Here is a 134,611-nt window from a genome sequence, read left to right as displayed (position 1 = left end):
AACTAGGATTGACCAGGAATTCTGAATCCATCCTCATGTACATACTGTTCTTCCACTGATCAATTATTCTGGTTTTGTTTTGGTTTGTTTTGGTTATGGGGCTTGAACTCAGGGCCTGAGCTTTTCTACTCAAAGCTAGTACTCTACCACCTGAGTCACAGCTCCACTTCTGGTTTTCTGGTGTTTCATTAGAGATAGTCTTATGGACATTCCTGCCCTGACTGGCTTCAGACCATAATCCTCAAATCTCAGCCTTCTAAGTAGCTAAGATTACAGGCCTGAACTAAGATTACAGCCCTGCAGCCAATCTATTCTTTTCTAAGAAAAACACTGGCATGGGGCTGGGATGGAACTCAGTGGTAAGATACTGGCCTAATAGTCACAAGGCCTCTGGATATGATCCTCAGCAACACACTGTGGGGAAAAGCAAGCAAACAAACAGCAAGCCTTTTCCAATAGAGACAGAGGAGTTATCTTGACTTCTTCAAACCAGTATATGAAGTTCAAGGCTATGAAGTGCCATCCACAAAAGGTTGTTTTTTTGATTGTTTGTTTGTTTGTTTCCTCTCTGGTGCTGATGATTGAATCCAAGGGTCCCATGAATGCTGAACAAGTACTCTACTACTAAGCTATACCCCCAGCTCTTTACAACAGCTCTTGACCTTCATCATCCTTTCTCTATGTAGTAGAAATATCACATATTCCCTAAGTACACTGCGATCCCAGTGACATACTGTACGTAAAGTCCTCAGCACTTAGGAGCCTTTCAGTAAAAGGGAACTGTTTTCTACTAGGGGTAAGAAGGAGAAGGAAGAAAAGGTCAGGGATAAAGGCAAGCATGTAGATTGTGCCTGTGACCATCAGAGAGATAGAACAAAGCCTCCTTTCAGGGACATCTTGACAAGAAGCATCATCACTATGTCTAGCAGCAAGGTCCAAATGTTGAGGGGAGAAGATGTCCTGTGTATGAGCAGTCTCCCATTCTCCTTTGTGGCCTTGGAAGATGCACTGCTCCTTTCCAGGCTCTAGGGGGCAGCATTGAGCAGATAAAAAGCATAATGGGCGGGCAAGACAGCAAGATCTGAATTCACCACAGCTTATCCATTAGGCTCAGTAGGCACAACACCAGGTATCAACAATATTTTTAGGAGCCCATAAAAAATGAATCTCTTTTCAAATTAGAAGCAGAAAAATAAACCTGAAGCCAAAGGAAAAAGTATTATATATAATATATAAACATATATATATATATATATATGTAATACGATATTCTCGCTTAGTCTAGAAACCAAGATGACAGTTAAAAGAAAGAAGAGTTTGTGGGATGTTGGTGGCTCACCCTGTAATCCTAGCTACTCAGAAGTCTGAGATCTGAAGATCAAGGTTGGAAACCAGCCCAGGCATGAAAGTCCATGAGACTCTTATCTCCAATTAATCACCAAAAAATTGAAATTGGAGCTGTGGTTTGAGTGGTAAAGTGCTCACCTTGACAGGGCCAGTGTCCAGGCCCTGAGTTCAGGCAAAGACTGACAAAGTAAGAGAGAAAGGAAGGGGAGAGAGGGAGAAAAGGAGGGAAAGAGAGAGAGGAGTTTGGAACTGAGACACAGGTTTGACAGCATCAGTGTCTCTCCAGCCCTCATGCAGGCCTGACAATAAGATCAGGATTTTTCCTCATTCCTCTATGAGCAATCATCTAACAATAATTTACATAGTGTCTTAGGAATGTAGTGACTTTTCTCTTTAGGGCTGTGTAGCTAATTCTATCTCCAGTTATATAAATGAGAAAATCAAGGCTCAGAGGGCTTGCATACTTTAGTCAAGGTTACATTGTTAATAAAAACAAAATATGGTTCAAAGTTAGGACTTTCGGCATCCTATCCAAGGTCGTTTTCATCTGCATTGAGACGATTTTGAATAAAATCAGTCATGTACAGGGCATAGCATTCTGCTGCAACACTGAATCCAAGATCCTAAGTTCATGGACTTCCTGCTCTGAATCTCAATCCTCAGATCTCAGCCTCCTGAGTAGCTAGGCTTACCAACATTGCCTGGCTAGATATTTTAAAGCAGTTTATCTAACTTTTCTCAGCCCATTTCCTCATCTGCAAAATGAGATAGTAATACTCACCCCTAGAGTGTTGTGAGAATAAGACAATGTGTAGAAAGTATTTTGCATAGTGCCAGGTACATAGTACATAGGTAAGAAGGGTAGTAGCTCCATACTGTCATGGAAAGTCCCTACCACAGTGGGTAAATTAATATGAATTCCCTTTACATCTGTCTTCTACTACCTAGCAGCGGAAAGTACAGTCTTTTAAGTATCTTTGTCATCTCTAAAATGACTTGAATAAGTTAAGTTCTTAGGCATAGATAGATAGATAGATAGATAGATAGATAGATAGATAGATAGATAGATATTAGAGAGAGAGAGATTTTATTTTTTTGTCGGTCATGGGGCTTGAACTCAGGGCTTGGGTCCTGTCCTTGTGCTCTTCTGCTCAAGGGAAGCGCTCTACTGCTTGAGCCACTCCTGGTTTTCTGGTGGTTTATTGGAGATAAGAGTCTCACAGACTTTCCTGCCCGGGCTGGCTTTGAACCTCAATCCTCAGAGCTCAGCCTCCTGGGTAGTCACTCACAGGCATGAGCCACTGGCACCTGGCTTTTTTTTTTTTTTTTTTTTTTTTTTGTCGGTCGTGGAGCTTGAACTCTGGGCCTGGGCACTGTCCTTGAGTTCTTCAGCTCAAGGCTAGAGCTCTACCACTTGAGCTACAGCACCACTTTGGGTTTTCTGGTGATTCACTGGAGATAAGAGTCTCATGGACTTTCCTGCCCAGGCTGGGTTTGAACTGTGATCCTCAGATCTCAGCCTCCTTAGTATAGCTAGGATTATAAGCATGAGCCCCTGGTGCCCAGCATTAGGCAAATTTTTTGTGAAGGACAAGAATTTTCTGCCTTTCCTGTAAAGCAAACCATCCAGAAAGGTCTTGCTCTTGTCTCCACCATAAGGAATGTTCTTAATGACTTTTGAAAGGAATCAGAAAGATTTCTTTATGCTTGTTACAGAGGATTGGTTCCCTAGGGGTTGCCCTCTGACCACTAGTCAGGAGAGATGTGGCTCAAGAGAGTAATTTCAGTGAGGAACTGGCCCATGGCCAGATGAGAAAGGGTCGGGGAGGGAGGCTGAGTACAGAAATTGGAGATCAAGAGATGACCACATATAGTCTGTCTCAGATGCTGTGACAAGAAAAGAGCAGTGAGCTAGAAGCACAAAGAGCATCAAAGTCTAAGGCAATCTTGACTTTGAAAGTATTTGGATTGGCTTTACAGGAAAACAAGCCGGTTGAGAGAGAAGGAGAGGGAGGGGGTATGTGGTCATGGTCTTAGCTCATAGCCAAGCTAGCATGCTGGCATTTGAAAATAGGAGAAATCTCTGTACCAGCCTCTACTTGAAATAGGAAGAAATAGAAACATAATTAGGACTCTGTGCAAGCAACAGAAACTGATTTGAGTTATCGAGCGTGTGTATGCGCACGTGCGTGCGCCTGTGCCGGTCCTAGGACTTGAACTCAGGGCCTGGGCACTGTCCCTGAGCTTTTGTGCTCAAGGCTAACACTCTACCACTTTGAGCTGTGGCTCCATTTCCAGCCTTTTAGTAGTTAATTGGAGATAAGAGTCTTACGGACATTCCTGTCCAGGCTGGCTTTGAACAGTGATCCTCAGATCTTAGCCTTCTGAGTAACTAGGATTACAGGTATGAGCCACCAATGCCTGGCTGACATTTGTTATCTTAATCTAAAAGAAGCTATTGGAAGGATATATATGTGATCAGGAAGCTCGTTTATTTCAAGGGAATGTTGATTAAAAGGAACTTGAGAAGACGAGGTAGGAGCAGGTAAGCTTTGAGAGTCTAGGTTATGAGAATTAATAGAGAGAATCCCCAAGGATTTCTGCCACCAGAAAATCTCCAGTCTTTTGATCACTCTGTTCCTATGTACAGAATCAAATTTCCTTTGAGTTATACATGTACCTTCCCACTAGGCCAGCAAAAGCTCTGCAGGAACCCCCTGGGGTAACAGCCATTCTGGCGCTACACACTGTAAGAGGTAAGCAGGAAAGAGAAGTCAAGGCACTATATAAAAGGAAGGGAAAAGCGAAAGCTGCCAAATCAACTCCAAACAGCAATGTCCAGGACCAAGGAAGCAAGTGGCACAGAAAATTTATACTGTGGGGTCCTGGTGAGTTTTTGTTGTTATTATTATTTTGTTTATTTTTAATATTTTTTGGGGGGGTCAGTCATGGGGCTTGAACTCAGGGCCTGGGCACTGTCCTTGAGATTTTTTTGCTCAAGGCTAGTGCTCTAATGGCTTTGAGCCACAGCTCCACTTCCAGTTTTCAGGTAATTAATTGGAGATAACAATCTCATGGACTTTCCTGCCTGGGCTGGCTTTGAACCACGATCCTCAGATCTCAGCCTTCTGAGTAGTTAGGATTACAGGCATGAGCTGCCAGTGCCTGGCTTGTTTTGTTTATTTTTATTTTATCTCTTCTATTTTATTTTAAGAGACAGAGTCTCACTATGTTATTCATGCTGATCCCAAACTCCTAGGTTCAAGTGATCTCCTGCCTCAGCCTCTGGGATAGCGTGGCCTACATGCATAAAGTATGGCTCTGGCCTCTGTTTTGGATCGTTTTGTTTTGTTGAGACAGGGTCTTACTATGTAGCCATAGCTGCCCTGAACTTGCTGTGTAGGCTAGATTGGCCTTAAACTCACTGTGTAGTCCAGTTTGGCCTCAAACTTGAAATCTTCTTGCCTCCAGCTCTGGTTCTCAAATACTGAGATTACAGGCATATGCCATGACATCCCTTTGTGTGTGTGGAGGGGGGCAGGCATATTAGGAAGTGAACTCAGGGCCTCACATAAGCTAGGCAGCAAGTATTCTAGGCTAGGTGCCTCTGAGCTATAGCCCACACCCTAGACTTTATTTCTTGGAGCATTTTAGGCTTACAACAAAACTGAGCAGAAGGCACAGACAATAACCCACCCCTGACTAAACACATTCCCCATCGTCTACTCCCCGAGTATCACAGTCCATGGACCTACACTGACACAACATTATTACCCAAAGTCCCCAGTGACACTTGAGTTCCTTTGGTGTTATATATTTTATGGGTCTGGACAAATGTATCCACCATACAGTACCATACAGAATATTTTCACTGCCATAAAAATCCTCTGTGCTCTGCTGATTCATCTCTTTCCCTCTGAACCCTTGGCAACCACTGAACTTTTCACTCTCTCCATAGTTTTGTCTTTTCCAGACTGCCATATGGTTAAAATCATAACATTTGTAAGTCTTTTCAGATTGGTTTCTTTCATTCAGTAATATGCCTTTAGGTCCCTTCCATGTTATTTCATGCATTTTTTTTCTTTTTTTGGTGGGTTGTGGAGCTTGAACTCTAGGCTTGGGCACTACCCCTGAGCTCTTCAATTCCAGGCTAAGGCTCTATCTCTTGAGCCACAGTGCCACTTCCAGCCTTTTCTGTTTATGTGGTGCTGAAGAATCGAACCCAGAGCCTCATGCATGCGAGGCATGCACTCTACCACTAAGCCACCTTCCCAGCTCCTATTTCATGCATTTTTAATATATATTTTTATTGTAGAGATACTGTACAAAAGAGTTACAGTTACATGAGTAAGGTAATGAGTATACTTCCTATCGAGCATTGTTACCCCCTCCTTTGTTTTTCCCATATCATCCCTTCCCTTCCTACCTCCCCAACTTCTCCCTCCCCCGCTAAGACATAAAGTTTGTTTTCAAAATAGTATCTTATAGACTTCATAAGTTAGAATTTTAAAGACACATCTAGATGTATATATAAGTTTTTATTTTGTTATTGAGCTATCTGGTTTATTTCATGCATTTTAAAACACGAATAATATTCCATTTTCTGGATATACCACTGTTTATTTAATCATTCACCCACTGAAGAACATCTTGGTCAATTAATATGATCAGTGAAGACCAAATTAAGAGCAAAACTGCTGGTGTTGATGATGTAGAGCAGTAGTAAGAATGTATGCTTTGCATGAGCAAGGCCCTACTTTTGGTTTGATTCTCAACATACCTGTAATCCCAGCATTCAATAGGGGAGATAGGAGGATCAAGAATTCAAGGCCATCCTGTGCTACATACTGCAAGGCTGTGTCAAAAACAAAAAACAGGGGCTGGGAAGGTGGCTCAGTGGTAGGGCGCTTGCCTTGCATGCCTGAGGCCCTGGGTTCAATTCCTCAGTACCACATAAGCAGAAAAAAAAAGCCAGAAGTGGTGCTATGGCTCAAGTGGTAGCGCGCTAGCCTTGAGCTGAAAGAGCTGAGGGACAGCGCCCAGGCCCAGAGTTCAGGCCCCATGACTGGACTCAAAAAAAAAAAAAAAGCTGCATGCTGGTGGCTCACGCCTATAATCCTAGCTACTCAGGAAGCTGAGATCTGAGGATCATGGTTCAAAGCCAGCCCGAACAAGAAAACCCATGAGATTCATATCTCCAATTAACTATCAAAAAAGCTGGAAGTGGAGCTCTGGCTCAAGTGGTAGAGTACTAACCTTGAGCAAAAGAAACTCAGGGACAGAGCCCAGGCCCTGAGTTCAAGCCCCAGGGCCAGCACAAAATAAACACACAAATGAAAAGAAAAAGGAATAAAGATGTTATAAACTGTGTGCAGGTTTTGGTGTGAATATAAATTTTCAATTGTTTGGGAAAATACCAAGGAGCATCATAGCCGAGTCAGATGGTACTACATTCGGTTTTATAAGAAATCTCCAAACTGCCCTCTAAAGTGGCTGGACAATTTCACATTACCATTAGCAATGGATGAGAGTTCTTTTTGTGGTACGGGGGATTGGACTCAAGGACCTTGCTAGGCAGATGCTCTACCACTTGAGCCACAACTCCACTTCCAGAGTTTTGGTGGATAAAAGTCTTATGGATTTAAAAGATAGGTCCTTTCCCTTCATCATCAAAAGAGAAGGGCAGTGGGTAAGGACTATGAAATAGTGTGAACACCTTTAAAAATCAAGAACTCATGTTTCTGTGATAATGGGAATTCATCCATAAAGCAATATGACATTAATGTGTGCCTTTAGTTCTCCTTCATGAAAACTAGGGCAGGTTCACAAGGCAGCAAAAACTTAGCCAGGTACCAGTGGCTCACAGCTATAACCCTAGCTACTCAAGAAGCTGAGATCTGAGGATCACAGTTCAAAGACAGACTGGGAAGGAAAGTCCATGAGACTCTTATTTCCAATTAACCACCAAAAAAGCCAGAAGTGAATCTGAGGTTCAAGTGGTAGAACATCAGCCTTGAGCAAAAAAGCTAAGAGACAGTGTCCAGGCCCTAAGATCAAACTCCATTACTAGAGCACGCACGCGCACACACACACACACAGAGTAAATTAAGAGAGGAAAAGGCCAAAGCTAAACAAAATCAAAGTGTGAGTTTGAACACACATTGGAAACTACACCAATGAAACCACATGGCTGTATACTTCTAAGTGTGGATTTAACTGTGAGCATTGTTAGGATTTGGGAAGATGGAGTTGACTAGGAACCCTGGGAATCACGGGGAACACCCCACTCCCTGTACCCATACACCTTCGCTTCACTGCTACTCTGCTGCTCTCCTATCCCACCAAGTTCTCAGCATATTTAAAAGAATTTCTGCCCTAGAGATTAAAAACTAAACTCCAGGCCAGTCACCTCCCCTCTGTGCTTCTCTTTGCCAGGATACAAGGAGTTTAGTTGCCTGAGGAGGGACAAAGAAGTATTGTTAAAAGGAGCCTAGTTACAAGAAGGCTTTGCAACTAAGAGCTTTTATGCTGCTATCTAAGCCATTCTCCAACCCCCTCGCCGCTCCCCAGGGGGAAAGGGGGCGCTGTGTGCCTGTCCCAACTCCACCATATCAGTTCAAAGAGGAAATTCAGCCAGGCGCAGTGATTGCAGCAGAATGTCTTAGGACTTGGCAACATTCATAGGCTAAGAATTTTGATCCCAACATCTCATACAAGCCCCACATCTGGCCCCACTAGGTCCTGGGATGGGGTAAAGTTGGGGCGGGGAATCTTTCTTTTTGTAGATTTGAGTCAAAAGGTTTCTCTCATACACCCTGGCTAAGTGACAGGCTGGCCTGAAGCACAAGAGTGTGCGGATTGCATCATAGAAGGTAGAGGTAAATTTTATCTCTACTCTTAACCTCCTTATCCCTGCCTTTTAGAACTCCGCCACCTTCAAAAGGTTGTGGAAGCCTGAGGGATTAATAATCCATGGAATTGATTTTTGCAGATTCATTCAGTTGAAGTAGTCTATTTTCCTTAGATGCTAATTAATTAATGTATGTATATTTAGTGTCTTGCCTAAGACTGTGCTGTTTTGTAGGCCAGACTCCTGACTTCAAGGAGCTTGTTCCATTCAACCATCACTAATGTATCGTGCACTGTGCTAAGGATTCAGATCCTACAGGTAACAGAGCTTTACATCTACAAATATGGAAGATGAAAGTGTTACAGGATGGTTTGTAAGCATCATCCCACACTCCAAGTGACTGCTTTAACTTCTGTGCTTCCTATACAGCTCAAGGTCTGTGGGCATTTATGTCCTACAATGGGGCTGAGTCCATGGCTTACCTTTATCTCTACCACATTTGATTTGCAAAGTAAACTCTGCTTTGGCCTCAAAATTGACCCGGTATTTTAAATCGGCACACACTTCTTTCTGTCAAAAGACTGCTGCCCTGTTTCTTGCCCACAGCTTAGGTCAAGATCAGCTGTGTCTTTCAGCAAAGGACAGATGGGGGAAAGAAACTGGAACAGTAACAGCTCTAGTGAAAACTCCCCCCACCTCCATATTCATGGATGATAATGGCAGGTACATAGTGCTATGACCTCCCCAGGGAATACAATAACAAGATCTGTGATCTGGGAGGGAGGAAGGGTGGGTTTTTAGGGATACAAAGCAAGAATTCAGAAAGGACAGGCCCTTAGTTGTAGATCTGCATGACTATATACAAAAGAGAGGTTTCAAAGGGAACTGGTTGTTTAGGGGCCCATTTTGACCCCCTAAGTGCCCTGTAAGTTGTATGATAGGAGATTAATGGTCTAGCCTTTGATCTTCTACTGCTTAAATCCAAATTTAGGTGTGTGTGTGAGTGTGTGTGTGTGTGTGTGTGTGTGTGTGTGTGTGTGTGTGTGTGTGTGTGTTGTGGGGTTTGAACTCTGGGCCTAGGCACTGTCCCTGAGTTCTTCAGCTCAGCTCAAGGTGATCACTCTACCACTTGAGCCACATGCCACCTCCCAACTTTAAGTTCTAGCAAGCTATTAGGTGCACTGGGCCCTCATCCCTACCCTAATTGCTATTTTTCCCAGGCTAAAGTGAGGTGAATGTAGAAGGAAAGGCCATGACAGTCTTTGGTGCTGTAGTTAGGAATGTGGATGAAGGTGGGTGGTTATGGAAGGGTGAGAAGTGAGGGAGAGAAGCAAGACTCAGGACTTCTTCCTCCTGTAACCACTGGCCACAGTGTCCCCCCAGATCTGCATGCAGCCAGGCCTCTGGGCCACACCCAAGGAGCTTCTCATTCCTTCTTTTCTCCAGTGGAGAAAATGACTGAAAACATCATTTCCCTGGCAGGATGTGAAATGGGCTTGGATTAGAAGTTGAAACCCAACTTAACTCCGTCCCCAGCCTTGTGTCTGCTCCTCCAAGGCTTGAACAACTGCCAGACCACAAGAACATACTGTATAATAGGAATCCGGTAATGCTGCTGTGGTCATCACTTAATTGCTTTGAAGAGATAATAGGGATACAGACAATATCAGAAGCATGTGGGTCCCCTTTGATCTGAATTTGATCCCCAACTCCCCCAGGCCTCCACTGCCATATCCTCTCCAGGTTCACATCCAGGACACAAAGGGCTAGCACTGAACTTGAGGGATGGTGGTTGTGGGGGCACATTTTGGCACTTAGACTGGCAGCTTGTGGCTTTATTGAGTTGGTTATCAACTCTCCTGAATCTCAGCTTGCTCCTTTACTCATGAGATCAATACTTTTAAAACATTTTAATAGCTTTATTAGGAAAATGATTCATATTCCTTGAAAAAAAATGTTCATATAATATTTAAAAGAAAAAAGCAGGAACTAAAAAATTGTATATCAAATTTCTAGACCCAATATAGTCACTGTTTGTCTGGGGAAGAAAAATCTTCTACCCACTTTTCTGTACATATAGTTATATGCGTATATTTTTATGTAAAATAAACTATATCGATATAATGCATCTTCCATGTCTATAAGTAGAATTCTTCACCTTAAATTTTTATCACTGCACAGTATTTTATTCTCTGGATGAGTCACCATAATACTGCTTTACTTACTAGGGCCCAATTGATGGACACTCAAAACACAGCCTTTATTTTGGTTTTGTTGCTGCTATAAACATTGTGAAAATCCCCTCATTCTTCTCCTAACGTGACATGAGAAATATTCAATGATGTAACTCAAAAATAAATTCAAAGATCATAAAATGCTATGTCAGCAGAACAGAGATTTGGAGTGGAGAAGATTCTAGAAAATTTTCAGTGATTCTCACCTATATAGAGAACTTCCGGTCCAAAAAGGGTGCTGGTGGCTCATGCTTGTAATCCCAGCTACTCAGATGGCTGAGATCTGAGGATTGTGGTTCAAAGCCAGCCCAGGCAGGAAAGGCCATGAAACTCTTATCTCTAATTAACCACCTAAAAGATAGCAGTGAAGCTGTGGAGCTGTGGCTCATAATAGTAGAGCACTAGCCATGAGCACAAAAGCTCAGGGACATACCCAGGCTCTGAGTTCAAGCCCCATGACTGACAAAAAGAACATCCAATATTATATGCATTACTATTTCGCAGGCTTAAGTGACAAACATATTTAGGAAAACAATTTCAGTGTTGCAGTGGATTTATCTAAAAATTGTGCTCCCCAAAAGAACCACACTTTTCTCAGGAGTGGGTTTTGTTCTGGAGATCCTGGGCCAGAGCAAGTATGAACCCTTGTGCCAAGGAAATTTATGCTTTCAGGATCAATCAGACCATGCAGAAGCCATATGAGTCTCCCCATTGGTCAGTGGTATTTAGAAGGAGCATTTGCCTTATGTCACCCCCTGAACGATACTTCTTGGGGTTCTATTCTAGGAACCTGCCTGTTCTGCTCCATCCGCAATCTCTCTTCTTCTGTATGACACCTGTCTTTCATCTCTATCTGATCCCTTTGGCTAGGTCAGTCTTATAAGGGGGTCACAAATTAGTATTCCACTTATAGATCTGGACCAGAAAGTTTGAAATCTAGAAACGAAAAACAAAATATCTTTTTAAAAATATTTTATTTCATTTATTTATTTATTTCTGTGGGTCGTGGGGCTTGAGTTCAGGGCCTGGGCACTGTCCCTGAACTTTTTCACTCAAAGCTAGCACTACTACTTTGAGCCACAGCGCCACTTCTGGTTTCCTGGTGGTTAATTGGACATACAAGTCTCATGGTCTTTCCTGCTTTGAACGGTGATCCTCAGATCTCAGCCTTGCATGAATCACACCAATGCCCAGCTGGAGCCAGATTCTTGACCTAAGAAGGGAGTGTTCTTTTTATCTTTCTAACACACTAGTCTTATCCCCAGACCACCCACTCTCTGGTGCTGGAATTCCAAACCAGGACCTGGCAAGCACTCTATTACTAAGCCAGATCCTCAGTTCCACTCTAGCCTTTGAATATCCTTAAGTTTTACTGCCTCTTTCCCTGTGGAACAGGAGGGATAAGGCATTTGTGGTGCCTTGGATTTGATCCACAGCATGGGAAAAGAAAAAAAAAGAAGAAGAACAGGAGCAAAGCATACAGAGTTTAAAACCTCCACTTCAAGCAGAGCTGAAAGCCCCATTAATTCCTACATTTGAAGGCAATCAAACTATACAGTGGTCAGATCAGAAGGGAAGAGACCTACCCTTATTCATAACTGGGAGTCAGAATGCTGGGTCACAAGGTCTTTCAAAAACTCAGTCAGGTGTCAGTGGCTCACATCTGTAATCCTAACTACTCAGGAAGCTGAGATCTGATAATCATGGTTCAGAGCCAACCCCGGCAGGAAAGTCCATGGGACTCTTGTCTCCAATTAACCACCAGAAAATTGGAAGTGGTGCTGTGGCTCAAAGTAGTATAGCGCTAGCCTTGAAAACAAAAGCTCAGAGACAGTTCTGTGGTCCTGATTTAAGCCCCACAATTATAAGAAGGAGAGAGAGAGAGAGAGAGAGAGAGAGAGAGAGAGAGAGAGAGAGAGAGAGAGAGAGAGAGAGAGAGAGAGAGAGAGAGGAGGGAGGGAGGGAGGGAGGGAGGGAAAGGAAAGGAAAGGAAAGGAAAGAAAGCAAGGCAGGCAGGCAGAGGTAGATTATGCCTATAGTCCTAGCCAATCAAGAGGCTGAGATCTGAAATCTATGATATTTATATCTCCAATTAACCATTAAAAGGCTAGAAGTAGAGCTGTGCTCAAGTAGTAGAATGCTAGCCTTAAGCACAAAAGCTGGGGGGCAGTGCCCAGGCCTTGAGTTCAAGCCCCAAGAACAGCACAAAAATAAAAACAAAAACAAAAACAAAAGCAAAACAATACATCCTGACCAGCAGATGGCGCTGAGAGATAGCCTCTATCTCTGCAGATCATGCCCAGAACCTTGGGAAAGGGAGGACAGGTAAAATCTAAACTAACATCATCCCCCCCCACCCCCCCCACCCCCCACCCCCCCCACCCCCCCACCCCCCGTCACCCACAACCAATAGGGGTAAGGGAGAGTGCCCATGAGGGTGTGAACCCTGAGAGTCTTCCTAAAAATCCCTGAGCCTGAGCACAATGAAGTGTAATAGATAAAGTCTTGACTGATCCTAAGATCCTAACACTGAAGAGGGGCCGGTGGGGGAATTTTCCCTTTTCTTTCAATCCAGGGCACTTGGCTCACACTTACTGCAACCACTCAGCCTGGAAGGCGCCCTACAGGATGCTTTCTGCAGGCCATACTCTCTGAAGCAAGCTGGAAACACTGGCTAACACTATAGTCTTTGGAGTTAGGAGAGATTGAGTCTGGACCTCATCGTTTCCTCCCTATCTGAATTTCGTCTTGTCACTAGGTCTTCAAGAGCCTCAGTTTATGCATTTACACAATGGAGATAAAAGTAGCTTCAGGCTGGTGGCTCGTGCTTGTAATCTCAGTTCTCAGACTGCTGGAGAACCTACCACCTCCTTGGAGCGCTTCCCTCTTCTGCTGGGTGTAAGCAGCCATTGTTTTCACCTTTGATGAAATCTGAAGGAGAAATAAGATAGCCAGTATTAAACTATGATGTTGCAAGCTCTAAAATGATCTAGAATTTTAGATTTCCCTGATCCTCATTCCCTAAGCTCTCCAGGCCCAGATTCCACTCCCTCCTACCTCATCGCTCATCCGCATCTCACTGAGCTGCCTTCCCCCAGGCTCATTTTTCCTACAGAAGCCACAGCTGGATTGGACAGCTCATTTTGCACTGACATATGCTGTAACTACAGCAGTTCTACCCTGAGTTCCCCTCTGGGGCTTGTGTTCTCTGAGAAGATCACAGAAGTGTCACAGTATGCTGGGGGCCTACCAGTCAACGCTGACACCCAGTGGGCCCTCAGGGACAGAACATACAGCTCAGACCCCCAAGGCCTGCTCGTGCAAATGTCCAGGGGGTGGGACCCGGAATCTATCTTTTTAGTCAATTCCCTCAGGACTTTATGACGTGAGGTTAGATTTAGGATCACTCTCTCTCTTCCCTCTCACTGGAAAACTTCTTGACTAGACCTTCCTTTTACCCCACTCCTTTTAGGTAATTTCTAAGTTCCCAGTCTTTGGGTACTTTGTTAGTTTTTTGTTTGTTTGTTTTGTTTTGTTGTTCTTTTTTGGGGGGGTCCAGTCGTGGGGCCTGAACTCTGGGCCTGGGCGCTGTCCCTCAGCTCTTCAGCTCAAGGCTAGCACTCTACCACTTCAGCCACAGCGCCACTTCTGGCTTCTTTCTTTTTGCTTATGTGGTACTGAGGAATCGAACCCATAGCCTCAGGCATGCAAGGCAAGCGCTCTACCACTGAGCCACCTTCCCAGCCCCTTTGTTAGTTTTTTATACCTTTATTCTGCCAATATTTCTCCCTTACTTAATAATAGTTATTAGATACCTATAATGTGCCAGACAGTGAGGCAAAATCTTTACCCTCACTTTGTGTGTGTGTGTGTGTGTGTGTGTGTGTGTGTGTGTGTGTGTGTGTGTGTGTGTGTGTGTTGGCCCTAGAACTTGAACTCTGAACTTGGGTACTGTCTCTGAGCTTCTCTTGCTCAAGGTGACCATCGAGAAGCTAGGCTTACAGGAATGAGCCTCTGGCACCCAGCTATCCTCAAATTTTAACACTCCACTAAGGAAAGAATTCTGATTTGTGTTTTACAGAAGACAATCCTGACATCCCCATCCTCTAAGAAGAGCGTGGTTCTCCATTCTACAGCATGTAGGCCAGGTCGTGTGCAGTGATATGTGTGCTTACTGCATCTGTGCTTACTGCATGGGAAGGAAGAGTCAGGATTCCAGGGCAAGTTCAATTAGTTCTGAGACCTAGGCTTACCCTTCATTGGGTCACATTTGCTATGCTGGCCTTTATAGGCCAGCGCCTAGAAAATAGTAAGTGTTTAGTAATATATGTGTTAGTAACCGAACGAATAAGGGGAAGAAAAGTACATGCCAAGAGAAGAGTTAGGACACCTTTTCCCCACTCACTCACCCCGCCCCCCCCCCCCCACCATATGATTTTGACTCTGGGCTACTTCTTTGTATTCCTACTCTGTATTTCTACATATGCAATCACTGCCCTCCTAGTATGATTTAGATGGCAATCCTAAAATTCTCCAATGCAACCCATGGTTAACCCAGCTTCTTCCAAAGAGTCAGCCATAAATAACCTCCTAACTCTTCCATAATCCAAGGACTGCCAAGTTCTGCCTCGACCCAGCCCCCTCTGAGCAGAGTCTAGCCCAGGGTTAGTGTGCCGCGCATGCATATAGCATCACACTTAGACTAATTAGTTTCACTCAATGTCCTCAAACACTTCATATATAATCTACACCAATAACTAACTCTTATGCCTAATTCTACTGAGCGTGTCCCACACCCAGGGGAGTTCACATGGCATGTCACTCGGTCCAGAGGTCCGGGGGAGTCTGCCAAGGGTGTCCTCAGCACTGCTCCGAATCACTGGAGGGAGTAGCGGCTGCCTTGCACGGTGCTCCCGTGGAGGGCTGGTCCGATGTGGAGTAGTCTCGCTTGGTCATTTGGGGAGACCGTCTCACTGGGTCTCTGCTGCCCTGGATTTTGAATATGTTTTAGGCTGGGCTTCTTTGCTTCTGTCCATGTCTGGTTATCACTGCTAGCTGGTTGCCTTGGTGATGGCTTCACTTCTAGTCCTGTCTGGTTTTCACTGTGGGCACTGTCGGCTCCCTGGGTGTGTCCTTATTTCTATATTCCATAGTTCTGACTCCTAATTTTACAGCTTAATATTTCATACTATTTCACAGCACACATACACTCAGTATATTCCTATTCAATAACACACCATGTCAGTATTCAATAACACACTATGTCAGTATTCCATCCTATTCACTATAGTTAGTCTCTGGGTTCCTTGGAATCTGGGACTTCCCTCTCCTCTCCTTTCTTCTCCTTACTCACTTGATTCTCCTTTTCTTCTCTTTCTAACAGAGCTAGGTCCTGTGGGAAGAAAAGGCCATTTTGATTAGGGAGGGTTTGGGTGAAACAGGAATGGGGTCTTTTTGGAGCACAGAGATTCGCTTGGGGAAAACAGGTGGGATCAGAAAGTGGGACTGAATGGAAAACTAAATTGGTGAACATTTCACAGGTCTCCTGGAATTATTCCTGTCTATCCAGCCATCTGTCTACCTGTCTACTATTACAGTCTCATAACAAAAAGCTCTCCTTGAGAGCAGCGATCAAGTCTAGACTCTCTTTAGATTCCACGGAGACCTAGTAGACAATCTGGCAAACATTTGCCCTGCCCTCCTCTCCCCCCCATAGATTGTTCAAAAACTGAATTACTGAAGCAACCATTTATAGATCTGCCACCACTTTCAGACACTATCCTTTTTCCGTCAATTCTTTCAATAGTCCTAAGTGGCAAGAATTATAATTATCACCATTTTCCAAATGAAGGATTAACTCAGAAAAGTTAAGTCCCTGCCTGAAGGTCATTTTCTCACCTTCCTGATAAAGCTACAATGAGAACTGGTCTTGCCAGTTCCCAGGTTCCTTTCTTTCTTACAGTCCTGCCCAGTCCTGACACTAGTTCCAAACTTCACTGTCATATTGACTTACAGATTTACTTTTTTTTATATTATCTTTGTTACTGTTCAAAGGAGGTGCCATTTAACAAAGCAGTTTATCAATAGAATGCATCTTGATCCTCCTCTAACTCCTAGAAGAGTAAGTTAGGATCTGAAGTAACCTAGTCAGGAATCTATACACCACAGCATGGTTATAGAAGTGCTTCAAAAGCCATCAAAATCACCAGACACAGGGCTGGAAAGATGGCTCAGTGGTAGAGTGCTTGCCTTGCATGTATGAGACCTGGGTTTGATTCCATAGCACCATATAAGCAGAAAAGGCTGGAAGTGGTGCTGTGGCTCAAATGATAGAGTACGTTCCTTGAGCTGAAGAGCTCTGGGACAGAATGCAACCCCAAGATCAACAAAATTAAAAAAAAAAAGCCATCAAAATCTACACCCAAGGGCTTAGTGGGTTTGAGTGATACTAGAAATCATCTTTCACTGGTGAAGTCAGTAGTTTTCATAATATGGAGTTGGCTCAGGAAGATTACCTGAGCCCTGCTATCCTTGCATGAATGAGGGTTAAGATCCAGACCAGGCCAACAGCCCACCCTTCACAAAGTAGGTTAGGTGGCTTATTGTGCTTGCTTGCCAATATAGATATATTTGGCACAATTTGGCCTTAGCCATTTTCAATATCCCACCTGAAGGAGGTTAGAGAAATAACAAATTCTCTTTCCTGTCCTGTAGCTGCTAATAAAAGAACCCACTAGACTACTGTTCTACCAGGGTTAATTAGAGATAAGAATCTCAGGAGCTTTCCTGCCCTGGCTGGCTTCAAACCCCAGTCCTCATATCTCAGCCTCCTGAGTAGCTAGGACAACAAGTGTGAGCCAATGGCTTCTCCACAGATTCTTTGAGGGTTCTGGTGGGGCCTTTCCAGCAAACTTCTGAGGATCTCAGCTCTCACCCATCAATACTTGCTTTCCTCCCTCTCCTACCACAGTAAGAGACTGAGAGAGTATCCAATATGGTGTTTTTCTTTATTTCATATTAACATAATCCTCTTGGCCTGTAGTGATTCCCTCATGATCCTGCATGTTTCTCCAACTTCGAACTATTATTCTGTCCTCAAGGGTAGCTGTGCTACCCTTCCATTTTATAATAGGAAAAACTGAGGCAGGGGGCAGCATGAAGCTCTTCTAAACTGATAGCCAGGGGCACCTTGCAGAGTACTTGGAACAACTTCAAAGTCAGTTACCATGGATGGGTGGATAGATGAAGGAGAATCTGAGGAGTGAGCAACAATGTCACCTGATGTTCTTGTCTGAATCTGGCCGGTGACCACAGTTGGATCCTTAGTCTCAGATCAATTGAAATCTTATGCCTTAAGACCTAAAGATTGGCAGGTGTGGTGACTCCCACACCTGTAATCTTCCTCTCCCTTCCTTCAGAAGGTAGAGAATTAAAGGGCCAAAGTTTGAAACAGGCAAAATTTTTGTGGGACCCTACACCAACCAATAGCTATGGGGTGGTGGTGGTGGTGCCGGTCATTTTAGCTACATAGGAAGCATAAATAGGCTAGTACCTGACTAACAAAACAAAACAAAAAACCCATCTCAAAAATAACCAAAGCAAAATGGGTTGGGAATATGGCTCAAGCAGTAGAGTGGTTGCTTAGCAATCATGAAGCCCTGAGTTCAAACTCCAATAGCATTAAAAAAAAAAAAAAAGGGAAGATTGTGGAAAGAAGACAATGTCTGAAGCCGGGTGCTAGTGGCTCACACCTGTAATCCTACTCAGGAGGCTGAGCTCTGAGGATCTCAATTCAAAGCCAGCCCAGGCAAGAAAGGCTGTGAGACTCTTATCTCCAATAAACCATTCACAAAAGTGGAAGTGGCGCTGTGGCTCAAGCAGTAGAGCACTGGCTTTGAGCTGAAGAGCTCAGGGACAGCATCCAGGCCCACAGAGTTATTGCTGGGATGGGTTGGGGTGGGGGCTTGTGGTAATGAGTGCCCCAGGATCTAGGCCTCTGTAATGCCAGAAAATTGCTTCTGTTTGTTGGGACCAACGGAACATGTGGAACATCAGAAACCCAATCAGAGGACCCTTGGAAAGGAAGCAGCAGTACCATTCCATTTGATGCCATTAGAGGGTGACTGGAGTCAGATAAAGGAGGCAGTCTCCGCAAACATGGCTGGTGGGACAATCCCTATGTTAGATTACAAACTATTCTGCCCTGGAGTAGTCCTGACTTTGAGAATCACCCTTCCCTGGAACCCTGATGAGTCCATTCTTCTCTAGCCATTCATTCACTGGTGGAAACTGGGGAAGTTTGAGTATGACTCCTGTAATACTAGATGTTAAACTTCCTAACTGGGGTAATATACAAGGATCCTCCTTGTTCCTAGGAAGCATGTGTTGAAATATTCAGCATGATGTGAACAATTAATTTTAAAGTAGCCCAGGAAATATACATGTATATGAGCACACGTGGGAGGAAGCAGAAATGTGGGAAAATGTTAAATGTGTTTAATAGGTCATTTTTTCAACTTTTGTAAATTTCAAAATGAAAAGTTGAAAGAAGAAAAATAGGTACCACTTATTAAGCAGTTATTGGATCCTAAAATTTATGTGACTATGATCTGATTAATCTTCAGTCGCAGAGATGACTGTGATTCTCACATTAAAGATAGGGAATCAGCTGGTGTGGTGGAGCACATGTGTAATCTCAGCACTCAGGCCAGAAGATCTGGAGTTTCAGGCCAGCCTGGGCTTAGCAAGTTCAAAGCCAGCTGGGGAAACACAGAGAAGCCCTGTCTCAAACAGTGGAGGGAAGAGAAGGGAAAAGGAAGGGAGGGAAGAGATCACACGAACTCAGTCCTAGAGTAAGAAGTCCTAGGGTAAGAAAACTTGCCCAAGTTACGGAACTGGAACCAAGGTCTCCTGGAGAGGCGCTATTGAGATACACCAACAGCACAAGACAGGGGCTTTCTGCATACTTTATGTTTTAAAATCCTCTCACACATTCATTTATTTGGCTTTCCCTTTTAAAAGGTTTGTTCTTTGTGCTCAAACACTTCCTTGGGCTAGATTGCAGGCAAAGGGTATTAGAACACATGATACAAGTGTAGGTTGGTGAGGGCTAAGTGGTAGTTTCTATAGGAATTGAAAATTTGCATTGATTTTGAGCTAGCAATGAAGGCAGTGACACATATGGACCAAGAAGTATGTAGAAAGGTAGTCATCATATCAAGATATAGAAGAGGCTAAGTCTGGAAACATCTTAAGGGTACAAGGGTAGATGTAAATACACAAACATGAACACACACACACACACACACACATGAATACTTATTTATATATAAGATAACTTGAAAGAATACACACAAAAACTGGAAGAGGGCTGGGAATGTAGCTTAATGGAAGGGTGCTTGCCTAGCATGCATGAAGCCCTGGGTTAAATTCTTCAGTACCATATACACAGAAAGGGCTGAAAGTGGTGCGGTGGCTCAAGTAGTAGAGTGCTAGCCTTGAGCACAATGAGGCTCAGGGACAGCACCCAGGCCCTGAGTTCAAGCCCCATGACTGACCAAAACAAACAGACAAAACCTTGGAAGAGGGACAAAACTGGAAAGAGACTTCTTTTTCACTATTATGTGAAGTTTATACTTTGATCATGGTTACTTGACATTCAAAGTGAATGAATGAATCTCTCCCCTTAGAAGAATCAAGAGAATTTACCTTTGGTTTACCAGGATTTACCAGAGGTTGCTTTTCAACGGTTCAAGAGGACAGATGGCTGGCTGAGGGCAGTGTCCCAAGGAATGGGGAGCCATCAAGCCATTCCCAAGTTCAGTCTATGGATGTGGCCCAGTCTGATAGCTTTCCTCAGAGCCGTGGGCTCTCAATTTTGTGCATGAGGATAGCCTGGGAAGCTTGTTCTCAGGTAATTTCCAAGCCCCGCCCCCAGAAATTCGGATTCAAACCTGGGGTGGGTCCAGGGACTTTTCTGTAGTGCCTGGAGTTAATCTTTCAACTCCCACTTAGAGAAAGTGGCCTTGTGTTTGCCTCTGCCTCTGTACTGACTGTTAGTTAAGTCTACAGAACTGAGGCAAAGAGCTGCTTTTCCTTTTCTGAATTTGTGCGCGCTGGGTACGTGTGTGCGCACGCATCCCGCAGATGCATGAGTCCTGGGGCTTGAACTCAGGGCCTGGACGCTGTCCCTGAGCTTTTCTGCTCAAAGCTAGCACAGCACCACTTCCGGCTTGCTGGGGATAAGAGTCTCAAGGACTTTGCTGCCCGGGCTGGCTTTGAACCGCGATCCTCAGATCTCAGCCTCCCCAGTAGCTAGGATTCCAGGCTCACTTTCTGTGTGTGGGTTTTTTCCCTTTTCGTTTCTCCTCGGAGCTCCCCACGCCGGGCCAGAGCGTGGCTGCAAAGGTCCGGGCGTTACATTCCTACAGGTGGCCAAAGGCGGAACCATTTTCAGGAGGAGGGATTGGGGGGGGATCCCCCACCTCTTCCCGCGGCAGCAAGGGGAGGGGGGGGCTGAGTCCGGGGAACGCCTCCACCACCATCCCCCGCCCCTCCCGCCCGACCCCCCGCAGCCGTCCGGCCGGCTGGGGCCGGAGCCCCGCGGGGCGCAGAGGAGGGCGGCCAGGGCCCGCTGAGGTCATTTCCTGCGCCTGGCGGTGCGCTGCCCGCGGAGCGGCGCCCGGCGCTCGGCCTTTAAGGAGCGGGCGGGAGCGGCGGGGCGGGGAGCCGGGCGGAGCGCGGCGGGGAGGCGAGCGCCGCCGGCGGGGCTGCGCTTTGTGCCCGCAGCGCGCGCCCCCCACCCCGCCCCCGCTCCGGGGCCGCAGCTGCTCCCGCCCCGCCCACCGCGACCCCGGCGGCCCGGAGCCGAGACCCAGCGGCCGACCGGGACGGCGGCGAAGGCGGCGCGCGCGGGGCGCCCTGGGGACCCCCGAAGCTCGCGGAAGGTGAGCGGCTGGGGGACGCGGGGGAGGGCGTTCGGCAGGGTGACCCGGAGACCGAGTCTCCGCCCCGCACCTCCGACAGGTGCCGACCCATCTGGAAGCGGGCGATCGGGGGCGAGCCGCGGGGCGAGCTTGGGGGCCCCGGGCGCCCCGCACCGACCGCGAGCCGCGGCCGGCCTTCCCGGGGAGGACCTGCCCTCGGGGACCGGCTCGATCCAGTCGGGAAGAGCCCTGGGGACGGACGGGACGGACGTGCCGGCGGCCACCTCGTCCCGGCTGCCTCTGCCCTCCCCTCTCCCCACTTTATCCTAGCTTGTGTCTACGGAGTTTTCTGGATGTTTCTCTCAGGAGCCCTTGTGGGTCAGGCGAGCAGAAAAAGAAACAGATCGGGAGCCCGGTGACCACCTAGGAGCCCTGGGGAGGAATCGGTCCCCAAGGGCCCGGGACCGCTCCCTGGGCCGCTGGGGTGGTGGTGGGGGCCCCTTCCCCCCTCTTTGTCAGGTTGTCTTCCTAAGCTTTTACTGTTAGTCTCTGTAGTAACCCCCCCCATCCCCCCAGTGTCTGTATTCTTTTTTCGGTGGAAGATTGGTCATCTACCCAACTGCTAACATCACTTTACACTGCATTCACTGGCTAGTGTGCCGGGCCACATTCCTATTATTCGTGTGATCTCCACCTTACAAAGGAGGAACGTAGGACTCTGAAGAGTTGTGACTTGCCCAAGGTCATGGAGGCAGAGTGGAAGAGGCTAGTCTCCCAAGTAAACCTTCGGAATTCCTAATGGGTTCTGTCCACCTTCCATCGGCCCAAAGAGGACCTACTGGGCCCGGATTAGAAGGAAGTGCACCTTATGTATGAGCCCCAGCTTGTTGAAACTGACAGCTGAGCTGAAAAAGAAAAAAAAAACCGGGGTGCCCCTTCTACCCTCTTCAGACATCACCAAATATGGAAAGGAAGCGGGTCCCTCCCATTTCCCTCACCCACCGTGCAATCCTCTTTCTATTCTTCTTATCTTTACCAGGCTGTTTATCCGTGTGCTGAACTCTGTGGTCCTTAGAGATTGGACAATGCTTTATTCACTGTGATGTTAAGCTGCCAGGATTCCTTTGCCCGTGTCTTGGGCAACTTCACGGCAGGCTGGTGTTCCCTCACCCTCTTGCAGGCCCGTGGGCCCTCATGTCTTCTATCAAAAGCTAGTTCAAAAGTGACCTCAGAGGTGGAGAAATAGGCTCTCTGGGCAGGTTGGAGTGGGAATTAGGATAGCCTCAGGGGAGGTTACTTAAAAAAAATCTGTCTCACTTAACCCTACAATTCCATTTCCAGGACTATCCTTCAGGTATACTCTTATGTATATGAAGTGAGGTATTTTCATTAAATATTCATTGCAGCATTGTTCATCTTAGCAAAAGTATGGAAATGGAAACGACTCAATTATTACCAATATACTGGATCCTTGAGTAAGATCGTGTAATAGCCACATAATAAAATAGAGTTCTTAAAAACCTTGGAGCAGGCTGGGGGAGGTGGCTCAGTGGTAGAGTGCTTGCATCACATGCAGGAGGCCCTGGGTTTGATTCCTTAGCACCACATAAACAGAAGTGGCTCTGTGGCTCAAGTGGTGGAGCACTCCCTTGAGCTGAAGAGCTGAGGGACAGTGACCAGACCCAGAGTTCAGGCCCCATGACCGACAAAAAACAAAAAACCTTGGAGGGAAAGTGTGGCAAAGATAGGTATTTACTAGGAAGATCTTTAAGTCCTATTTTTGTAGTGTCTCATTGTGTGTGTGTGTGTGTGTGTGTGTGTGTATGTGTGATGTATTTGAATGCTTACATTCCATCTCTCAGAAAAGACACAACCCCCACCCCAGGAGAGCTATGGCTTTAGTACGAGATAGGAAGGAGTTTTGAACCTTATATCCTTTCATTCAATAGTCAAAAGTAAATAGATGTTATTTTTAACATTTGCTTCTTCTCTCTAAGGTGGAGTTCATGGTGAGCACACATCTGTGAGTAGTCATAGGTCCAGGGTACTACTATGATTATTTGTTGATGTAATAGTAGTGGTCACATTTCCTGCTTACTAGGGACCAGGCTTTTGTAATATCTCTAATGTTCAAGGAAATATGTATGGTGTGATCTGTGAACTAACTTCGTTATCTTTTGTCTCTCTCTTGTTTCTTTCTTTTTCCCCCTTTTAAGTTAATTTACTTATCTTGAGAGGTCTTGTTGTGCAGCAGGGCTGAGCTCAAATTTACTCTTGATCCTACCTTAGCCTCCCCAATGCTGAGATTACAGGTGTATACTACCACACACTGTTCTCTCCTTACTCCCATCTTCCTTCTCTTCTCTTCTCTTCTCTTTCCTTCCTTTTCTCTTTCTCTCTCTTCTCTTTCTCCCCCTTCCCCCCAACCTATCTTCCTACCTACTTTCCTTCCTTCCATCTTTCCTTCCTTCCTTCCTTTCTTTCTTTTTTCTTTTACTGTGCTGGGGCTTGAACCTAATGCATGTGTGCTGTACAAGCACTGAGCTTATATTATTAGCTCTGAAAGTGCCATTTTTGAAAGTAAAACAAAACAACAAAAACAGTTAATTGTCATATGGATTAACCTGATATTGCCTTCATCTTTCAAGTATTATTTATCTTAATTTTAAGATGCAACAGAGGACTAGACAAGTTAAACAAATCATTTTAGGGCATAGGGTTATTTTTGTTTAGTGCCTTAGCCAGGGTTCAAGCCCAAGATGTTTGGTGCCAGATCTTAAGTGTTAACTGTTATTCTTTCTTGTTTTCATTATTCAGGTGTGCTATACCTTGCTGTCCTGGCCCCTTCTTTTGGTATTTGGATCCTCCCAAGGCCTGAACCATGCCCACTTTTTCTTAGCTCTGATGCTCTCACTGAGTAGAGGTGAAATGCATGTCATCAGCTTGATCAGATGATGGTGCTGAGATTGAAGGGAGATGAGTTGTACCCCTATGTGTGCATGTACCCTCCTCCCAGCTCCAGCTCCAGAAGGAATGTCCAGAGTTGTTTCTTTCCCACAATTGGCCAGGTGGTCAGTCTCCTTTTAGAAGAGCCAGCATTAAGATGAGGTAGCAGCCGGGCAGGGATGGCATATGTCTATAATCCTAGCTACTCAGGAGGCTGAGATTTGAGGGTCATGGTTCCAAGCCAGTCTGGGCAGGAAAGTCCATGAGACTGTCTCTTTTTTTTTTTTTCTGTCGGTCGTGGGGCTTGAACTCTGGGCCTGGGTGCTGGTCCTGAGCTCTTCAGCTCAAGGCTAGTGCTTTACCACTTTGAGCCACAGCACCACTTCCGGTTTTCTGGTGGTTAATTGGAGATAAGAGTCTCAGAGACTTTCCTGTCTGGGCTGGCTTTGAACCATGATCCTCAAATCTCAGCCTCTGAGTACTTAAGATCATAGGCCTGAGCCATTGGTGCTCAGCTATCCATGAGACTATTACCTCCAATTAACCACCAAAAAGCTAGGAGTGGAGCTGTGTCTAAAGTAGTAGCGCACTAGCTTTGAGGAAAAAAAAAGAAAAACTCTGGGACAACACTCAAGTCCCAGTTCAAGTCCTAGGCCTGGTGCATGCTGGGCCCACGTGCACGTGCACACAAACACACACACACAAAGCAGATGAAGCGATGGTCCATCCTTAGCAAGTGGGAGTTACAAACATTCTCATCACATGGATATAACAGTGCCAGAGAATCAGATAGTAAGAGACCCCATAACTTTGTTTCCTCCCCTGTGTTGGGGATCATACCTGGGGCTTTGTGTGCATAAGTAAGGGCTCCACCACTGGGCCACATCCCCAGCCTGACCCATCTATTTTTCCCATTAATGATGTATTTGTATTAGGCAGGCCTGGTAGACTGAGAGATCTACCACTACAACTGAAGCCTCCATGGAAACAGGATTCTCCTAGATGTTAGGAGATCAAGGTTCTTGATTTAGCCCTGCTACACTTCAGCTCTGTCTGTCTGTCTGTCTGTCTGTCTGTCTGTCTGTCTGTCTCTCTCTCTCTGTCACACACACACACACACACACACACACACACACACACACACACACGATGAGTTATCTCATCTGATTATTGCAAGTAACTGCCCTGTCTTCTGTCTAGAGGATAATGACACTTGTTGCCTTGCTTTGGAACGTTAAGAGTCAGGCATTCATTTGTGCTCATCCTTGCACGTCTTGGTTTGGGGAGGAACAAGTGCAAGATCACTTAAGTAATGAGGTTCAGTTTACTAGTACCTTCCTTTAACATTCATGTTGCTCCAAACACCTGCTTCTGCTGGAATGGCCTCAGGGCCTGAGGTTTGGCTGTATGCACCTTGCTCTAGATCTTCTTCCAAACCTCTTAGCTCTCCTTACAAGCTGAGGCAAGCCTAGCACGAGTCTCAGCCTCCTGAGGAGCTTGCCAACATGCCTGAAGCAGAGGCAGAGATAGGATTAGCCCACCCACTGGTTAGTCCAGAACCATGATGTCACTTCCTTACACCTGAAGTCTAGGTGTAAGCTCAAATACCAAATAACATTTCTGATATCAGAAATAAAAATAATATGGGGGCTGGGAAGGTGGCTCAGTGGTAGAGTGCTTGCCTTGCATGCATGAGGCCCTGGATTTGATTCCTCGGCACCACATAAACAGAAAAAGCTCTGTGGCTCAAGTGGTAGAGCACTAGCCTTGAACTGAAGAGCTGAGGGACAGTGGCCAGGCCTAGAGCAAGCCCCACAACCGACCAAAAAAAAAAAAAAAAAAAAAAGTTTTATTTCCAAAATCCCTGGAAATTTGAGGTTTTGCTCTGTCCGGGGGAATCACAATCTATAAAAGGGAAAGAAAAAATTAATGAAACTCAAATGTGTTTCTTTTCCCCAGCCTTTGGTTTTACTTTGGGTGCTTTTATTGGTTAATTCTTAGCTTGGGTTGGGTTTCAAATCCCAGTCTCAGGTGTGTTACTTTTTCTATTGATGGGAGGATGGAAGGAAAAGCAGAAGTTTGCCCAGAAGACAAAGAAAGTCAAACGTGAAGCCTCCCAGCTTCTGTGGAAGCCCTACAGGGTTCTGTTTTGTCTTCTCAGCTGTGATCTTAGCTCAGAGAAGGTCATGTTTTGTTTTAGTCTTTGTCTTCCTTCCCGTTCCAGTTGGTCCCAGTCTTTTTGAGGTAGGGATGGCTGAGAGGTCACAATGCTTGCATTGTTCAGGATGATGGTTCTGGACTGAGATCATGTACCCAGTTTTCTGAGGAGCTCAGAGTTGAAAGAATCAGACACTAGACCCATCAGTAGTTTAATTGTTGGGCCAGGTCTACTGACTATTTTTAAAGGAAGACAAAAAACAGGACACGTATTAAGTGTCTGTGCTTATTGTTTATGGTGACAGAATATTTGAACCCTGGATGCCTTAGAAAATGTGAGATATAGATTTACTTTAATGTTAAAGTTTCTTAATTTTTTTTTTTCAGTTGTGGGGCCTGGGCACTGTCCCTGAGCTCTTTAGCTCAAAGCAAGCACTCTACCACTTGAGCCACAGCACCACTTCTGGGTTTCTGGTGCTTAATTGGAGATAAGAGTCTCATGGAGGGCTGGGAAGGTAGCTAAGGGGTAGAATGCTTGCCTGACATACATGAGGCCCTGGGTTCGATTCCTCAGCACCACATAAACAGAAAAAGCCAGAAGCGGCACTGTGGCTTAAGTGGTAGAGTGCTAGCCTTGAGCTGAAGAGCTCAGGGACAGCACCCAGGCCCAGAGTTCAGGCCCCATGACCGACCAAAAAAAAAAAAAAGAGTCTCATGGACTTTCCTGCCCAGGCTGGCTTTGAACTGCAATCCTTAGATCTCAGCCTCCTGAGTAGCTAGGAGTAGCTAGTACAGGCGTGAGCCACCAACGCCTGGCTTAAAATTTTTATATATATTTTTTCTCATTCATAACAATTTACCTCATTCTTTGTGGAATTTGAATGCTTCCCTTTTTGTCTATAAAGTTTGCAGTGCTAAGTCTCAAACCCAGCATCTCATATGTATGCCAGGCATACAATCTGTCCCTATGCCATGCTCTAACCCTACAGTTTGACAAATCTTAGTTGATACGTATTTGCCCTCTCTTTACCATAGAATAAGCAGATCTCAGACATTTTATCATTTTACCTATACATCATATGCATCTCTAGCAAAGGACATTAAAATTCCTTGAAAACTCAAAGGTGGGACCTCTCTACATATGCATCTCTAGTGTTTACACAGTGTTGTATAAATTGTTGTTAAGTGGATAATTGAATGGAAAACAAGTCCTACTTTTTTTTTTTTTTTTTTTTTTTGTGGTTCCAGTGCTGGAGCTTGAACTCAGGGCTCTTGCATAGCTTTTTGCTCTAAGCTAATATTGTACCACTTGAGGCACAACTCTACTTCCAGCCTTTAGGTGGTTAATTGGAAATAATAGGCTCATGGACCTTCTTTCCAGAGCTAGCTTTGAACCTTGATCCTCAGATCTCAGTCTCCTGAGTGGCTAGGATTATAGGCATGAGCCCTTCTCCAGTCTGCAAAGGAGACCAACTTCCTGAGCTTATTCAGCTACTTACTGTAGGAACGGAACACACTGGGCTGAGAAAGATGGAAGACCACCTGGAGAGAACAGTGACTTCCTCCTTTCCCCAACTGCTTTCTGGGTCCTTCTTTGGTCTCCTCCTCTTCCTGTTTTCCCCAAATAATTGCTCCACACACACTGATTTATCTTTTCCTCCCTCTGTGTGCTGATTCTTAGAGTTTAGAGCAATATCCAGAAGTTGATTCCATCATGGCGGAAGTCCAGGTGGAGACCCGGGCCAGTGTAGACTGGCAGAAACGCTGCCTGACCCTGGAAACACAGCTCTTCCGGTTCCGACTGCAGGCCAGCAAGATTAGGGAGCTGCTGGCTGACAAGGTGAGTAGCAAGGAGCATTGCAGGAGTTAGCGGCAGGCTGCAGTCAGGGAGGCAGAGCTGGGGAAAGTAAACTTTCAATGAGATAGTTTTCCGTGTTTTCATGTGTCATGAAACACAAGGTAGATTCTTGGTTTAAGGATCAAATTCTGAACAACTTACTAAGCTTTAATTTGGCATTTCTCTTTGTTCTGCTTTTCATATGCCAAATCAAAGAATGGTATCAATCTTGGTCCTATGTTACCTTTTTAGGGCTGAACTCTATACCCCCAGCCCTCCTCTTTTGTTTTTGTTTTCTTTTTTAATGTGTGTGCCATTTTGGGGGCTTAAACACAGGGCCCAGGTTCTACCACTTGAGCGATAGCTCCATTTCTTGCTTTTTGGTGGTTAATTGGGCTAAGAGTCTCATGGCCTTCCTTGCCTAGTTTGGCTTCAAACCATGATCCTCAGATCTCAGCCTTCTGAGTAGTTCAGGGTTACAAATGTGAGTCACCAGCACCTGGCTTGCTTGTTTTGCCTTTGAGATAAAGTATATTTGCGTGTGTGTGTGTGTGTGTGTGTGTGTGTGTGTGTGTGTGTGTGTGTGTGCACATATGTATATATGTTTAATGTTTACCTTGAGTAACTAACCTTTTATTTTATTTTTTTTAAAACATTAAGTAGTTGTACAAAGGAGTTGCCATTGAACAAAGCAATTTATGAATATATTGAATCTTTTTTTTTTTTTTGTCGGTCGTGGGGCTTGAACTCTGGGCCTGGGCGCTGTCCCTCACCTCTTCAGCTCAAGGCAAGCGCTCTACCACTTGAGCTACAGCGCCACTTCCTATATTGAATCTTGATCAGTGTCACCCCTTTCATCATTTCCACCCATCTATCCCAATCCCACCCCTTCTCCCAATTTTCTTTTTTTGTCAGTTGTGGGGCTTGAACTCAGGGCCTGGGTGCTGCCCCTGAGCCTCTCTGTACTCAAGGCTAGCATTCTACCTCTTGAATCACAGCACCACTTCCAGCTCTTGAGTGGTTAGTTGGAGATAAGAATCTCATGGGGACTTTTCTGCCTGGGCTGGTTTCAAGCCACAATCCTCAGATCTCAGCCTCCTGAGTAGCTAGGATTACAGGCGCCTGGCTCAATTTTCTTAATTTTGTAGGATATGCATTGAATTTTATGAGGGTATTCTCCTCACCCCCAGGTCACTCTCATTTTGATTATATTATTATTTTTCCCAGTTAATTTTTCCCTTACAGTACAAAGGTAAAGCTCAGCTCCTTTCCAATTCATATGTTCATTAGGAAAGTCTGTTTTGTTGACAGTTGTACAACCTCAAAATCAGGAAGGCAAGTCAGTGGCCGTTTCAATAATTGGGGCAAGGCTGTGGACTAGCCTAAACTAGAACTCTTGACCCCTGAGTCAGTTGGCATTGTTCTCTCAGTGTGTTGGACCGTGCAGGGTTCCTGTGGATATGTGACAGTGGAAGAATTCATCCCCCTTAGAAGAAGGGCCGCAGTTGTCGAAGTGTGTTCAGAATCACATGATATGCTGCTTGTTCAAGTGTGTGTATGTTCCTGGGCTACTCCAGTCCTCTTGGTCCAAATCTTCAGGGTGCTGCAAATAACTGGGTGCTACTAAGCACAACAAGCTCCCAGAGAATGATTTTGTACACTATAAAGTTTGAGCACAATACCGTAAGCTATGATACTGGGGGAGACACGTGAAGGAAGAAAAGGGAAGGAAGGAAGGAATCCACTTGGGCTAGGTGGTCTGAAACATGAAGGGACAGACTTCTGTACAAAACTGGAATTAGTTATTTAAAATATCCTTCTAAGTGAAGAGATGAGCGTTGAAAAAAAAAAGCCAGAGGATTTCTCAGGGCAAATTGAAGAGGGAAAAATGAGACTAATCCGAGGGAGGAAGGGCTGTGCCCCACCTTCCTTTAATACAAGGAATAAAGTTGGACCTTTTACAGTTGTGAAGTCAGATATAACATTTGGCTAAATGGCGATCTGAGTTGAAACTCTATCTTCTGTATGAAGCAGGACTACTAAAGGGCCCAGCCTAAATAAAAGGTAGATAAGGGTGTGATGTCGCACCGCTTGTAGTTCCCAGCTACTGCTGTAGGAAAGAATCCAAAATAATGGCTTTACCAGGTGGATGTTTCTTTCTTTCTATTATAACTGTTCCTGTCTTATCAGTCCAGCTCTAGGGTGATGTTATAGGTATCTGAAGATGGTTCACCCTGATACCCACATTCCCATTTTCCCCCTTGAAATCCATACCCACACGTAGCATATATTCCTTCGGTTGTGTTCTCACTGGCCCAATCTCAGTCACATGTTATACTTAGCTTCAAAGGAGGTTGGGAAGTGTCATCTTTATTTTAAATAATTGCGTGCTGCACTATGGGTGATCTGCTTATGAGCAAGAAGAAGAGAATACATCATGGGGAACAGCCAGCTGTTATAAGTCTAAAGAAATGAGAATTAAAGTTTTTTTTAAGTATTTAGTGAGGTGGTCTTAAAAACAACCTTTAACAAGAAAACGTCAAAAAAATACTTCCAGTACATTTAAGTTTATGTGACTTCTTTTCAGTGTGTGGGATGGAGCCTAGGGCTTTGCATGTGCTAGCAAATTCTCTCCCACTGAAGTATATCCCCCAGCCTGTGTGTAGTTTTGTTTGTTTGTTTGTTTAAACCCTGCAAAAACAGCATTTCCTGTTGTTTAGAAGAGTCAGTTATTTCTTACTCCAGTTCCACAATTGTGTGTTTTGCCATTTGAAAATGAGTATGTGATTTCAAGTGAGCCAAAGGTCTGCTAGAGCAAATATTAAAACCCTTGACTTTAAGGGACTGGATATGTTCAACTGGTAGAGCAAACCTGCCTAGCAAACGTAAGACCCTGAGCTCAGACTTCAGTACTGCCACTGAAAGAAGAAAAGAAAGCCATTGTCTTTGATTTCAACAGAGTTAGAACCATTTAGAATCCAGCACACTCAAAATGCTCATAAGAAATAGGCAAGAGAGCTTCTTGAGAGGAAAACTGGAGAGGACATACGGAAGCCACTTACTGGAAGGAGAAAATGTAACCCTAGTGTGATCAGGTAAATAGATTCTTCCAGAGAGTAATGTTTATGGAGTAGATTTTTATGTGACATGTGAAATTTGGGCGCGATAGACAATATAGCTTGTGTCTAAATAGCATGGAGTCTAGAACTCTTTGATCTGAGTTTGAATCCTAGTTCTGAATCTTTTTTGGGGGGGGAGGAGGGGCAAGTACCAGGGTTTGATTTCAAGGGCCTCGTGCTTTCTTGATTTGCTTGCTTTGCTGGGTTCTCTTTAATACTTGAGCCACATCTCTAGCCTGGTCTTTTCTGGCTCATATTTTATAGATGGAGTCTTGTGGACTTTTTTGCCCGAGCTGGCTTTCAACTTTGATCTGTTGGATCTCAACTCTTAGTAGCTAAGATTTCAGGTGTGAGTCATAAGCATCCATCTCTGGCTCTGAATCTTACTAGCTGTATGACCTTGAGCAGGTTACCTTTCCTGTCTGCTTCAGTTTCTCTCTTGTTCTTTTTTTTTAATTGTTGTTATCAAGATGATACACAGAGAAGTTACAGTTATGTAAGTCAAGTAAAGTTAAATTTCCTTCTTTTTGTTTTGTCAGTTATAGGGCTTGAACTCAGGGCCTAGGCCTGGGCACTGTCCCTGAGCTCTTTTGCTCAAGGCTTTACCACTTTGAGACAGAGTGCCACTTCTGGTTTTCTGGTTGTTAATTGGAGATAAGAGTCTCCAGACTTTCATGCCCAGGCTGGGACTTAAAGCCATTCTTTCTGTATGTAGGTGAGTTCTAACCAGTAAACTGAAGAGAAGATGAAAAAAGTAGTTTTGTTACTAATGATGCTGGGACAAGTGAATGTCATACTGTCCTGGTAAACTGATCTCCTGAGTACAACTTTTGTATCAGGAAACACCAGTGAACAACTTCTATCTACAGTGCTATTCTAGGTCATGTACATTACACTAGTGGGCATCTTGGGTAACCTTAACAACCCTAGGAGGTAAGGGCTGTTGTTTTCTCTAACAGAAGAGATTCTGGAATTTGTATAAAGTCACACTGTGGAGGAATTAACCAGGCTTCAGAAGCTTGGCTCTTTCCTGTACCATTCTGTCCAGTAGGTGCCAGACAGTGATAAGAATGTTGAGACCTCTCCTTTTTTTTTTTTTTTTTTTTGGTACTGAGTATGGAACAGAGGCCTTGCACATTCTAGGCATGTGTTCTGCCACTAAACTACCTCACCAGCCCTTAGAGCTCTGAGACAGCTTCTTGCTTTGTAGCTCAAGCTGATATCAAATTCGTGATTCTCTGCTTTGATTGCTGGGATTATAGGTGTGGATCCCCAGGCGTGGCTTGAATCCTCTTTCCAAAGGAACATTTGAGACCCAGGATGATGTAGTTCTTAGCTCTGGCTGCTGCGGGGCCCAGCAGAGTTGTACCGGGATGCAGGAGACTGCCCCTTGCTCTTGTTGATATGGGGCTGATATTTCACAGCTTCACTGCCTGTAACAAGGAGCCATACACAAGGAGGTGAAATACCAGATCGATGCCAAGGGCCTTTCATCAGGTGGCTGCAGCCAGTTCTAGGACAGCTTATGAGTCTCAACTTTCAACAGGGTGAAAGTGGATTGTCAGCCGCCTGAGCCCGAAATCCTTGGCTGGCATGTCACTCCAGACCCATGCGCTAACAGGACAGCTAAGGACATGGTCCTAGGGAACTTTCTGAGAGGAGGAACAGAACACAAGTAAGGAATGGACCACCTGTAGTCCCAGTTCTCAGAGCTCCATGAATGGCTCTTTAAGCAAGTATGGAGAAGAAAGGTCTACTCAAGTGAAAAAAGTATCTGCTGGAATTAAAAGAACAAGTTGATCTGGGCATCAGAGGCTCAGGCCTATAATCCTAGGTACTCAGGAAGCTGAGATCTAAGAGTCTTGGTTCGAAACCAGCCCTGGCAGGAAAAGTCCATGAGATTCTTACCTCCAATTATCCACCTGAAAACCAGAAGTGGAGCTGACGCTCAAAGTAATAGAGCATTAAACTTAAGCAGAACTCTCAGGGACAGCCACCCAGGCCCTGAGTTCAAGCCCCACCACCGAAGGAAAAAACAATGCTGAACACTCAAAAACTAGCATTTCAGCTTGGACACACTTGAAAATATTCTAGTGGTAGCCCCTCCCTTGTCTACTTGTCCTGTGTGGATCTGGCTTTTTCTCCAACTGTTCAACCATCTCTCTTTAGCCTAAAAATGTTCAGTGTATTAAGCAGTTCTTTTTCTGTCCCAGCGTCTAAATTTCCTAGTTGAAATTTGCTTTCCTTGGGCAAAAAATAGAAGAGAAGGGCCCCCAGGCTGCTGCTAGACAGTGAAAAGAATGTTACACAGAAGCTAGTTCATAATTTAGGGCCCAAGGATTTCTTTTATCAGGGCGTCTTTTCCTTGTCCATTTTTTTTTCTTCTTTCTAGGATTGGAGAGACACATAGCTTCTCAGTACCCATTCCATTTGAGGGAGAGTATGTGGGTTGGGGTCACTGGTCCTGACCCCCCCCTTCTGGAAGATAAGATTGGGATATGCTTCAAGTATATTTATAGGGCAGACAGGTTGCCCAGGAATAAGATGAGTTAGGGGAGGTCTGAGAATGTGGCTTAATGGTAGAGCGCTTGCCTAACATGCATGAAGCCTGGGTTCAATTCCTTAGTACCACATAAACAGAAAAAGCCAGAAGTGGTACTGTGGCTCAAGTATAGAATGCTAGCCTTGAGCAGAAGAAGCTCATGAACAGTGCCCAGGCCCTAAGTTCAAGCCCCAGGACTGACGGAAAAAAAAAAAAAAAGATGAGTTAGGTGAGGAAATATGTGGCGTCACCTCAGCCAAAGCATCTGGCATTTGACCTGAGAGCTGACTACGCGAATTTGCCCTGCCTATTCAGAGCCTTTAGCTTTAGTTACTGATGTTTGGGTAATGAATAATGGTGCCATGACAGGGGAAGATGGGAGCGGATCTCTAACCTATACTCCATGTAGCCTTAGGCTATATCTTATGTATGATCTTTTGTGAGCCTCAGTCCCTTTGCTTCAGCCACTTGGTGTAAGATTCCAGAATTACCTAGCTCCTTAGATCTAAGTGATATGCTTCCCCTGGCAGCAAGGTAGATTTGATTTTCTTTTTTCCAGTCATGGGGCTTGAACTCTGGGCCTAGGCTCTGACCCTTAGCTCTTCAGCTCAAGGCTAGCATCCTGCCCCTTGAGCCACAGCGCCACTTCCTGTTTTCTGGTGGTTAATTGGAGATAAGAGTTTCACGGACTTTCCTGCCAGGCTGGCTTTGAACCACAGTCCTCAGATCTCTGCCTACTGGGTAGCTAGGATTACAGGCGAGAGCCACCAGCACCTGGCTTGTTTCTTTTTGTTTGATTGTGATGATAGAGATGTGTGGTGCCAGGGATTCAAATGCTGTGCCAATATGCTGTACCTAACCCCAAGACAGGGTTATTGTGGGTTTTTGTTGTTGTTGTTTGGTAAGTTGTGGGGTTGAATTTAGGGTCTGGGTGCTTTCCCAAGCTCTTTTGCTCAAGGTGAGTGCTTTACCATTTTGAGCCACACCTCTGTTTCCAGTTTTCTGGTGGATAATTGGAAATAAGAGTCTCATGGACTTTCTTGCACGGGCTGGCTTTGAACCACAACCCTCAGATCTAAACCTCTTGAGTAGCTGGATTATAGGCATGAGCCATCAGTGCTTGTCTTGGGTTTTTGTTGTTGTTGTTTGTTTGTTTTTAATGTAGCAGCGAGGGATGGTTTAGTAACAGAGAATATACTTAGTATGCTCAAGACCTTAGGTTCACTTTGGTTCCTGGCACTAAAAAGTAAAGTTCAGTCTCTTTCTATTTTTTTAAAATTAAACTAAATAAGGTGATATGAATGTCATGTGTCCCCAAACAGGGAGATATTCTGTGTGGATGATACAAGGCAGGCTTGTACGTAAACAAGATCCATCCTACAAAAGGACAGAAAACCTAGACTTGCATTCATTAGCATCAAAGACAGCAGCCATGGCTCTTCACTTGACTCATAAACCCAGGATCAGGGAGCTGAGAATTAAATAACCATGAGAATCTTTTTTTTTTGTCGGTCATGGGGCTTGAACTCTGGGCTTGGGCGCTATCCTTGTGCTCTTTAGCTCAAGGCGAGTGCTCTACTGCTTGAGCCACAGCACCACTTCTGGTTTTCTAGTGGTTACTTGGAGATAAGAGTCTCACGGTCTTTCCTGCCCAGGCTGGCTTTGAACCGTGATCCTCAGATCTCAGCCTTTTGAGTAGCTAGAATTACAGGCGTGAGCCACCGGCACCCAGATTCTTCTTCTTCTTCTTTTTTTTTCCAGGGCACTGTACCTGAGCTTCTTTTGCTCAAGGCTAGCACTCTACCATTTGAGCCACAGTGCCACTTCTGGCTTTTCTGTTTATGTGGTATTGAGGAATTGAACCCAGGGCTTCATGCATGCTAGATAAGCACTCTACCACTAAGCCACATTCCCAGTCCCACCATGAGATTCTTTTACCCTGGTACCTTGGAGCCAGTTGTGTTGACAAGCGGAATCCTGGCTTGAGTGTAAAGTCTGACTGACCCTTTGCTTGATGGCCCTTATGATGTAGTCACAGTTGGGTTATGGTACCTACATCTTTACTTCCCCGGCTGAGCAGATGCAGGAACTGGAGCAGAGGCTGCTGGAGGCGGAGCAGAGAGCAGAAAATGCAGAGACCCAGGTAACAGGATCTGGGGGTGGGAGATTGACAAGAGAGTATGGGGAGGAGGGGGAGATGATCTGGTCTTCTGAGACCAGGAAATCCATGTAAGACCTGAACAGGTAGATGTACAAAGAGCTTTCTGTGGCAATGAAGGCATGTTTGGGTAGGCTTGGTTTAGCAAGGGGGTGCATTAGTCCAAATGGGCCATGCTAGGCTACAGGAACAAATTAGGTCTGCCGTCCCAGTGATTTATAACATTTGGTTCCATGCATGGTTCTCATCCATTGAAGGGTTCAACTGTGAGTGTGCTTCCATAGCCATTCACGGGTCCATGATAAATAAGACTCTCCTATCTTATAGTTAGAGCCTATAGGACACATAGCCTTGAGCAAAAGAGCTTAGGGACAGTGCCCAGGCATCAAGTTCAAGCCCCACAACTGACAAAAACTACAATAACAAATAAATATTAAATTGCCAGGCTCTGGTGGCTTATGCCTATAAATCCTAGCTACTCGGAATGCTGAGATCTGAGGATTGCATTTCAAAAGCCAGCCTGGGCAAGAAAATCTGTGACTTTTTATCTGTAGTTAACCACCAGAAAACCAAAAGTGGTGCTATGGCTCAAAATGGTAGAGTCCTAGCCTTGATGATGATATTAATGTTAGAAATGGCTCAGAATGTTGGGGTGTCATATGGAATAAGGAAACAATCCTGGACGGAACTCAGCAAGGCAAAATTTACTTCAGAAGAGTGTGCCATCTGCCAAAAATCTGGCAAGCTAGCACACAGAGCAGACAGGCTGTTCCCTTTTTATCCCTAATACAACAGGCCCCACCCTTCTGCTTGGATTGGCTGAGCTCAGGTTCACAATCTGCTCATGATTGGCAAGTTTGAAGAAGCTGAAAAAACGGATAAACAGTTTTTCTTTTTGCTTTTTTGTCGGTTGTGGGGCGTGAACTCTGGGCGTGGGTGCTGTCCCCCAGCTTTCCAGCTGTAGATCAGCGCTCTACCACTTGAGCCTCAGCCCCACTTCCCGCTTTTTCTGCTTATGTGGTGCTGAGGAATCGAACCGAGGGCCTCATGCATGCAAGGCAAGCACTATACCACTGAACCACCTTCCCAGCACCAGATAAACAGTTTCAAGTAATTATAAAGTGACTGTTAAAAGACTTTGAGATAAAAGTAATAGTACTTAAGCAATCTCAAAACAAAACTCACACCCTGTACTACTGGAACAATCTGAGGTGTGTCTTAATTCCTCTTCAAAATATACTCACACCCTCTTCTGCTTTGTTGAACAATCTCAAGTGTGTCTTAATTCCTCTTCCCTTTTGGACCAAACAGTTGAGACAAAACCTTACATTTCAAAAATTCCTCCTCTTAAAGCATTTCCTCTTTCTTAGAATAATCAACAAGAGCTAAGCCAGCAGGCCAAAGCAGGAATTTTTAAGCAACCCACTTTTATAGCAATTAATATTAATACACATATTAATATTAATTATAGTAATGATTAATAGTTAACGTATTATCATTATTATTTGGCGATACTGAGGTATGAACTTGAGTCTTGTGCTTCCCAGCCAAGTGCACTTGAGCTGTGCCTCCAGCCCAGAATAGCCAAAAGGAGTTTTTGTGTTTTCAGTTCCTTTTGCCCAGATAAATGCTTCCTTCAATTGGCCCAGATTGCCCTGCACCAGTGCTCTGCCTGGAAGTCATAGTGTGTTACATCTGGGGGTATCCCCACCTCTGTTACTGACCATTGCATACACCTTGTGAGTGATGTGAGACCTCTCTGTCCTTTTTAGGTGGGTATGATGGAAGAGAAGGTAAAACTGTCCAATCTAAAGAATGTGGACTCCACAGGCAGCCTGCACTGCAAGTACCAAGAATTGCTGAAAGCCATGCAAAGCAAAGATGAGCTCATCTGCCAGCTGGAGGCACAGCTGGAGAAACAGGTAATGGTTAATGTGTACAATAGAGCACCAATCCCCTTTCAGCATTGGCGCCAGTTGACCCACTTCTCAAGCCCCTCTGCTTGAGCCCTGAAGTGATCGGGAACTCACTACCATGACTCTGTTCTTTCACATGGGGTCTTGATTAGTGAGAAGCCTTTTTTCCCTCACATCTGTTCACTAGAAGCCAGACAAGGGCTATAGAGGTAAAGGACCTTGGAGACAGCCTGATCTGGGTCTGATTCCTACCTTTATCTCTTCTCTCACTGGGCACATTATTTAAATGGCTGGTTATCATTTTACACGGCTGTACAATAGAGGTTATAAAAATCTATTGAGTGAGGGGGGGACTTAATAGATAATCTGCATATAATATTAGACACATGGTTGGTGCTTTGTAAGGAGAGCCTTTCTTTCTCTGTGCTGGCCTTGTGCCCCATCAGCATGTGCTATTTGATATTTGACTGTAGTGTGACTGGAGCAGCAAGGCTGGAAGATCTTCCTTGGTCAGCTGGTTGGACAAAGTTTCTCAATGAACCTGAACAAGCAGAAATGAATGTTGTCCCCTTCTGGTATTTGAGACTTGCCCTCCTGAGTGTGTTAGAGCCTAGGAAAACCCACTGTCTAGCATTGGAATTTGCTCCTACGAGAACTTCGGGAACATCCTCAGCCTGAGAGTCTAGCTGCTTTTGTAGAGCTGGCTGATGCCTGGATGTTAGGCATACACTGTTCACTCATTTCTTCTTCAGAATAGCTCAGCAAAGAGGTTTCCTTTTTCCCCCTCATAGAGGCACACAGAGGAAATAGCTTTCCTGACTAATGTCTCTCAGCAAATAAGCATCATGTATAGGATCAAAGCCCATTTCATTTTACCCCAGGACACTCGGATGGGGTAGCATGTTAGGCAATTGCTGTACCATGGACCTATACCTCCAGCCCTTGCTTTATTTAGATATAAACCTACTAGGGGTGGGAAGGTGGCTCAGTGGTGGAGCGCTTGCCTTGCATGCATGAGGCCCTGGGTTCGATCCTCAGAACCACATAAGTAGGAAAAAAAAAAAAAAAAGCCAGAAGTGGCGCTGTGGCTCAAATGGTAGAGTGCTAGCCTTGAGCTGAATTGCTGAGGGACAGTGTCCAGGCCCAGAGTTCAAGCCCCACAACCAACAAAAAAAAATAAAAATTAAAAAAAAAAATGTTGGGCCGGCACCAGTGGCTCACGCCTGTAATCCTAGCTACTCAGGAGGCTGAGATCTGAGGATCATGGTTCAAAGCCATCCAGGCAGGAAAGTCTATGAGACTCTTTATCTCCAATAAACCACCAGAAAACCAGAAGTGGTGCTGTGGCTCAAGTGGGAGAGCGCTAGCCTTGAGCTGAAGAGCTGAGGGACAGTGCCCAAACCCAGAGTTCAAGCCCCATGACCAACAACAACAACAAAAAATGTTGGTGGCTATCAACCTTTCCATTCCCCCAAAGGCTTTGCCATTTTGTACAAGGGGACTCACTCTCCACATTCTTGACAGTTTGGGATAATATCAAACTTGGAAGTTGTGTTAGGCTGTTAGAGGGAAATGGTGTCTTGTTTTTATCAGTCTGTTTAAAATTAGGATTGAGGTGGTTCAGCTTTTCATGGGCTTCTTTTCCTGTTGATTGTTGATTCATATCCTTTGCATATGTTCAGCAGTTGCTCATTTGAAATATCCCTTTGCATGTGTGTCATTTGTATTGTAAATTCTTCTTCAGTTGGAGGGTAGAGAACATTTCTGGGGTTTGAACTCTCACACCCCAGCCTTGTTTTTTTGTTTGTTTGTCGGTCGTGGGGCTTGGGCTTGGGAGCTCTTCAGCTCAAGGCTGGGGCTCTACTACTTGAGCCACAGCGGCTCTCGGTTTTCTGAGTGGTTAATTGGAGATAAGAATCTCATAGACTTTCTTTTTTTTTTTTTTTGAGGGGGGGGGTCCAGTCATGGGGCCTGAACTCTGGGCCTGGGTGCTGTCCCTCAGCTCTTCAGCTCAAGGCTAGCGCTTACCGCTTGAGCCACAGTGCCACTTCCAGCTTTTTTATTTTTTGCTTATGTGGTGCTGAGGAATCGAACCCAGGGACTCAGGCATGCAAGACAAGCGCTCTACCACTGAGCTACCTTCCCAGCCCCTCTCATAGACTTTCTTGCCTGGGCTGGCTTTGAATGGTGATCCTCAGGTCTCAGTGTCCACAGTAGCTAGGATTACGGGTTTTGTTTTTGTGTTTTTTTGAAACAGTTTTTTCCTTTGTTGCCCAGACTGATCTTGGGCTTCAGTGATCCTCCCCTCTCAGCCTCCTGTGTGACTGGAACTACAAACATATACCACTATGTCCAGCTTCCAGTTGCTCTTTTGATTTTGTTTAATGAATTCTTTTGTGTGTATGCATCATACAGTAATTGATAGTGATGATTAATTACCTTTTCCTTCATGTTTTTGGGGGGATCTGTATTATGCCCTTTTCACTTTTAACAGTTTTTTGTTGGTTTCTTTTAAGGTTTTTTGTTTTGTTTTGAGTTTTTTTCTTGACACAGAAGCTGGCTTGTCTTGAACTCTGCAATTCCTGCCTTGGTCTCTTGAGTGCTAGGATTACAGATGTGTGCACCATCACACCTGGCAATAATAGTTTTAGAAAATATTATTTAATTCACAGCAAGATTCCCCCCCATTGGGACTCCCTCATTCAGTCATTTGATGTTCCTTTTTCTGGCTTCCCACCTCTGATTATTCACTCTTCTAGTGACTGCTATAATTAACTAAAGGCCTTCTCTTTCTTGCAGAAGCAGATGAGGGCTGAGGAAGCAAAAATTGTTCAAGAAAAAGCTGCAAAGATCAAGGAGTGGGTGACCCTGAAGTTAGCAGAAGTGAGTTGAAGCCTTATTCTGGGGGGTGCTGGCCTGGGGTATTGCTGGGGTTGCCCCTATTCCCAGAGTTTCCTGTCTTCTTCCATACCAGGGACTTGCTGGGCTTCACTTTGTTAGTGTTTGTTCTTCACTGATTCCCCTGGCTTTACTGTCTCATTCCTTTTGACTTGGTCAGTTTCCTTGAGTTCCAGACTAACTTTGTGCTGGATTTGAGTAAAATATACATGGAATCTACCATTGCAACTGTAGTTATTTTTCCTGCCTGGGCTGGCTTTGAACAACAATCCTCAAATTTAGCCTCCTGAGTAGCTAGGATCACAGGCATGAGCCACTAGCAGCAGCCAGCCTGCAAATTAATATATATATTGCCAGTTTGGAGCTTGAACTCAGGGCCTGGGCACTGTACGTGAGCCTCTTCTGTGTTCAAGGCTAGCACTCTACCACTTGAGCCATAGCGCCACTTGTGGCTTTTTCTGTTTATGTCATACTAAGGAATGGAACCCAGGGCTTCATGCATGCAAGGCAAGCACTCTACCACTAAGCCACATTCCCAGCCTCCAAACTATATTTTTAAGTGTACAGTTCTGTCATTGCTGCTAAATGCACACATAGTGTTATATAACTATCACACTACTATTTTCATAGCTTCTCATCATCCCAGAAGAAACTGTCTGTCCAATGCTGACTCAGTCCATCCCTCATGCCAGTTCCAGGTAGCCTCTGTTCCCCCTTTCCTCTCTGTCTATGTACTTTTGTACTTCCTCACTGCTAAGCCAGCCTCTTTCTAAACTAAAGGTAAGAGAGTCGTAGTTTGGGAAAGGTTAAACACGCAGCTCTTACTCTGGCCTTCTGAGTTCACTCCTGCAGGAGGGTATTGGCTCATTTTGCCACCCCTTCTTCTTTAAATATATATCTCAGGTCACTTGCTAAACTATATGTTCTTAGGGATAGAACTAACAATTTACCTCCATTTTCCCACAGCCATATTGGGCCCTTGCTAAAAGGTGCTCAGTAAAACTGTGCTAGGGTAGCTGGCCACCAGGACTCATGCCTGTTATCCTAGTTCCTCAGGAGGCTGAGACTTGAGGATCACGGTTCAAAGCCAGCCTGGGCAGCAAAGTTGCTGAGACTCTCATCTGTAGTTATCTGTTATCTTTATCAGATATCTATTAGAAAGCCAGAAGTGGAGCTGTGGGTCAAGTGATAGAGCATTACCCTGGAGCACAAGAGCTCAGTGATAGTGCTCAGGCCCTGAGTGTACACACACACACACACACACACACACACACACACACACACACACACACACACACACACACACACACACACACACACACACACACACACACACACACACACACACACACACACACACACACACACACACACACACACACACACACACACACACACACACACACACACGGAGTTTAGAAACCCATACAGCTGCTATAAAGATGGGTCTCAAAGTCATTATGTGAAGAGAAAGAAGCCAGACTTAGAGAAGCACACTTTGTGTAATTCTACTTACCTAAAGTTCAAAAGTGGGCATAATTAAATTAATATGTAACAATGTACAACAGAGAGATAAGACCCAGGAAACAAGGAAGTGAGTGGCAAACTGAAAGGCCTGATTACCTTTCGTGGGGAGGAAGGGACCTGTGATTATGAAGGGTGAGTCAGCCAGTTACCTGGGGCACTGGCAGGCTGTTATCTAGCCTGGGTGGTGGTCATGGGAGTAGTCATTTCAGAGTCATTTGTTAAGCCATTTGTTGATGTGGGATGCAGTTTTCTGTATACATGTTATGTTTCACAATTTTCCAAAAAAAAAGATTGAAAGTAAGGATGTATCCAAATCATAGGGCATTCACACACACACACACACACACACACACCATTTTTTTTTTTTTAATAACTAAGCTGGGCGCCAATGGCTGTAGCTACTCAGGAGGCTAAGATCTGAGGATCACAGTTCAAAGCTAGCCCGGGCAGAAAAGGCTGTGAAACTCTTATCTCCAATAAACCACCAAAAAGCCGGAAGTGGTGCTATGGCTCGAGTGGTTGAACGCTCTCCTTGAGCTGAAGAGCTGAGGGACAGTGCTCAGGTCTAGAGTTCAAGACCCTTGATGGACGACTAAAAAAACAAAAACAAAAAACAAAAAAAACACTAGAAAAATAAGTTCAGGACTGCCAAATAAGATTCTATGCCAGCCAGTGCCAGCTAGAACAAGAAGAAGACAAGGTCAGGACTTCTCAGGAAGGTTAGCACTGGATTGATGAGATGAGGGTACCAAGTATTATTTGTTAAACATTTTTGGCTTTTAGGCTTGTTTTGAGTTAGGTATCTGAACATCCAGGTACAGGTTACTTTAAGCTGACTATTTGTTGATGTTTCTTTGTTTTGTTTTGTATTCTTATGCCAATCCTGAGTCTTGAAATCACAGCCCAGGCACTGTCCCTGAGCTTTTTTGCTCAAAGCTAGCACTCTACCACTTGAGCCACAGCTCCACTTCCAGCTATTGCTGTTGCTGCTGCTTCTTTCTTCTTCTTTCTTCTGGTTAATTGGAGATAAGAGTCTTGTGGGCATGGATTTTCCTGCTCAGGCTGTCTTTGAACCATGATCCGCAGATCCCAGTCTCCTAAGTAGCTAGGATTACAGGTGTGAGCTACTGGTGTTGCTGGTGTCCATCTGTCTTTCCTACCCCCCTTCCCCGCCCCTCTTTTTGTTGTTGGTGGTGGTGGTTGTGGGGCCTGAACTCTGGGCCTGGGCATTATCCCTCAGCTCTTCAGCTCAAGGCTAGCACAGTACCACTTCCGGTTTTTCTGCTTATATGGTGCTAAGGAATCAACCCAGGGCCTCATGCAAGTGAGGCAAACACTCTACCACTGAGCCACCTTCCCAGCTCAGAGCTATTGGTTTTTGATGTTGGAGATCAGACTCCGGCAGGCTAGTCAAGCATTCTGCCACTGAGCTCCATCCTCAGCCCCTTAAATCTTCAATTTTCCTTTTGTCCAGCTGGAGATGGAGAATCAGCACCTCAAGAGCTGTAATCAGCATCTTCTAGAACAGGTGGGAGCACTTCAGCATGATCTAGAAGGTAAGCAGGCCACATATAGGTGTACACAACAGGAATGGGGCTCAATGGAGTCTCATCTCAGTATGCCTGTGTTTTCCTCAATCACAGCTCTTCGGATGGCACCTACGGGGAAGCTGCTAGGGGCCTCTGAAGGAACTGCAGAGCAGGATTCTGTCCCTTCAGGGCCAGGAGACCAGCCTGTGGGGCAGGACATGGCTCCCCAAGCCCAGGATTTAAAGGCAACTGTGTCTGCACCTTCTTTGGGAGCCATGCAGAACAAGGACCCTTTGCCTGAAACCAGCAGCCCTGAGGATTCTGGCTCCAGTGTGGCCCAACCTGGGGAAGTAGTAGAAAGCAAGACCCTTCAACTCCATCTGGGAAGAGAGGCACCTCCCAGCCAGCTGTGCATGAAGCCTAGCACCCCCAGACATGGCTCAGCCTTCTGGAGGGAGGTTCTGGTCACTGCTCAAGGAGGGACACTTCCTGGCACCAAGAACTCGGCCAGGGAAGGAGGCCCTGGCAGTAGCCTGACACTGCCAAAGGTTCGGGCTCCTAGCACCCCTCGAGACAGTATCCAGGTGGCTAAAAGGCACCATAGCCAGCCCCAGGTGGGCCCTGGACATTTTGATCAGGTGGTGAGCATCGAGATCGGGGCCCTGTCAGCTCTCCACCCCTCTAGGCTTTCCAAGCTGGAGACCCAAGCTCGGCTCCAGGAAGAACCAGAGAAGATGGAGATGGAGGAGCCGACTTCAGCAGGGAAGGAGAAAGAAAGAGAGAGCCTGAAGACCACTGGAGCTGAGCTACAAGAAGGGGGGCTGAGGAACAAACCACCCACACCCCCCCTGCATAGGTTTCCATCCTGGGTAAGAGGTGACCAGGGGCCGGGCTGGAAGCAGAGCCAAAGATGGGCACACGGTCCCTTGATAGTATCCATGAGTTGAGCCTAGGTGGGCCTGGCAGCCTGGCTTTGGGTCTTAGAGGCCTGTACCATAGAGCCTGCCCAGCCCACCTGTTGGTGAGGAGCAGAGCCAGAATCTGAAGGTGTAAATGGTGGCTGATTGAAACGTCTAAGTGCTTACTGCCCACCAACCTGAGTGCCTTGTGACATTTTCTTGTATGTGTAGGGGTTAAGAACACAGGTTCCAGGATCATGTCACTGGGGTTTAATTGTTAACTCTGTGACCCTGAGCAAGTAACTAAGCCTCTGTGCCTCAGTTTCCAAGTCTGTAAAATGAGGGTCCTAGTGACAGTTGGATTGTTAGGATGATTAAATAGGTTAGTGGCAAGTGGCAGATGCTACATAAGTGTTGGATATATATATTTTATATATATAATATATATATTTACGTATAACATGATAAAGTGCTGTGAGGTCTGGGGGGACTGCTTCATAGTGAATGACATGGGAGGGAGGAGATGGGGTGCAGATGGAAGCGCATGGACAGTATGTGAGCACAGTGCATGCGGCAAGGTGGGTCCAGTCAGTCTCCGCACTGTTCTCTCTACTTATGTGCCTGATATTTTCTGTGATTAAAAACAAAAAAGCTTGGGCTGGGAAGGTGGCTCAGTGGTAGAGCACTTGCCTTGCATGCCTGAGGCCCTGGGTTTGATTCCTCAGCACTACATAAGCAAAAAGAAAAAAGCCGGAAGTGGCGCTGTGGCTCAAGTGGTAGAACGCTAGCCTTGAGCTGAAGAGCTGAGCGACAGCGCCCAGGCCCAGAGTTCAGGCCCCACGACCAGACCCCCCCAAAAAAAAAAAAGCTAGAATAAAAATGAGCTGGATGTCAACATCCCACAGCAATGAGGATGATGGGAGGATTCAAAGGGCTTTACACAGAGCCCAACACGTCTCAAAGACCCTCAGCTGTGTGGAAAATTAAATGCTGGCTGTACAGTTTAGCCTCTGGCCCAAGGTTCTGTAGTAGTTAGTGGCTTCTAGTTCAGGTCCTGCTGCTTTGAAGCCCAGCTCTAGTGTCCTTGCTGTGCAGTCTCATGGGGTTATGGCCACTGCAGATGGCCTGGCATCTCTCTCTCTCTCTCTCTCTCTCTCTCTACTTCCCTTTTCCTCTCTCCCTCCCTTCCCCACTCCTCCCCGTCCTGGGCTTTGAACTCAGGGCTCAAGGCTCAAGGCTCATGCTCTACTACTTGAGCCACAGCTTTACTTCTGGCTTTTTGATGACTAATTGGAGATAAGAGTCTCAGGGACTTTTTCCAAGCTGGCTTTGAACCTTGATCTTCAGATCTCAGCCTCCTGAGTACCTTGGATTATAGGCGTGAGCCACCGGCACCCTGCTCAGATGGCATTCTCTTACTCAAGTCAGATTGAATGCTGCCATGCGCCGATGCAGCACTGCTTCTGACAGCAGAGGGACTGGGGCATCCCATGATGGGATTACCTCCCCATAGCACGGCTTGGGAGACTCCTGACTTCAGTAGCATCTTCCAGGGGCTCCCTTTGAAGTGTTGGTTCAGGGAGGCTCCAAGCCCAGGCTCATGAGCTACACCCGTGGGGGGAACTTCTGGGTCTCTATGAGACCATCTGTAAGGCTAGAGACCTCAGAGTGTAGAGCTGGGCTGGAAGGAAGATTAGACAGGAAACAGCGGTGCCCCTGACACCAGCCATCCTTCAGGCAATGGCTCCTTGTTGTGTTCTTCACATGCTCTGGAGCTGCAAGGCCAAGGTGGGGTGAGGGTGCATTCGGACAAGAGTTGTAGCAGAAAGGGGCTCAGCATCTGTTAGCCAAAAAGTGATGTTTTTATCTGCCACTTTGCCCAGTAAAGCCATCCACTGTGGTAACAGTGCGGCTCTGGCATTTTGTTTGTGTATCTTTTTTTTTTTTTTGATCGGTCATGGGGCTTGAACTCTGGGCTTGGGCACTGTCCCTGCGCTCTTCAGCTCAAGGTGAGTGCTCTAGTGTTTGAGCCACAGAGCCACTTCCGGGTTTCTAGTGGTTTATTGGAGATAAGAGTCTCACGGACTTTCCTGCCCAGGCTGGCTTTGAACCGAGATCCCCAGATCTCAGCCTCCTGAGTAGATAGGATTACAGGAGTGAGCCACTGGTGCCCTGCTATTGTTTGTTTCTTAAGTTGTGTGTGGGCAAGAGAGTTGAGAAGCTACACAGATAAAATGCTTCAGCCAGGCATGCTATTAGGGGGTACCTGTAGTCCCAGCCCCTCAGGAGGCTGAGGGGGGAGGATCACTTGGCCTAGTAATGCTACAGGCAACATAATGAGACATTGTCTCAAAGGATAGGCCATGTGACACATAAGCTGTGCTCTGAAGATGGGGGTATGACTTCTTTCCACTGTCAGTTGGGTCCTAAGTACCCCAACAATCAGCCAGTGTGGTTTAAGGGGAATTTGTTTTCAACTCTGTAACCCCCTCCTGAGGGAAATAAAGACACTGCTGCTCATCTAAAGGCCCCTGGGGAAGATTCACTCCTGTCTAACAGGAGCCTTGAGAAGGCAGTGGGCCAGAAAGGCCGGCCTGTAGCCATTAGGGGGGAAAAAACAAAACCTGAGAAATCCATAGAAGGATATTTTTCAACCTGGGAAATGAGGGAGGCAGATACTCTGATTGGTACAGCCTTTCTCTTTATCCTTGAAACCACCTTGCGTGATAGACATTCATACCCTTTTGTCAAACAGTGCTATCTTTTGTTTAACCTCAGTCCTTCAGGCTTGGGTTTCATTCATTTCCTTGGTGGAGTTAGGAGCTTGGCCTTTGTTTAATTCCCTGACCGCGATGGGCAGAAATAATCTATTTTATGTGTACACTCCATGGATGGATCTGTCCTGCAGCAGCAGCAGCAGCAGCCTCTACCCCCTGTCCCTGTCCCTGCCCTCTTGTCTTGCCCTCTATCTGGTTATCTCTGCCTCTTATTATTTATTTCCCCGGCTGTCTCAGTGCTATGAGCATCCCCTTGCTACAATCTCACCCCACTGCCTTCCAGCCCTGTGTCCCAGCCTGGCTGACCCCCAGTTGCCTTCCTGGGCCAGCCTGGCTGACCTAGTCAGCCCTGTGACTCAGCAGTCACCTGTGACTCAGCAGTGGGCCTTTGTTTTCCCTGTTGGGCCAGTAGAGCAAACTGATCTGGAACAGTCTAGATGAAGCCTTTGGGTTGTTGGAGCAATGCTCCCTAGCCTTCGGAGGCCTTTTTCAGACCTGGGGATATGCTTGGGTCTGGCATTCTCTGCAGAAGCGTCTTTCACCTCTGGAGTTCTGGATTCCTCTCAGGCTTTGCAGGTTAGCCCCAAACTTTAACATTGATGTGACATGGTTACTGTAAAAAGACAACGTAGCCAGGCGCTGGTGGCTCAGGCCTGTAATCCTAGCTACTCAGGAGGCTAAGATCTTAGGATCGCGGTTCAAAGGCAGCCTGGGCAGGAAAGTCCATAAGACTCTTATCTCCAATTAACTACCAGAAAACAGGAATTGGCACTGTGGCTCAAGTGGTAGAGTACTAACTTTGAGCTCAAGAGCTGAGGGACAGCACCCAAACCAGAGTTCAAGCTCCATGACCGACCAAAAAATAAAATTAAATTAAAAAATAAATAAAAATACAATGTAAACTGGGCACTGGTAGCTCACCCCTGTAATACTAGGTACTCAGGAGGCTGAGATCTAAGGATCACAGTTTGAAGCCAGCCTGGGCTGGGAAGTCCATGAGACTCTTATCTCCCATAAACTACTCCAAAAAAGCCAGAAGTGGAGATGTAGCTTAGTGGTAGAGTGCTAGCCTTGAGCAAAAAGAAGCTCAGGGACAGCAACTAGACCCTGAGTTCAAACCCCATGACTGGCACAAAGAAAAAAAAAAAAGACAATGTATCCTGGTTTCCAAATAGCTTATAAAAGAAAACACACACACCGTGCTATTCAGGAGGCTGAGATCTGAGGATCTAGGTTCAAAGCCAGCCTGGGCAGGTAAGTACATGAGACTGTTTAATCTCCAATAAACGACTCAGAAAACCAGAAGTGGCGCTGTGGCTCAAATGGTAGAGCCCTCACCTTGAACTGAAGAGCTAAGGGACAGCGCCCAGGCCCAGCGTTGAAGCCCCACAACCGCCACCACACCTCTCCCCCCCGACTCAAAAAAAAAGAACACACACCTCACCAGTGGCTCTGACTTCATTCTCACCACTCCCAACTTCAGGATTAAGACCTGGGTCTAAAATGAGAAAGATTGGGGGGTGGGGGGTGGAGAACAGATTACTGTCTTATCAACTTCCTTTGTCCCAAGGGAAAGAATGAAGGCTACAGAGGGACTAGTATCTGCTGGGCGTGGATTAAGCTCCAGGTGTTAATGTTTACTTTAGTTAATTCATTTGATTCCACAGCAGCCTGCTGAAAGGTCAGTTTTATTGTAGCACTGAGAAAAATCAGACTTAGAAAGGAAGGATCTTGCCTGAAGTCTCCTAGCCAGTAACTGGTCCATCTTGGGTGTGGGAACAGCCCTGGGTCCTGACTTCCTGGCACCTTTCATTCCAGGAGAGCCGGATCTACGCAGTGGCCACATCAGGCATGCAGCTGTCAGATGTGTCTCCTCGAAGTAATGCCACCTGCTGTGGTGAGTCCAAGGGCCCAACTACCCGTGGTGGGCCTGGCACTGGTTCCCTTCCCCAGCACGAACAGTTCAGGCAAAATTATACAGCCAGGGCTGCCTTCAAGCTGCCTTCGTTTTCTAGGAATGTTAAGGAAGTAGTGCACAGCCAGCTCATCTTTCTCGCTTAGGGGAAGTGATCGGGATTATAGCCAGTCACAGAGCGGAGAGGGACCTTGCCAAGCACGGTCATGTGTGCGTCCCTTCTGTAGGGCCAGGGCTGTGCGTGAGAGCAGCCCCAAGTGCTCCGATTCACACGAACCTTGCTCAGTGGCCAAAAGCCTTCTGCTCACTTTGGCAACACATATACTAAAACTGAAACAACACAGAGATGCATGATAGATATACAAATTCATGAAGCATTGCCTATTAAAAAAAAAAAGCCAGGTGCCATGGTTCATGCCTGTAATCCTAGCTACTCAGGATGCTGAGATCTGAAGATTGTGGTTTGAAGCCAATCTGGGCAGAAAAGTCCTTGTGAGATTCTTATTTCCAATAAACCACTGAAAAAAAGAAAAACCAGAAGTGGAGTTGTGGCTCAAAGCAAAAGAGCTCAGGGACAGCTCCCAGGCCCTGAGGTCAAGCCCCATGACCAATAAAGAAAAAGTCACCAAGCCAGGTACCAGTGCTCCACGCCTGTAATCCTAGTTACTCAGGAGACTGAGATCTGAGGATCACAGTTCAAAGCCAGCACAGGCAGGAAAGTCCATGAGACTCTCATCTCCAATAAACCACTCAGAAAACTGGAAGTGGTGCTGTGGCTCAAGCGGTAGGGTGCTCACCTTGAGCTGAAGAGCTGAGGGACAGTGCCCAGGCCCAGCATTCAAGCCCCACAACTGACGAGAATAAAAAGTCAGCAGCCAGCCACAGTATCCCTACGGTGGCAGAAGCCTTTGGGCACCTCAGCAAGAGGGGCACAGTGTAAGAAAGTAGTTAAAGGGCAAGGTTCTGTTGCAGTGGGTCCTTTACTGCATGGGTTTCATGGTCACACACAGTCAAGGGGACCCAGAAAGGGAGGAAGGAGGAAGCCTTTTTTCATCTGCCTCCTGACACCCTCTCCTGAGGGGGGTAAGCCACCCTCTCCTTCCCCCGCAGCTTCCAGTCCTCCTGCCCTGGCTTCTCCTGGATCCTTCTCTGGCCTTGTCTACAAGAATGTCACTGTGCCTGTCTACACAGCACTGAAGGGGGTAAGAAACTGCCATGCCAAGAGGGAATGTCCCCATCAGAAAAGGCCCCTGACCCAGCACACGGTGACCAGGGTGGAGGTAGGATGGTAAGGCATCTGGCACAGCGATCCTGATCCAGGAGCTCAGTCTACCACATGACATTCTGTTGATCATTTCTAGCTTTTATTGCAAATATCCTGCACATATAAAAAGCTACTCAAGAGGCTCAGATCTGAGGATTGCAGTTCAAAGTCAACCCAGGCAGAAAAGTCTAACCACTAACAAGCCAGAAGTGGAGCTGTGGCTCAAGTGGTGGAGCACTAGCCTTGAGCAAAAGAGCTCGGGGACAGCACTCAGTCCCTGAGTTCAAGCCCCAGGACCAGCAAAGGAAAAAAAAGGAAAAAAAGGAAAAAAAAAATTTGAGTCAGAATGAATATGGGTGAAACCAAATTAAACCTGTACCTATTCTACCTCAACTCCCCATCCTTTCTTTTATCTTGATATCCCCAGGTTCTATGGTGGAGCTCCTTTCTTCAGAATTGTTTACTTATGTTTAAACACATACAACCTCTTTCCCCCTCCCACCCCCACCACACACATATAACTGGCATTGCTATTTTGTGGGGAGAGGTCGGGGTTTGAATTCCTTAAGCCCTCTTGCTATCCAGGCAGGTACTCTACCACTTGAACTACACTGTGGCCCATTGTATTTTTTTTTTCAATTAAAATAGAATTGCAACATAATGTTTTCTTTTTTGGGGTGGGGGGTGGGGTCCGGTCGAGGGGCCTGAACTTGGGCCTGGACACTATCCCTCAGCTCTTCAGCTCAAGGCTAGCGCTCTACCACTTGAGCCACAGCACCACTTCTGGCTTTTTTCTTTTTGCTTATGTGGTGCTGAGGAATCGAACCCAGGGCCTCAAGCATGCAAGGCAAGTACTCTACCACTGAGCCACCTTAACAGCCCCCAACATAATGTTTTCATACTTTTTTCTTTCTGTTAGTTTCTGTCATTACAGTGCTAAAGATCAAACCTAGGGCCTAAACTACACATCTAATCTTCTTCCTGGTTTTTACAACATAATAGTAAAGCTTGAAAGAGCTTTTCTTTTCTTTTCTTTTTTTTGGGGGGGGGATCTGGTTGTGGGGCCTGAACTCTGGGCCTGGACCCTGTCCCTCAGCTCTTCAGCTCAAGACTAGCGCTCTACCACTTGAGCCATAGTGCCACTTCCGGCTTTTTTCTTTTTGCTTATATGGTGTTGAGGAATCGAACCCAGGGCCTCAGGCATGCAAGGCAAGCACTCTACCACTGAGCCACCTTCCCAGCTCCAGAAAGAACTTTTCATAGAAGAAAAACTCAGAAATGAAATTTCCTTTTACATTGCTTTTTCCTAATTCTTAACTCCAAGAGCAATTGCCATAATGGTTGTTACTTATTCCATAAGGACCTCGATGCATCTACAGATGAATTTACAATTATGCATTTGTGCTAGTTTCTCTTTATTCTCATTCTTCCTCTCCTCTCTCTCTTCCTTTGTCCTACCATTTCCTCTCTCCCTCACCTTCCTCCCTCTGCTTCCCTTATCTAATCTCACACGCATGTAGCATCTGACACATGCATACAAGGGAGCATGTTGCATATTCTGTTGATGGAAGGTTTAGGTTGTTCAGTGCTTCTCTTCCTCCTCCCTCTCTTCTCCTCCTCCTCTCCCTCTCATCTTCACTCCTCCTCCTCATCTTCCTCCCTCATCCTCCTCTCTCTTCCTCCTCAATTGATGTATAGAATTCCCAGTGTAATTAACTACCTTAACATTCCTTTGCTGATTTATATAGTGTTGTATGTCCTTTAGAAATAATATGTGCATTGAGCGTCATTGTGCATGTACTTGTTCTAGAGGTGGAATTCTGGGTGAGTTATGTAGCTACTGCACAAATTACTTTTTAAAAGCACTTGGGTAGACTGGGAATGTAGTTTCAGTAGACCCTGTCTGTTTTTTTTCTCCAGCAATATACAAAATGCGTACATACATACAGTCACACTGCTGTATCCTTGGTCCCGTTCCCTCGCAAATTAGTACTCGTCCAATAGTTGGTGATGATCTATCGTTATTTAGTACTACTTGTTGATGTGTTTTGAGGGTGTGTTGTTTGTATTGTGTATGTGGTGGCTGACTATGGGGCATGAGTGGTGTCCCTAAACTCTTACTCAAGGCTAGCGCTCTACCACTTTGAGCCACAGCTCCACACTATTCACGTTACTGGTAGTTAATTGGAAATATAGAGTCTCATGGACTTTTCAGTCGGGGCTGGATTCTAACCATGCTCCTCAGATCTCAGCCTGCTGAGTAGCCAGGATTACAGCTCAGAGCCACCAGCACCTGGCTGTCCTCACACATGTGAAAAGCTCCTGTCTCACACTTGGTCCCCATTAGGGCTGACTGGTCCTCTAGAATGGAGGGAGTTAAGGGTCACAGCTGGCCAGGGTTCAGTCTGGATGGGAGAGCTCATTGAGCACCACAGAAGATTGTGGCAGAGAGGGGTGCCCAAGGTACTGTGTATGGACGGTTGCGTAAGGACGTACACTGTTTAAGACAGTCTGTGTGGGCCACACCCTGGCAATTTGGAGTCAGGGATAAATGGTTGGGTGGCAGAGGGTTTGTTTTGCAGCCTGAGCTGCAGTAGGGAGGGGTCTTGTCATGCAGAGAGCCACGCAGATCAGCAGTGTACCCTGTGTGGATGAGTCCTCTGGGTCTGACGATGACTGCAGCTCTCAGGCGAGTTTCCGGATGTCTGTCCCCTGCTCTGAGTGCAAGAAGACCAGTGGACTCGGCAGCCCTCGGGCCATCAAAAGAGGTACAGGGCAGGGGAGCAGAATTGTGGACGTTTGTAGATGGGGCCCCTGTATGATCCCCAGCAGTGCCAGATTTAGGGATCCTGGGTGGATGATGAAGGCCCTACATTACTCTCTGGCTGTGGCGGTCGAGAAGTGAAAAAGGGCCTGGGCCTTGATTCCTTCTCCTGTGGCCAGGGGTCTCCATGTCGTCACTGAGCTCCGAGGGTGACTATGCCATTCCCCCTGATGCCTGCTCCCTGGACAGTGACTACTCAGAGCCCGAGCACAAACTCCAGCGCACCTCTTCGTATTCCACCGATGGGCTGGGCCTAGGCACGGTGAGCAAGGAACACGGTTCCATGCCTGGGCAGGATGCAGTGGGTACAGGGGAAGCAGAGCTGCGGCAGAGGCTACCTGGGCCTCAGCGCTAGTCCAGACAGCAGCTGAGGGAGGGGATGATGTGGCCAGAGGGGCTAGAGAATGGCTGGGGTATCCCAGCTGTCAGAGAGAGGAAAGAGGAAGCCCATGAGGGGTTTGCCTCCGCTGCCTTGTGTATCTCCACACTGACCTTTGGCTGCTGCTTACAGTGAACACATACAGTTGAGCTTTATGGTGCCAAGCGCTGTCTTTGGTGCACTTCTGTACTTCTGGGTCTTCTTGGGATTATTGCCCTGTGTACTTTTTCTTTTCTTTTCTTTTTCTTTTGTCGGTTGTAGGGTTTGAACTCTGGGCTTGGGTGCTGTGCCTGAGCTTTTCAGCTCAAGGCTAGTGCTCTACTACTTAAGCCACAGCACCACTTCTGGTTTTCTGGTGCTTAATTAGAGATAAGAGTCTCAAGAACTTTCCTGCCCAGGCTGGCATTTGAACCACGATCCTCAGATCTCAGCTTCCTGAGTAGCTAAGGTTACAGACGGGAGTCACTAGCACCCACCTGAAGGTGGTCTTTGAAGAAGCTGACCTTTCTGTCAAAGACCAACCCAAATTCTGCGTCTTTCCTGATGCTCTCACTAGCCAATCTGTCCCCTTGTAGCTCTTGATCTGCCACCCACTCATGGTGGGTGAGGTGCTATTTTCCCCAGCCATTTTGTGATGTTTAAGAGTCCCAAGTGATTTCCCCTTTCTATTTCCTCTTCTATTCCCTTCATCCTTCAGGAGTCACTGGAGAAGTCAGGCTACCTGCTGAAAATGGGGAGCCGGGTAAAGACGTGGAAGAGGCGCTGGTTTGTCCTGAGACAGGGACAGATTCTGTACTACAAGTCCCCGGTGAGACACACCCTTCCCATTCTGTCTTCATGAAGGCCCAGCACTGCATGCCAGGGGCTAGGCTGGGGGAGAGAGGGTAGTATGACAAGTGGGAGAGGCAGCCTCACTGGATTGGAGGCGCTGAGCCACGCAGGATTTGACTGCGGCCTCACATTTCATGGACTCACAGTGAAATAAGGCAGTGGCAGTCAGGGCAGCTCTAGGCATTTTTTCTTCCTTCAGAAGTCATTTTCTTCTTCTGCTTGCTCATATTAAAAAAGATTGTTCCCAGGAAGTCCTCATCTTATCTGTATTGTTCTAACAGACAATTCATGGCCTCCTCCCCTCTCTGAAATTAAGGAGTCTTACCTGTTGAATCTGATTTGACAGAGCTGAAGAATTGCCTTGTTCTATCTGTCTGTCTGTCTGTCTGTCTATCTGTCTGTCTGTCTGTCTGTCTGTCTATCTATCTTACCTGTTGGTAAGATAGAGCTGAAGAACTGTCACGTTCTATCTATCTATCTGTCTGTCTATCTATCTATCTTACCTGTTGGATCTGCTTTGACAGAGCTGAAGAACTGTCATAATCTATCTATCTATCTATCTATCTATCTATCTATCTATCTATCTATCTATCTATCTATATCTATCTATCTATCTATCTATTTATCTCTATCTCTCAATCTTACCTGTTGGATCTGCTTTGACAGAGCTGGAGAACTGTCACTATCTATCTATCTATCTATCTTCTATCCATCCTATCCATGTATCTAGCCATCCATATATCTAGCCATCTACATATCTACCATCTATCTAGCCATCCATCTATTTTCTATATGCATCCATCTATCTAGCCAGCCAGCCATCTAGTCATCCATCCATGTATCCTATTTATGTATCCATCTAGCTAGCTAGCTATCCATCCGTCCATCCATTTAGTGCCATACTAGAGTGAACTCAGCCTGGGCATTGGCACTTAGTTTTTTTTGCTCAAGGCTAATGTTCTACTATTTGAGCCACAGATCCACTTCCAGGCTTCTTGGAGGCTAATTGGAGATAAGGATCTCATCAACTTTTCTGCCCAAGCTGGCCTTGAACTGTGATCCTCCGATCTCAACCTCCTGAGTAGCTAAAATTACAGGCATGAGCCCTGTCATGGTTTGAAGAGGACAGAAAGATCTCTGGTGCAACTCTGGTTGTTGTCTCCAACTTCATGTTAAGGATTCCAGATCTGTATTCCTCCATGAGAAAAATGTCATCACCAATTAGTGGTGTCTACAGTAACACTAGAAAGTAATAACAGTGATAAACTACTTTCAGGAGGGTGAGACTTTGAGAAGCCGCCACATCCAAGGCTTTCCTCCACGTTTCTTTCTTTATAGAATGATGTCATCAAGAAACCTCAAGGTCAAGTGGATCTGAATTCCCATTGCCAGATCATTCGAGGGGAGGGTGCTCAGACTTTCCAGGTGAGTCTGCTCTTAGCTGTTAAATAAATAAGGTGCTGGTGTTTGGATATGACTATGGCTGGGACAAAGACAGGCCAAAAATGAATGTGCAGGAAAGGATGTGATCCTAGCTGTGTGTGTGTATCTGTGTCTGTGTCTGTGTCTGTGTGTGCATGCACACATGGAAGAGAGGAGACTGAATGTGAAGGGAAGAAAGAAGGAAGAAGTGATGGGAGGGGAAGAGTGGGGTAGGAGGAAGGAAGGCCTAATGACTGTAGGGATTTGTGGCACCTCTGAGCCTGATTGCTGCCTCTGGCCCCAATCCCTGACTCTGGACAGCTCATCTCTGAAAAGAAAATCTTCTACTTGACGGCGGATTCACCCAGCATGTTGGAAGAGTGGATCCGGGTTCTCCAGAGCCTGTTGAAGGTTCAGGCCACTGGGCCTGCGGCCCTGTCACATCGGGGCACTAAGCCCACTGTGAAGGGCTGGCTGACCAAGGTACGGGGTAGAAGTGGGGAACTGGGGCGGGGAGCCAACATGGGAATGCAGAGGGCTAGTGGACTCCCTCCTGATCCACAGCCCCTTTCTCCAGGAACTTTCTCACACATGTCTGACCATGCAAGGTGGTGATGGAGATTCTATAAGCACAGATCAGAACCCCAGTTCTCAAGGCAGAAGAGAAGCAAACGTTTTTTTACCCACTTTATAGTCATTAGGAATCACTTCCACATCAAACCCATCACCTCTCAGGATTAGCAGTAGAAAGAAGGGACCCAGGTGATGTGAATCTAGCTGCCATTCATATAAAAGCAGTATTCCCCACCATTCAAATACATGTAGTATCCCACAGACATTTTAGTTAGGGCTCTTCTGCTTGCAGAGTACAAAAAAGGGAAGTTAACAAGGAAATACATGTATGAGACCACACACCATCAGGACCACAGTCAACTTGTGCTGTGCAGGCTCAGTGCTCACTGCCTCTGCTTCCTCCTTCATTCTGTTCACGACCTTCTTCTCTGCCTGTGTGTGTTCTCCATGCCCTCTTGATGGTTAGTTGCTGAAGGATGTCACCTAGCCACAGCGCTGATGAACCTGGCAGCCTCCCAGAAACTGGCTCTGCCAGCTAGAAAGTTCTTCACATGTTCATATTCCCCGAGAGGCATGCAATTGTCCTCCTCTAGGAATATGAACAGATCACCACAGAGCCCAAAGGTTTTAGGGTACCATATTGCAGATACTGTAGCAGTCTGCGACAGGGGTTTTTCCATTGGGTAACGAGTTTGAATGGCATCTCTACTAAGGATCTGAGTTTTAACTATCTCCCAGGGCTTCTCTTTGCCAGCCTCAGATTTATTTCGGGAAACTCCTGGTTCTAGTTCATTTATCTTCCAGGTAAAGCATGGCCACTCTAAACTGGTCTGGTGTGCTCTGGTGGGGAAAATCTTCTACTATTACCGGAGCCACGAAGACAAGGTACTTCCTCAGTTTCCTCACTGCACCCTTCTGCTTCCCCCAAACCTTGTCACTGTGGCTCTGTGTCCTGATGACAGTCCCCAGCTCCACCTTCTCTTCCACTAGACCCCACAAGGTCAGTGAGCATGGCCTATGTGGTTTGTGGGTGCTTCTCAAGAGGGCTTCACTCTGCTCCTGGTCTGGCCACAATGCTACAGCCTCCACCTCCTCATCCAGTGTTCTGGCTACATCCATGACCCCCAGCCCTATAGAGCCTCCCCTAACCCCTTAGCTGTCCCATTCATGGAAGGCTCATGTCCACAGCGACCCCTGGGCCAGCTGCCGGTGCGGGATGCTCGCATAGAGGAAGTAGATCGGTCTTGCGACTCAGACGAGGACTATGAGGCTGGAGGAACAGGGCGGTTGCTCTCTTCCCACTGCACCCTGGTGATCCACCCCCCAGAGCACAGCCCCACCTACCTCCTCATAGGCACCAAGCATGAAAAGGTAAGGGAAGAACTGGGTCTCCTTGGCCAGGCCTGGACCAATGTTCTGGAATTCCCTTCTGTCTTTCCTCTGAGCTTCCCTAACAAATATATTCCCCTCTTGGACACTAGCTAATGTTCACTGAATGAAGTATTTCCTTCTGTTGAATTCAGTCCTGAGTGACTAGTATCCCTGCACTGGGGCCATGAAATAAAGCCAAAAACTTGGAAAATTGGGTTCATATTGATCCCTAGTCTTACCCCTTAGATTCTGTGGCATTGACTTATGCCAATCAAACTAGCTGAACCATGGGCTAGGAATGTGGCTTAGTGGTAGAATTCTTACCTAGCATGTATGAAGCCCTGAATTCAATTCCTCATAAACAAAAGGCTGGAAGTGGCATTGTAGCTCAAGTGGTAGAGTGCTAACCTTAAACAATAGAAGCTCACAGACAGTGCCCAGGCCCCGAGTACAAGCCCCAGGACTGGCAAAAAAAAAAAGGAAAGAAAAGAAAGAAAGAAAAAAAAAACCTAGCTGAAACTTACCCTTTTTGGTTTTGAGTTAGTGTCTTACTAGCTTGTAATTCACCATTTTTCTGCCTCAGCTTCTGGAATGCTCGGATTACAGGGTATGTACCACCACACCTACCTTAAGATTTAGACTTTAGCCTGGCTCATGCCTGTAATCCTAGCTACTCAGGAGTCTGAGATCTGAGGTCACGCTTCAAAGCCCTCCCGGGCAAGAAAGTCCATGAGACTCTTCAGTTAACCACCAGAAAACTGGAAGTGGCACTGTGGCTTAAGTGGTAGAGTGCTAGCCTTGAGCTGAAGAGCTCAGGGACAGTGTCCAGGCCAAGTTCAAGCCCCCAACTGACAAAAAAACAAGATTGTAGACTTTTTTTTTCAGTGCTGCGATAGAATCCAGGCCCACGAACATGCTAGGCAGGCACACTACCACTGAGCTACACCCCAGTGCCAAACCCTACTCTTGCCTACCTTTCCCCACGCCATGTGACGGCTTTCCCTTCTCTAGGAAACATGGCTGTACCACCTCACAGTGGCTGCAGGTGGCAGCAGTGCCAAGGTGGGCACTGTCTATGAGCAGCTCATTGGGAAACTGATGGATGATGAGGGAAACCCAGGTAAGGCCGTCGCTGCATGACTTTCAGGAGGAAACGCTACTATACCAGAAGCTGTGAAACACATCTAAGCTGCAAAGGGGGCTCCCATCCCACTCGAGGCCCCTCTATCCTGGCCACGACCTTGAGGGGATCGCTGTTATCTGGGGGAGTCTGTCTGGGAAACAAATTTTTCCCACAACCTGGGTAAATGTTTTACTCTGTTCAACTAGCAGCTTTTCTGGCTGGGCAGAGGACTAGGGGGAAAAGGTATGTGGTTAATCTATAGTTAAAGAGTTTGTTAATCAATAAAGGAGGCCAAAGTTTGCAAAGGCTAACCTAAGCCTGTGGTGTTTTTGTTTTTTTTTTTTTCAGTGTGTGTGGGGGGGTGTCATTTATTTTGCTGCTGATTCGCAGGGTTCTCAGGAACTAACTACGGTCACATACCACTCTCAACACTTTATCACTGCTCCAAGGCTTCCCTGTTTCTGGCAGGCTGATGTTTATGTTCCTCCAACCAGACCTGGCACCGTAAGGGAAGGCCTTATGCACACACCCATAACCTTGCTCACTTACCCGCTGTTGCAGCTCCATTGTAGAGCAGTGGCTGCCTTCTTGCGCAGTCACACCTGTGACTGCACAACCACATACCCCACAGTTTCCTCAGGAGTTAAACACTGCCCCTCCCACAAATCAAAGCTGGGATGTGGGGGGTGGGAAGTGAGCTCCTCCTTCCTAATAACTCCCACTGCTCTGTGTAGATTCCCCGCTCTGGAGGCACCCCATGCTGTGCTACAGCAGAGACGGGCTCTGTACCTCCCTCACAACCCTGCCCTCGGAGGCCCTGCAGACGGAAGCCCTCAAGCTCTTCAAGGTAAAGTGGGAGAGGGTCCCAGGCCCACCCACTGGTGGCGCACACACCATGTACCTAGGCTCTGTCTGGAGCAGTTTTAGCCTACCATGGTGATGCATGCGTGGAAGAGACCTAACTAGGGAGAAGCCCACAGGGCTGGCTCGGGGAGCAAGGGAGAGAAGAGCCACGGGGTCCCCACAACTTCCTTGTGGCAGAAATGTAAAATCCCTGCAGATAGGGAGAGGCTGTCACTTGCCCTGGAAAATGCCAGAGAAAACCCTTCCCTGAGTTGCCCTCCTCCTAAAATAATAGTAGGAAAGGCCAGGTTTATATTGCTTCTGCATCCCCAGAGACTCTGGCCTATTTTAGAATCTACTTTGTGCTTAAAAAATTTTTGTTTCTGGGCTGGGAAGGTGGCTCAGTGGTAGAGTGCTTGCCTTGCATGCATGAGGCCCTGGGTTCAATTCCTCAGCACCACATAAGCAAAAAGAAAAAAAGCCGGAAGTAGTGCTGTGGCTCAAGTGGTAGAGCGCTAGCCTTGAGCTGAAGAGCTGAGGGACAGCGCCCAGGCCCAGAGTTCAGCCCCATAACTGGATCAAAAAAAAATTTTTTTTTTGTTTCTTTTTTTTTTTTTTTTTTTTAAGATGAACTTTTGGGCTGGGAAGGTGGCTCAGTGGTAGAGTGCTTGCCTTGCATTGCATGAAGCCCTGGGTTCGATTCCTTAGCACCACATAAGCAGAAAAAGTCGGAAATGTCACTGTGGCTCAAGTGGTAGAGCAGTAGCCTTAAGCTGAAGAGCTGAGGGACAGCGCCCAGGCCCAGAGTTCAAGCCCCATAACCAACAACAACAAAAAAAAGAACTTTCTAGAGACACGTGCCTTAGAAACCCAGCACTCATGAAACTGAAGCAAGAGGATTGCAGTACCAGGTCAATCAGGGCTAAAAATAAGACCTTGTCTAAAAAGAAAAAAAAATGGTTGTTTATAGGAAGGTCTAAAAAGAAAAAAAAAAGGTTGTTTATAGGCAAGCTTATGTCTTGCTTATGTAACAGAACATTTAAAGAGGAGTAAAACCCAGTGCAGCTGGTTTATATCTGTAATCCTAGCTACTATGTAGGCTAAGATCTAGAGGATAGTAAGTTTAAGGTCAGTCCAAACAGAAAAGCTCACTAGATTCCATATCCAAATAATCAGCAAGAAGTAGAGCTGGAGGTATAGCTCACATGGTCACAGTACCAATCAAGCATGTGCAAGTTCCTGAGTTCAAATCCCTGTACCTAGGTTCAAAACTCCAGTATGGTGGGGAGGACAAAACAAAGAGTCTATCCCAAAGTAACCCCTTCTAGTCTTACAAGTAGCCACAGTGCTTCCTCTTAGAAAGGACTGCCCATCAGTGAACAGCTTTGAGGCTCCGCTTGGGGCCAAAGACCCCATTCCCATTCCACGTCAGGGTAATCGCCTAGGGCTGTGTGCCTGTGTCCACTGTGGTTTTCCTCCCAGTCCTGCCAGCTCTTCATCAACGTGCCTGTGGAAGCCGCCTCCGTGGACTACCACGTGTCACTGGCCCAGACAGCGCTACAGGTCTGCCTGGTTCACGCTGAGCTGCAGAGCGAGATCTACTGCCAGCTCATGAAGCAGATCAGCTGCCGCCCACCTCAGAAGTACTCTCTCATGCAGGTGGGCATTCCCTGGAGACAGGACAGCAGCACAAAACCGTTGGCCAGGGCTGCCCAGGAGGTAGGGAAGGTAGAAGAAGGTGCCTAAGCAGGTATATTCTGAGCCAAGCCAGCAGGCAGTCTCCATACTCCAAGCTGCCTTTGAACAGCTGCAGCCTACCTGCCCCTGCACGGTCAGGCTGATGGTTATTTCTGGACACAGCGTGAGCAAGGTGGCCATCTTGGGTGGGGTTTCTGGTGTGCTCAGGGCTGCGAGGGCAGGGGTATAGACCCAGCACTTAGGACATGCTGCCTGTGTCCCCTGGCAGTGCTGGCAGCTTCTGGCGCTGTGTGCCCCACTCTTCCTGCCTCAGCATCATTTCCTCTGGTATGTCAAACAGCAGCTCCAGCGCCACGCAGATCCCAGGTGAGTGAACGCGTTTCCTCTGCCCCTCTGGTGCTGCTGATTGTGGCATGATTTAAGGCGGGGTTGGATTGAGTAGACTGCTCCTCCCCTCTGAGATGGCTCAGGGTGGGAGACTTCATTACACACTGTGTGCATATATGAGCAAGAAGAGATCTGCACATGTTTTGGCTTCTGTGTACCCTAAGCCTTGGGTGTTTTGTGAGGGCTCTAATGTGAAGGCATATTACCCCCAAATTGTCCTCCAATGTTCCTTCTCTGCAGCCCTATCTTTCTGAAAGGCATTTTGTGCCAGCAATCTGCTGCAATTGGTCATCAATGGTGATGAACATTCAAGGCTGTTTCCTACAACCACACAGCTAGTTTCAGGCCCCACTAAGTCTGGGTGCACATCCCAGACACTAAAGAGGTGGGGAGGAGCAGAGTCCCTGGGGTTTCCTTCTTCCTTCCTGTCTTCTTAGAAATGAAACTGGCCAGTATGCCACCTACTGCCAGCGGGCAGTGGAGCGGACGCTGCAGACTGGGGAGCGGGAGGCCAGGCCATCGCGCATGGAGGTGGTGTCCATCCTGCTGCGGAATCCCTTCCACCACTCGTTGCCCTTCAGCATCCCTGTGCACTTTGCTAACGGAACTTACCAAGTAAGGAGGCGGGGAGTGTCCCCTGCCCAAGTCTTCTGTCATTGTCCATAGGAGAACACCTTTAGTCAGGTAACAGTTGCTTACAGGAGGTTTGGTTATTTTGTTAGTGGTGCTGGGGCTTGAACTCAGGGCCTCACACCTGCTAGACAGGTGTGAACTTAGGTTCATACCCCTATCTCTTTTTGCTTATTTTTAGCATACAACCTTAGATTCTATTTATTTATTTATTTTTTGCTGGTCTTGGGTCTTGAACTCAGGGCCTTGAGATTTTTTTTTTGCTCAAAGCTAGTACTCTACCACTTGAACCCCAGCTCCATTTCTGGCTTTTTGGTGGTTAATTGGAAATAAGACTCTCAAGAACTTCTTGCCTGGCTGGCTTTGAATCTCAGTTCTCAGATTTCAGCCCCCTGAGAAGCTAAGCTTACAGTAATGAGCACCTGGCTGTTTTGTTTTTCTTTTTTGCCCTGGCCTACCCTCAGACCTATGCCTCTCATGTAGCTGACATTACAGGCATGTACCACCATACTAGGCCAGCTTTCAGAATTTTAATAGGAAAATCGGCAAAAAGGATGAGCCTAGGATTGGGGTAGTAGGTAGTATAATTGTGTAGGGAGAAAGAAACGTGAGTCCTAAAAATGTTTTGTTGTTTGATGCCTTGGAAGTGAGTCTTTTGAACCCAGTGCATGAACAAGGGAGCTTGAAACACTAAGGAAGTAGAACAAGGCAGAGCCCCCAGAAGATTGACAAGCCTCTGTCTGGTTCCAGTAACAGTTGGCAAGCTCAGATTCCTTAGAACTGGCCCTGGCTGTCAGTGTGGAAGCCCAGTGTCGTCTTTCTCGTTTGTATTCACCTTGCATCTTCCTACCTGCTCTACTGAGACCCCTCCCCGATCCCTAGTGAGTTCCCCAAGAAGTTTGCTCCAGGTCAGGTCATCTCTTTCCCACCAGGTGGTTGGTTTTGATGGCTCTTCTACAGTTGATGAGTTCCTCCAGCGGCTCAACCAGGAGACAGGCATGAGGAAGTCATCCCACTCTGGCTTTGCCCTCTTCACAGACGATCCTTCCGGCAGGGACCTGGAACACTACCTGCAGGGGAGTGTCAAGGTGACAGCCTCCCTGCTTGGCTGCCTCCTGGCTCAGGGATATAGGTGGTAGGGGCAAAGCCCATCTGGCAGGTACCTGTCTGTTCAGCAGCCACACTGGCACTAAGCCCAGGCAGGATACTTACCAGGCCATCCTAAAATGTATGCACAAGCAGAGCAAAGCTGCATGTGATCTCCCCAGCCCTGCTTCCTTGCCGTTTGCAGCATTCAATAGAGCTTCTTCCCAGTTCAGTACAGGGCCAGGGAGGCCCCACTGAGCCTGCCACCAGTTTCATCTTTCCATTCATAGGTGGACAGCTACAGCCTAAACCCATGGTGCTATGCGCGCCAGCACTCCATTTTTCACTCCATCCGCAAGGGCCTGTGCTCTGCTTATAGGTCCACCTATGGTTTAAGGAGGTAGGCCCTCATAGTACCTATGTAAGTGAAGGCCCTGACAGATATTGTGGTCTGGGTTAGTGCCACAGGGGTTAAGTGTCTGGGAATGTGCTACATTTGATAGATACATAGGCTCCAGTACCTGCTTTCTTTACTGCACCAAGACAAAGGCTTCTAGTCTTTCACCATTGTTTAGGAAAACTGTACTGTATGTCTTGTAAATGTCTAGGCATCTGTCAGGCTTTGTTACACAGTAGGCCTCTGGGTATATGTATTGAAAGGAGAAATGTAGCTGGTAGAATTGAACCAGTGATATGAGGCCTTAGATTTTCATTGGGGCCTTCCTGTCCCCCAGGGCAGCTACCTTTTCTCTTCCTCCCAGGGCATTCCCTGCTTTCCAGCTCACTACATTCAGGGCATTGCCTACCATCTGTGGGGGAGTGAGTGGTAGTCATCTTGAGACCCAGGTGTGTGAGGCCCTGCAAGGCAGTCTTCCAATAGGAGGAACCACAATCACCACCATCCAAGTCCAGCTTGCCTCTGCCTTACTCTCCTTCTGAGAGGCTTTCCTTACTTTCTCCTTTTCTTCTTCAAGATCTGCGATGCCATCTCTAAGTGGGAACAGGCCCTGAAGGAGCTACACCCTGGAAAGTCTGAGGGTGGGACACGCGTGGTGAAGCTGATGTACAAGAACAGGTCTAGTGTGCTTCAGGGGTGGGGCAAAAATGAGGGTTTCTCTGGGTGCCATCTCACTGCCCCCCCTATTTGAATGGCAGAGGGGCTCATCGATGCCACTCTAAATAGGGGTCATCAGCTGGGGTCCTGGCTGGCCCTGCTTGACCTCTCCTGACCTTCTGTTGAGACACTGGGCAATTTAGGCTTCCTGTTAGCCTCCTAGCATCCACTGTGTGTACAAGTGTGTATAGACACTTGCCAAGAAAACACACAAGCCTCTTGGAGGGCTGCATGTTATCATAAGAATACGATTTTTGAGTGTGCAAGGCTAAGGAATAAATACCTCTTATGCACCCATTTTAGAAATATACAAGTAGACACACTTTTTTTTTTTGTCTGTCATGGGGTTTGAACTCTAGGCCTGGGTGCTGACCTGGAATTCTTCAGCTCAAGGCGAGTACTCTACCACTTGAGCCATAGCGCCACTTCCAGTTTTCTGAGTGGTTTATTGGAGATTAAAGTCTCATGGAGTTTCTTGCCCGGGCTGGCTTTGAACCAAGATCCTCAGATCTCACCCTTCTCAGTAGCTAGGATTACAGGCATGAGCCACCAGTGTCCAGCTTAGACACACATTTTTTTTTTGGTCGGTCATGGGGCTTGAACTCTGGGGTTGGGCGCTATCCCTTAGCTCTTCACCTCAAGGCAAACAAACGCTCTATCGCTTGAGCCACAGTGCCACTTCTGGCTTTCTAGTGGTTTATTGGAGATAAAGAGTCTCACAGACTTTGCTGCTCAGGCTGGCTTTGAACCGTGATCCTCAGATCTCAGCCTCCTGAGTAGCTAGGATTACAGGTGTGAGCCACTGGCGCCCGGCTTAGACACGTGTTGCTATGGACATGAGATCCGTATGATGTGCAATTGCTATGTGTCACACTTGGTCACAAGCTTCTAGGGCGGTAGAAAATAGGTTTGCAAATGGTATAAAAAACTAGTTTCTTTAGAAATTACGATAGCTATCCATCAAAAACCTATCGCTGTCTGGAATCCCAGCTGAGACAGCTTATTCTTGCTCTCTTCCTAAAGGCTGTACTTTCGGAGTCAAATCAAAGGGGAAACAGAAAGAGAGAGGCTGCTGCTTGCTTCTCAAACCAATGGAGAGATTGTAGCAGGGAGATTTCCAGTGAACAAGGAACTGGCTCTAGAGATGGCTGCCCTGATGGCCCAGGTAAGGTTGTGTCTGTGCAGGAAGTGGGAGGGTCAGGATGCCCTTGTGGGACTCCAGTTAGAACTACTCCCTTGGCCTGAAACAGGAGGTTCTTCATATCCTCTGTCCTCAGGAGAGGGTGCCCTTACTGTTATACAGCGTCCCTGTTATACAGAGAGCAACTGCTTCCTCACATTGCAGAACTCCTCACCCACTGCAGATATAGACTGTGTGCAGAATGTCAGCCTGAGAATCCAGATCTGGGTTTGAGTTCTCTTTTTTTCTAACATGAGGTCTTAACCAAGTTACTTCACTTGACTGTACTGTATCTAGTTTTCTTTGTATTGAAAACTGCTTCCCTGCCTGCCTCCACAAGGTTGTAATAAGAAGGATACTTTGATAACGTTTATTCCTTAACTTGTGTGATAAAACTTAAGAACCATCCAACATTTTAAGTAGACTTAGGAAGAATACATAATCAGACTTCAACTTGCCTTGGCCATCTTGCCAGAGGTATGTGGGATACCTCCATGATTCCCGTAAGAGTCTGGATCTACCTGCTGGAGAGGAAAAATAGTTAATTGTGGATCTTCGTAATTATAATCATTAGCATGAATACTCTATAGTAGGCCCTGTGTGAAGTATTTCATATATCTTTCCCCATGGAGCCTTCACTCTAGCTTAGGTGAGGAAAACTGAAGCTCAGAATTTAAATAACTTGACTAGAAAAGAAGCTGCTAAATGGCAAAGCTGGGGTTGAGCCAGGTGTCTGACTACAAATGCCAGGCTGTTCCCTTGGACCTGTGGCCTCTTCCATGCTGTAGCCTCTGTTTTTGGATTGGAAGCTAGAAGTTCCACTGATTTCCTTCATCTGCCACACTGTCTTTAGATAAGGATTTGTCTTCATCTGCAAATAGAAGTTGGTCTAAACCTTCTAATACTGTAAGACCCTAAGATTCTTTCTCTGATGTCTATGAAACTAGGGATAAGGGCTGGGAAGGTGGCTCAGTGGTAGAATGCTTGCCTTGCATGCATGAGGCCCTGGGTTCGATTCCTCAGCACCACATAAACAGAAAAGGCCAGAAGTGGCGCTGTGGCTCAAGTGGTAGAGCACTAGCCTTGAGCTGAAAAGCTGAGGGGCAGCGCCCAGGCCCAGAGTTCAGGCTTCATAATTGACAAAAAATTAAAGAAAAAAGAAACTAGGGATAAAGAATGTGCTCACAAGTATCTTTTGTTTTGTGTTGTTGTTTTTTTTTAAAAGAAGTAACGGTTTGGTTCGCCTCCCCAACTGTACCCACCAGTTCCATCAACCCCCAGACTCATGGCTTCTCATGTGCTTCTACCACAGGTAGAATATGGGGACTTTGAGAAGCCTATCCTGCCAGGTGCCGGGGGCACACCTCCTGCCAAGGTTCAGCATCTCCTCCACCAGGTCCTAGACAGGTTCTACCCAAGGCGCTACAGACTTGGGGCTCCCCCTGAACAGCTGAGGTAGGTAGGCTGCAAAGTGTGGGTGGAATCTTCATGGGGAAGCCTCAGAGATGTCATGGAAACATGTTGGCACTTCACTGGCATCATTTCTCTCCATCTGCCCGGCCAGGCACCTGGCAGATATGCTGACCACAAAGTGGGCAGCACTGCAAGGCTGCTCCTCTCCTGAGTGCATCCGCATCTACCTGACTGTGGCCCGGAAATGGCCTTTCTTTGGTGCTAAGCTCTTTGCTGCTCAGGTGAGTGCCAGTGGAAGGAGCCTTCAGAATGCCCTAAATTTTCCCTCTCCATCTGGTCACATGCACACTACCAACCACCAGGGGTCGCCATCTCTCCACTCATTTCTGGCCTACTCAGATTTCTGTGGTCCAGAACAGAGTTGTAATTCATTAATTATCTTCATGTTTTCTTTTTTATTGATTTGTTAGTGCTTTTCCTGAAAAGAGATGATCAGCTAACTCACACATGAGGAATAATACCCTTCCAACAGTGCTTTTTTTAAAAAAGACAGAACAATATATAACTGAAACAAATTCATTTCTGCTGACTTAGCATGCCACAAACTATTCAGGCAAGAGTTAATTTCACCTCTGCATGAAGGCCAGGAGACCAATAGTAATTTCAGTTGGAACTTTTCCTCACCAGGTGTTGGGTATGCATGAACTTTACATATAATCACAGAGATTATCCTGTGACCAGACATTATAATCACAGACATTAAGTTGGGTCATAGTTTCGTTTGCTGAAACTGCAGATCAGGCAATGGACATTCATTCATTCATCTAACAAATAGTTGAGCTCCTACTATGTCTACTGCTAGTTTGAGGTTATAAGAAGTGAACAAACCAGACCCAGTACCCATCTGCATGTAACTTCCTATTGAATCAAGGAGGTGCTCATTAATCCTAACCATACATGTGTTATTTTTGTCATTTTTTTTTAGGGGGTTGCTGGGGATCAAACTGGAGCCTTGAGTATGCTGAGCATATAGTGTTCCACTAAGTTATTCCCCAGCTCTAATATGCATGTTTTAAATAGTCACAAGTGCTATGAAGGGGATGGAAAGGTGGCTTAGTGGTAGAGTGCTTGCCTCGCATGCATGAGGCCCTGGGTTAAATTCCTCAGCACCACACAAACGGAAAAGACTGCAAGTGGCACTGTAGTCAAGTGAGAGAGTGCTAGCCTTGAACTGAAGAGCTGAGGGACAAAGCCCAGGCCTAGAGTTCAAGCCCCAGGACTGTTAAAAAAAAAAGTGCTATGAAGAAAAAGTATAGGAGTGCTTACCAAGTAGAGCACCACTTGGTCCGGGAGTTTAGGAGAAGCTTCAGGAAGAGGACCTGTCTACTCTCTCCCTGCCAGTCATTTGGGTAGAAAAGAGGTCTTTTAGATTGCTGTTACAACCCTGGTTGTTATTCTTTTGTTTTGATCTCTCTGGCCCATTTCTGCAGCCTGCCCAGCTGTCTTCCAAGGAGAACACTCTGGTGTGGATTGCTGTGAATGAGGATGGTGTTAGCATCCTGGACCACCATACTATGGTATGGAAGGAGGAAGGAAGGCTCTCCACCCTTCCTCCTCCTGAACGATATTGTGCTCTCTCCTCTCTAGACTCAAAGGCCTGAAGGTGACCCTAGTTCCCATTTCCAACGAGGGCTATCTTCTAGACATCTTATCAACATTTACAATGTGTATCCCCAAACTATGACCACTTCAGGGCTCTCCCATCTTGGTTAAAGCTCCTGTGCTTAGAAGAGACAGAAGTTGCCCCAGAGCTCACTGTCTCTTTCCACAGCAAGTGCACATCACTTACCCGTACTCTTCTGTGACTACCTTCGGCGGCTGCAGGGACGACTTCATGCTTGTGACTAGATCTGCACCTGACCAGAGCTCTGGAAAAGGCCACATTGAGAAGTTGATCTTTCGGATGGCTGCTCCCAAGGTGTGCCATTTTACTGTGTTCTGGTGTGATGTGATGTACTTAGAAGAAACTTGGCCCCAAATGAAACCTTTTTCTTTATATTCTAATCATCCCAAAGGGATCAGGTGGCAAAGTAACTCGGTGTCACTGGTAGGAACAGTGGCTACTGGGAGGAAACTAACTCTGGGACAGTCACTGCTGTTCCTTTTTTTCCTGGGAGGGTAGTATGCATTTCAGAGGGCCTCTAGATAAAAAGAGACCCATTTGGGGCTGGGAAGGTGGCTCAGTGGTAGAGCGCTTGCCTTGCAAGCCTGAGACCCTGGGTTCAATTCCTCAGCACCAAATAAACAAAAAGAAAAAAGCCGGAAGTGGCGCTGTGGCTCAAGTGGTAGAATGCTAGCCTTGAGCTGAAGAGCTGAGGGACAGTGCCCAGGCCCAGAGTTCAGGCCCCACGACCGGACCCCCCCCCAAAAAAAAGAGAGACCCATTTCACTGAGACCCTGAATCCCCACAGTGATCCCCTTTGGACATTGCCTGCCAGGTGAGTATTTAAGAGAAAGTTGAAGCCCAGAACAATCCTGTTCTCAATACAAGAGCCAGTGGGAAAGCCAGTGCTTGAACCTAAGCTAGCTCTTCTCTGACCTCTTTAGATTGCAGAAGCCACTTTCATCATGGCTAGTTATATGAATCACTGCTCTGCAACTGTGAATCCACCTGCCAACCCACCCACAGCCCACCAGCCGTGGGAACTAGACGGACGCCAGTTCTTTGCTTCCGTTTCCTGCACTACTAAAGGGCCAACATTGCTATGAAGATTTCTCCGATCCATTTCTCCACCAGCACTGGTGTCTCTGGGATCGAGATGTATGTCCTGGATATACTACTACTGTAATGGATCTAACTTACCCCCCCTCTGTAAAATGTGTATTGTAGGGTCTGTGAAGCCTTTATTTCTAGGCACCTTATGTTTTAGAGCCCAGTATATGAAACTCCAGGCCCAGTGTAAAAACCACTAATTGTTTCACAAGAAATCTGACTCTGGACACTACCTGCTTCTTGACTTAGACAAGACCCAGCACTGCTAAGAGTAGCAGGGTTGCATTTGGGACTTTGGCACTGATATGCTCAGAGGAGCCCGTATATAGATAATTTTTATATGATCCTTATGTGAGGATTTATACTTGAAGTTTTCTGAATATCCCAACAGAAAAAGGTCTAACTCACCTGAACTCTGACAAATGCCTTCAACTCACTAAAACTGGACTTCCTTTCCCAAGTGGGAAAGATACTGGCAAGACTGGAGGAAAAGGCCTAACCTTCCCCCTGTACGGGTGAGTGCCCCTTCTGGGAGCAGCGCTGATCTTTACAAGGGACATACTATCCCTGCCTAAGACTTATGCTCTTTGCTTACACTGGACTGTGAGCTGAACCTAGCACCACACTCTGCTTGGACAAGGGAGGAATAGGTATAGTCTGATGTCGCTCTGTCTCATCTTAATGAAGGCTGTGCTTACTACTGAAGGACGAGGTGGTCACTGTCTAGAAGATCAAGCAAATGCTCTCTGTCTTTTGCTCCTATGAGGCCACTGAAGACACAAATACAGAAGACCCTTGGAACTTCTGAAAAACTTCCACTGGGAATGAGGCTGGATATATGTATGTGATATCTGTTATAGTCTATGAAGTACAAAGTTAGTTTCATGTTTGCCTTCCTGAAAACAATGTATCCTCATCCACTCAGACTTCCTGATTGAGGAGGGGTAGGAGGAAATGAACTTTGCTTCTACCCTCCTTTACAAAAAACAAAACAAAAGAGTACAAACTCTGATTTTCCAACACTGAAAAACTTGAGTTTTTATTTCATAGCTCTAAGGCAGTCGCCATTTGTCAATACTATGATAAAAATGTGGGCTTAGCAGGAGAATTCAAGAACCAAGCCTTTAACTCCAATTGAGGGAGAGGAGAGGGAGAGGGAGAGAGACAGAGAGAGAGAGAGAGAGAGAGAGAGAGAGAGAGAGAGAGAGAGAGAGAGAGAGAGAGAGAGAGAGAGTGTGTGTGTGTGTGTGTGTGTGTGTGTGTGTGTGTGTGTGTGTGTGTGTGTGTGTGTGTGTGTGTGTGTGTGTGTGTGTGTGTGTGTGTGTGTGTGTGTGTGTGTGTGTGTGTGTGTGTGTGTGTGTGTGTGTGTGTGTGTGTGTGTGTGTGTGTGTGTCTACAAAAACTACAAGGCTGGAACTAGTTTACCTGAAACTTCAGCTGCTATAAGCTTCCCCTTTAAAACTGACAAGCATGGTGAAAGGGGTGTGAGCCAGCCTCTTAATGGAACTTGACTTTGCAAGGCAGTTGGGTTTTCCCATTTGTCCCCACTTCTCAATCTCCCAAGGAGAAGGGGGTCTGGCAGAGACAATTCTACCTCAAACAAGTCACACATCAAAAGTACCATGGACTCCCATAAACCTCTGCAGGACTGATGGACAAGGCAGAGATTGCATAGCTCTGCTGATACTCTGAGTGTCAGTAAGGATATTATCTGCCAAGGCATTTTTTCTTAAAAATAAAGTTGTAAGAAATGAGTATGGATGGAGCCTGTTTACACTGAATTTGGGGTGAAGCTATTTCCCTCACCATCTCTGTTTTCCCTGAAGCTTCAGGAATCTTCTCTTAGTTTAATAGTTTAATATAGAAGAAACTGCCTTAGGAACAAAGGTTTCTCTTTTAACAAGATGGTTCCATGTCTGGAAACAGAAACCAAATTTCTGTCTCAAATTTTATTTTATCCTCTTGACAAAAGCAAATTTTTAAATAACAGAAAATGCTAAGTAGCAGAAGAGTATTAATGTACTTGATATCCATGACTGAAATGCTGTGATCATATTTGTCAATAAAAAGCACCTGTCTATGAACTAGATAATTAATTGTGTGTGTTTAGGAAAATAAATAGTTTATTATAGTTTTCATCAGCCAGGCATCTGGCTTATACCTGTAATCCTGGCTACTTAGGAGGCTGAGATCTGAGAATCTCAGTTCAGAGCCAGCCAGGGCAGCAAAGTCTGTGAGACTCTTATCTCTAATTAACCACTAGAAAACCAGAAGTGGCGCTGTGCTCAAGTCGTAGAGTGCTAGCCTTGAGCTGAAAAGGTAGGAACAGCCCCCAGGCCCACAGTTCAAATCCCATGACTGACCAAAAAAAAAAAAGTTTTCATCTTATAAATTGGTATTTTGAATTGAAATCCCTGTACCACTACTTAAAAAAAAAAAAAAGTTACTGGATACTAGTGGCTCACACCTGTAATCCTAGCTACTCAGGAGGCTGATATCTGAGAACTGTGGTTAAAAGCCAGCCAGAGTAGGAAAGTCCATGAGACTTTTATCTGCAATTAAGAACCAAAAAGCTGGAAGCAAAGCTGTGGCTCAAGTGGTAGAACAAAGCAGCTCAGGGACAGCATGTAAACCCTGAGTTCAAGCCTAGGATGGCCACCAAAACACAAAAAAGTCATTTTATGTTAACCCTGTACAGAAAGGAAGAAGCACATGGGCAGAGGCTAGTATTTTGTAGGCTGTTTATTCTGTCAACCCACACGTGGAAACTTTGACTTTTTTGCCTTTTTATACAGAGGTATATTCTATTATAGAGGGGAATCATAACTTTCTCATGAGGTTTGATACCAGTTTGTCACAAATTTCAACACAATGTTCAATGTGCTTACAAAATTTTACAAAGTGCTCTTTGCTGACACCACTTTTTTTTTTTTTTTGGTCAGTAGTGGGGCTTGAACTCGGCCTGGGCTCTGTCCCTGAGCTTTTTGCTCGAGGTTAGCACTATACCACTTTGAGCCACAGCTCCATTTCCAGTTTTCTGGTGGTTAACTGGAGATGAGAGTCTCACAGACTTTCCTGCCCTCACTGGGCAAGAAATCACAGTCCTCAGATATCAGCTTCCTGAGTAGCTAGGATTATAGGTGTGAGCCACCAGTGCCCAGCTGTAACATCACTTTAGAAATGTCAAAATTCTTAAGTTCTCTCATTGGTTAGTAAAGTACACCTTTACTGGGGGAACACCAGAGTACACAGAAATACTTGCATCAAATTCCAGTCACCTGCTCTACGGCTCTGAGATCCAGTGCATGGTGGATCCTAGGTCCATCCACCTAATGCTTTACTGTAGAGAAAACAAACCAGCCACCATGGCTTGGGAGACATCCCCCATGGAAGACAGTACTGGCCTTCTGCATGCTGGGACTCATGGGCTTGTTGGTGTGGCTTTCTGGTGTGCCAGAATCTCCTGGCAGCTTCTGTACACTTCAATCAAGCAGTCCAGGCGGGGCTTGGCACTCTGAATTCCAAAAAGGAAAAATGCAGAATCAAGGTGAACGTAAGAGTGCTTAGTGGTGCTATATCCACATGAAATCTCAATCTCTTGCCCACATCAAGGCATCCTACGTGGTACAAATTTCACTAGAGAAAAAGCAGTTCAAGCTAGAAAGCAACCTGCTAGAAGGACTCCCAACCAGGCCCAGCCTATAAATTACAGAAGATGAGAAATTAAAAGATAGCTTTTTGGGGCTGGGAATGTGGCTTAGGATGGCTTAGAGTGCTTGCCTAGCATGCACGAAGCCCTGGATTTGATTCCTGAGTACCACATAAACAGAAAAAGCTGGAAGTAGCACTGTGGCTCAAGTGGTATCATGCTAGCCTTGAGCAAAAGAAGCTCAGGGACAGCACCCAGGCCCTGAGTTCAAGCCCCAGGACTGGCAAAAAAAAAAAAAAAAAAGATAGCTTTTTAGTCCTGAGAAGTGCCACAGGTTGTGGGACGGACCTTAGAGACAGGGAGTTTAATATATAAATTTTAAAAAACATTAACCAAAATTAAAAGAAACACCATAGAAATTATATCTGGAAAATACATTTAATAAAAATTTATTACTCAAAATATACAAAGAATTTTTACGAGTAACATAAAGATGATGGATAGCAAAAACCGAGAGAATACTGACGGATTACAATATAGATTACAAAGGAATATGAAAAGCTTATCAATAAGATAAATACTAATTTCAAAACTTAAAAATGTTTCTACCTATTGAACTTAAAAATAGCTAAATCCAGTATTAGTGAAGACTACAGAAAAACAAGAACAAATCCCAGAGATGCTAAAGCTGTCTAGGATCTGCAGCCCAATCTGATACACTATTGAAATCTATAAGCTTTAAAAAAGTATTTATGAATGTAATTCAAAATCCTAAATCTTTTTGAACAAGTATCTATTTATGAACATAATTCAAAATCCTAAATCTTTTGTTTTGTTTTGTTTGGGGAGGGGGGTTCCGGTCATGGGGCCTGAACTCTGGGCCTGGGCACTGTCCCTCAGCTCTTCAGCTCAAGGCTAGCGCTCTACCACTTGAGCCACAGTGCCACTTCCGGCTTTTTTTTTTCTTTTTGCTTATGTGGTGCTGAGGAATCGAACCCAGGGCCTCATGCATGCAAGGCAAGCGCTCTACAACTGAGCCACCTTCCCAGCCCCCAAATCCTCAATCTTTTGTGAACAACTATCTACCTGGAAAGTATTTATATATTTACCTATTTAATTTATTTGCCAGTTGTAGGGCTTGAACTCAGGGCCTTAGTTTCTTTTGTTCAAGGCTGGTGCTTTTAGCACTTGAGCCACAGCTCTACTTCTGGTTTCTTTTTTTTTTTTTTTTTTGGGGTCCAGTCCTGGGGCCTGAACTCTGGGCCTGGGCGCTGTCCCTCAGCTCTTCAGCTCAAGGCTAGTGCTCTACCACTTGAGCCACAGCGCCACTTCCGGCTTTTTTCTTTTTGCTTATGTGGTGCTGAGGAATTGAACCCAGGGCCTCTGGCATGCAAGGCATGCGCTCTACCTCTGAGCCACCTTCCCAGCCCCCTACTTCTGGTTTCTTTGGGTAATTTATTGAAGATAAGTTTCATAGGCTTTCCTGACTGGGCTGACTTTGAATTGTGATCCTCAGATCTCAGCCTCCTGAGTAGCTAGGATTACATGTGTGAGCCACCAGCACCCGGCTAAAACTAGTCTTATCTGTGACACTCTTATCTCCAACTGACCACCAGAAAACTGGAAGTGGTGCTGTGGCTCAAGTGTTAGAGTACTCGCCTTGAACTGAAGCACTCAGGGTCAGCACCCAGGCCCACAGTTCAAGCCCCACAACTGACAAAAAAAAAGAAAGAAATGTACTCATTACCTTACTTATTTAACTGAAACCCCTCTGTACATTACCTTTACAATAAAAAAGAAATTTATAACCATGTGTTTACACAAATGTTTCTTCATAAGAGCTAAACAGAAAAATAACCTGGGCATGATTTAGAAAGTGACTACTTTTAGCCAGGCACCAGTGGCTCACGTCTATAATCCTAGCTACTCAGGAGGCTGAGATCTGAGGATCTAGGTTCAAAGCCAGCCCAGGCAGCAAAGTCCGTGAGACTCTTATCTTCAGTAGAAAACCGGAAGTGGCACTGTGGCTCAAGCAGTAGAGCACTCACCTTGAGCTGAAGAGCTCAAGGACAGTGCCCAACCCCAGAGATCAAGCCCCACGACCAACCAAAAAAAAAAAATGACTACTTTTTATATGGGTCAAACACAATGTGATTATAATAATAAGTACAACAGTCTTGGTGTAAAAGATGCATGTTAAGTAGTTTTAAATGCAAGACAAACAACATATACATGCCCAACTAACTACATTGGTGGACTGGCAGTTAAGACTAGCAGATGAACATGACTTGTAGACAGAAGTTGTTATATGTCTATTTTCTTCTCTGAAAAAGCCTATCTTTACTACAGAGAAACTTGTCCTAAAATAGCTAAAATCCTACTGCTCACAGAAATTAATTGTCAGGTTACCTTCCAAGACTCTGACAAGGACAAGTTTGCATTCCTACTGAAGATAGAGGCAGTAGATATACACAAGAGGAAAAGGGAGAGATTTCCCTGGAGAAAGGAAAAAGTACTCTGCTCACCTGGAAGACAGGTACTACTTGGGATATTCTATGTGGTTCCACAGGATCCTTCAATAAAATGCAAAGGTAGTAAATCACCTTCTGCTGCAAAAAAAAATAAATAAATAAAAAATAACAGATCTAAGTGAAACTTCTTTTGTGCTTTTTTCATTCTGTGTGTGTGTGAAAGAGAAAGAGAGAAAGATGGAGAGAGAGGGAGAGAGGGTCAGTACTGAGGCTGAACTCAAGGAGCTCAAGTTTTCACTCAGCTTGATTGCTAATGGCTGGCGCTCTACCACTTGAGCCATGTCTTCAGTCCAGCACTTTGCTGGAGGTAAGAGTCTCTCAGATTTGTTTGCTGAGGATGGCTCTGATCCTCACATCTTAGCCTCCTGAGTAGCTACAATTATTAGGCATGAGCCACCAGCACTCAAGTTGTATTATTTTTCTTTTCTTTTTTTTTTTTTTGGTCAGTCATGGGGCTTGAACTCTGGGCCTGAATGCTGTCCCTCAGCTCTTCAGCTCAAGGCTAGCACTCTACCACTTGAGCCTCAGCACCACGTCTGGCCTTTTCTGTGTATGTGGTACTGAGGAATTAAACCCATGGCTTTATGCCTGCTAGGCAAGCACTCTACCATTAAGCCACATTCCCAGCCTAATACTTGATATTTTGAAGTAGGGGAGAAGTATAGTTAGTTGGGTTTTTTGCTTTTTTAAAATTTTATTCTTAGTATTTAGTACCTCTTGAATCTATTGAGAAGTATAGGCTTGTCCTTTACAAGATAGAAAAAGCTGAGTGCTGGTGGCTCATGCTTGTAATTCCAGCTACTCAGGAGGCTGAGATCTGTGAGACTATCATCTCCAGCTAATCAAGAAAAAGCTAAAAGTGGAACTTTCTGACTAATATAATAAAGAAATGGCATCCAGGCCCTGAGTGCAAGCCCCAGGACCAGCACAAACAACAACAACAAAAATAGTAAGAGAAAAGGAGTAAAAACAGTTGATTTTTAAGCTGGGTTAGAAAATAAAGTTGCAAGGGCTGGGAAGGTGGCTCAGTGGTAGAGTGCTTGCCTTTCATGCCTGAGGCCCTGGGTTCGATTCCTCAGCACCACATAAGCAAAAATGAAGCTGGAAGTGGCGCTGTGGCTCAAGTGGTAGAGCGCTAGCCTTGAGCTGAAGAGCTGAGGGACAGCACCCAGGCCCAGAATTCAGACCCCACAACTGGACCCCCCCCCAAAAAAAAAAAAAAGAAAGTTGCAATGCTTGTTCCTTATCCTTGAAAACCTAATTCTTTAAAAGTAGTCATGCACACAGCTGAACAATGTTCTGGTCAATGATTGACTACATATATTAGTGTCCTGTGAGATTATAATCAAACTGAATGAAGCTGAAGGATGATTATTGTCTAGTGATATCCAGGTATCAATGTATCTTGCATGTTGTATTGATGGTATAATAAATCTACTATGCAGCTAGGTGTTACTGGCTCACACCTGTAACCCTAGCTACTAAAGAGGCTAAGATCTGAGGACTGTGGTTTGAAGCCAGCCCAAGCAGGAAATTCCATGAGACTCCTATCTCTAACCACCAAAAAGAAAAAACAACAAAAAACCCTGGAGTAGAGTGCCAATGGCTCATATCTGTAATACTAGCTATTCAGAAGGCTGAAATCTAACAATCAGAGTTTGAAGCCAGTCCCAACAGGAAAGTCCATGAGACTCTTATCTCCACTAAACTACAAGAAAACCAGAAGTGGAATTGTGGCTCAACACTAGAGTGCCAACCTTGAGCGAAGAAGCTCAAGGACAGTACCTTGAGTTCACAGGCCCTGAGTTCACACCCTAGGACAGCCACACAAAAAAGGAAAATCCACTAAACTATGTTATATATAAAAGTGGAACATATGAAGCCAGCCACTAGTGGCTTATGACTCATGCCTGTAATAGTAGCTACTCAGAAGGCTGAGTTCTGAGAATCACAGTTCAAAGCCTAGGAAGATAACCTTGTGGGACTCTTATTTCCAATTAACCAGTAAAAAGCCAAAAGTGGAAATGGAGCTCAAGTGGTAAAGCATGCCAGATTTGAGCAGAGAAAGCTATGCAAAGGCACAAGGCCCACCAGGCACTAGTGGCTCACATCTATAATCCTAGCTACTCAGAAGGCTGAGGTCTGAAAATAGCAGTTCAAAAATAGCCTGCACAGAAAAGTCCACGAAACTCTTTTTTTTTTTTTTTTTTTGGTCAGTTGTAGGTCTTGAACTCAAGGCCTAGGTGTGACATGAACCTCTTTGTGCTCAAGGCTAGCGTTCTACCATTTTTGGTTTCTGAGTGGTTTCTTGAAGATCTCACAGGGAGCTGGGAATGCGGCTTAGTGGTAGATGCTTGCCTAGCATGCATGAAGACCTGTGTTTGATTCCTCAGTACCACACAAACAGAAAAAGCTAGACGTGGTGCTGAGACTCAAGTGGTAGAGTACTAATCTTGAATAAAAAATGCTCAGGGAGCCAGGCACTGGTGGCTCACACCTGTAATCTTAGCTACTCAGGAGGTTGAGATCTGAGGATCGAGGTTCAAAGCCAGCCAGGGGCAGGAAAGTCTGTGAGACTCTGATCTCCAATAAACCACTCAGAAAACTGGAAGTGACATAGTGGCTCAAGTGGTAGAGTCCTAGCCTTGAGCTGAAGAGCTGAGGGACAGTGTTCAGGCCCAGAGTTCAAGTCCCATGACTGACACCCCGCCCCCCCCAAAAAAAAAAATGCTCAGGGACAGTGCCCAGGCTCTGAGTTCAAGCCCCAGGACTGGCAAAAAAAAAAAGTCTCACAGGGGCTTTTCTGCCTGGCCTGGCTTTGAACTACAATCCTCAGATCTCAGCCTCTTGAGTAGCCAGGATTAGAGGGGTAAGCCACCAGTGCCTGCCCATGAAACTCTTATCTCCAATTAACAACTACAAAGTAAGTAACAACTTACAAAGTTGTAAGTGAAAGTGTAGTTCGAGTGGTAGATTGCTCACCTTATGTAAACAAAAAGCTAAACAATAGCAGAACGTCTTGAGTTCAAGGTCCAGTACCAGCACACAAAATATGTATGTGTATGTTTGTGTGTGTGTGTATGTGTGTTTATATATTTGTTAGCCAGGCAAGTTAGCATACTTCTGCAATTGCAGCACCCAGGAGACGGAATAGAACAATCACGAATTGGAAGCCAACCTGGACCACATAGAAAGCTTGAGGCATCCTACACTATATAATAAAAACGTGTGAAAGAAAAAAAATTTTTTTTACAGTGAAAGAAAAAATTTCACTGTAAAACTATATGGTGTATGATGGTGGCAACTTCAAACACTGCATCAAGAGTCCACGGCTGAGTGATTCATGTATTGCACCAAGACTTTTGTTTTGTCAGTGTGTGCTATGATGTCTACACAATGAGGAAATTAGCCTACAATGTATTTCTTGGAACACATATCATCACTAAGTGAAGCACAATTATACAGTGACTTATCTTTTCAACATAAGTGTCACTTGTTACAGTTTAGACATGTCCAACAAAAAACAAACACAAGGGCTGGGAAGGTGGCTCAGTGGTAGAGCACTTGCCTTGCATGCATGAGGCCCTGGGTTCGATTCCCCAGCACCACATAAGAGAAAAAGCCGAAAGAGGCGCTGTGGCTCAAGTGGTAGTGCGCTATCCTTGAGCTGAAGAGCTGAGGGACAGCACCCAGGCCCAGAGTTCAGGCCTCACGACTGGACCCCCCCCCAAAAAAACAAAAAAACAAAAAAACAAACACAAGTACTGCAACAGTGGGTTGAGTACTTAATCCTGTGATATCAAATATTTGAGGTATTAGATTCAGTTTAGATCCTGGAACACCTTTTGGGCCCCTTCATAAAGGCCTGAGATACATACCATTTAAATACTTACCATGTAAATAGCCTCGTTAATGACAATATCTTTGACTTTGCCCATTTCTATGAAGGTGGTACTTTCTTTGCCAGAGGCATAATATGAAGTCATCTGGATGCCAAGGGAACCAATGATTAACAAAGTCTCTTGATCAATCTTCACAAAATGGAGGTAACCAAGTAGGCCTAAGAGGGTGATGAAGATGGCAGCAGAAAGGATCATGCTGTTCTGAAAAGAGCCAGATATGAGCATTAAGGTATTTGTGCTGTATGACAAGTCAACTAAACAATTCTGAAAAAGGTCTCTGGTCTGCTGTGAACTAAACTGAAGGTAACATGCATTGAAAAAGAAGAAACCACTTTTACTTGGGCAGGTTAAGTGCTGTGAAAGCATATAGTGAAATGGATACATACTACTAACAAGGAGACCTGGATAGAGGCTCCAGCAAAATGTCTACCATCACACCAGTCTCAGACATTTTTCTTCCAAAATTGCAAATTAAGGTCTCAGATTTTTTTCCTCACATACTCTTTCACAGAACTTATGGCACAAAATCATAAGCCAAACAATTGTGACGTGCTTATTTAGCACAGTAGCAGATGTTACTGTTTGCCTCTTCCTAAATCACTTGGAATGAATCCTGATTGGCTCAGAAATAAGGAGATGACACAACCCTAACCAATAAGATGTGGTGGTTGAAGGGTCTGCAGAAAAGACAAACTTCATCACATTGATGAAATGATGTGTTAAGGGCTTTAAAAACAACAACAAAAAAACAAAAACAAAAACCAGAAGCTAAGGATGGTAATGTGGCTTAGTGGGAGAGAGCTTGCCTAGCATGCATGAAGCCCTGGATTCAGTTACTCAGTACTACATAAACAGAAAAAGCCAGAAGTGGTGCTGTGGCTCAAGTGATAGAGTTCTAGCCTTGAACAAAAGAAGCTCAGGAACAGAAAAAAAAAAAAATGATGGCTAGGTTGAAGTAGAACTCAGTGTTAGAGGGCTTGCCTAGCATGCACAAGGCCCTGGTTTTAGTTACACGTATGAGTATACATATGTGTAATGCATGTAATACACATATGTCCATGCATACATACACACACAATGGTAGTTATTTTTTTATTGTGAAAATACCATACAGAGCGGTTACAATTACATGGGCAAGGACGATGGTAGTTATTATGTATTCTCTTGAGTCTAAGGTGTATTTACAACCTTTTAACATTTCTAAAGTTGAAATGTGTTATTTTATTGGTGTGTTTCTTTTCTTGAGAAGCTGTTATTTAGAAGGTTTAACACAGAGAAAAAAATCATCAATGATCCAGAATCCATAAAATTCAGTATTTCTGGGCCTCATTTCTTGAAGCCAAGAGGTGTCTCATATTTTTTTTCTTTAGTTTTTTTTAGTATATATGTTTTATTGTAAAGATACTGTACAGAGGGGTTATGGTTATATGCATAAGGTAATGAGTACATTTCCTAGTGAGCATTGTTACCTCCTCCTTTGTTTTTCCCCTACCATCCCTTCCCTCACTACCTCCCCAAATCCTCCCTTTCCCCTCATTATTTTTTGTACTGACCAGAGAATCTCCTTGATCTAACTCTAGTCAGACTCCTCTAAGCCCTCTGGCCCACCACCTTGGTGTCTGTCATCGTTGGACCTGCACTGCCAGGTCTATATAGCAATAAACTTGCTGAATTAGAATGAGAATGAGAATCCCCACGCTGGGTATCTAGTCACCTGACTTGCTGGGTTAGCTATACTATAATAAAATGTCAAAGACAGTTAACCTAAAAGCATTAATTCCATCTTTCAGGGATGTGAACATTGAGGCTCTGAGAAAATGGGAATGATTCTGGAAGATGAGCATAGAAACCACTCGTGTCAAAAATTTCCTGCCGGGTGCTGGTGGCTCAGGCCTGTAATCCTAGCTGAGATCTGGGGATAGCGGTTCGAAGCCAGCCCAGGCAGGAATTAACCCCTAGGAAATGGGAAGTGGGGTTCAAAGTGGTACAGTTCCCAGCTTGAACCCTGGGTTCAAGCCCCCACAACCTATAAAAAATAAAAATAAAAAAATAGAAATATAAATAAAATTTCCCAATTTTTCTCAAGAGTTCGCTTGAAATTGGGAAAGGGGATTGAGAGGATGGAAGAGTTAAACTGCCTCGAAAAGACAGATGAAGAAAAATACAAATGTGTCTATGCACACACACTTGTGGAAGCAAAAAAAACCACGGTTTCTGGAAGGGTGTAGGTTCGTTCGCAGGGACAGGGTGGGGGAAGGAGGTGCTGGAGGTGGACGGTGCACGAGCAGGTCTCCGGAGTCCCCTGGGGCAAGAACCAGATGTGCACCGGCTGGCGCCGCAGAGCGGGCCCGCGGCCCGCGGAGAGAATGCACGTGCAGGAGGGAACACTTCTAACTCTAGAGCCAAGCGCTGACCCTCAACACCGCGAGGCCACGCCCCGGGCCCGGCGAAGCCACGCCCCTGTCCCCGCGAGGCCACGCCCCCGGGCTCCACGGGGATGAGAGGCTCAGACCTGAGAACCTTCCAGAGCCCAGCCACCAGGGGCCGCCCGCCATTACCTCAAAGAGGCTGAAGAGCCCGTAGGCCACCAACCACACCGCGCAGGTGACAGCCGTGAGTGAGCGCAACGAGAGCCGAGGGCAGCTGAGGCAGAACTCCCGGCAGTACGGCGAGTAGTAACGACGCTGCAAGGCCAGGCGGCCGCCGCAAAGATCTGTGAAGCTCTTCTCGTCCTCCATGACCGGCCGGCTCCCGCCGTGCCCGTGCCGCTCTAGCCCACTCGCGATTCCCGCTCTAGTCTCGCTGGTTCCCGACCCGCTTCCGGAAGTGTGTAGGCCCCGCCCACACTGCGGGCTGCGCAGCCGCAGTTGCGCACCGAGCGCACGGAGCGCTGTGCTTGGGTTAGGGGATTAAGTTCTTCAGGCGCTCTTCTGGACCAGGGGCGATGATTATCTACTGAGATTCCTAAGGAGTATGCTTTCACTCAACAAACTAATTTCTGTTACTAAGCCATCGCGAACCCCAAACTTTTCCTTCACTCATCCACTGTGAAAGGGAGTTTGAGGTGCTGCAAATATTGACAATGTCTGTGTCCTCAAGTAGTTCTTTTTTTTTTTTTTCTAGTAGGGGGAAACGATATGGAAATAAAAATACTGTTCTTGGCCATAATCAGCTGTCTGGCCGGGATGGACTGGACACTTCAGTCAATCTCTGAGGTCACCGGAATTACAGGGATGAGGCACCATACTGGCATGGGAGGTGCTAGCTGTGTGTGTGTGTGTTTGTGTGTGCGCGCGCGCAGGCCTGGGCACTGTTCCTGAGCTTCTTTTGTTCAAAGCTAGCACTCTACTACTTGAGCCTCAGCACCACTTCTGGCCTTTTTCTGTGTATGTGGTACTGAGGAATTGAGCCCATGGTTTCATGCATGCTAGGCAAGCACTCTACCATTAAGCCACATTCACAGACTAGCTTTTTTGTTTGTTTTTCTGCCAGAAGTGCCAAGAAAAGCAAAACACCAAGGTTGGCTTATTGGAGGAATCAAAAGGCAGAGAATCTGGTGCATGTTTTAAATTGTAAGTTGCAGTGGGTAGGTTAGGGATAAACTGGAATTTTTATGCCTCTCTCCCAACCCAAGGATAGAATCATGGAGTAAGCAGATAAGTACTGGCTGGGACAGAAGCAACAGCCACAGATGCATAAGGTGTGGACAATAAAGTTATAAAACCTGTGAGTTACAGCCTGAGGGTTCCCCTTCCAACTTCTGACCTAAGAGTTATGCGTGGTCTGTTAAAATGATTGCATGATAGTTAGCTCTGATGCAGCATTAGAGGGATGATCCCTTTGAGTATAAAGATAAATGGCATACAATTTTCACTAGCTTTAAGTGTGATGAAACTCAAATTCAGTTTCTTTATTTTCACAAAGGTAGCTCCTCCCTCTTTCCATTTCTCCCACCCTCATCCCTCCCCTTTAATTTTTTTTTTTTTTTTTTTTTTTTTTGTCAGTCGTGGCGCTTGGACTCTGGGCCTGAGCGCTGTCCCTCAGCTCTTCAGCTCAAGGCGAGCACTCTACCACTTGAGCTACAGCACCACTTCCGGTTTTCTGGTGTTTTATTGGAGATGGGAGTCTCATGGTCTCTCCTGCCCGGGCTGGCTTTGAACCACGATCCTCAGATCTCAGCCTCCTGAGTAGCTAGGATTACGGGCGTGAGCCACCAGCACCCGGCTACCCTTTAATATTTTTAAAGTATTGTTTTATTTCTGTTTTGAATCTAGCCAAGTAATAAACTTCTCTGAAAGTCTGTTATAATTATACAAGTGACATCTACTTATAGAAAATCTGAAAAATACAGGAAAGGAGATTTTAGCCATCTATAGTGTCATCGCTCAAAAGAAATACTGTCAATGGTTTGTGAAAACCCATAATCTTTGAATTCTTAAGCTTCATGGAGAGAATCTTTTAGTGTCATCAACTTATACTTGAAATTTAACATTTCTTTGGATTATGAATGCAGAAAACCAATATTAGAAACTCTTGCAATTTTTTTTTTTGCCAGTCCTAGGCTTGATCTCTAGGTCTGGGCGCTGTCCCTCAGCTCTTCAGCTCAAGGCAAGCACTCTACCACTGAGCCACCTTCCCAGCCCCTCTTGCAATTTTTTGTCACTGGCTGAAGACACCAGTTATTTCAAAGTGACATTTCCAGTCAGCACTACATCAAAATGGCAGCAATTACTGAGCCTCCACTAGATCTGGTTATTTAATGTGTCAGTAAAAAGATATAACTGGGCATCACTGTAATCCTACCTACCTACTCAGGAAGCTGAGATTTGAGGATCATGATTCAAATCCAGCCCTAGCAACAAAGTCATGAGATTCTTATTCCCAATTAACCAGCAAAAAACCAGGAGTGTGACTGTGGCTTAAGTGGTAAAGCACCAATCTTAAGCAAATAAGCCAAGCAAGATTGCAAGGCCCTGAGTTCAAGACCTAGGATCAGCATTAAAAAAAAAAAAAGAAAGAAAAGATGGATCCAACTTAGTGACTGTAGATTTGACAAATAGATTCAGATTCAGTCAGGGGAAACTTTTGAAGACCCTGGTGATGCACATCCTGAGAACTGTGACTGTAGCTCATGTATGCATGAGCTACCTTAGGTAACCTTGAAGCCATAGTCAGATGCCTAATGATAGCATGCACCACTGTAGGACAGGGGCCCTAAAAACCTGTGAATAAAGTCTGACCTTCATTACTACTGGGCCTTTTTTGTCCACCCAAATTACCCTTCGCTCTACCCAGAGCAGAGAACTTGAAAATGTAAACAATCTTAGCTCAGCTTAATGATTTTGATCAAGCCACAGCTGCATAGCCTAGGAAAGAAGTCACTCTTGTAAGGGAACTCACTCATAAGAAACAGAATCCTTGCCGGGCGCTGGTGGCTTACACCTGTAATCCTAGCTACTCAGGAGGCTGAGATCTGAGGATCGCGGTTCAAAGCCAGCCCAGGCAGGAGAGACCGTGAGACTCCTATCTCCAATAAATCACCAGAAAACCGGAAGTGGCGCTGTAGCTCAAGTGGTAGAGCGCTCGCCTTGAGCTGAAGAGCTGAGGGACAGTGCCCAGGCCCAGAGTTCAAGCCCCACGACCGAAAAAAAAAAAAAAAAGAAACAGAGAATCCACCACTTAAGAGGCTGAATTGGGAGTCTATTGGAGAGCCGGGAGACTGCTGGTGGACTCTTTTCTCAAAGACCAGCAGCTGTGAATGCAGCTAGCACAAAGCTTATTTAGGCCAAAACCATATAAGCTGTGAGGAATTTATCCTAACCTAAGTGTTATACATAAGCAAAGAAAACCAAATGACAACATAAACCTAAGAAAGGTGTTAAATATAAGCAAAACAAATTGGGTGAGGAAACTTACACCTAATAAAGGTATTAAATATAAGCAAAGCAAACGATCTAAGGAAATAATCAGGGGAAATCAAGTGCCAATAATCTAAGGGAAGAAAGCTTAACAACTCAACAACTTAAAACACATTTGTAATCCAAGAATGTCCTCTATTACCTCTAGGATTTTTCAGAGCTGTATAGAAAACCAGCTCCACACAGCCAGGCACCAAGTTGGCTATAAGGACAAGGCATATTGCTTCAAGGCATATTGCTCAGACCCAGTCTCCTTACTTCACTCTAGTGTTACTATTTGTCTGAAGATTTAAAAGGGAAGGGGAAAGGATCCTGCCTAAAGTCAGGTGAGTAGAGCAGCATCTGCTTAAAATTATCCTTGGGTTTTACCTAGACTTCCAGTCTTAGAATATGAGTTTTTAAAAGATCCTCATATGGTTTCCTTGGATATTAAACTTTGAGAGGCCCGAATGATCATTTCTAGTATAGGATTCTCTACCCTGGCTGCAAACTGGAATTGTCTGTGGAGCTTTTTTCTTTTCTTCTTCTTTTTTTTTCCTTTGGCCAGTCTTGGGGCTTGAACTCAGGGCCTGGGCACTGTTGCTGAGCTTCTTTTGCTCAAAGCTAGCACTCTATCACTTAAACCATAGTACCACTTCTGTTTTTTTCTGCTTATGTGGTGCTGAGGAATGGAGCCCAGGACTTCATGCATGTTAGGCAAGCACTCTACTACTAAGCCACATTCCCAGCCCATCTGTGGAATTTTTAAGGTCTCTGCCTGGGTCCATGTTTCTAATTATATCAGAAGAATATCTGGACATGAGTATATCAAGTTGCTGGGAAGGTGGCTCAGTGGTAGGGTGCTTCCCTTGCATGCATGAGGCCCTGGGTTCAATTCCTCAGCACCACATAAGCAGAAGAAGCCAGAAGTGGCGCTGTGACACAAGTGATAGAGCGCTAGCCTTGAGCTAAAAAGCTGAGGGACAGCGCCCCAGCCCAGAGTTCAAGCCCCATGACCAACAAAAACAAAACAAAACAAAAAAAACACTACCAAGTTACTTTTAAGGAGCTATTAGGAGTAAGCATTGTTAGGAGGAAATATTTTCCTTAGCCATGTAACTCTAGTGGGTAGAGGTCTGTGAACTAACTGATCACAGATAGTTTAATAGAGAAGTTTGTTTACCAACTTGGAGTTTCTCAGCAATAAATAACTGTCTTATAGCCAAAGATAAAACTGTATTATAGCTGGGCACTGGTTCATGCCTGTAATTCTAGCTACCCAGGATGCTGAGATCTGAAAATCGTGGTTCAAAGCCAGCCCAGGTAGTAAAGTCCATGAGACATCTCCAATTAATCACCAGAAAACCAGATGTGGAGCTGTGGCTTAAAGTTTAGATCACTAGCCTTGAGTGAAAGAACTCAGGGACACAGCCTCTAGGCCCTGAGTTCAAGCCCCACAATTGACTAAAAAAAATTTATTATATACCAACTTAACAAAGAAGAGGGGAAGTTCAAGGCTTCAATGCAAAAGAAAGGAAGATTCTCTTGAGCTTTTTAAAGCTAATATACCAATCTGTCCCCAGTCAGGAAATTTCCATGTGAAAAACTTAAGATAGTTATTTTTCACAGACCTGGAAGCTGGTCAGTCCAAGGTCATGATGCCGCTATCACTGTGTCTGTAGATGCTGTGTCCATCTAGTGACAGTCCATTTCATACAGAGCATTCTTATGTCTTCCATGGTAGGAGAAGAGAGGCGATTCTTTGGTAATTATTAATTTTTTATAAAGACAGGGAGTAGGAAAAAGTAAACAAATTTGTTTCTTCTCCTAAACTCGCAACTCAGAACATTCTTCTAACCAAATGTGAAGCTTTTCTAGCTACGTACCAACAAGTAATTTAGTTCTGACACTATCCAGAAGTAGTGAAGCTTTTCTAGCTACGTACCAACAAGTAATTTAGTTCTGACACTATCCAGAAGTAGTGTCAGATTCCACAGCTTAAAAACTCAGTCCCACAAGACCACCTGCACTTAGGAGGCCAGCTATAAGTTTCAACCCCACTCCTCACACTCTACTAATTTGCTGAAACAGCTCACAGAACTCAGGGAAACACATTTCATTATGCTTATTGAGTTTTTACATTTTTATTAGCATACATTAATCATACAAGTGGGGAGTGAAGGGAGTGGTTCACTGATAATTCCACCCAAGTATTCAATGTATTCCAATCAACCTCACCCTATCACTCTCCCAGCACTCCTTTATCCCCTTCCTATGTGTTGAACATAAAAGATAGTTTAAAGTACACTATTAACAAAACTAATGAGGAAACAATTTGACAGAAAGGAAGGCTGTATTTTTTTTAAGTTTGCAAATCAGAAACAGCCTTCATACAAAAATATGCTCCTAAGTATGAAAAAAAGAAAAAGAAAAAGACTGGCTTATATAGAGAAATTCCTTGCCTGGCTTTCCATTCTGGTCCAAAGGAAAGAGGAAAGCCAGAAAATACTCAGTCCTAACTGGTTAATATTTAAATTTGATTGCAGGGCTTGAGGTATACATAAGTGGTAGAGGTCTTGGTTCCCAGTACCACAATAAAGGGAAAAACTTCAAAATAAATTTGACCACAGGTGGCAAAAGGGATTTCGCTAGAGTGTGTTAGTTGAAAAACCTGCCTGGGGAAGAGCTGCAAAGTTCAACTTGTGGTTATTCCAGGAACACAGTACAGGTGTAACTCCTAGTTGGCCGGTAACTACTTGACTCCATTTTGAATTTAGGCCCAGTCAGCTACATGGTAGGTAAAAAGCAGTTGAGCCAGGATCTCAGCCCCAAGTTAGCCATTTAGAACCCTTCTTGAATATTCAGTGTTTCTTTCTTTTCTTTTTCGGTTGGTCATGGGTCTTGAACTCTAGGGCTGAGTGCTGTCCCTGAGCTCTTCAGCTCAAGGTGAGTACTCTACCACTTGAGCTACAGCACCACTTCTGGTTTTCTGGTGGCTTATTGGAGATAAAAGTCCCATGGACATGGGCTGGGATGTAGCTCAGTGGCAAAGCGCTTGCCTAGCAAGTGCAACGTCCTGGGTTCGATCCCCAGTACCAAAAAAGAAAAGACAAAAAAAAAAAAAATACAGTTAAAAAAAAAAAAAGTCCCATGGACTTTCCTACCCAGGGCTGGCTTTGACCCACGATCCTCAGATCTTAGCCTCCTGAGTAGCTGGGATTGCAGGCGTGAGCCACCAGTGCCAGGCAATCCAGCATTCATTAAAGTTCCATCCTCTACCTTCCCTCCCCCTGTTGACTGAAACTGCCACCAAAAGTAGTTTGGAACAAGAAGTGTCCCAGTATGAGAGGGGGATCTTCAGCTCCACTCCCCTATTAAAAATCTCTTCTCTAGATGCAAGGTTCTTGGATGTAACTACTGAAAGACTTTTGAGGGCATTTGTAAAAGAGACTGGCAAGGTAGAGGGCCATCAAAGATTATTAGCAAAGCAAAATTAACCAAGGAGAGAGAAAAAAAGGGAAAAAACAAACACTCTGACATGCAGAGAAGAAAACTAAAGGCTTCATAGTCCTTTTTTAAGGAGTATTTATAAATAAGATGGGGAATTCCTTTAACCTTTTCCTACAAAATTGATAATCTAGGTTGGAGGTATGGCTCAGTTGGTAGAGCGCTACCCAGTGAGCGAAAGTAGTAGGTACTGAGTTTGAGTCTTGGTCTCAGACCCAGGAAAAAAAAAATGGTAATCTACCAGTTTAAAAAAAAATTATCAAAGCCGGAAGTGGCACTGTGGCTCAGGTGGTAGAGCGCTAGCCTTGAGCTGAAGAACTGAGGGATAGTGCCTAGGCCCAGAGTTCAGGCCCCACGACCGTACCTCCCCCCCCAAAAAAATTATCCTGCTATGTTAACATACTGATGTTATCACCCAAGCACAGAGACATTGAAACTTGGGTGACTTTACAATAAAAGACTGTGTGACATAGGCATCAGTTGAAAAAAAATACACACACACACACACACACACACACACACACACACACACACACACACACATATAACTTTAACATTCTTTCTGATTAAAGAATCACTATCTCAAATATTTTTAATTCTCAGAATTCATTACTCACTTACGGATATTACTATATAAAGGAAAGGAAAGCTAGGTGCTGGTGGCTCACACCTAGAATCCTAGGTATTTGGAAGACTGAGACTGGGAGGACCGTGATTCAAGGCCAGCCCAAGAAGAAAAGTTCACAAGAACCATCCAACCACTAGTTACATGAGGTGGTGTATACCTGTTATCCTAAGCTAACATGGGAGACTGAGATTGGGAGGATTGCAGTTCTAGATCAGCCAAGCATAAAACTCAGAAAGCCTCCTTCCCTCAACAGAGGGAAGCTGAATGTGATAGTGTATACCTATCAGCCCACTAACTAGAAGAAATCTAAAATAGATGGATCTCAGTCAGGGTCAAAGGGTGGACAAATGCAGCAGTGGTACTCACTAGACACTATGTTGAAAATACAACTTGTGGGTGGGGATGGGAGGGAAAACCTGGGAGAGACAGAGGAAAATGGAGGAAAACGGGGACACTGTCAAAAAAGAAATGTATTCATCATGCGATTTAGGTAACTATAACACCTCTGTACATCATCTTTATAGTAACATTTTAAAAAAGTAACCAGCAAAGCAAGGTGCCAGTGGCTCATGCTTGTATTCTTAGCTACTCAGGAAGCTGAGATCTGGAGCAAATAACCACCAAAAAACAGAGCTGGAGGCATGGCTTAAATGGTAGAATGCCAGCCAGGCATGCAAATTGATCAAGCATGAGTGTCAAAGTTAAAACCCAGTAATGTTAAAGTAACAATAATAATAACCATTTTTAAAAGGTTGGGAAATCAATAAAATTTTAAAAAGGCTGGAGGAGGCATGGGCTCAATGGCAGAACGGTTGCTTAGCAAATGTGACATTGTGAGTTCAAACTCCAGTACTTCCAGAAATAAAACAAAAGGAAAAGAGGATAATGAGAGGAATTTATTCATGTACTTAAAAAAAAAAAGATTAACCTTAGAGCTGGAAGTGTGGCTCAGCGGCAGAGTACTTGCCAAGCAAGATTAACCTTGCTGCTCTATTAACTTTTAGTCTTAGTTCCTAATTCTGGCATAATTCCTTTCTGAGTTTTTTTTTAATGTTTCCTCAATTTTGTGACATACACTCATCTATCCTACCTCAAAACCTGTTGGCAGGGGCTGGGAAGATGGCTCAGTAGTAGAGTGCTTGCCTCGCGTGCATGATGCCCTGGGTTCAATTCCTCAGCACCACATAAACAGAAAAGGCTGGAAGTGGCACTGTGGCTTAAGTAGTAGAGCACTAGCCTTGAGCTGAAGAGCTGAGGGACAGCGCCCAGGCCTAGAGTTCAAGCCCCACGACCAACAACAACAACAAAAAAAAACAAAGAAAAGAAAAAGAAAAAAAGAATGTTGGCAGACAACAGTGCTGAGCACTTAAGGTGATAACAGTATACTTGGTTACCTGTTCTAGACCCATCCAGTCCTGAATTGGAATCTTGGTAGCTGAGTAGTGACCAGTTAAGCTAATAGAGTCATTGGCTAATAAGGGCCAAACTGGATCCAGTTTCTAGTGAATCCTGAGTCATGAAAGGTTAACATGGTTCTGATGGGAATCTTTTGCAGGTATCTATTCAAACAGGCAATGGTGGCTCATGCCTATAATCCTAGCGACTCAGGAGCCTGAGAATTGAGGGTCGAGGTTTGAAGTCAGACAAGGAAGGAAAGTCTCTGAGACTCTTATTTCCAATTAGCCAACAGAAAATGGGAAGTGGAGCTGTGGCTCAAAGTGGTAGAGTGCTAGCATTGAGCCCAAAATCTCAGTGAGGAAGTGGCACAGTGGCTCAAGTGGTAGAGTGCTTGCCTTGAGCTGAAGAGCCGAGGGACAGCATTCAGGCCCAGAGTTCAAGCCCCATGACTGACAAAAAAAAAAGAAAAAGCTCAGTGACAGCCCACTGACCCTGATTTCAAGCCCTATGACTGGAAAAACAAAAACAAAAAACCCCAAAACAAAAATCCACCAGGCTTGGAAGTAGCACTGTGGCTGGAGTGGTAGAGTGCTCATCTTGAGCTGAAGAGCTCAAGGGACAGTGCCTAGGCCTAGAATTCAAGCCCCATGACTGGAAGACAAACAAACAAAAACATGAGGCTAGAATGAGCTTAAAATTCATAGTCCTAGAAGAAAGAGGATTATTAAGAGCTGCCAGGCAGTATTGGTCAATTTATAATCCTAGCTATGCAGGAGGCTGAAATCTCATGAGGGTCATGGTTCAAGGCCAGCTCAGTCAGAAAAGTCTGCAAGACTCCATCTGAGCAAAAAGATCTGGACTAGAGGTGTGGTTCAAGTGATAGAGTTCTAGCCATGAGTTAAAAAAAAAAAAAGAAAAAAGAAAAGCAAGCCCTTGTACTAGTAACAAAATAGAAAGCTATAGAGCTAGGGCTAGGTGTGAGGCCCTGGGTTTGATTCCCATCACAGCAGCTCTGTAGAATAGGACGGAATTTTTTCTAAAGAGTAGACAGTTGAAAATGTTTGGAAAGTATTAGTTTGGAGAATTGAAGCCAGATATAAGAGGAAACTAAACATTTTGTACAAATCATAGGTAAATAATCAAACCTCAAAAACAATCTGGGAAGGAAACAATCTGGTGGCTTAGTGGTAGAGTGCTTGCCTAGCATGCATGAAGCCCTGAGTTTGATTCCTTAGTACCATATAAACAGAAAATGCCAGAAGTGGCGCTGTAGCTCAAGTAGTAGAGTGCTAGCCCTGAGCAAAAGAAACTCAGGGACAGTGCCCAGGCCCTGAGTTCAAGCCCCATGAATGGCGAAACCAAACAAACAAACAAAAAACAATGAACAGATGAGGTAGCAGACTCATACCACCGTACCCAACTTTTTTATGGGTTGAGATAAAGACTCAATAACTTTTTGCCTAGGTTGTCCTCCAACCATGATTCTCCTGATCATCTCCCAAGTAGCTAAGATTGCAGGCATGATCACCATGAGCCTACTTTATGGCCTGCTTGCCTTGGGAAAGAGGAGTTCTTATTTCTTAGAAGGGGCAGGAGGAGACCAGGGACAAAAGGTCAGAGAAAAACTTTGAAGTCCTCCTCACTGTCCATCAGTTCAAAGTGATACTGAAAAACTGCAACACCTGGATTGGGTCTTTTGTCTCCATGACCTTGAAGAATGAGTCCATGGAGCACAAGGAGAAGTAAAATGGCAAGATTTTATTGAATGAAATTTAGGAAATTATGTAACCACTTAATCACAATAAAAAATTTGGAAAAATTCACTTAAAAAAGATTTTATTGAAGAAAAAGATAAGCAAATGTTCCTGTAGATGGGAAGTGTTGAAAGGAAAGCGTAAAGTACCTAGGGCAGATTGTGCAGTCGTGAATAAAGAGTAGAATTCTTCCCCAAAGCACAACATAAATTCTACAAACTTCACCATCTCCTTTTTCCTTTCCCCCTTAAGGACCGCCACTCTGATCGTTTCTTTGTTCTACCTAGGAGGAAGAGGCCTAGAAGAATCTGAACACACAGGCCTTGCTGGTTTTCTCTTTCAGTTACTATCACTAAGTCATATCCTTTAGTCTCATATTTCTGGATGCTTGTCCATTATTCATTGAATTGAAATATAAATACAAACTCTTCCTTGACCCTTGTCTTCATTTTTGAATGCTGTTAATGTCACTTAAAATTTGATAAAATAAATTTGTTATGCTTTTCTCTTGTTTGCCTACCTTTGGTTACAGAAATGTCAGCTGTAAATCTTATGATAGGTGAGGAAAAGTAGCCCATCTTTCTGTCTCTACAAAAATAACAATATAACCTTCCAATAATGTGGAACTAAAGGATAAGAATTGGAAAACCTCTGAAAGTGATATACAGGGTTCTGTATTGCTTTGAAAAGATCAGTCTGATGATTTAGTTCTGCTCCAGAAGCCAGAGTTTTTGTTTTGTTTTGTTTTAGTTTTCAGTAGTCGAGGAGGCCCTGAGACAATCTGAGCCAGAATCAACTTCAGAAAACATAGTAAAAAGGAAAAATTGGATGTGGTGATAGACAAGAAGTAACTTGGTAAACTAGTGAACTGAATAATCATGATAATGTCAGTGATTGAACCAGGGATTACATCTGATAACCACATTTGAAGGGCTTGTTAAAGCACAGATCACTGATGCCCTGGCCACTAGTTAGTAATTCAGTAACCTTGGGGTTAGGGCTCAGTAATTTGCCTTTGTAGCAAAGGCCCGGATGATATTGATGTTGGTGATGTGGGATCCACTCACAGAACCACTGCCTTACAGTAACATAGTGTGATCCTGCTTTTGCTAAGAGCCCAGTCATCTTTGTTAAAACAACAGAGGGAGACAAGTATCCCCTAAAAATCGAATGTGAATTCTGCGGCTCCTTGGAGTTTTGCCATGGAGACTTCTGAAATGTTTGAGGAGGCGGATAAATTTATATGCCTCTGAAGCAAATCCAGATGCTCCTATATAAACTAATTTGGGCAGGAGGAATAAAGTCCTGTATGTCACAGAGCCACAGGAATGTGGAGTTAAATAGCCCTGCCACTTTAAAAAAATGAGGATGGGAAAGTTATCATTCATCCTGTTTCAATTAAAATAGAGCCTACTTTATAGAATCGTTCAAGTATTGTTTTTAGAACTTGTTTTTATTAAAATATTATTAGTTATTAACATCCAAAGTGGCATTTTCAACTCTCTAGCCTCCTTTGAGAAATGGTTCAACTATGTCGGTATATTTGGTTGGCAATAACCATTGCTCCAGTTATTCAAGAATTGAAAACATCTGGAAGGTAATTGCTTGAAACATCCTAATTTGCCCTTCCAAAATACTTAGGGTAGGTGCTTGTTAATGCTAAGCAGCTTGGCCCAAAAGGTTCCAATCTACCTATAACTGATGTGGAGTTGGGCTGGAAGTAAATGTTTGCAGAACTTTTGAGCTTTGGGATAGAACAAACCAGAAATGTGCTGGCTTGATATAGAGTAGCCAATGGCATGGGGCCGGCCACACCGAAACCCGCATCGCCCAGCCAACGCTTCGGTGAAATTAGTTCATTGAGGGGCGAGCCTTGGTGTGAAGAGCAGCGGTCAGCTCTGGTTCGTTTGACGAGGTTGAATTTGGCGGTAGGAGGACACACCTGTCGGCCCGGTGCCGTGTTTTTATTGGCCAGCCCTTTATTCTAGCCTTGTGTCGTCACTGAAGGGGCGTGTTCTCAGAGAGAACCCAAGCTCCGCGGACGACGCCACCGTGGGCGTGTCTGACTCTGCGGGGACAGTGGGAGGAGCCTACGGGAAGGTGTGTCCGGGGGCTGGTTGGGGGCGCGGGGGCGTGGCCGAGGCGGGGATGACGTCACCAGGCGGCTGGCTCGCTCTAGTAGGTGAGCGGTGCTGCCGTGCGCTGCGGCTCAGTCGCGGGTGAGCTGCGGGGAGTTACCTCCGTCATGGCGCTCCCGGTGCTGTCAGTCGTGTCCGTGCGGAGCAGCCTCTTGCGTACCCTCCGGACTCAAGTGCATTCGGTCAGGAAGAAGTCCGTCCACTCCGTGGCTGTGATCGGCGCCTCCTTCTCTCATGGACAGGTGAGAGGTGGGACCCGGACTGCAGGGCCGGATTCCTCCAACCCAGAACCCGGAGATCGCGGCGCTGGGGGTGCGAGGATGGGGATCAGCGGCCGAGGGAAGAGCTGAGCCAGCGGGTTCCTGCGGCTGGGCACCGGGAGGGGAGGAGGGGAAGGGATGGAGGGCACGCTTTATGGTGGGGAGGGGAGGTCAGCGCCAGCGAGGGCGGGGGTCCCGCGGCCTCCCGGAAAGCGGGAGCCCGGGGCTCCGAGTTCGGGATGATGCAGGCGAAATCCGCCCGCGTCCCGGCCAGAAAGGGCCGAAAGGAGGGTAGCGCGTGAGTGGGATCAAGGCTCGGACTCTCCTTTCGGAGAGAGAATCAGCCGGGAAAGAAACTGGCGCTGCTCCGGGTCCAGCGGTGGGAGGACGCGAGGGGCTTTGTTCTCTCCTCCGGGAAAGAAATCTGCAGTCGAGGAGGGGCTCACTCGCCCCGGGGGACCGGGTGCCCAGCCACACACGCCCACTACCAGATGCTAACCTACCTCCGTCCTCCTCCTGTGGGGACTCCGTGCCCCGCCCCCAGCCCCCCAGAGGGGTCTCCGAGGGCTAATGTGATTTCAGTCATGGGGGTGGTTTCTCATCTGTCTGTGGAAGAATTTGGTGAAAGGATCAGACCTTTAGTGCTCCATAGATGGTATGGGGCAATGGATGCTCTGATGGGTTTGCAGAGCAATCTGTTAGGAACCAAGGGCAGTATTGCAGGGTTTTGTGTTTTTGTGAAAGTGGTTCCCCCTACACACATACCAGCACCGTCTTCTTTACATCTAACCGTGCTATTTGTGTGATTCACAGAAAAAAAAAGGAGTGGAATATGGCCCAGCTGCCATTCGAGAAGCTGGCTTGCTGAAAAGACTCTCCAGTCTGGGTAAGTGGCTAGATTTTTAGGTGCCACTGCGGTATTGGTGACAGAGCAGTTTGGAGTCTGAAGGGACTGTTGGGAACAGCCTGTTCACACCTCAGGGTCTCAAGAAGTCTTTTGGGAAAAGTTTTGTTTCAAAGAAGAGGGTATTGGGAAGGCAAGGAGATGAGGGAAGGCAGGCTCTGGAACAAGCTGCCACTGAATGCAAGGTGGAGCAGAAAATGTGCCACTGGCACATAGGATCTCTGACACATGTGATCTCTCCCCCTAAAATTCTAGCTTTTCTCAGTTTCAAGATGGTTCTGCGTTTCAATTCACCACTTTCCTCCATTCAAATAATTTCCTTTCTAAGGTGAATAGCTTTGTATTCTTTTCTTTTTTTGAGGTTAGGTGATTACATAAATTTCACGTTTCACAGCATTGTAGGATAGTGATACTTAAAGTCACAAATACATTTTAACCTTCAAAAGGCAAATTGTCATCATGGTCTATAAAGTTCGTGAATTCTATGAGCTTTGACAATGCAACTATTTTGTTCTACTTCAGGTAGCTTTGTATTCTTGGAAGCAAGACTTAGTTCCTTGTTTCATAAAGGAGGTGACTTGTTAAAAATACAGGCTTGGGCTGGGAATGTGACTTAGTGGTAGAGTGCTTGCCTAGCATGTATGAAGCCCTGGGTTCAATTCCTCAGTACCACATAAATGGAAAAAAGCTGGAAGTGGCACTGTGACTCAAGTGGTAGAGCGTGAGCCTTGAGCAAAAGAAACTCAGGGACAGTGTCCAAGCCCTGAGTTCAAACTGCAGGACTGGCAAAAAAAATAATACAGGCTTGCCTGGTGCTGGTGGTTCACACCTGTAATGCTAGCTACTCAAGAGATCTGAAGATCTGAAGATCTGGTTTTGAAGCCATCCCATAGGAAAAGTCTGTGAAACTCTTCAATTAACCACAAAAAGCTGGAAGTGGAGCTGTAGCTCATGTACTACAAGAACTAGCTTGTAGTAACAAGAGTTCAGGGACAGAGCCCAGGTCCAGAGTTCAAGCCCTAGGACTGGCACCAAAAATTTAAAAGACCAAAAAAAACTCCTAGGTTCCTCCATGAGGAGAGTTTGGCTTATTGGATCTGAGGTGGAAACCTGGTAGGTGCATTAGTCTGTAATTAGGATAGTAAATTTGACCAAAGGCGAGTGATATTTCTAGAGTAATGAAAAAGTCTTTTGTACCACAGTGCCAAATTTCATTATCTTTATTTTAGGGAGGTTTCTTTATACCTAACCCAAATGTTTCTAGCTGCCATTTAATCCAATCTTGCTTAGGACTATTTATGGATTTTTTTTTCTGGTGCTGTAAATGCAAAATGTGTGGCAGATGAGTGATCTGGAGATAGAAATAGAATTTGGGTGAAACAAAAATCCCTCCCTACTCTGCTCTAAAATCTGTGCAGTTTATGATAGCATTTAAGGGTCAATCATCTTGCAAAAGCAGGAATAATTAAGTAATAACTGTAGTTGAGGTGGCCTTCCCATCTCTACCTGCATGTGGATATTTTAACAATTACTGAAAGCTCTTCAGTAGTTGAATTTCCTTTCTTAAGAGGATTTCTTCCTGAGTAATGTAACTTCTCCAAGCTCACCATCAAAAATGAAACGTAAACTGGGCGCCAATGGCTCACGCCTATAATCCTAGCTACTCAGGCGGCTGAGATCCGAGGATCTCGAGGTTCAAAGCCAGCTCAGCAGGAAAGTCTGTGAGACTCTTACCTCCAATAAACCACTAGGAAGCCAGAAGTGGCGCTGTGGCGCAAGTGGTAGGGTGCTCGCCTTGAGCTGAAGAGCACAAGGACAGCTCTCAAGCTTAGAGTTCAAGCCCCACGACTGACAAAAAGAAAAAAAAAAAAAAGAGGGGCTGGGAATGTGGCTCAGTGGTAGAGTGCTTGCCTAGCATGCATGAAGCCCTGGGTTCACTTCCTCAGCACCACATAAGCAGAAAAAGCCAGAAATGGCACTGTGGCTCAAGTGATACAGTGCTGGCCTTGAGCAAAAAGAAGCTTAGGGACAGTGCCTAGGCCTAGTTCAAGCCCCAGGACTGGAAAAAAAAAAAAAAAAAAGAAACTTAAACTGTTGAGATTTAGTAAATTAAGGGTTTTTTTTTTGTTTGTTTGTTTTGTGGTAACAGAGACCAAACTCAGGCCTTATAACATTAGAGGCAAGGGCTCTATACTTGAGCTACACCCTAAACCCTAGTCTAATGGTTTTCTTTTATTTATTTATTTATTTTTAATATTTTTTGGGTCCGGTCGTGGGGCTTGAACTCTGGGCCTGGGCGCTGTCCCTCAGCTCTTCAGCTCAAGGCTAGCGCTCTACCACTTGAGCCACAGTGCCACTTCCGGCTTTTTTCTTTTTTGCTAATGTGGTGCTGAGGAATTGAACCCAGGGTCTCATGCATGCAAGGCAAGCGCTCTACCACTGAGCCACCTTCCCAGCCCTAATGGTTTTCTTTCAATGTGTCAGGAGGTACATAATTTGTTGGTTTGCTGTGCAGGGGGTGGAGCCCAGGGTCTTGCATGTGCTAGGCAAGCCTCTACTACTAAACTATGTTGCCAGGTCCAGGAATTACCTGAAGGTTTTTACTCCTGTTTATTAATAAACTTAAAATAGCTTGTACTTAAAATAGCTTGTACACAATCTACCTTTTTAAAAATAATCATTTTCCAATCACTGGTAATCACTAAGTTTAAATACTGTATAAATCTCTGCAGCTCATCTAACTATCTGGGCCAGACATTGCTCAAACTGCTGTATTGTCTCCAGATTCTGCCTTAAGAGACTCTGGACAAAAAGCAAGTTCAGCCTCTTAGAGCCCTTTATAGCTCTCAGCTGAGGGAGAAGGAGGGACAAATAACAGCTTCTCTCGAGCTTTATAGACCTGCTTTCCTGTCATAGCTCTTAGTACTTTTCCACTCCAACCTGGGAGACGATCTTCTTGAAATACTATTCCCTGTCCTCCTTCCTCTTTAAACTCCCAACCTCAAGTGATGGCAAAGTTTCAGTCTTTCTTCCATTTTTTTCAAGTATCTTTAGTTATATAATTATGTCCTTACCCTGAATCTGATTGGTAGCCCAGTATCACCAGCTGTCTGAAATAGAATCTCATTGCATATTAATAAGATTGTGGCACTCAGCAGATTTTCAGCACATGGTTTTGGCTAATCTCCTGGAATACTTTGAGAAAAGTACCAAGCAAAGTTTCAGCTGCCCTATTCCAAACAGTACCAAAATAACTTAGTTCCTCTGAGCGCTTTCACTTTAGGTTGAATTTCTAGGGAAGGCCTTGAAAAGGTAACTTTAACAAGTCCCTTTGTTGCTTGCCTTTTGCTCTGATGTCACAGCCAGCCTGTGTTCCCATGTCATTATTAAACTTCCTGTTTATACTCCTAGTGAACATATTTGATTTGGTGTCTGAATCTGTTTTTCTGTTTCTCTATTAATATAAAGTATGACTCACAGCTGTCTTGAAGTACTTCCAGGCTCATTTTTCTTAGGAGCCATTTTTAAGTGTATCCATTCACTGTTCTGTATATATAAATTTGTATTCGTATATTTGGTTTTGAGCACTGCTAAGTTTTAGGCACTAGAATTAAACAAAACAAAAAAAATGAAACTCATTCTAAAGGGGGGAATTGGAAATGGATATAAAGCATACAGTAATGCTTAGCTTATAAACAAAAGCAAGGTATGGAGATAGCAAGGTTTGGGGAAGGAATAAGCACTGGAGATATAAAAAGGTGTTGTGTGAGCAGACCACTGAGAAGTAGGGAAAGAACCTAAAGCATATTTGGTGAAAGAGTATTTCAGGCAGAGAGAACAGTAAGTACAAAGACCCTGAGGCAGAATGCAAATGGAAATGTTCAGAGAGCTCTACTCAAGGTTGCTATGCGTGAAGGGGTGGGCCTTCTAAACTCTTAGTTTTCGTCTCTTTTTTTTTTCCTTTTCCCCTCCCTTCCCTTCCCTTCCCCTCACCCCTCTTCTCTTTCTCCTGAAATTTGGGTTCTGGAGATTGAACCCAGGGCCTCAAGCATCCTAGGCAAGTACTCTATCACTTGAGTTATGCCCGGTCCTCTCCATTTTTAAAAAAGAAGGCTGAAATCTTGTGTTTTTATGGACAAAACTGAATTGTTTCAGAACAGTGTATAATGATGGCAGTGAAAATGGTAGAACAGAACCTCTAAAAATTCTTTCACAAAAGGAATAGAACGTGGGTAAACATTGCCAGAATCAGTCTTTTTACAACTCTGGAAATAAAAGCTTGCAGCAATCTGGGGATAATTTATTCAAGAAAAAAGTCTGAAAGCCACATATAGTGCATGCCTGCAATCCTACCACTGAGGAGGCCGAGGAAGGAGGCTTCCCAGTGCTAAGCCAGCTGTGCTACATAGCTGAGATCCTATTCCAAAAAAAAAAGAAAAACGGAGCTGGGAAGGTAGCTCAGTGGTAGAGTGCTTGCCTTGCATGCATAAGGCCCTGGGTTCAATTCCTCAGCACCACATAAACAGATAAAGCTGGAAGTGGCACTGTGGCTCAAGTGGTAGAGTGCTAGCCTTGATCAGAAGAGCTGAGGGACAGGCCCAAAGTTCAGGCCCCATGACTGACCAAAAAAAAAAAAAAAAAAAAAAGAAAAGAAAAACAAAGACAATAGAGCTTCAACCGGAATATCAAGCATTGTGACATTTTAATTTTTTTTTTCCCTATGCCACTGCTCAGTGGTACCCTTGAAAACCAAGAGCCACCAATTACAGTGAAAATGGGTATGTGGCTTAGTGGTAGAGTGCTTGCCTAGCATGCATAAAGCCCTGGGTTCAATTCCTCAGTACTACATACATAGAAAAAGCTGGAAGTGGTACTGTGGCTCAAGTGGTAGATAGCTAGCCTTGAGCAAAAGAAGCTCAGGGACAGTGCCCAGATCCTGAGTTCAAGCTCCAGGACCAGCACACGCACACGCACACGCGCGCGCGCACACACACACACACACACACACACACACACACACACGAAAAGTAGACATTACCATCTGATCCAGTAATTATATTTATTTCTGTGTATATACTCAAGAGAATTGAAGTACCACATGCTTATAGCAGCGTTTTTGTTTTACAATGCCAAAAGTGTTTACTGGTGAATGGATTATAAAAATATGGGATAGGGCTGGGAAGATGGCTCAGTGCTTGCCTTGCACACATGAGGCCCTGGGTTCGATTCCTCAGCACCACATAAGCAGAAAAAGCCGGAAGTGGTGCTGTGGCTCAAGTGGTAGAGTGCTAGCCTTGAGCTGAATAGCTGAGGGACAGCGCCCAGGCCCAGAGTTCAGGCCCCACTGCTGACAAAAAAATAAATAAAATATATATGATATATACATGCAATGAAATATTATTCAGTCTAAAAAGGAAAAGAAATTCTGACATGTGCTGTATTATGGTAAGTGAAGCAAAAAGTACTACACGATTCACTTATGTAAGATTTCTAGGTTAACACTGAGAAACAGTAGAATGGTGGTTGAAACTTAATGAGGAAGGAAAATGGGTAATTATCTAATGGGTATAGTATTTTGGTTTTGCAAATGAATTCTGGCTATAGATGGTGGTGATGGTTACTGTGAATATACCGAATGCTACAGAACTTTACATTTAATGAGCAAGATACTAAAATGTATGGGTTGACGACATGGCTCAAGTGGTAGGAGCAACTTGCCTAGCAAGCGGGAGCTCTGCTTTTAAACTTCATTAAGGCATAACTATATGTGTGATGTATATTAGAACAAGAAAGGTCAGTTGAAGTTCTAGTTTCTTAGGCACATGAGTGCTATGTTTAAATTTTTTTCAATTTGTTTAGTATATTGTTTTGATCTGTGAAAAGCTGAGAATAAAAAAAAAGGGGGGGCAGGTACCGATGGCTGTAATCCTAGCTACTCAGGAGGCTGAGATCTGAGGATCGAGGTTCAAAGCCAGCCTGGGCAGGAAAGTCCATGAGACTCTTATCTCCAATAAACCACCAGAAAACCGGAAGTGGCGCTATAGCTCAAGTGGTAGAGTGCTAGCCTTGAGCTGAAGAGCTGAGGGACAGTGCTCAGGCCCAGCGTTCAAGCCCTATGACCGACAAAAAAAAAAAAAAAAAAAAAAGCAATAGAGCAAGGGAAGGAAGGAGAGATAATGGGAGAATTAATTTTTCCTTGTATTCCTCAGAGAATGAGTCCAATCCTAGCATTAGAGAAGATAATGTATAGGAGCCTAAAATGACAGTGGCATAAAAATAATTTATTTCCATCTCCAAAACAATCTGGAGAAAGTACTCTAGACTGGCTTGGCAGCTCTGCCCTTCTGACCTAGATTCTTGTGCTATCATAAGGCCTGTATTCAACGATCACAGATGGTTGTAGCCTCACTTCTGGCAGCAGTATAGATGGGTTAAGAAGGGCACAGGTAGTTTTTCTCTTTTCAAGAAATTGCTGGAGGTCACTTCCGCTTATCCTGTTGGCCAGAGCTGGTCACATGGCCACACCCAGTTTCAAGAAATGCTGGTGAGTTCATTCTAAGAATCATGTTCCCAGCTACCAGGCTCCTCTTTGTGGAGGGGAATGAGACTGGATACAAGCCATATCATCTCCCTGTACTCTAGATCCTTCTTTCTGCCTTCTTAGCATGCTGGCTCCAGTAGTTATCCCATCTTTTCCCCCGTAACTCAATTTTCTTTAACCTGTCCCTTCAATAATTAAGTATGCAGTTTACCCGCTTGCTACTCCCTTGGCCTTCTCAGCCTCTAGCTATTATTTTGTTTTCCAACAGAGCCACCTTCTTGGCTTCCTTACTGTCCTTTACACTTGAATTTGCTATCTTGTGGATTAGTGGACCATCGTTGGAATAAACTGGTTTTGCACAGTAGATACCGGGTAAGAGTGCTTGCCTTGTATGCATGAGGCCCTGGGTTTGATTCCTCAGTGATACATAAGCAGAAAAAACAGAAGTGGCACTGTGGCTCAAGCGGCCGAGCCACTAGCCTTGGGATGAAGAGCTGAGGGACAGCGCCCAGGCTCAGAATTCAGACCCCATGACCGACCAAAAAAAAAAAAGAAAGTCTTAAAACTTAACTCCCAAACCACTATCATACCTAATATAAGTTAATACCAAATATGCAGTGTTGGGTGATCTTCCAATAAAGGTGGTGGAGAAAGTAAAAAGCTTTTTTTTTTTTTTTTTTTTTTTAATTTTTTTTATTGTAGAGATACTATACAGAGGGTTACAGTTACATGAGTGAGGTAATGAGTACACTTCCACTTCCTCTTGAACATTGTTACCCCCTCCATTGTTTTCCCCCTACCATCCCCTCCCTCCCTCCCTTCCCCAAGGTTCTTTTTTTTTTTTTTTTTTTTGATCGTGATTAAGTGATTACTTAATTTCCGGAAATTCACAGTATTGTGGAATAATGATGCTCATTTTTTTTTTTTTTTCCTCATTTTGTTTTCTTTTATTTGCAAAGCAGTTTGTGAATACAATATATCTTGAGCAGTGTCACCCTTTTCAATATTCTCACCCACCCCTCCTCTACAGACCCTCACACTTGTTAACTTTGTAGGTTACTCATCAGATCTAGTTATGTTTTGTTTGAGTCACTAATGTAATCCTAGCATTAACATGACAATATTTTCAAGTATGAACACATTAACAAGAAGTAAAGACAATATTGACATCCTTTGGTGTGCATTTTATTTTCTTGTGTTTTCTTTCTTTGCTATCAGTAGGAGATACTCATTGACATACATTTACTGTGATTCTCAGTTGGCAGTCATCTAGCAGGTGTGCATAATTGAATTAATCTCATGTGTTCAACAACTGCTAGGCTTGTTATATTGCTGATTATAAACTGACAGAATTTGAGATTGAACACTGTTCCTTTTCCACAGTCTCTTGAAGAACATTATTGCAAAGAATTGTATTGGTATAGATAAAATTGCTTATGTTAAAATCTAGGAAGAAATACACCAAAAGTTAACAGTAGATTTTCCCTGGATGGTCAGACATCACATGTTGATTTCTCTTTCTAAGGTATGTTTCTGATTTTTTTTTTTGGTAAGAAACATGTATTATGTGAATTATTGTAAAAAGGCAAATTAAACTTAAAATAGAAGTTGTATTTAACTTAAAGTCAATAGTATTTCAGAGTTTATTTCATCTTTTCTTTTTTTTTTTTTTTTTAATTTTTTTATTGTAAAGATTCTATACAGAGGGTTACAGTTACATGAGTGGGGTAATGAGTACACTTCCTCTTGAACATTGTTACCCCCTCCATTGTTTTCTCCCTACCCATCCCCTCCCTCCCTCCCTTCCCCAAGGTTCTTTTTTTTTTTTTTTTTTTTGATTGTGATTAAGTGATTACTTAATTTCCGGAAATTCACAGTATTGTGGAATAATGATGCTCATTTAAAGTCACACGTTCATTCTAACTTTCCTGGAGCAAATTGTCTATCACAGTCTGTAATATATAACGGTGCTCATATGTTATATACCATATATGTGATCAGCAGCATGGGGATATTTAGTAGTGGTTCAACCAGATGAGTGGGAGTTCTTTGTTTCTTAAGTCCTGTTAGTTTTGTCATATCACCTAACATTTTGGATTTATCATCCGCTTATCAGGGAGACCATGTACTGTTTGTCTCTTCGTTCTTGGCTTACCTCGCTCAACATGATTCCTTCTAGCTCCATCCATTTCCCTGCAAATGCCATTATTTTGTCATTTCTAATGGCTGCATAATATTCCATTGTGTATAGATACCACAATTTTTGGATCCATTCATCTGTGGTGGGGCATCTAGGTTGTTTCCATATCCTAGCTATTGCGAACAGTGCTGCAATAAACATGGAGGTGCACGTGTCCTTGTATATTGGTTCCTGTTGTTCAGGGTAGATGCCTAGAAGTGGTGTGACTGGGTCGTAAGGGAGGTCAATCTTTAGCTTTCTAAGGACCCTCCAGACTGCTTTCCAAAGTGGTTGTATGAGTGTACATTCCCACCAGCAGTGTAATAGCGTTCCTCGTTCTCCACATCCCCTCCAGCATTTGTCGTTGAAAAGCTTTTTTATTGAATGATCATTAAACCAGAATGTGATCAACAGGAATCTGCTAAGAGACTACAGAGACAGAATGCTTCCCTTTTTATTTAGCCAAGAGGGTCCTGTTCCATATATGCAAGATAGTCCCCAGGATGGAGAACCCAACAGGACCTTTCATCAAAGTGCATCTCTCATGGAAAGAGGAGTGTTAAAAGTCAGCTTTACCAGGAGGGGAAACAAATTCTTCATATCTTATTTGCAAATTGGAGTGGGGCACTCATTCTCTGTATTCAAGATATTTGTATAAGAATTTAGGTTATCCTTGACCATGTAATTGTAACCCCTCTGTACAGTATTTTCACAATTAAAAAAAGGAAAAAAATTAATCAAAGATATAAAAAAAGGCATCTAGGTTATTTGCAGAATTTTTGTTTGAATTCTGAAAGTCATTCCTAGGTGTCTTCTGCATTTCTTCCTCTTTTCTTTTTGGTTCAAACTCAATACCTGATACTTTCGCTCATTGGCTAGCGCTCCACCAACTGAGCCACACCTTCAACCCCTCCTTTTCTATTCTTTTTGTTCCTCTCTCCCCCCTTCTCTTCTCTTCTCCTTCCCTTTCTTTTTCTGCAGTTCTGTTTCATAGGTGGTATTGTATCATTGCATAAGAAATGATATTACCTGCCACTGAATATTGCCTAGAATTGAAACATTAACTTATCACTTTCAGCATGATAGTCACTAATACCTCAATGCCAACATGTCTAAAACTGTCACTTTTACTTTGTGATAAGGTCTCTTTTGCCTAGGCTGGCTTGGGCTCAAGTGATCCTCATCCTTTAGCCTCTGGGACAGTTGAGTGTCATGGTACTGGCACCGTTCTTGTGTCAGATGGTATCAGAGCCAGAAAGCTGGAGTCAGTCATTTAGCTTGCATCTGGAACTATTGAGTCTATTCTCCCTGTCTTCCTTATTTCCCAGTGGAGTTCCTTTCCTACCCAACCCATTTGCTCCCTGAACAGGAATGTAGCTCTGAGGTAATATGCTTGCCTACTATATGTAAGACCTTAGGTTTGATCTCTGAGCACTGCTCTAAAAAAAAAACAAACAAAAAAAAAACTAGGGGCTAGGCATCGGTGACTCGCACCTGTAATCCTAGCTACTCAGGAGGCTGAGATCTGAGGATCAAGGTTCAAAGTGAGACTCTTATCTCCAATAAACTACCAGAAAACCAGAAGTGGCATTGTGGCTCAAGTGGTAGAGCACTTGCCTTGAGCTGAAGAGCTGAGGGACAGCACCCAGGCCCAGAGTTCAAGCCCCACAACCGACAGAAAAAAAAAATTGGGGGCTGGGAATGTGGCTTAGTGGTAGAATGCTTGTCTTTCATGCATTAAGCCCTGAGTTCAATTCCTCAGTACCACATAAAACAGAAAAAGCCAGAAGTGGCATTGTGACTCAAGTGGTAGAGTGCTAGCTTTGAGCACAGAGAGGCTCAGGGACGGTGCCCAGGCCCTGAGTTCAAGCCCCAGAACTGGCAAAAAAAAAAAAAAAAAAAAAGTAGGTCTATAATGTAGATTTATCACTTCCTTACTTGAAAACCATTGATCTCTACTGCATTTAGGATCTAGACCTTGCCCCTAAACATGCTTCATTTCTCCACTCTTTTCATGCACTCTAGTCAGGAATAGTGTGTAGGACTAAAGATACTATGTGACCTTTCTGTAAGTACTTTCTTCCCTTTTATTACTGGCCTGTGCCTTCAAGACTCAGCTATTGCCTCTCTGAGAAGTGCTCCTGTCTTTTTCCTTTTCCTCTGGCTTTTGTTCCCAACACATCTTGTGCACAGCTATTAGAACAAACAGATGGATCCAATGGACTGGCTCCTTCCCTGCCTGTACTCACTAGGCAGGGAAGGCTGCAACCATACCTGGTCTTTGGATCCTCAGGACTTAATTGAGTACTAGGCATGTTAGGAACATAGTACCCTTCTTCCTTGTTGAAGGAAGTCAAAAGGCAGAGCATCTCGGCTTTCTCATGTAACTCCATTTCCATCATGACTCATGGGATTCTCTCAGATCACTCTCAAAATGATCTGATCTGCTACTCAGAAGCCACTGTTTTCCTAGATTTTGTGTGTAAGTGCATGCTTGCTGGTCCTGGGGCTTAAACTTAAGGCTTGGGTGCTGTCCCTAAGCTTTTTTTTTTGGGGGGGGGGCTGAGATTCTTTGCTCAAGGCTAGAGTCACAGTTCCACCTTCAGTTTTTTGGTGTTTAACTGGAAATGAGTCTCACCAACTTTCCTGCTCAGGATGATTTTGAATGCTTCTCAGAATTTCAGCCTCCTGTGTATTCCCTAGTACGTATCAAGCCACAGTGCCTGGCTTGTTTTCTGATTTTTAAGAATACATGACTCAAAAGATAACTGTCACCTCTCTAAATTGATCTCTTGCATTCATCCAAGCTCTATCTGTCTATATCTATCTATCTATCTATCTATCTATCTATCTATCTATCTATCTATCTATCTATCTATCTATCTCTAATCTCTATCTAACTGTCTGTCTATATCTATCTATCTAATCTCTATCTATCTATCTAATCTATCTATCTATTTTAGTTGGTTGTGGGCCTTGAACTCTGGCCCTGAGCACTGTCCCTAAACTCTTCAGTTCAAGGACAGTCACTTTTTGTTTTCTGGTGGTTAATTGAAGACTCTCAGGACTTATCTGGCCTGGGCTGGCTTTGAACCTTGATCCTCAGATCTCAGCCTCCTGAGTAGGATTAGAGGCATGACCAACCAGCACTCAGCCAAAACATATTTTTGAAACCAGATATGATTTCCTTCATGGAAGGCTGATTTCCAGTTAGCCAGGTGCTACATAATTCCTTTAATATACAAAACAGCATGATTCAGAGGCAGCCTCTAGGAGATTTCTGTGGTTGATTTAAACGAACTCTTTTGGTATTGAAGATGGTAATGCTCACAAGTAAAGAAGATAGAACCATCCTGGTTTCTTCCCCCATTGCAACAGAGAACCATTGAAGAGAAAAAGAAGTTAACGGGCTGGGAAGGTGGCTCAGTGGTAGAGCGTTTGCCTTGCATGCATGAGGCCCTGGGTCTGATTCCTCAGCACCACATAAACAGAAAAAGCCCGAAGTGGCACTGTGGCTCAAATGGTAGAGCGCTAGCCTTGAGCTGAAGAGCTGAGGGACAGCGCCCAGGCCCAGAGTTCAGGCCACAAAACCAACCAAAAAAAAAGTAACCATTTTTTTTTTAATGTGTCACAATGTCACAAGTTTTGTCACAGCAGGGTATGACATTGTAATTAGACTTTCAGAAAATTAAGTGTTCCTAAAGCTGGGAGCTGGTGGCTCACACTTGTAATCCTAGCTACATAGGAGGATTGAAGTTCAAAGCCAGCCCGGGTAGGAAAGTCCATGAGACTCTTATCTTCCATAAACCACCAGAAAACGGGAAGTGGTGCTGTGGCTCAAGTGCTAGAGCTCTCGCCTTAAGCTGGAGAGCTCAAGGACAGCGCCCAGGTCCAGAGTTCAAGTCCTAGGACTGGCCAAAAAAAAAAAAAAAAAAAAAGAAAGAAAGAAAAAGAAAATTAGTGTTTCTAGAGTTAGTTTCCCAGCCTTTATGGTCTTTGATCAGAAACATGGAAATTTTAAGCTGAACTTAGAGCTATTTAAGTGAGAAATCAGTGTGCCTACATGTGCTGCTTTCAATAGCTATATTACAATAGGTTGGAAAGTCTTGTGTTACAACATCCATTTCAAGGAAAAAGGAAGGGTAGAGAAAAATCACAAAGATGCTTCATCCAGTTGTAATCTGCATGTACTTCCCTAGTATGCATCAAACTCTTATAGGCTTAGAAACAGAACTTGCTAGAGACTGATTTCTTCTGGGAAGTCTGGGGCAGATAAGGAATTTTTTCCGTTGTAGACAGTGTAGCACATAGCTAAGGCCACGTAGGTCTGTTTTGAGGTTCCTGGGCACTCAGGATGTGGCATGGGATCTGGCAAAGTTGTGTCACCAGTCTGATGTGTCTCGATTTGAGTCTTTCTGGAACAAGGTCAAGCATGTGTGTGTGTGTGTGTGTGTGTAACAAGGTCAAGCGTATGTGTGTGTGTGTGTGTGTGTGTGTGTGTGTGTAACAAGGTCAAGCGTGTGTGTGTGTGTGTGTAACAAGGTCAAGTGTGTGTGTGTGTGTGTCATGGGGCTTGAACTCTAGGCCTGGGCACGGCCCTGAGCTCTTCAGCTCAAGGTGAATGCTCTACCACTTGAGCCCACAGCGCCACTTCCAGTTTTCTGGTGGTTTAGTGGGAATAAAGAATATCACAGACTTTCCTGCCCAGGCTGGCTTTGAGCCACGATCCTCTCTGATCTCAGCCTCCTGAGTAGCTAGGATTACAGGGGTGAGCCACTGGTGCCTGGCTGGTCAAGCATAATTTTTAAGAATCCCATGCTATAGAGTAGTACTGATCTCTAAGATGACTGTCTTCCTCTGTTAGATAATGGAAAGAATGAAGGGTTGTATGTATCTTAACAGGATTTTTTGGTTTTCAGAGCAGCTCAATAGGCTTACTCTGAATGAGGGGGAAAAGTGGTTCTGTTAAGAACTCCTTGCGGGGCTGGGAAGATGGCTCAGTGGTAGAGCGCTTGCCTTGCATGCCTGAGGCCCTGGGTTCGATTCCTCAGCACCACATAAGCAAAATGAAAAAAGCCAGAAGTGGCGCTGTGGCTCAAGTGCTAGAGCACTAGCCTTGAGCTAAAGAGCTGAGGGACAGCGCCCAGGCCCAGAGTTCAGGCCCCACGACCAGACCCCCACCCAAAAAAAAACCCCCAAAAAACTCCTTGCCTCCACTTCTGCCAGTATGAGAACCTAAAACCATGCTGCTGGGTGCCATCAGTTGAAGCTGCCTCTGCCTAAGCTAGAAGTGCTTTAGAGGGCTGACCTATTTGGTTTAGAGGGATATAGTACTAAGCCTGTTTTCAGACAATGATACCATCTGTGCTCCTCAGACAAGGATAGATGTAACTGGAGGACCAATTAGCAAGAAACATATAGCTGGTATTGCAAGTCATTTAGGATATTATTTGGATTTTTTTTTTTTGTCTTGTCGGTGGTGGTGCCTGAACTCAGGGCCTGGGCACTGTCCCTCAGCTCTTTAGCTCAAGGCTAGCACTTTATCACTTGAGCTACAGCACCACTTCCAACTTTTTCTGCTTATGTGGTGCTATGGAATCGAGCCCAGGGCCTCATGCATGCAAGGCAAGCACTCTACCACTGAGCCATCTTCCCAGCCCCTGGAACTAAATTTTTTTTAGTGTTTTTTTATTTTTAAACTCAAGGATCATATTCATGCAAAGGCATCTAATAATACCATGTTTATATCATTTGATCTTGTGGCTAACTCTGGTGTGTGACAAACATGTCTAAAGTGACTGGCCTTGGATCTCCAGTTTCCATCTTTCAGCCCCCGGTGACCCTATCTGCGCTCTCTTTCTCAGCCCTGGTCTTCACTGCCTGGCAGAACACCTGTCTGGTTCAGAGTAACAGGAGAGCAGATGAGGAGGAAGGATATGAAGAGGGCTGAATGGATCAAGCCTTTAGACTGTGAGGAAAAGTGAACTAGAACAAGTGTCTACTTGAATGATAACGCTTTCTTTTCCTAATGTACCAAACTTATTTTGGTGATGCGGTCTAGGTAGTGGAAGTGATTTTTAGATTTCTGGAAAACATATATTTCTGGAGGGTTGGGCTGTTCTGCTTCTTCACCACAGTTATCGATAAGTACACTTGTGTTTTTTGTTCCATTCCATTGTTCCATTCCAATGGAGCCTAGAGAGGTTTATCAAGGCCAAGGTAAGATCTGGGCCTGAAAGACAGAGTAGTTTTTTTTTTTTTTTTTTTTAATTTTTTGTCGGTCATGGGGCTTGAACTCTGGGCCTGGGTGCTGTCCCTCAGCTTTTTAGCACAAGGCAAGTGCTCTACCACTTGAGCTACAGCACCACTTCTGGTTTCTTGATGGTTAATTGGAGATAAGTGGCTCATGGACTTTCCTGCCTGGGCTGACTCTGAACTGAGATCTTTAGATCTCAGCCTCCTGGGTAGCTAGGACTATAGGCATGAGCCACTGGCACCCATCAAGATCAGAGTAGTTTTCTATGTATTTTATTACCAGCCTTTTGGCAAAAAGCAATGAGAAAGACCGTGCCAGCGCAGAGAGCGCAAATGAAATCTAAGAGCCCTTTCAAATTGGTTCCAAATTTGACCTAAGGGCTTCCTTGAAGTTTCAGGCTCATTCTATCCTACAATGCCTTTTTAAAAATAAATTTTTATGTATTATCTTATATTAGTTTGTAATACAGAGAATTCTCTGCATGTCTACGATGTGTTCCGATCAATCTCATTCCTTCTATCATTCTTCCTTTCCCCCTTGCCAGAACAATTTGAACAGGTTTCCTTGTTCTATTTTTATGGTTGATAACAACCTATTCATGCAATGCTTGTTTATAAGAACAAGCAGCCATGGAACACTGGTCTCAACTTGACCTAGATCTGCACATGAGGTGACCTGAAGCATCGAGTTAAGAGAAGGGGATAGGCTCTGTGAAGCATGGCAGACATAATGTTCTAAGATTGTTTAAGAACAAGCTCGTTTCATGCGCCATCTGAATTGTAAGAATTTTCTACAGCACTTTGATAAATAGCTTTATTATTACACAGTTCATCTTGCTCTTACAAAAAAACACAAACTAGCCTTCAGCCTCACTGCTCATCAGAAATTGCAGCCTATATGTTACAATTCACATACTCTGCAACCTTTTTTTTTTTTTTTGGGTCCAGTCATGGGGCCTGAACTCTGGGCATGGGTGCTGTCCCTCAGCTCTTCAGCTCAAGGCTAGCACTCTACCACTTGAGCCACAGCGCCACTTCGGCTTTTTTCTTTTTGCTTATGTGTTGCTGAGGAATCGAACCCAGGGCCTCAGGCATGCAAGGTAAGCGCTCTATCACTGAGCTACTACACTGCCTGCATATTCAGGTTTGTCATTCATGTTAAAATAATCAACTTTTGTCAGTATGGCATGTATATTTCTTCATGTATATTGTTTTTTCTTTTGACTTTTGCTTACCCTTTAGAAACCAATCTTGGGTCATATTCTACTAGTCAGTCCTTTGGGGGCTTCAATGCTTTCAACTCAGTTGGTATTGTTGGAGAAAGCTCTTAAGAAGCTACTTCAGGATGACATATGATAATGAACTGGAATAACGTATAGGTAATCTCGGAGCAATATAGACTTTGCTTTTTGTTTTTGCTTCTTCACTCAAGGCTTGAGCCCTACCACTTGAGTCATACCTCCACCTCTGCCATTTTGCTGGCTAATTGGAAATAACAGTCTCAGGTTTATCAACTGGATTGGATTTGAACCTCCATCTTCAGATCTCAGCCTCCTAAATAGCTAGGCATGAGCCACCTGTACCAGCAGCTTTAATATTTTAAATTCTTTCTTAAAAGATTATCACAGTAGGGCTGGGAAGGTGGCTCAGTGGTAGAGCGCTTGCCTTGCATGCATGAGGCCCTGGGTTTGATTCCTCAGCACCACATAAGCAAAAAGAAAAAAGCCGGAAGTGGCGCTGTGGCTCAAGTGGTAGAGCGCTAGCCTTGAGCTGAAGTGCTGAGGGACAGTGCCCAGGCCCAGAGATCAGGCCCCACGACCGGACCGCCCCCCCCCAAAAAAAAGATATCACAGTAGAATAAAAAATACTTGCTATGGTGCAGATTGCTAGCTGCCCACCACAATCCACATGCATCCTCATTTATTTACATTAGATAGGCCTGAATTTTCCACCAATTATGTGAATAGAAGTGATGTGCCATTTTGAGGGCCAGGGCCCTTAAAGAGATGTGCCTTCTCTGCTGCTTTTTCCCTTCCTGCTATCTTGAACCAGGGGGAAGCTATCCTTAGCCACACAGAGGGTAAAGCTCTAGGAATGGCAGAGCCACTGACCGTTAATCATTGCAGAGGAAAGCATTCTACCTACTTGGAATATCTGGACTGGGTACTCTGGATGTCAAGAGTTAAAGAGTTTGAGCCCTCACTTTGGGTAGTTTGCTACAGCAACTTAGATTATTCTTACCGACAATCTTATGTTTATAGATAAAGACTTATGAGGAAATAGCATTTAGGCCTGAGGAATAGGATGTAGACCGTTACTCACTGTCACAAAGATTTTCTGTTTTCATAAGGGAAGAGGGTAAAACAACACACAGAAAAAGTGCAGCTATAAATTTTACTTAAAAGGATCCTTTCTTGACTGCTTCAATCCTCAGTGGACTCCCTGACTCCTTTAGAACTCAATGGCACTTGTAAAATAGAGCAGAGTTGAGTCATACAGGTTACTCAGGGAGGACCTCTCAGATTGTACAGTGTGGCCTTCAGCTTTGTAGATCGAGAAACATAAGGCAGAGTTCATCAGGCTTTCATGGCCAAGAGACTATGCTAATAAAGCATACTGGATCACCAAAAATGCCTATGCATAATTCTGTTTGAGCACATACCGTCTGGAAGCAGCATCTGGAAACCAAAGTGAGAAACCAATAGAAATCAGAGTAAATAGAACTGAGTAATCTTCAGAGAATCCATCATCCAGGCTGTGAGTTAACCTGTGAGTTAACTTCTTTTCTGTGTGGTGGTGAGAATCAAACCTACGGCCTTACACATGCTGAACATTCTACCACAGGGCTGAATTCCCAGTCCAAGAGTTGCACATTTAATGACTAAATCCTTTCTCTGAAATTCAGTCCTTCTTCCTTGGAGTACTGCTGTAATATTGCCAGGTTCTGTTTAACCCTAGTGTAGCTTTCTGATAAGTAAATGCAAGTGAGCAGAGTGCTGTTTTCAGTCACACTTATCTGAGTCTACATCCTAGTCATCCTAGTTTCTATGACTGGACTTGTGTGTTATATAAGCTGTCCTTTATCTTATCCACTGGAACTTCCCCCTTTATTATATTAACCCTATTAGGATATATTTATATCAAACAAAGTGCTTGGTAAGTAGTCTGCAAAGGTAAATATTAACATTATTTATATATTATAAACCTTTTGTAATATACTTTCAGAAGCACTAGACATGTTCTAATTTTTTTTTTTTTTTGGGTCCGGTCATGGGGCCTGAACTCTGGGCCTGGGCGCTCTCCTTCAGCTCTTCAGCTCAAGGCTAGCACTCTACCACTTGAGCCACAGCGCCACTTCTGGCTTTTTTTTTTTTTTTTGCTTATGTGGTGCTGGGGAATTGAACCCAGGGCCTCAGGCATGCAAGGCAAGCGCTCTACCACTGAGCCACCTTCCCAGCCCTGTTCTAAATGTTTTAAATCAAGTAAGAATCTAAAGCTTAATGTCATTTTTAAGGAGATTGCTGAAGTATGGAAAATCTCCTTAGAATCTGTGCAGTTCCTACTTTAATTTTTGTGCTAGGCCTAGGCCTGAACTCAAGACCTGGGTGCTAACCCTGAATTGTTTTTTTGTTTTGTTTTTGGCTCAAGGCTAGTGCTCTACCACAGCTGTGTCTGGCTTTTTAGTGGTTAATTGGAGATAAGTCTCACAAACTTTCCTGTCTGGCCTGGCTTGGAACTGCAGTCCTCAGCTCAGCCTTCTGAGTAGGTAGCTAGGATACAGGAATGAGCCACTGGCATCTGGTTTCAAACGATTTTTTTTTTTTTTAATCCGGTCATGGGGCCTGAACTCTGGGCATGGGCGCTGTCCCTCAGCTCTTCAGCTCAAGGCTAGTGCTCTACCACTTGAGCCACAGCACCGCTTCCAGCTTTTTTCTTTTTGCTTATGTGGTGCTGAGGAATCGAACCCAGGGCCTCATGCATGCAAGGCAAGTACTCTACCACTGAGCCACCTTCCCAGCCCAGTTTTTTTTTTTTTTTTTGTAATTTGGTAGTACACATTTGTCTAGCAAGTGTGAGGTCTTGGGTTCAAGTCCCAATGCTAAAAAAATAAACTGAGACTTTTATAGATGTTTTCTCTTCCACTGTCTTTGGCTTATTGTCATATTCTTTTTCTTATATACTTGCACTTCCTTCTCTCCTTTAGTCATCTGCATTTCTCTGATTTGGGGGCTTTTATGATGATCTTTCATAGCACAACAGATAAAGAATTCTAGCTGCAGGTACACTTTTGAGAATAGGAAAAGGTTTTCTGTTTTGCTTCCAACATGCCTTTTTTGTGATACATTGATTAATCTTAATGTTCCAGATCATTTTTGGCCTTTATAGGTTTATGTTCCACGTTACTGCTTCTTAAATTTTTACATTCTCTCAGAAATTTTGCTTTGGATTGAATTTGGGTTCAAGAGAAAAATTCAAAATTGTGCAATCTGAAAAAATGATGAATCCATGTTGGTATTAATCCACATCTTTAATGAATGAATATTCAGATGTATGGTGTCATATCATATCATACCATGTCACTCCAACATTTCCCACCTACACCCCCCCCCCCAAAAAAAAAACATACCAAATCTAGATACTAGTTTGGGAACTAGGGAATCTAACATTTAATTCCCTGATTCAGATCCTCATCCTAAATGTAGGTGGGAAAACATGCAAAGCTGTCAGATATATTGCTAGTGCTTAATGCATTACAACCAGGAGATATTTTGCGGGGAGACAATCTACAAAGTAAATAATATGAAATTTTGAGCCAGAAGACTTAGACATAGATCTTAATTCTGGCACTTAGCAGCTATGTGGCTTCTTCAGGCAGATTACCTCTCTGTGCTTCTGGTTCCTCACACCTGTAATTCTAGCCATTTGAGGGGCTGAGATTGGGAGGAGGCAGAGGACAGACTGGGCAGAGACATTTGCAAAACCACCTTCTCAATGGAGAGGTGGATGTGGCAGTACATTCATCTTACTAGGACAAGAAGCTTAACAGGCAGATCATGCCCAGGTGAACACACAAGTAGGAAGCAAGACACTAACTCCAAAACAAAAAGCAAACCCCAGCAAATAACCAGCTGGAGGTGTAGCTTAGCACCATGAACCACCACTTAGAAAACAGAAGGCCCAGAGTAAAACCCAGTGACACACACACACACACACACACACACACACACACACACACACACACACACACACACACACACACACACACACACACACACACACACACACACACACACACACACACACACACACACACACACACACACACACACACACACACACACACACGTACGTTATGCAGCCAGGCACCGGTGGCTCATGCCTGTAATCCTAGCTACTCAGGAGGCTGAAGTCAGAGGATCACGATTCAAAGCCAGCCAGGGTAGGAAAGTCTGTGAATTCTTTTCTCCAATAAACCACCAGAAAACTGGAAGTGGCGCTATAGCTCATGTGGCAGAGTGCTTGGCTTGAGCTAAAGAGCTGAGGGACAGCGCTCAGGCCCAGAGTTCAAGCCCCACGACTGACAAATATATATATTATGCAGTTGTAACAGTGCTTAGAAAATAAGAATTTTTTTTGGGGGGGGGAGGTTGGTCTGGTCGTGGGGCCTGAACTCTGGGTCTGGGCACTGTCCCTCAGCTCTTCAGCTCAAGGCTAGCACTCTACCACTTGAGCCACAGCGCCACTTCCGGCTTTTTTTTTCCTTTTTGGCTTATGTAATGCTGAGGAATCGAACTTAGGGCCTCATGCATGCAAGGCAAGCGCTCTACCACTGAGCCACCTTCCCAGCCCAGAAAATAAGAAATATGGGGCTGGGAATATGGCTTAGTGGTAGAGTGCTTGCCTAGCATGCATGAAGCCCTGGTTCAATTCCTCAGTATCTCATAAACAGAAAAAGCTGGAAGTGGTATAGCTCAAGTGATAGAGTGCTAGCTTGAGTAAATGAAGCTCAGGGACAGTGCCCAAGCCCTGAGTTCAAGCTCCAGGACTGGCCAAAAATAAAAATAAAAAATAAAGGTTAATTGAGTATAGGCAGAAGTTAGAAAACAAGATGACTGAAGGTTATTTTTAGTCATTATTGCCATAATGACTAATTTTATCAATCCCAACAAATTTGAGTCCATTATGTGCAGAAACAAAAGTATGTAAACTTCTGTATTTTTAATATTCTTGTAAAATATCCTCAGTAAATTCTTCTGAATGTTAAAAAAAAAATAAAAAAAATAAAGGTTAAGAAAAAGTGCCTTGTAAATAATCAGTAAATATTAGATATTTCTTTAAGTATGCTTTAGGTCCTCTGTATTTTAGAAAAAAATGAGCCAGGTGCTGGTGGCTCTCACCTGTAATCCTAGTTACTCAGGAGGCTGAGATCTGAGAGTCACGGTTCAAAGCCAGCCTGGGCAGGGAAGTCCATGAGACTCTTATCTCCAATTAATTTTCCAGAAAACTGGAAGTGGCACTGTGGCTCAAGTGGTGGAGTGACTGCCTTGAGCTGAAGAGCTCAGAAACAACAATAATACCCAGGCCCACCCAGAGTTCAAGTTGCGCGAACGACAAAGAAGGGAAAAAGAAAAAACTTGAGAATTTCTGTATTTTTCTTCTAAAGTAACAATACTTATTTTTCTTTAAATCCTGTTGCTTATTCTGGTACATTACTTGTTTCCCTTTTTAGTGATTGTTAGGTTTATATGAATAAGTTAGAGTTTTACTGTCCAAAATCTAGTTTGTGCAAAACAGTATCCATGATATGGGTAATTTAGATGATCCTGCCAGTCATGTGACATTTTGAATTGTACTGTGACAATATGAGTATGGCATGTACTTTGTCACAAGTTCCTATTGTGATCCAGGCCAGTAGGAGTTGGAATACAACTTATTTTGTCATCATTTGTTTCCAGGCTGCCACCTAAAAGATTTTGGAGATTTGACTTTTACTCCAGTCCCCAAAGACGATCTCTACAACAACCTCATAGTGAATCCACGTTCTGTGGGCCTTGCCAACCAGGAACTGGCTGAGGTGGTTAGTAGAGCAGTATCAAGTGGCTATAACTGTGTCACTGTGGGAGGAGACCACAGGTAAGCTGGAAGCCATGAATTACATATTCCTTTGGGTTGACCTCAGTCTCCTCACTTACAGAATTTTTAATGCATGCTGCACATATCATCAGTGTTTTAATGTCTAAGATCATGAGCTGCTGGAGGTACTATGTGGACTGCTTTAATACACTGTCTGGTAAGAGGATGTGCATTCAACACAGCAAGTGCAGAGGGAGCTGACGCAATGGTTTTAGTCACTTTGTTAAATGCTATCTCCTGGAAAGTTCTTGGGAGACTGTCTTTAAGACTTTCATTTAGCTGTTTTGGAGAATTAAGATTCATCAAGCCGGGCGCTGGTGGCTCACACCTGTAATCCTAGCTACTCAGGAGGCTGAGATCTGAGGATCGCATTTCAAAGCCAGCCAGGGCAGGAAAGTCCCTGAGACTCTTATCTCCACTCAGAAAACCGGAAGTGGTGCTGTGGCTCAAGTGGTAGAGCACTAACCTTGAGCTGAAGAGCTGAGGGACAGCAGTCAGACCCAGAGTTCAAACCCCACAACCGACAAAAAAAAAAAAAAAAAAGATTCATCAAAAGACTGAATCTAGGTATTTTTTGTTAGCATTCTGATAATAGAATACCCTTGGCATTCTGCCTTCCACAATATGAATCCTAGGTGACTCATACAGCCAGTCCTTTGATCCTTTGTTTTAGAATGGATCAGCATGTATTTTATTGAGAACTGATGGTATCACAGCAATGGTGGTGATAGGACAGGTGGTTGTTAAAAGCAGAGCTCAAGAACAAGGAAAGCAAAAACAGAAACACCGAGCAATGCGTTTTTTGTTTTTTTGTTTTTTTGGGGGTCCAGTCGTGGGGCCTGTACTCTGGGCCTGGATGCTGTCCCTCAGCTCTTCAGCTCAAGGTTAGCGCTTTACCACTTGAGCCGCAGCACCATTTCCGGCTTTTTTCTTTTTGCTTATGTGGTGCTGAGGAATCGAACCCACGGCCTTAGGCATGCAAGGCAAGCACTCTACCACTGAGCCACCTTCCTAGCCCACACCGAGCAATCTGAATGCCATGGCAATGTATGTTAGATTACATCACAAATCTGTTTTATTTTGATTTAATTGGTGAGATCATTAGTTGGGGATACACCATTATTTTAATGTCTAAAAATCTTGACATAGTGAATTTTAGTGTGTGTGTGTGTGTGTGTGAGAGAGAGAGAGAGAGAGAGAGAGAGAGAGAGAGAGAGGAGAGGGGGAAAGGGTGGGAGGGAGGGGGAAAGATATGCTGGAGATATAACTCAGGACCCCATGCATGCTAAGCAAGTGCTCTACCACTGAGCCTACACCCTTAGTCCTACTTCCTAATTTTATCCTTATTAAGCCCTTGGGCCCTAGTGGTTCATACCTATAATCCCAGCTACTCAGGAGGCTGAGATCTATAAGGTTGTGGTTGGCTAGGAAGGTCCAGATGACTCTAAAATGGGGGCATGGGTCAAGTAGTAGAATGCCAGCATGAGCAAGAAAGCTGAGCAAAAGTTCAAGCCCTAACAGCAGCATACAAAGTTCATGAAAGCTGTATGTGGTTGTTATATGCTTATATTCCCATCTACTTTGAGAGGGTAGAGTAGAAGGAATACCTCAGCTCAATGAACATGAGACCAACTTGGGCAACATTGCAAGACCCTATGTAAAAAAAATAAAATCTGATTCTTTGGACATTAGAAGTAAATCTCCCTGGTACCCCTTATGAATATCTATCATGGTGCACTAACATGTGGGAGTTTGTAATGGTGCTATTAAGCACCATTTTTGTGAGTTGCTACATATAGACCAATCATTTAACTGGATTTATTCACTGAATCAATATTTGAGGTCCTTTTCTTGACCAGGATCAAATAAACATGGATTTGGTGAGCAGCAATTAGCATCCATATGTCACACTGCAGACAGCCAGTCATCAGCACTGCACCTTTAGTGTTCTGTATTTCTCCTTGTCTAATCTACTCAAGGTTAATCTGTGGTAACTCAAACCAAGGGACTCTCTCAGCCTAACCCAGCTTCAATCCAGGCCCCAACTTTGCCCTAAGGACAGAGTATAAGAGCTATATTGGCTGAAGTTATTGTTACTGGTAGTTTGCCAGAGGACCTTGAAGATTACTTATTGTATTTGTCCTTTGCAGCCTGGCAATTGGTACCATTAGTGGCCACGCCCGACACTGCCCCGATCTGTGTGTCATTTGGGTTGATGCCCATGCTGACATAAACACACCTCTCACTACTGCTTCAGGAAATCTTCATGGGCAGCCAGTTTCATTTCTCCTCCGAGAACTACAGGACAAGGTTAGTGGGCCAAGACAAGAAAAGTGACAACTTGCTGGGTTGTCTTGGAGTTTTGAGCAAAGGATGGGTAGAATGTGGCTTATCACTATTTCTCTGTTCATTCATCACTATTATGGGCCAGTCATTCTAGAGGTGTAAAGATGCCTAGGAAAAGGTTGACTCTCAGGGCTATTGTAAGAAAAGTGGTGGTTATGAGCAGTCAGTGATAGATACTCCCACAGCCTGAAGACTTACTGGTTAGACTTCTAGGCCACATTTCTCAGGTATACTGTTCTAGAAGGTGACACCAAAATAACATGTGGGTAATATTTTCCTGAACTGTTTCAAAGACGGAAGTCCATTTTAGGCAAACTAGAACTTGTGTATTCTTCCCCTCAGTGAGAAACCAAGTTGAATGAAGTCAGATTATTCATTAAAGATATAGGAGGCCAGGAGACAATGGCTCATGCCTTGTAATCCTAGCTACTCAGGAGGTTGAGATCTGAGAATTGCGATTCAAAGCCAGCCCAGGCAAGAAAGTCTGTGAGACTTTTATTCCAATTAACCACTAGAAAACTAGAAGTAGCACTATGTCTCAAGTGGTAGAGTGCTTACCTTGAGCTGAAGAGCTCAGGGAAAGCGCCCAGGCCCAGAGATCAAGCCCCACAACCGACAAAAAGATGATTTAGGAAAGATTGTTCACTAGGCAGAATTTGTTTGACTGTTTGCCACTGAGTTATACCATTTTTAAGAACCAATCTGCAGACACTACACTGAAAACAAACTTTACAACTTCGGGGTGGAGGAGGGAGGAGTTGGGGAGGTAGGGTAAGAAGGGATGGTAGGGGAAAAACAAAGGGGTAACAATGCTCGGTAGGAAATATACTCATTACCTTACTAATGTAACTGTAACCCCTCTGTACAGTATCATTACAATAATAATAATAAAAAGAACCAATCTGTAAATAGCTCTATAATGTACTAAGAGGTAGAAAAGGAACAATCAACATATTTCTGCTATTTAAGTTAATGAGAAACATGCTATCTTTTTTTTTTTTTTTTGGTCCGGTCATGGAGCCTGAATTCTGGGCATGGGCGCTGTCCCTCAGCTCTTCAGCTCAAGGCTAACGCTCTACCACTTGAGCCACAGCGCCACTTCCAGCTTTTTTCTTTTTGCTTATGTGGTGCTGAGGAATCGAACCCAGGGCCTCATGCATGCAAGGCAAGCGCTCTACCACTGAGCCACCTTCCCAGCCTGAAACATGCTATCTTAAGAGTTTTCATTCTTCCTGGGAAAACTATACTGATTTGCAGTTGCCTTTTGGAAATTTCCACTTGTGTTAGTTTTCTTTACTAATTCAAGTATATCTTGTTTTTACTTTAAACATACACTGGTGGAAGTGGCGCTATGGCTCAAGTGGTAGAGAGCTTGCCTTGAGCTGAAGAACTGAGGGACAGCACCCAGGCCCAGAGATAAAGCCCCACAACCAACAAAAAAAGAAAAAAAAAATTCACTGTTGTCTTTAAACATTCACTGTCAATAGAAAAAAGCAACTGCATATCCTTGGGACAGCACTGTGTCGAATTCTTGACTAACCTGTTCTTAACTCTCATCACAGGTACCACAACTCCCAGGATTTTCTTGGATCAAACCCTGTATCTCTTCCCCAAATATTGTGTACATTGGCCTAAGAGATGTAGACCCTCCTGAACAGTGAGTTGACACATTAGGTTTAAGCCTGTCCTAGCTACTCATGTTCCTATTTAATGTTTGACATAATCTGTTGGAGCTACCCTCCCATATGATAGTTAAAACTATTTTTTAAACTAAAAATTTCTTTCTTTGTATCTCATTAGTTTTATTTTAAAGAACTACGATATCCAGTATTTTTCTATGAGAGACATTGATCGACTTGGTATTCAAAAGGTCATGGAACAGACATTTGATCTTCTGATTGGCAAGTAAGTAACTGCAATGCAAGTCTACCTCTGGGGGTGGTAGAAGAACAAAGCAAACTTCCCATGAGCAGTACATCTGTCTCTGGAGTGTAGTTACTTTTAAAATAAAAGCAAATCACTTACATATAAAATTTGCAAATAATTCAGAAAGACATAACATGAAATAGATACTAGGTTCATCCTCTGGGATTGAGAAGAGGTTTCCTTTAAGTCAGTGTCAAAATTCTGTCACTCATGATTTTCTCTTTACCTCCATTTTCATAGTTACTGTTTGCAATGAGCAGCATTGATCATTCCAATGGTCTCATACGGAGCAAATCGTGGTAGGGTAGTAGGAAGATCAAATGCTAGCTTAAAGAGTATTTTCCCAATACTAAGTCTTTACTTCTGAGTGGTTAATGTCAGATATACTATCTGGTAGTATCTTATTCCCTAAAATGTTAAGAAATTTAGTAGGAATTAGGGGTGTTGTTCAAGTAGTAGGGCATTTTCCTAGCAAGCACAAGTCCCTGAGTTCAGACTCCAGGACAAAAAAAATAAAATAAAAAAGTTGGCTATCTAACATAAATTATGTTATAGTTTCAGCCATTATACATGCACTAAAATTGGAACTGTAAGGTAAGTTTGCAGATGGAAAATCAGAATCATGTCCAGATAATAATCAGCTATTATGTTATGTATTAACATATGTAATATATAATACAGAAGCTGTAACCCAGATCAAGTTTAGTGTATAAGAGACCAACTTTACATGGAAATGAAGACTTCCCTTGACCTGTTTATTAGTGGAAGAGGCTCTAATGCCTAGCGTAAGCCAGAAATATGCTTTGGAGTTACTCTGAGGAATACAGAAAGGCAATAATATGAACTAGGTATAAGAAGCTAATATGCTAATTTCAATAACTTCCAAGAACAGCAATCTTAGAAATATGCTATATTAGTATAAGCTCCAAGCTGGGTGCTGGTGGCTCATACCTGTGGTTCAAAGCCAGACAGAGGAGAAAAGTCCGTTGGACTCCCATCTCCAAATAATCACCAGAAAACCAGAAATAGTGCTATAGCTCAAAGTGGTAGAGTACTAGCCTTGAGCAAAAAAGCTCAGGGACAGCGCCTGGGCCCTGAGTTCAAGCCCCACTACTGACAAAAACAAAAAACAAAAACGAAACAAACAAACAAAAAAACAATATTAAGTACCAGGACCAACAACACAAAATCAAGGTGGTGTTAATCATAAGAATGGCATAATCAAAGATGCATTCTCTTGTCCTCTTTCTTTCCAGAAGACAAAGGCCAATCCATTTAAGTTTTGATATCGATGCATTTGACCCTACACTGGCTCCAGCCACAGGAACCCCTGTTGTAGGAGGACTAACTTACAGAGAAGGCATGTATATCAGTGAAGAAATACATAATACAGGTATGTAGCGCCACCAGGTCTGCAGCCTGTTAACTATATACATAAATATGCTAAGTAATGCTAAATAAAAAGCTGTGTCTTAGATATTTAATACAAGAAACAACTGCCATCATGTCTGTAATCTCAGCTATTTAGGAAGGTAGAGATTGAAAGGACTGGTTTGAAACCTCCATCTCAACTATTAATCTAAGTATGGTAGTATGTGCCTGTGGAGGCTGTAGACAGGAGAATCACAGTCCATCCATGCTGGCCCAGTGCAAAAACATGAGACCTTACCTGAAAAAATAACTAAGGAGGACTAAGTAGGTTGGGGGACTCAAGTGGTAGAGTACCTGCTAAGCAAATGCTAGGTTCTGAGCTCAAACCAACGTATCCAAAAATAGAATAAAATAGACAAGCTGATGCAGTCCCTCACATTTGAGCTATCTAAAGGCAGCTTTAAGATGAAAAAGCAAAGCCAAGTAACTTTACTTTTCACTCTAATAATAACAGCTAGTTCCCTGGGAATTTGGAGTTAAAGCTTCTCTCTTAAAGATCCTGTAAGTTGGACAATATCTTGGTCCTTTTATCTAGCCTGAACTCTGGGCCTGGGCTCTGTCCCTCATCTCTACAGCTCAAGGCTAGCGCTCTACCATGTTAGCCACAGCACCACTTCCAGCTTTATCTGCTTATGTGGTGCTGAGGAATTGAACCCAGGGCTTCATGCATGTGAGGCAGGCAGTCTACCACTAAGCCATCTTCCCAGTCCTCTATCATGTCTTATACTAGAACTTTTTGTAAGGAGGATACAGCTGGAGAATGGTAGACAAATTAGATGAATTCTAGATTATCAAGAATGGCTATTGCCAAGCAGAGTGGCACCAGCTGTATGTAGTCTATCACTGGGAGCTGAAGTAGGAAGATAATGAGTTTGAGGCCAGGATGGGCAAATAGGTAGACCCTCTCTCAAGAAAGGGAAGAAAGTGGTTAACTGTCCCCTAAAACTCAGACTTGTTTCTAGGCGATTGCTAAAAGCTTCTGATTTTAAGGCTACTTTCTGACCTTCCATTCCAAAGTTTAAACAACTACCACATGATAATTGCTTCAGTAACCATTTCAAGAAACTAGGTATACGTAGAAATATACAGACTGAAGATTCAAAGGTAGCCGGTGCTGGTGGCTCACACCTGTAATACTAGCTACTCAGGAGGCTGAGATATGAGGATCACGGTTCAAAGCCAGCCAGGGCAGGAATGTCCATGAAACTCTTATCTCCAATAACACCCCCCCCTCGACCCAATCCCCCCTACCCCCAACCCTCCCCCCCCCCCCGGGGCCAGAAAACCAGAAGTGGCACTGTAGAGTGCTAGCCTTAGCTGAAGAGCTGAGAGACAGCGCTCAGGCCCAGAGTTCAAGCCCCAAGACCACCCCCTCCCACCCTCACCCCCCCCAAAAAAAGATTTAAAGATGTAGGACTATACAGAACCCTTGATTAGTTGGACAGAAATGGGCACTGAACCTTGGGAGCCTGCTAAAATCTTAGACAAATACTTTCTGACAGAAGCAAGATAGTCATTCTCAAACCCACAACCTTATACATTGTTAGTGGTCTTTGGGTTAGTGGACAGGGAACTTAGGAGTTCAGTTATTTTTCCCCAATGATACCAGTCTAAGGAGGAGTTAACAGCTTCAGCATTTAGAAATGGCAGTGTTTGTTCATTTCTTAGCTTTTCCTTCCTTTGCTACAATTGTTAATCTGCTGGGGACTAAACATCTCCAGGGCTATGTCATTAGCAATTTAGTTTATATTCTGAGACAGGGTCTCTTGTTAACTTTGCTTGGGCTAGTCTCAAACCACAATCCTCTTTCCTCTACTTCCTGGACAGATGGAATTACAGATATGTAGTACCACATCCAAATTTGAGTATTCAAGTTGATTATCATGACACTGTCAACTAGATCCATCAGTACAGTTTGCTTACATTAACTTGTAGGTTGGCAGTAGTCTGGAAACATATGTATATATAATCTTAAACATATATATTACATGTATGACATGTATAATATTACATGTATCTTATGTATGTAAACCTTATTACTAATTTTGGGACTGCTAAAAGGACATATTTATCCAGTGGGAACTAAAGACACAATTCACCAGAGACATAGGTCAATGTTCCGGAAATGATGGAAATACTAAGGTAACATCCCTGATCACTAAAGTTTTATATGGTGTAGTCAACTACGCATTGCTAAGAATATAAAACACATATAATGTTTTGAGCATATTGTGGATGTAATCTAATAGCCACCCTAAATATTCTCAGATACTTATATTCTTGAATACTAGTTTTTCAGAAGGTAACTAGAGTCCAAATAAATGTAAACACCACAAGTTGGGTGCTAGTGGTTCATACCTTTGTAATCATAGCTACTCAAGAGGCTAAACTCTAGAGGATTGTGAGTTGAAGCCAAGCAAGGTAAAAAGTCCATGACAATCCATCTCTAAAATAACTAATAAAGAGCAGGGTTGGAAGTATGGCTTAAGTGGTAGAGTGCCAAATGAGTAAGAAAACTAAACACAAGGCCCTGAGTTCAAACTCCCAATACCACCACAAATAAATAAAAATAAAGATATATATAGACATATTCCTATCTTTATGTGTATACATATGTATATATACATACATAGGGTATATTTTTGTATTTGTGTGTATATACACATATACATATATACATGTGTATATATGTATATACACGTGTATATATGTATATATATGGTGGAATTTTCTGATGACCAAGTGCCAAGATGCTTAGTCTTCTGTAAGACATGAGAAATGTGTTACCTGAGGCATCTGCACTCAGAACTTGACATCAAAGGGCAAGAAAGTTTGGGCTGAATATGTGGTGCAGACCTGTGAGCCCACCACTCAGAGGCTAAGAATGGAGTTTGAGGTAGCTTAGGCTAACTATCAAGATCCCTATCAAGACCCATCTCAAAACAAAGTTTCCAGTACTGACAACTATTCAGGGCTACTACTATTTGAGGCATGTGGCATGGTGATTTAAGAGATATCAACAGGGCTGGAGATGTAGTTCAGTGGAACAGTATGTGCTTAACACCTGAAAGCTCTTGGTTTAATCCCCAGCTTGTGGGAGTTAAAGGGAACCACAGATACAGCATCAAAAAGCTTGATAGGAATGCCTGTTATATTAGATGGGCAAGGAGAGATGTTTTATTATATTAAAATTTTCTTCCAGTCCTACTCTAACATGCAGTGTTTTACTTAGCTTCACTGCTACAAGAGGATGAGGTACAAAAGGCCTTCTGACAGTTTCACATTGCAAACAGACTGGGTTTTACCAGTTGGGAAAGCTGAAAGTAGCAGCTAAGAGGACATTTCTGAGGTTTCATTATATCTTGTTCTTCCAGGATTGCTGTCGGCATTGGATCTGGTTGAAGTCAATCCTTGGCTAGCTGCTTCAGAGGAAGAGGCAAAAGCTACAGCTAGCCTGGCAGTGGATGTAATTGCTTCAAGTTTTGGTCAGACAAGAGAAGGAGGGCACATTGTCTATGACCAACTTCCTACTCCCAGTTCACCAGATGAGTCAGAAAATAAAGAATGTGTGAGAATTTAGAACCACTGTGCACTGACACATTTCACAATGGGCATTCCAGAGGTGCGAGTTAAGGGGACATATTAAACAGCTGTCTGGGTCAATACTGCCTTAATGAGAACCCCGTGCATTCTCACAATTGTAAAATTTCACCTCTCCACTTTGGTGACCAATATTTCTGTAAATGTATTTGGTTTTTTGAAGTTCACAAGGCATTAATGTTATACTATGTAAATTTGAAGAAGACATAAACAGCATTTATTACCTTGGTATATCATAGTGGTCTTGTTGTTGTTCCTTCACATTTACGTGGTTTTGTCGCCCTCCCTCATCCCAGTCTGGCAACACAGTACATCCTTGAATGATTAGCCCAAAGCAGCAACATACTTATTTCCATATCCCTAACACCATTCATTCACAGGGTCAAGGATCTGGTCCACAAACACTCCCCAACAGAAGTTCAATGCTTGCGAAAGAATTTGTAATAAACCAGGCCTCCCAGGATGGCTATCTCCAACAAGATGACAATGGAAAGCAGCAGCTTGTTGGTTGTTACTCTACAAAGTGAAACATAGTATGTAGTAGTCAGTAGTCTGAACAACCTCATTTCTTGCTGTCCTAATGCTTAGGATTTTACCTAGGATTAAGGCTGGTACTGTGAAGCAGACTGAGTTTTGTTACACAGCTACTTAGCAGTAAGTTCTTTAGCCCTAACTTAGTAACACTGACTACCTCAAAGAAGTTTGGAAAACCAGGACAATAAATAGCAAAGCACACAACCTCGTTCTCTTTGAAACCTGCACTTTCAAATTCATGATCATCTGGTGATATAGAAACATACTAGTTAGTGTAGATTGGGAGAACAAATTGAAGCAGGCCCTTCAGTGTCAAGTCAAAATCAAGCTCATGGATGGGTTCTCTTACAGGATACTAGGATGAAGAACTGTCTTATGGGTTATGTTTTTCAATTTTTTGTAAACCTCTTCCCTATTTTTCCCTTCTATTCCGTTATTCTTTTGTTTGCATACACATAGAAACAAAGAATCCATTCTCTGGTTCTCATTTTTTGCTCCAGATCTTTCCCTATTCCACAATAGGGAAAAATATGTACACTACTCACTAGCCCCAATTTCATCCTCAATCTCAATGATTTTGTTGTTAGCATTTAACTTGTTGTTGTTATTAAAGTGTATTTACTAACAAGACAAGGATTACCAGGAAAAGGTCTGATTCCCATGAAGGGCAAGCACTAAGTAATAGCAGTAAAAAACTTTTCTAATTAAGGTTTTACAGATATGTTTCAAAGAATATGAAGGTCTATTCCTATACGTATTCTATAAGTGTACAAGTGATGTAAGATGAGATTATAAGTCCTTTGAGTAGACAATTTTTTCACTGTTCTAAATCACAGCAGTACATACATATCCCAAGATAAATTCCTTCATTAAAATTATCTATATAAAACCATATTCTATTTCCTCTGCTATGCTGGGTGGTCATATTAAGTATAGAGGGACTATGTGGTATCAGCACATAGAGAGTTATTAGGATCTTTGTAAATCACTATTTTAAGCTTTTCAGTTTAAAGATACTGAGTTAAAAACTAAAATTGTCAATTGAAATTTTTGACTTTTAAAAACTTACTTTCTGGACATTGAACGGAGAATCTTTCGACTCCTACTCAAATTTTCATTTGTGTTTACCAACTGAGAAAAGAAAATAGCAAATTATTCTCAATTCTTTAAAAACTCTGTAATGTATAGAATTTAAACATCCCTAAATTAACAACGGGCATTAGGTGGTGCGTGGAAAATGCTAACAATTCAAACCAATTTAAATAATGGCTGTTTTGCACAACTCGAAGAAACTGGAAGGGACAAGATGCTTTGTGGTACGGACTGAGGAGGTTGGGAATCACTATCTCCCAGGCTGGTGTGGCAGTGGTAGACTGGGACTAGGCTTCTATTACCTTGGTTAGTCAAAATAGTACAGCTTCTTATGTACCAGGCCAGTGACTATGATGTAACTTAAGATTTGAATTTCATCAGCCAAATTCTAGGAGAGCCTCTTGAGTTCATTTGTTTCTGTAAGTGAGTATGTTACCACTTTTGGGATCTTGGCTACTTTTCTCTTTAACCCTTTGAGGCACCACATCAAATTGTGAAAGGATCTTTTTCTTTTGATCACTGATTCTACGGGTAATCAGAGGGTATTTCAATGCTGCTCCTTGCCATCTGTTCTTATTCCTTCATGTCCTGGGAAGTTGATCTCTCAGCTCTTTCGTGAGGGTTTAAATTCAACAAATCCACCTAGTATGTTCAAAACTCAAAACCCATACAAGCTGCATTCTCTACAGCTTGCCCTGAATATAGCAATTTACTGTGAATTTTCACTAAAAAGAGACATAAATTGTTTATTAATCGTAAAATTGGGACTAGTAGTTATTAAGATGTACAAGAAAATCTCAGCCACGTTGAGCTAATATTTTCCTGTCCAAATCTCAGCCACAGTTATTTTTCAGTTTGGGTTTGCCTTAGTCTATTAAAAATATTGCATACTGCTATTTTCTAAAAGTCCTTATCTAGGGGCTGGGAAGGTGGCTCAGTGGTAGAGTGCTTGCCTTGCATGCATGAGGCCATGGATTCGATTCCTCAGCACCACATAAGCAGAAAAAGCTGGAAGTGGTGCTGTGGCTCAAATGGTAGAGCACTAGCCTTGAGCTGAAGAGCTGAGGGACAGTGCCCAGGCCCAGAGTTCAGGCACCATGACTGGCAAAAAAAAAAAAAAAAAAAGAAGTCCTTATCTAGATTAACTCATAGAGATGGATTATTTTTTGAGCTTCTTATAGTAGCAGTAGATTGGAGGCCCCAATACAATCATCATTTGACCTAAGTTTTAATTTTCTTCCCACAATGATCCTACTTTGGTAACAATAAAAGGTTAGTCTAGATTTGAGTTATAATTTATAAATTTTTAAACTATGTGTGATACTATTTCTTGATGGGAAGTATCACTCTAAATGATAGGCTCTTATCAGAAGCTGGCATTTTTATAACTAATTATAATATGACAGATTCTCTTGCCAATTAATAAAGATGGCATGGCTGCAATCTTATAAATGTGACAAACAAGTTCCTTCAGTCTTTAAGATAATAAGAACAAGCTGGGCACCAGTGGCTCATGCCTATAATCCTAACTACTGAGGAGGCTGAGATCTGAGAATTTCCGCCTGGGCAGGAAAGTCTGTGAGACTCTTATCTCCAATAAACCACCAGACAACTGGAAGTGGTGCTATGGCTCAAAGTGGAAGAGTACTTGTCTTGAACTGAAGAGCTCAGAGACAGCACCCAGGGCCCAGAGTTCAAGCCCCATGACCAGGGAAAAACAAAACAAAAACAAAACAAAAACAAATGCCATACCTTCAGACAATGTGTAAATTGCAGGGATAAAATTACTTCTAAGAAAGATCTTCTCTTAGCTAAACAAGATTTAAAAAATTGAGAAAGGTGGAACAATTTAAAAAACAAAAGGCTACTTATTCCCTGAATTTAAAACTTCAGTAGTATTTGGCCTCAGAATGGTATCCAAGTATAGTGTAAAACCCCTTTTTCCCATTCTTGCTCCCTTCACCATCTTCCAAGACTTACTCTGTTCTTGGTACGTTCCAATTGCTCTCGTTGCTCCCCTAGCTCTTCAATGATTTCTGAGCCAATCTGATCAGTCTCTGTGGCAATCCGATGAGAACGCTCAATACTTTGGGTGGCCCTGTTCAGGCTCTCAGTGCCTTGTAGAAGCAATGCCCTTTGAGTTTGTAGCCGATTCTGACAGGAGTATGGGAGGGAAAAGTTACTTTTTTCATTATAAATTTATTGTCAGCATATTATTTATGACTTCCTTAGGTAAAAAGGATACAGGAAGCAATAATTTGCAATGTAGTTGTCCCTCTATATCTGTGAGGAAATAGTTCTAGATACCTTCCCCTAAGAATGCCTAAATCTACAGATAGTCATGTCCCTTTTATAAAATGAACTATTTAGATTATATTCATCCTCTTGTATATATTAAATCACATCTAGATTATTTTACACATAAACATAATATAATAATACAATGTAAATGCTATATAAATGTTCAGTTAATACAGATGCAAATTAAAAATACTTGTGGTGGAAATCTATTGAACACTCAGGTGCAGTGGATTTATGGAGTGCCAAGTGCACTTTTTTTAATTGTGAAAATACCATAGAGAGAAGTTACAATTACATGGGCAAGGTAATGAGTATATTTTTTATCAAGCATTGTTGCCTCCTCCTATGTTTCCCCTTCCCATCTCCCCCCACTATACTACTACTACTTTTTTTTTTTTTTTGATACTTTTCTGTTTTGGTACTGGGGATTGAACCCAGGATGTTGCACTTGCTAGGCAAGCGCTTTGCCACTGAGCTACATCCCAGCCCTGTCACCTACTGAAGGGGTGACAGTGACCAAGATGCACTGCACCTATAATTTGACCTGCTGAACTGAAACCTCTCTGGAACAACTGTTTAAAAATAATAAAAAATAAATGTACTAAAAACATAAACGAAACCTTATTTTTAAAATATTTTTAAAAAGCAGGGCGCTGGTGGCTTATACCTGTAATCCTAGCTACTCAGGAGGCTGAGAGCTGAGGATCACAGTTCAAAGCAAGCCCGCGCAAGAAAGTCCATGAGACTCTTATCTCCAATAAACCTAGAAATAATAAATAATAATAAATAAATAATAAAATAATAAATATATAGAAATAATAAATAAAACTAGAAAACCGGAAGTGGCACTGTGGCTCAAGTGGTAGAGCACTAGCCTTGAGCTGAAGAGCTGAGAGACAGCACCCAGGCCAAGTTTAAGCCCCACAACTGAAAAAAAAAGAAAAAAACAAAAAACAAAAAAAATGTCAAAACACCAAAGATGCTAATGAAGTGCAAGATCCTAGTAAAGGTCGCATACTAAAGCAGAACCTGAAGTCCAATCTACTTGATTTTCAGAAGTCCTGCAATGCCACTGTTTGTAATACAAGCAAAAATCAAAGACTGAAAAACATGTGGAACCTTTTTGCTGTAGACCAATTCAAACTCATCATAAATATGTGCCTCTTGGACTAGAAATGGCCCAAACTAGGAGGTGTGAGAGCTACCTAATAATGTACACAGCCTGCAACTTTGGTAGTGCTACAAACAAATCAACTCATCTCTCTAGCCCTCAAAAAAAAGGATTCTCTGAAGGTTCCCACATGACTGGTCTTGAAGACTCAGGGACCACAAACTATTCTTTTTCAGCACATAAATTATTTAGAAGCTAGAAACTATTATATTCTGCAAAACACCACCACCACCAAAACCGAAAGTGGCTATATTGTTTTTTTATTTGTGGGTCACAGGGCTTGAACTCAGAATCTCGGCATGGTCCTTGAGCTTTTTCGCTCAAGGCTAGCACTATACCACTTACAGCCACAGTACTATAAATGGAGATTAAAAGTCCCACAGACTTTCCTACAAAGGAATGGCTTTGAACCATGCTTCTCAGATCTCAGCCTCCTGAGTAGCTATGACTACACGTGTGAGCCAGTGGTGCCTAGTGGTGGCTATATATTTTTTTTTGGGGGGGGGGGGCGGGGGTTGGTCATCAGGCCTGAACTCTGGGCCTGGGCTCTGTCCCTCAGCTCTTCAGCTCAAGGCTAGAGCTCTACCACTTGAGCTACAGCGCCACTTCCTGTTTTTTCTGCTTATGTGGTGCTGAGGAACTGAACCCAGGGCCTCATGCAAGGCAAGCACTCTACCGAGCCACCATCCTAACCCCATGGCTATATTCTTGATGAGCCAAAAAGAATCCTACCACTTTGTGCCAAATACATCAAAACCAAAATAACAAAAAACTTTGAAGCTACCATGGTGATTGGGTCTTAGGGAAGGTACTACCTGGCTTTTCTAGATGCCCTCATTTTCTAAATCCCCACCAAAGTTTCACTCTACCTATGATCCTAAGTGCAGATAGCATGAAAACAAAAGCAGCTTTTGTCAGGTCAGAATTAACAATTTTACAAAACAGAGGTACAGCATCAAGTTCAAAGTATACATCATAGGGGCCTAGCTTACGGAGCTAACCATAGAACAGGTGACAACGAGGAATTATCAAGAAGTGAATTCTCA

The 134,611-nt window shown here is 44.2% G+C and overlaps 4 protein-coding genes across 7 annotated transcripts in view; 2 read left to right on the top strand and 2 right to left on the bottom strand.

Moving 5' to 3' along the window:
- Nucleotides 1-21,156: 21,156 nt before the first annotated feature.
- On the top strand, nt 21,157-72,571 carry LOC138833190 (pleckstrin homology domain-containing family H member 1). Of its 2 annotated transcripts, XM_070031557.1 has the most exons (29): nt 21,157-21,377; nt 28,141-28,299; nt 36,038-36,100; nt 37,888-38,037; nt 40,831-40,914; nt 43,931-44,012; nt 44,100-44,854; nt 49,480-49,558; nt 50,687-50,778; nt 53,458-53,608; nt 53,784-53,926; nt 54,741-54,851; nt 56,213-56,299; nt 56,618-56,779; nt 57,674-57,754; nt 58,058-58,240; nt 59,252-59,360; nt 60,098-60,210; nt 61,689-61,865; nt 62,173-62,270; nt 62,729-62,906; nt 63,854-64,009; nt 64,982-65,082; nt 66,145-66,286; nt 67,614-67,756; nt 67,866-67,995; nt 69,205-69,291; nt 69,546-69,692; nt 70,322-72,571. In XM_070031557.1, the coding sequence occupies exons 2-29, from the start codon at nt 28,174-28,176 to the stop codon at nt 70,481-70,483; spliced, it is 4,092 nt and encodes a 1,363-aa protein (XP_069887658.1). In that variant the 5' UTR covers nt 21,157-21,377; nt 28,141-28,173; the 3' UTR covers nt 70,484-72,571. The 2 variants fall into 2 exon arrangements, with proteins under 2 accessions (XP_069887658.1, XP_069887663.1); XM_070031562.1 differs by lacking the exon at nt 57,674-57,754.
- Nucleotides 71,810-83,380, bottom strand: LOC138833205 (phosphatidylinositol N-acetylglucosaminyltransferase subunit H). Of its 2 annotated transcripts, none has more exons than XM_070031570.1 (4): nt 83,128-83,380; nt 80,561-80,770; nt 76,662-76,745; nt 71,810-74,001 (listed from the first exon to the last, which is right to left on the bottom strand). In XM_070031570.1, the coding sequence occupies exons 1-4, from the start codon at nt 83,305-83,307 to the stop codon at nt 73,909-73,911; spliced, it is 567 nt and encodes a 188-aa protein (XP_069887671.1). In that variant the 5' UTR covers nt 83,308-83,380; the 3' UTR covers nt 71,810-73,908. The 2 variants fall into 2 exon arrangements, with proteins under 2 accessions (XP_069887671.1, XP_069887678.1); XM_070031577.1 differs by having other exon boundaries at nt 76,662-76,742.
- Nucleotides 83,381-95,946: 12,566 nt separating this feature from the next.
- Nucleotides 95,947-128,698, top strand: LOC138833170 (arginase-2, mitochondrial-like). The gene is made up of 8 exons (XM_070031532.1): nt 95,947-96,133; nt 96,965-97,037; nt 118,987-119,164; nt 121,315-121,474; nt 123,073-123,167; nt 123,311-123,415; nt 124,693-124,829; nt 128,242-128,698. The coding sequence occupies exons 1-8, from the start codon at nt 95,999-96,001 to the stop codon at nt 128,445-128,447; spliced, it is 1,089 nt and encodes a 362-aa protein (XP_069887633.1). The 5' UTR covers nt 95,947-95,998; the 3' UTR covers nt 128,448-128,698.
- LOC138833176 (vesicle transport through interaction with t-SNAREs homolog 1B) overlaps nt 128,658-134,611 on the bottom strand; it is a 16,013-nt gene continuing 10,059 nt past the window's right edge. For both annotated transcript variants that reach the window (XM_070031543.1, XM_070031551.1), the window contains 3 exons: nt 132,074-132,247; nt 130,071-130,132; nt 128,658-128,983 (listed from right to left, as the gene is read on the bottom strand). In XM_070031543.1, the coding sequence (XP_069887644.1) occupies nt 128,887-128,983; nt 130,071-130,132; nt 132,074-132,247 (333 nt within the window). In that variant the 3' untranslated portion in view covers nt 128,658-128,886. The remainder of the gene's footprint in view (nt 128,984-130,070; nt 130,133-132,073; nt 132,248-134,611) is intronic.

This window comes from Dipodomys merriami, unplaced genomic scaffold, assembly GCF_024711535.1.
Source record: "Dipodomys merriami isolate MVZ:Mamm:240054 unplaced genomic scaffold, mDipMer1.0.p SCAF_1, whole genome shotgun sequence".
NCBI classification, from domain to species: Eukaryota; Metazoa; Chordata; class Mammalia; order Rodentia; family Heteromyidae; genus Dipodomys; species Dipodomys merriami.
Note: the sequence above shows the minus strand (reverse complement) of the source record. Positions and strands in the feature narration are given on the sequence as shown.

Bases quoted from the DNA above. Each gene is read 5' to 3' on its own strand.
- LOC138833190 (XM_070031557.1), top strand. From the start codon at position 28,174: ATGGCGGAAGTCCAGGTGGAGACCCGGGCCAGTGTAGACTGGCAGAAA. The intron at 59,361-60,097 runs GTAAGGCCGTCG...TGCTCTGTGTAG, and splicing joins GGATGATGAGGGAAACCCAG to ATTCCCCGCTCTGGAGGCAC. The intron at 67,996-69,204 runs GTGAGTGCCAGT...CCATTTCTGCAG, and splicing joins CTAAGCTCTTTGCTGCTCAG to CCTGCCCAGCTGTCTTCCAA.
- LOC138833205 (XM_070031570.1), bottom strand. From the start codon at position 83,307: ATGGAGGACGAGAAGAGCTTCACAGATCTTTGCGGCGGCCGCCTGGCC. The intron at 80,771-83,127 runs GTAATGGCGGGC...GGCTCTTTTCAG, and splicing joins GGCTCTTCAGCCTCTTTGAG to AACAGCATGATCCTTTCTGC. The intron at 76,746-80,560 runs GTAAGTATTTAA...TTTTTTTTGCAG, and splicing joins TTAACGAGGCTATTTACATG to CAGAAGGTGATTTACTACCT.
- LOC138833170 (XM_070031532.1), top strand. From the start codon at position 95,999: ATGGCGCTCCCGGTGCTGTCAGTCGTGTCCGTGCGGAGCAGCCTCTTG. The intron at 119,165-121,314 runs GTAAGCTGGAAG...TGTCCTTTGCAG, and splicing joins ACTGTGGGAGGAGACCACAG to CCTGGCAATTGGTACCATTA. The intron at 124,830-128,241 runs GTATGTAGCGCC...TTGTTCTTCCAG, and splicing joins TGAAGAAATACATAATACAG to GATTGCTGTCGGCATTGGAT.